This window comes from Thermobia domestica, chromosome 8 (assembly GCF_964235325.1).
Source record: "Thermobia domestica chromosome 8, izTheDome1.hap1.1, whole genome shotgun sequence".
Taxonomy (NCBI): Eukaryota; Metazoa; Arthropoda; class Insecta; order Zygentoma; family Lepismatidae; genus Thermobia; species Thermobia domestica.
Genome location: NC_137461.1, coordinates 212,730,800 through 212,874,920, shown reverse-complemented (window position 1 = coordinate 212,874,920; position 144,121 = coordinate 212,730,800). Strand labels below are relative to the sequence as shown.

Sequence of the window (144,121 nt, the reverse complement as noted above, 5' to 3'; positions counted from 1 at the left end):
TGATTACAGTGGTAATTACTTAATTTCACATTAAGTAGTCCTTTGTAGTACACATATATCAAATGTGAATACATAAAAATAAAATAATTTAACTTTATCGTATTTGGAAATAATGTTTTATCTACTGATCCAATTTGAAAGGTGAATGCCATTTTCTTCACTCTTCTACAAACATTTTCCTTACAGATCACAATTCTAGTAGTTGCATACCGCACGTTACACATCATCAGTCTATCAATTTTAACCATTGTTATATAACATTTTAACAAGCACTTACTTTGTAAGAAGAGGTGCAACTACAAAGCCATTTCTACTCTTGTCAAAACTCAAGTCTTTTCCCAACATTCTAACATTGTAGTTCAGAAGATTACAGTTCCAATTAACGAAAACCAAGCTGCAAAATTATGTGTTTACTTACGTCCTCTCCTTCCAACATCCATTATATTGTAGCGAACATGCGAATAAAATGGAGTGAATTATACGTTTATTTTAACAATCATCTTTGAGTATCAAGAAATCACATTTCTTGTGTGAAGCTGTAGACGATTTCAGTACAAACTGTTATTCTGGAAATAGAAACGAAGATATCACAGTAACACACTTTCCCCAGATTAAAATTAAAAACCTATATGAGTAAACCAGGATGCTTATTCATATATAAACCCAGCATTAGAAAGTTTACTCGTCCAGTCTTATCCATTTCACACGAGTGAATAGTGTGTCAACGCCGTCGCTCTGCGCGAGGACCCATAGGACCCGGCGCCAGTCTTCAGGGATGTAACTTCAAGAATCAGAGGTCCAGGTAGCTGATCCGGCCAGTCCGAGTGTCCAGAACCGTCTATACCCAGGACGACCTACAGGAAGGACTCCAAGGTTTCAGTCCAGATCCGCTGAAGGTAGACGCCAAAGGACAGCCGCCAGCCGAGTTCGAACCCAGGACTACAAGGTTCCAAGCCGAGCAGCGAGATCAGCGAGTCTGTGAGGCAACGCCATTGAGGAAAGAAGAAGAGGATCCAATTTCCCCGGCGGGTTTGAACCAAGGACCTCGTCAACCGAAGACAAGTGTTAGTGCGTCGCATAAACGTCCCAAAAGCAATAACAGATCCGTAATCAGTAGCCGTTTCCTTGGACAGCATCAGGCAGTGATATACGTGAGTAGACAAAACCATATTTGAATAGTTTTCTCAAAGAGGTTCATTTGAGGAAAAAGGAAGTCATCACTCTATGACTACGCATAGCCTTGCATTGGCATGTTTTAACTTTCCCGTCTCGATCTAGCCTTCAGCTAACGAGACACCCGGTCATAAACCGAGACCCTTCTGGTCAATGTGTAGACCGGTGTAATCAGAAATTTAAATTCTTCCCCTTTGTTTAAAGAACTACGGATCTTTCAGTTTAATCATCCATCTTACCATCATCATAATATATTTTATAATAAAATATAAAAACCAACTTTTTAATCTTTTATTTACGTGACAGGCATCCCACTGATGCATAATTAACTTATCACAACGGCAGTCATAGCACCTGAGAACCGTTATATGGCTCACCGCATTAATTAATAATAGAGTATTTTGGCTTCATTTTCCTCAGATTAACACGTAATCCTGATTGTATGCTTCAGTAATCTTGTATTCTACTGTGCTACTGTATTTTTGGAACTCCTTCTTTTTCTCTCAACAATTTTATTGTGTTGCATAGTTTTTTTTATTAGAGAGAGAAATTTTAGAGATGTCAAGACATAGGCAGACATCTCCACATCCCCCACAAACAACGACGGTCGTTCTGCCGTCATCGCCCCTTCCCACCTTTTCAGCGTTAGAAACTGAAGATCCCCAAGATTTCATCGATTCATTTAATAGTCTTTCTGAATTGCACAATTGGGATCATCAAAAACTTCTAAGCGTTTTGCAATCATCTCTCCACGGTCCTAGTAAGTTTTGGTTTTTGGCTCATAAAGAGACCTTTCGCAATAAAACGTGGGATGAAATAAAAACATTTCTTGAATGAGTTTGGTGCAACTCGCAATACAATTTCACGTTTCCGTGCTTTCAGGTGCCGTGTGCAGAAACCAGGAGAACCGTTAACTCTCTTTCTATACGAAAAGAAATATTTAGCAGATCTTTTGAATAGAAATATGCCAGATAAAGAGTTTATCTTAGAAGCTGTTTCTTCTATGTTACCGAGATATACACAGCAGTTCGCGCAGTTGCCTATTAATACATTTGAAAAGCTTATTGCAGAAGCTCGCTTGCGGCAAGCAGCCGACGATTTAGGTGCAGATCAGAAATTAGGACAGGTTTCTTTCCCCTCTCCCCCTGCTGTTTCAACTCAAGACACCAGTGAAACCCTGAAAGAAATAGTTTCTCAAATCAAGCACTTGCAACTACAGTTCAACCAACATTTTGAGTCGCAGGAACGGGTTCACTTTGCTTCTAGTAAAGCAGATAAGCTTGATAGGAAGTATGAAACTTCCACTACGCATCGAAGCCGTTCTGCATCCCCTCAAGCTACAAGAACTGTTCGTAAGCAATCACATTCCCCTACTTCACGCGCTGTGTCCTCTTGCTGTGATTGTCGTTGCAAGAGCAATACTCCTTTTTCTAAGCAGCAAAGTGGAAATTCCAACAGCTCTCAGAAAAAGAAAAACGAGAAACGAAAAAAAAGGGAAATTTAACAGAAACAATCAATCTTTCCAGCACGCCATGGCGGTGCAAGCACCTTTCTGGTCTCCACACCCCTGTTTTTTGCCAAATTTCTCAGGTGTCAATACAATTGGTGCAAATTCCCTCCCAGCGCTTCCTTCACAAACTTCTTCAGTTCAGATTACTGATCCAAAAAACTTGTGAAGGGGGGTCTTGGACCCCCTCCCCCACCACCATCAACTATAATGCACTCTGCCCAGAGTCCACCCGCTCCTCCGGCCTCCGCAACAGTTGCTCAGGCAGGTGAGTCGTTCACTTCTCCTCCAGCCAGCGTGCATTTTCCCTCCCCGCTTTCCCCTCCACACCTTCCTGTTCATTCTCCAGCGAAAACAACCCTTCCTTCTCGTGACTCTGTTTCCGGCACAGAGCACATTCCTGCTTATGTGCCCCATGCTTCCGTTGACACTCCCCTTAGCGAGACGTCTAATAATAATAATAACAGTAAAGAACAAATTATCTTACCACTAGTACACAGAGGCGACCTAATGTTTATTCAGGGAGATTTAGCAGGTAAACAAACAATGTTTCTCCTCGATTCAGGCGCTGAGTCGAATATTTTGAGTTACTACAATTTGCCTCCTGGCGCGAAACCTTTTGAGATGCATACTACCTTGTTTGGCATTGCTAATACTCCGATTCAGATTTCTCAAGCGTGTGTCATCCCGATAAAACTTAATAATAGATCTTTTTCAGTTTTGTTTCGGTTAATTCCTATTAGAGATTTTCCGGTTATACTTTCGAATACGTTTCTAAAACAACAATCCGCGAGTATAAATTGTGAAAGTAATACAATTACGTTGCAGCATCACGGGTTTCGGCCCACTTACCAAAATAGTTCGGTTGCCATGGAAACGAAAGTAACTAATTTGCTTTCTTTTCACATTACGAATAATTGTGATTTTGTTTTAAGTACTCAGCGTACAGTTCTAATTCCACCCCGAACTGCCATGTTAGTTCCTTTGATTTTACCACTGAACATCACTGCTGAGGATTTGTACATTCACTCTCCAATTGAACGAAATTTGCATAAATGTGTGATCGTGTGTACTGTAGCGAAAACCACACAGCTTTTTATACCAGTGGTGAATGCGTCACCAGTGGCTCGTTATTTTTTGAAAAACACGCCCATAGCGCTAGCAAAAGTTTTTGTTAAACAAAATGACAAGCGTGTTCAGGTGAATACAATTAAGAAATTGTATACCCCCACCCCAGACCAGGTTCGAAAAGCTACGCGTGAGAGATGGAACAAAATAGCGCATTTAGTGGATCCATCCAAGTTTAACATTGACAGTACCCTACCACTGAACCAACAGGAACAGTTACGTGAGTTCCTAACACGTTATGCAAATGTGTTTAAATGGCACCCAGATGACTTTACATCCATTGGTGCATTTGAGGCGAGTCTAAATCTCAATTCTCGCGAACCATTCCAAACACCTCAATTTTCCATCCCTCACAGGCTTAGGCCCAAGGCTAAAGAACAGATTCTCAAACTCTTACGTCAAGGGGTTATTGAGAAGTCGAACTCTGACGTTCAAAACAATGTTCTGATTGTCCCGAAGCCTAACTCACAGGATACGAGACTGGTCCTTGATCTTCGCCGCCTTAACCTTCAATGCGATTTAATATCGGACGCAATAACCTCAGTTTCGGACACAATAGAGAAATTAGCAGATGCTAAGCTGTTTGTATCCTTGGATCTCCATCAGTCTTCTTTTCCAGTTGAAATTAGCTGAAAAAGATAGGAAATTCACTGCATTTTCGGTGCCGTCGTTAGATCTTGACCATTCACAGTATCAGCTAACCGCTGTACCAATGGGTCACAAAAATTCTGCCATTAATCTACAGCGCGTGATACGTCAAATCTTTGAAGACGTTTGCCCCAAAGTTTTAGCATCCTATATTGATGACCTCTACTTAGGTTCGTCAAATTTCGAACAATTGTTGTAAAATCTTGAAAAAGTGCTACAAGCAGCTCAGCAATATTCAGTTCTTTTTAACCTCGAAAAATCAGTTTTTTGTGCACAAGAAATTAAGTGCCTTGGTTTTAAAATTAAGGATGGTAACATTCGCCCCGATGAGAAAAAGATTGAGGCAATTTTGAACATTCCAAAACCTAAAACAGTCAAACAATTATGTAGTTGGTTGTCTTCAGTCAACTATTTTCGAAACCATTTTAAAGATATGGCCACAAAAGTAGCACCATTTTATGAGGCTTTACGTGGAAAACCAAAGTCCTTAGTTTGGAATGAGGCCCGTGAAGCCAGCTTCAATTGGATGAGAAAGGAACTCACTTCCCCTCCTCTCTTACAGATCTATTCAGTGGAAAACACTGAACACGCAGTCGCCGTCGACGGATCCCTGCACGGCGTCGGTGCGTGTCTTTTACAGAGAAAGATAGGAGGAACCGAATATCATCCTGTGATGTATGCATCCAGTCGACACCCCGAGCGAAAAACTCAACCGCCCGTGTATGAACTGGAATATTTTGGCGTTTATTTTTCTTTGAGAAAATTCTATCGCTATTTAGTGGGTAAAAAGTTCACAATTTTCACAGACTCCACAGCTATAACAGCACTAAAATCTTCAAATTACCTCCCACCCAAACTACAACGTTGGAGAGCGTATGTCCTCAGTTTTGAATTTGATGTTCAACATGTCAAAGGAATTCTAAACACAATGCCTGATCAATTGTCGCGTCACCCCCTCCCAAGAGAGACAGAAGGAGAAGCGAATGAAGAACCTCATGCATTTCAGTTGCTAGCATTAGACAGAAATGTTGATATCGCTGCCCTACAACGAGAAGACCCGTATTTTTCTGTTATTTGGCAAGTGTTGTCAACAGACGACAATGACCACCCACAATACAAGAATTATACCAATAATTTTGTGTTATCTAAAGGCATCCTGTACAAAAAAGTGACTGCAATTCCTGAAAACCGGTTGTTGTTATGCATTCCAGCTAAGTTACGAGATGCCGTTTTTGATGAAATTCACGTGCATTCTCTGACACACCCAGGTTTTTGTAAAATGTACAATATCTTGAAGGTTAAATATTTTATACCACAAATGAAAAAATGGCTTTACCATCGGTTAAAGCAGTGCACTGAGTGTGCGATTTTTAAACGACCTCAACCAACTACTGTTGACGCCGTACAAAGACACCCGAATTACGGTCTCTTTGAGGCATGGTCAGTGGATCTATGTGGTAAATTAATACCTTGCGAACCTGAAGGATATCAGTACTATTACGTTGCAGTGGAGCACAGCACAAGTTTCTGTGTCGTTCACCCAATAGTCACCCCAACTTCAGATGCTTTCATTTCTTTTCTTATGGAAGAAATAATCATTCCGTACTCATGCCCTAAAGTTTTATTCACCGATAGACAATCTAGCCACACGTCTACGAAAGCAAAGCAGTTTCTAGACACATTAGGAGTGTAGGTTCGATACACCTTACCAGAAAATCATCAGACATTAGGGTTTTCTGAAAGTCACGTGAAAACTACACAAGACGCGCTCCGTTTTCTGACGAAAGAAGACCATAAGAAATGGCCAACATTTCTTAAAATGGCTGTCGCCAGTGTGAACAAAACTCCGCTTACGTCCGTTGCTGTCTCTCCTTTCCAACTCCTGTACGGTGCTCAACCTGTGTTCGCGGTTGACAGGGTACTCCAAGCCCCCGTGAATAACGAGGCTCTACAGGACAGACTCACAACGCTCACCGACCTCCGGGATTATGTCCTCTACAAGAAAGAGAAAGTGTTTCAGCGTCTTCGTGACAAGAAACACGCTAAACAAACTCCGACTGAGTTTGTCCCACAATCCCAGGTGATGGTTCGCAGATTGTACACAAAAAAGAACGAAGCAGGACCTTTAAGAGCTTTATTCCAAGGACCGTATCAAGTTTTGGCTAAACTGGATGAAAACTCGTATTTATTGTCAATTGAAGGCAAACCGACTCCAGTTGCTAAAAATCGGTTAAAGCTCTATCTTCCTGAAGACCGTTCTGACCCCCATTTTGAAACAAAATACAGGCAGTATTTGCACTAAGCAAGGCTCGAACTCCATCACAAAACCATAGCTTAGTCAATAGCGCCCAACGTACGTTTCTTGCTAATTCCTGCTATGGGTTTTTCTCTGGATTTTCTCCTTTGTCATTCACAAATCCTTGCTTGCGAATCACTCTGTTGTGTTTCAAACCCCTCCTCCTCCCTACCTTCTTAATTCAGTATTAATTTCCTCCTCTCTTTTCATTCCACCATATGTACACGAGAGTTTAATATTGAATTGACTAGGTAAGCCTTTTGAGTAGTTGTAAAGCTATCAGCGCATCATTTCAGACCTGGAAAATCACGAAACAATGAACACAACTTCGCTCATCAAAAAAGAAAAAAAAGTTGAGGTACTTACATGTGGTACTCCGTTTAGACACTTTCCGCATCTGTCCCTCCTTTTTTTTTTCTTTCATCCCATTGAAAAGTTGTCAGTCTCACGACACACTTGTAACTTACCAACACGTTGTAATGACAACTGAATGCATTTCGTGTAATAACACTTGCTTTTCGCGAAAATGAATCACTACCTCACACGCGTTATTTTTTTTTCGCACGGTAGGAACCACGTTTACAAATTGCAAGTGACTACCAATGCAAATTACGTGTTTCTCACTCAAACTTTCACTACAAGGTTTGCCAGTGTTTGTGATTACCCAGCATTGTTTTGTGGCACTTTTCCACGTCGCCGCACTCAATATGCAATCGTATCACCATTGGATTTTTTTTTGGTATAATAACTCGAAATTATATCCTCTTTTTTTTTCCTTTCGACACGCATGTTTTGAAATTCTACATGCAGGTGTTTTTTTTTTCAACTTTGTTTTACCAACAACCTGCAACCCTGTATTACCTGTTCGTATGCTTGTGACTATGGGATTCACCAGGAAGTCAAAGTGCACTGACCTTCCTTGGTATGCCAATACGTCAGGATCATTACGAAAATAGAGAACAACACGGTTTTCTGAAGCTGTGGCTGGCCACCACATTACTTCCAGAAAATTGTGCTTTTCTTCTCTCTCTCTCTCCCCTCTCTGTAGTGTCACTTCTCAAGAGTAGCCCCCCCCAAAAAAAATCACGGTAGCTCCTTATCCTGCAGGCATCTTCCTTTTGTCCTTTCAGGAGTCATGTTCAGTATGCAGTTGCCAGATGTCATAATGGTTACGCTGCTATGTATCGTCGTCGCTGGACTGTTAGCTCTGCTCATCTTTTGTTTTTGCTTTTTTACGAAAAACCGCAACTGTTGTTCGCACTTTTACAGACGTAACATCACGTCACAATATAGGGCTACACCACGACAACACACAAATGACGCTGAACTTGATCATTTGTTTGATACTTTACAACCACCCGAAAGCGATTCAATCAACATCCCACCCCCCGAAATTTTGCTGACACCGGTGTCCTCCAACACATCTCCTCCCATGTTCCCCAAAATGTCCCCCAACATGTCCTCTCCCATGTCCCCCTCCCCCTTAACCCCGCCCATGTCCCTCCGTGGTGATTTCTCTCCGGCAACTCATCTTTTAGTTGACAGTCAACGCGCGAAACGTCACGTCACGTTTGCCCCTGCTATGAGAAATGTCCATACCCACGTGAACCCTTCCCCCACCCCCCCGGAACTCCCACAGGAGCATCCCATTGGAGCCTTGGGATAATTTTCTTCCCGTAGGAAAACGATTTTACAAACATTTTATCCTTTTTTTTGGTTTTGGGTATATTGTATTTCGTTTACGTGTGTGCTCTTTCCCCCACTCCATACCTAACTTAGTAGTAATAGATTACTCTCTCTAAGGTTTACTGGAGTTCACTCAAGACAGTTCCACTATGTGATCCATAGCTATATAATCAGGATTTGAATCTCGAGAGCTCGAATATGATTTTCTTGCTCACACCGATTTTGCATGGAACATCTTATAGTGAAGAATTGGGAGTTTTTTTTTTTCAAGTGCTGTTTCCTCAGACGAATACAGGACTTTCGTCAGTGTTCATCACCTCCCCGGTGGACATGTGTTCAACATGCAGTGTTTTTTTCTTCATTTTTTGTGTTTTCCCCCAAACAAGGCTTCCTGTCACCGGCGACGAGAGGCAAGGACATTGAAGTTGCCAGTCCAGGGCTTTCCTTTGATTGTGGACGTTCAGTGCAAAACTTGTGTAAACACTGATTTGTTTTGTTTTTTTTTTGATGGAATATACATTTTTCCTTGTTTTTTCTTTTTTTCACAATATCGCAAGAACCAGCGAGAACTATTTTGCATTTTTTGCAATAAGCCACAAAAAGGCATTCATTTTTTTCTTTTTTTTCAATTTTATTTTTTGTATACCTCTATGTATATATCATTCATCCTTCATGTCTTTTTTTTTTTTTTACATGAAAGATCATACTCTTTCACCTTCCTTTTTTTCTCAAGCCTCATGCTACGTGGAATATGAAATCCATGATTTTGTAAGGTTTTGTTTACTCACCGTTACCTTTAACGTTGACTTCTGCCGTCCAAACAGTGCATGCGTTCCCCGACAAAGTATACAGTCAACTCTGTTCATACAAGTGTTTAACCAGGTCTTCTTGCCTCAGACCCGAATGGACGAATTATACAAGCCTTAGCGCATACTTCGATGTCGCCCGTATCATATCTTGGTCCGAGGAATGTAGCGAACATGCGAATAAAATGGAGTGAATTATACGTTTATTTTAACAATCCTCTTTGAGTATCAAAAAATTCACATTTCTTGTGTGAAGCTGTAGACATCAAGTACGATTTCAGTACAAACTGTTATTCTGGAAATAGAAACGAAGATGTCACAGTAACACACTTTCCCCAGATTAAAATTAAAAACCTATATGAGTAAACCAGGATGCTTATTCATATATAAGCCCAGCATTAGAAAGTTTACTCGTCCAGTCTTATCCATTTCACACGAGTGAATAGTGTGTCAACGCCGTCGCTCTGCGCGAGGACCCATAGGACCCGGCGCCAGTCTTCAGGGATGTAACTTCAAGAATCAGAGGGCTAGGTAGCTGATCCGGCCAGTCCGAGTGTCCAGAACCTTCTATACCCAGGACGACCTACAGGAAGGACTCCAAGGTTTCAGTCCAGATCTGCTGAAGGTAGACGCCAAAGGACAGCCGCCAGCCGAGTTCGAACCCAGGACTACAAGGTTCCAAGCCGAGCAGCGAGATCAGCGAGTCTGCGAGGCAACGCCATTGAGGAAAGAAGAAGAGGATCCAATTTCCCCGGCGGGTTTGAACCAAGGACCTCGTCAACCGAAGACAAGTGTTAGTGCGTCGCATAAACGTTCCAAAAGCAATAACAGATCCGTAATCAGTAGCAGTTTCCTTGGACAGCATCATGCAGTGATATACGTGAGTAGACAAAACCATATTTGAATAGTTTTCTCAAAGAGGTTCATTTGAGGAAAAAGGAAGTCATCACTCTATGACTACGCATAGCCTTGCATTGGCATGTTTTAACTTTCCCGTCTCGATCTAGCCTTCAGCTAACGAGACACCCGGTCATAAACCGAGACCCTTCTGGTCAATGTGTAGACCGGTGTAATCAGAAATTTAAATTCTTCCCCTTTGTTTAAAGAACTACGGATCTTTCAGTTTAATCATCCATCTTACCATCATCATAATATATTTTATATAAAATATAAAAACCAACTTTTTAATCGTTTATTTACGTGACAGGCATCCCACTGATGCATAATTAACTTATCATAACGGCAGTCATAGCACCTGAGAACCGTTATAATATATATATATATATATATATATATATATATATATATATATATATATATATATATATATATATCGGGTGTTGCAAAATAAGTGTTACAACTCTTGGGAGGTGACTCCTGCCACTGAGACAAGAAAAAAAGTTCTCTTCAACTTTCTGCTATCGGACATAGTTTCAGATCTACAAGGAGCCGAAAGCGTGGGAAAATGACTTTCGGACGCCAATAGTTCGGAAACTATCCAACATAAAGAGGGCGGGTAAAAAATTCACTGAAGAAGTCATACCTGTTCTATTGAATTTTGCATGTTTCACAATCCTACCGTGCACGCGCAAGGGATTCCCCAAAGGAACATAGGGAGTCCCGGATAATCTGCCAAATGAAACTTGCTCTAAATGGATATGAATTGATAGGATTTCTACCAGGTAACAATAATTCGTTTGTGTTAAGTCGATATCTGGAACAAATACAAAATGGCGGACATCTTCATGCCCGTTGTGTGTGGTTGCATAATCGCCAGGTATGGATGCTGGCCAACAGTGACGTTCTGAGTATTAATTTTAGCGAATTTGTACTCAAATGCTCTAGAAAGACATCTGGAGTGTCGATAGAGCATAACAGATGAAGCAGGGTGATTCACATGTGTGGAAACACTTAACGAAAAATGACCAGAAATGCACTAATACTCAGTAAACGTGAGTTCAAAGCGTCCGAAACGTAAGGATTAGCGTCAAGAACATGAAAGCCATTGCCAATTCACCAATAATATTCCTTCAAACCGATGCAATATGATGTACACGGTTGCATACCAATAAGGATGCAACAACTGAGGCCAAGTTCAAATTGTGCAATTGGACTCACAAAGAAACTGGGTAAACTAAATGAATGTCACTAATGGGATCGCATGCTCGATATTGAAATGTGGCCAATGTGTGTGTTGATATCAACATGTGCCTAATGAACAAATGTTAACATGTCCCACTACTGCTGGGACATCGTCCCACGTGTGGGCCGCGGTGGCTCAGTGGTAGAGCGTTCACCTCTGGCGCTTGGGGTCCCGGGTTCGAACCCAGCCCCCGCCAAGTGAACTTTGTGGTGGACAAACACCGTGTGCGTGGGTTTTCTCGGGGTTCTCCCGTTTCCTCCCACTTTCTTCATTCCACCATTTCATTCATTACTCATTATCACCGTCTCCTTTAGCCTAACCGGCATAAGCGTGGGACGTAAAACTCAAAGATTTCATTTTCATCGTCCCACGTGCAAAAAATAGGAAAATAACTACTCGGGTCTTGAATCTGAGGCCATGGGCTCCCAGTGGGATTGGAAACTGCGACCACGCGAGCAAAAGCGAGCGCTCTAGCCCTGAGGTTCACAGGAGCCTCACTTTCTTTGTATTCATTTCTTTGAGGAGTACCCACTTTGTTTGGCAAGCCCTCTTGTACAGCCTCCCGACATACTTGTGTGTTTCATTTTTTTACTCCTACTGCACAGTTGTAAACAATCAGAGCTCTAAGACGTTTCTTCCTATTTCTCATGTAGTTTTATTTTCCATATGTATGGTGTTCCAGGTGTAGTGTTAAATGTGTGTAGGGTTCATTTTCGTCTTTCTTGGCATGTACACTGTGTATAAGACACGAATTTCTGGAGGTATTTTCCTATGTTTCGAGTACGTCATATGTCTCAGAAGACGTGGGACATGATAGAAGTTTATTTTCACGCTCTATCAGAATTTGAACCATGCATTAAGAGATTTCATTTCATTAGTGTCGACTGTGGGACAATGTCCCAAACAAAGAGGTACATTGATACAATCGTGTTCTAGTTACATTCTATCAAAAAATGCACCAGATGTAATAGCAGAATGTACGTTATTTTCCTAGTTTTCGCATGTGAAACGGTGTCCCAGCAGTAGTGCGACATGTTGACATTTGTCCATTAGCTACATGTTGATATCAACATACACATTGGCCACATTTCAATATCGAGCATGCGATACCACTAGTGACATTCATTTAGTTTACCCAGTTTCTTTGTGAGTCCAATTGCACAATTTGAACTTAGCCTCAGTTGTTGCATCCTTATTGATATGCAACCGTGTACATCATATTGCATCGGTTTGCAGGAGTATTATTGGTGAATTGGCAATGGCTTTCATGTTCTTGACGCTAATCCTTACGTTTCGAACGCTTTGAACTCACGTTTACTGAGTATGAGTGCATTTCTGGTCATTTTTCGTTAAGTGTTTCCACACATGTGAATCACCCTGCTTCATCTGTTATGCCCTACCGACACTCCAGATGTCTTTCTAGAGCATTTGAGTACAAATTCGCTAAAATTAATACTCAGAACACCACTGTTGGCCAGCATCCATACCTGGCGATTATGCAACCACACACAACGGGCATGAAGATGTCCGCCATTTTGTATTTGTTCCAGATATCGACTTAATACAAACGAATTATTGTTACCTGGTAGAAATCCTATCAATTCATATCCATTTAGAGCAAGTTTCATTTGGCAGATTATCCGGGACTCCCTACGTTTCTTTGGGGAATTCCTTGCGCGTGCACGGTAGGATTGTGAAACATGCAAAATTCAATAGAACAGGTATGACTTCTTCAGTGAATTTTTACCCGCCCTCTTTATGTTGGATAGTTTCCGAACTATTGGCGTCCGAAAGTTATTTTCCCACGCTTTCGGCACCTTGTAGACCTGAAACTATGTCCGAAAGCAGAAAGTTAAAGAGAACTTTTTTTCTTGTCTCAGTGGCAGGAGTCATTTCCCAAGAGTTGTAACACTTATTTTGCAACACCCGATATATATATATATATATATATATATATATATATATATATATATATATATATATATATATATATATATATATATATATAAATTATTTGTTGAAAAGTTCTCTTCTACCTTTTCACCTTCTATGAATATATTTAAAGATACGAAGCATGCATACGAAGGTCATTGGAAAAGTCATGACAACTTTTTTCTCGAAAATTGTAACGAATAAAAAAAATTCTGAAACACGCAAATGGAGGGTTAGTTTATATGTAAACATTACATGAAGGGAGATGAATGAACACACAGACCACCATAAAGATGTAGCACGACGAAAAAAGATGAACAAAATTTTGTCGTTTTCAACGTGTTTTATTGTCAATTATAACAGTACGCAATAGTACAGGGAAGAAACACGTACCTGTGACATCTCGTGTTTCCGAAACGAGACAAATTGTTATCTAGTCCCCTTTCGTCTAATTTTCTTTCGTAAAACTCATAATAATTGAAGTAAAATTGGAAGCCATGCGGCTTCGAAATGTAACGTAGTTTACAAGTTAGAATTGATATTCTGACAAGAAAGGGCTATGGAATGCTTCCAAGTCATTTAAAATGCAACTATTCCAGACAAGGACCTGTCACGTCTCATCTAGGAAAACAAAACGAAACACGCTTTGTCTCGTCTCGGAATTAACAAAGTCTATATTGTTTCGCCCATGCTGAATTGGAAGCCTCTCACCAGAGATAGGATGAGACCCACAGAAACCCACCATCCGCCGTGACTCACCATAACCCAGCGACCCACCATAACCTACATACCCACTACGACCCACTGACACACTCTGCTTAGTGCATTGTATATAGCACCCTCTGAAGAGTGGTGAATTTGTCTATATTTTAATTTTAGGATCTCAATTTTCTCCTGCTCCTTTTGCATTTGTTTTTATTTACTTACCTGAGATAAGTATATCTAACAAGGACAAGGCAGACTTTGTTAAATGAACTTGGGGGCCATCTTTCGCGAGGTAGTAGTGCACATTTAAACTGGGAGAGCGCAATAGCCAGAAATAGCCTAGAAAAAGCGTCTTAAAGTTTGGACCTGCCGTATATATGCTACGACGCCTAAAATTATCAAGTGGCGGTGTGGTACACTGTGGAGCATTCACGACTCCCGTGTAAAGGGTCCAGCGTTCGATTCCCCCTCGAGTCAGCTTGCTTTTGCTTTTTACCAATAAAGTAGTCATTTATAACCAAGTAAAATATTAATTCACTACATGTTCATATATTCTAAACGATAGGAATTTTCAAATCAGTTGTAAAACTTTTCAACTGGAATGTGCAAGAATTGGTGAAGATGCAAGTTTGAACTTGAATGTGTCGCATGCCTTCTTCTTTTCTCGTATCACGAAAGCTTTGTTTTTCTTTGTTAAATTCACTAATGGTTTGGAAACTTCCGCATAATCCTTCAGGAAAAGTCTATAATATCTGCACATTCACAGAAAAGATCTTACATCTTTTATAGTTTTCGGATCAGGGATCTTTTCTATAGCTAGGGTCTTCTCTTTATCTACTCTTATTCCCCATCTCCCTGCACTTTGCCCGAGCACTCACATTTCTTCATATGCAATGTAGCACTTCTTCGGATTGAGTTTTAAGTTAAATTTGCAGACTCTCTGAGACATGAGTCGTAATCTAAGAAGTATTTCTGGGAAATCTGGTAAAGGGATTACCACGTCATCTAAATATAAGAATAGGATATTCCAATTTAACCTTGAATATATCGTATCCATAACGCGTCGGAAAAAAGAAGGGGAGATAAAGAGTTTCGTTGGCAGGCGATAGTGTAACAGAATTTCCCAGCGCTACAGATGAACGCAGTCTGTCCTGTTCTTCAGGAGGGGTGCTTTTCGGTGAAAATCGTTTTTGTCAACCACGGAAATGAAACGAGTCCCATTTAATTGAGATAATATCTCATCTATCATGGGGATCGGAAACGTATTCGGAAATAATATAGTATTGAGGTAGCAAAAATCTACCCCATGTCTCGCTTCTCTGTCCCTTTTTAGGAACTATTATTAACGGAGCTGAGTATGGGCTGTTGGTTGGTTCTATGATACATTGTTTTAATAATTTCTCTATCTCCTGGGCTTATACTTTGTTCGATTTGTTGTCTCCCTGTACTGCGGTCTTGATACTGAGATATATGTGGTCAAAGGTAAGGTTGGTTTATAACCGTCTATTGTAGTCGTTAATTTTTGATTCTCACAAGCTAATGTATCTCTAAATTCCATTAACAAAGTTAGAGCTTCATCCTTCTCTTTCGGTGTAAGAGTTTCGTCGAAATGTGCGTTTTTGCAAATGTTCTTTCGTTTCAGGATAAGTTTCACTTGATGCTGCCAACAGTTCGTCGTCTTCATCCGAAGTTGGTGGTAGCTTTATTATTTGATGTAGAGCCTTGTTCGTAATTCTCATGTGGGCTCCTGTGCTTTCTTTGAAGGGTATGAGTTTTCCGAGGTACAGTCCTTTAAGAAGTTTGGTTCCCTTGCTTTCCGGGTTGCATACCATCAATGATCTTGCCATTTTTGCTTCGCATGATGCTGTGTTGCACGGTACATCCTTTCCAACCTGATAACTCCGTACTGGGCTGAAAATCCCACAACTCTAATTCTTCTGCTGGTACAAATATTCTTCCTCTCGCTTTATGTTCAAAGTATAGGAAAGTATGGCATTATACTCGACGTGTCCTTTTCTTCTTCGTTTCCTTCATTCTTGCTTGTCCTCCTTCTTGGACACGTTCAAGATAATGCAAGTCATCTCTTCTTGTTGTTGAATTCGTATCTCTGGTGAGGTGATTTCCTGCTGTCGACCATGATCCCCTTTCGGATCCTATTGTTTGGCTCGCATTTTTCATTTCCTGCCTTCGTTTAGGTTAGAGTTGGTGAAGTTCGTTCGGTTCATTCGGGGTGTGGTCACTGGTCACCCTACCGGCTTCGAATGAGGGTATACATTGAGTACAGTTATTCCGCTACCAACGGTTTTATTATTGTTTCTCTGGGTTCGAGAGCTCGCGCACGTATTATTTGGTAGTGATTTTTCTCTGTTTTTCTCCTTCTTTATTTGCTTCGTGGTGTCTGAACTCCAAACTAGGATGAATTGTATTCACTAGTGTTCCAGGTTTATTGAAATAAACACTACTAACATAACTACCCTGATTACCTGTAAGTTCTAAAGGCTTGCCATGAATACGACCCACATATGCATTGAGGAAATTTATCCCCAGGATCGCCTTATAATTTGGAGATTTTATGTCATAAAGGGCCATGTCCATATTTTTTCGGTCTTTCTTGTTATCGGTCAGCATTATATATATATATATATATATATATATATATATATATATATTAAAGGGATCAATTTCGATGCAGTTCCTGAAATTCCTGTTACTGATAAATGTCGTCTCAATCTATCACACAGAGGAAAGTATTTACGTATTAGCTTCTTACCTAGAAGCGAAATTTCAGCGCCAGTATCAATTAAAACTTTTCTTTTACGGCCATTTATCCAAACGGTTATGGTAGGCAATATTTGCGGCCCCCACCCAAGAACATAGGGATTAACCATTTGTCCTGAGACATAACTATACGGCTTTGCCTGCACATATTCTTGGGTTTGTTTACTTATTGGATGTACGACATCATTCCGGAAATGTTCTTCTCTTCGAAGATGGTTACCACAACGTCAATATCACTCTGCTTCCGCTTGCGTAAATCGTCGTTAAATAACCGCTCGTGAAGCTTTATATAGATAAGAATGTCATCAACATTATTCATTAAGTAGGTTTTGTCTCTGTTTCTTTGTAGCAGATTTAACAAATTGGGTCTCATCCCTATGAGGATTCTTTCATTGATTTTGTCTTCATTAATATCTGGTCGAACGCGTTTCAAATCCCTAACCATAAAATATATTCACCACTAGTTTGTCTATGCTTGTTTTAGGTGATAGGCATCCCATAATAAAGTTATACTCTAAACATGGTTTCAAATTTGATGCAAACGCATCAAATGACGATCCGTTAATTCTTCTCTTTCTGAATAAAAGCAATCGGACGCGGATGCAGACAATAAGGCGGGAATTTACCTTATTTGTTCGCTATCTGTCCAATTGTACATGCTACTACATATCCTAAATTCTGCCAGAAACCTATCTATACTTTCGTATTTTGTGTCTCCAAAACAAGTCAGCGGTACTATTGGTATGAATTCATTTGACTCTTCGTTTTGTGACTGTTTTGATGAATCCTCGTTTAGCCTACGTGGCATAACTGTGAGATATAAAACTCAAAGATTTAAATTCATTTTCTTCATACAATTATTGAATAATGTCTTTAGTAACACGCCATCGGATAAAATTATGTCTCTTAATACTCTTTTTATGTCATCTACAATGCATGGAGTTTTTTCTTCAATCTCAGGAAATGCGATTTTTGGGGAACACAATCTTATCCATGGGCTTTCCCCGTTTTATATCAAATTTTTACTCCTCAAAGTATACCCTGATTATTCATTATCCATATCTTTTAGCCTACAGAGTGCAGTTAATAGAATATTTACATGTAATTTCTAAATCACTGTATATAGAAAGTTCCTTGGCAAGGTCGAGTGGTGTAAATCAAATGTTTAACGCCGGCGATGAAGAGACAGGCCTGTCGCGGATTCTAATCCTATTCAGGACATAGTTGCTTATGTCTCTTCATCGCTTATTATATTATCGTCATCGTTTTTTTATACTAATCACCTTTGTCTACATGCGAAATGGTGGAACGTAAAACTCAATAATAAATAAAAGTTCCATTATCATTTTCGTACACGTAAGAAGTTGTAATTTCTAAGTAAATCGTACATAGGATGATTCGCCATGTTATTCTTCCTCTCCAATCAAAATACATTTAGTGTTGCACAATTTCTGTAGATGATAGTATTTATCAGAACAGTGTTATTATTGACCCAAATAAAATGTCATTTTGACATTTTAAATTATTACAAATATATAAATTCCCTTTCAGTGTGACAGAAAAATAACACACAAAAATAACGAAGCAGGAATGTGTTTCAAACTACCATACTCAAAAGTTATTGCACTCAAATAACGAATTATTTGCTAACGCCCACAGCTATTCCAGGTAGGCCTACTTTAAACACTTGGCTTGCTTCTAACATAATGTTTATTATTATTATTATTATTATTATTATGTAGGTACATATAATTTGTGCAGAAGTACCTAGGTGAAAACAGTGCAACTTTGGTTACAGGGGCAAACAGTTATCGAACTAAATCTCGCTTATGGGTTAGTATTTGGTAGTGTATAAAGCAGAGGAAGGGAATTTCACTATTGTTACAGAACACACAAAACATATTTTCGCTATTGCATTTTCCATATACGTATACAATAAATTTTCACGTGGAGAACATATGCAAATAATAATATTTAAAATCTAACAACTAAATCTCTTCAAGCTTTTTTTCTTTCCTTCTTCCAATATCTTTGAAGAACAGATCCTTGGCGATATTTTTTCCTTGGTAATTTTGAAAAATGAATTCTTGGTCATTTTTTAATTACATATCTATCACTATTTTGCAGTTCTCCATCCTTCACAACAGGGTAAGTCCTCTTTGATCTCTATGTAAGTTTTTGTCAGTTATGCGACAAATAAGCTTGATTACTCTACAGAATACAGTTCGAAACTTGTTCTATATGGTGAACACATCCCTCACTTGAAAACGAAATAAACAATTTTTTGAAACTTTCGTACGTCGTTAGCTCCAAGACACTAGAGGTAACTATTCGCGGAGATGTTTACGCAGAATCAGGGAAACCTTGACTATCTATGAAAGGAGAGAAAACAGATTTTGCTCTTCTCTGTTGTCAATCTGCATTCCATCGGTTTGTTTATCTCCGGGGACAACCCTAAGTTCACGCACGTGAACTTGCGGGGGGTAGAAAATGAAAGAGACGTACCAGGTTGGTTTCCTATCTGGTATTCTACGCTGATGCAAAATGCAGACCATATTTTAAACAGCTTTTAAAAATATAACTTCATTAGCGCCCTATAATATTTCCCTAGTAAGAAAACATAAAACTGAAAGTGTAATATTAATAGACATTTCGATGAATTTCGAAATGTATAAAATAAATAGTTTTCATAATATTTTGGAGATATATGCCATGTAATTATATAGAGAAATCCCATCGCATTCCAAATGTTGGAGACAGTCGTCTTAATAAAGTCTTGAAAATAAATTGAAATTTAATTTTGTTCTGCGTTAACTTTAGAATTAGAGGGAGGTGTTGATGATGAAAAGTGGGCTTAATGATGTGGGTGTCCCGTATGCCATACCATTACCTATTCTGGACTGTTTTCTACTCGGGTCAGCCCAGGGCAATATTCTCACACTAGTATCGACAGTTATGCAGAATGACAACCCATTCAAAGTACATCTCATTGCTAAAAATATGCTCTTGGAAAACGAAGGATCCTGTTCCTGTTGTTCGGTAGCCCACATGTCCAACCGGTGACAAGAGTCATCCTCGTCAAGTTCATGTAGCCTGTGCAGCTTTAAGGATGACAATGATAAGCTGCAATATCGAGATCACGCAGGTTTGGCATTTCTATAACAAATCCAATACTGAGTTTAGCACTTTCCGCAAACGATGCTATCACTGCCGTTTCTGTATGCGCATTGATAACAGTCTTTGGTTGCCCACTACGTGGACTATCTCTAACCAAGCCAGTCTGCTGGAATATGGTGATGTCATGTGAGAATGTGCCGTGCAAAACAAGTTTTCTGTCTCTGTGCTGTTTGATGTAGTCATCGGTAAATAGTGGGTAGCAGCTTTCCTCGGAAATAAGAATGATTTCCACCTTCAATGCCTTTGTCAAACCTATTTTAGATCACCTGCAATAAAGCGATATTCTGTCAGTGTGAACGTAACTCAGTTTAGATTCCCATCAACAAAGATAGATTATGTCAGGTCAGTGTACCTCAGTTTAGATCTTCTGCAAGTTTCATTGTCATTTTCCACAATTGGCCTCATCACTCTCAAAATATCCAACATTGAGGGAAAGCAATTACCTCACTGCATCCGTAAACTTGAGATTGTGTTATTTGATGTGCCGCACCTCCTTTTCCCATTAAAAGAAACAACTTGGATATCCAAGATGGCGGCCAGGATCAACATACACCTCAAAAGTTGCAGCATCTCACCCAATATCAATTGCCATACTCATTTTTCACTTGGTAACTTCCGATTTTAAATTATAAGGATATTGAGAAACTTTATTAAGTATCTTAAGGAGCAACAAACAACGCACAATATTGGGAGGTTCCCGTGCACTTGTGAACTTTATAAGGTGATATCACTGCAGTTGATAAGGACAAAACTCACAGCTAGCTGTAGTGAACGCATAATTGAACCACGAGCGTCTTTTCAGATTTTGCTTGGGGGCAAGACCCCTTGATATAAGTAAAATTTAGCGTTTTTTACTGATTTACTACTATTCCATTGATAAAATCTATATACATCTCAAACTCAGGGGGGGGGGGCAAATGTCCCTCCTTGCTCCCTAAAATGACACCCCTGAATTGAACCTCCGCGTTCCGCGTTCCATACAGTTACTTAGTATGAGTCGGATTTTAGCAATTTTGTTGCAAGATACAAACTGATAACGTCGTTTATATCATGATTATTCTCACGAATGTTGAAAAATACTTTCATAATTAATCCTAATGGATGTAAAGCTAATAAATAATTATAATTCTCAGTGTAAGCGACATGCAAGCTTTAATAAAAGAACATATGGAGTATTTTCCACGAACAGTATAAAATGAAAGTTAGTTCTTACTCGAACAGAGCATACATGTTTTTACTTCATTTGAAAACTTTATGATTAACTTATATTTAGTTCGTTCAGTAATGGTGGCAAGTAGCAGTTTGAAATGTTTGTTGATGTATGCATTAAGATAGTACTATAGTATATAGTACTATCAAACCCCACTAAACGGTTTTGTTTCTTTCTGTAGGTAGCACATTGTAGCAGCACTTTTTCCAACTCGCCAGGAAGCTGGTGGACAGCGAAAAGACAGTATGGAAGCAGACACACATGGGCAACGGTACACAGTGTGGTTTCTCTGGCGGGAAGGAGTGAATTCTTCAGACATCCACAACAGTTTATTAGCCGTATGTGGGGACAGAGCACCAAGTCGCTGATCCGTGTTTCGTTGGGTATCCGAATTCAATGAAGGCAAAGACAGTGCTGCAAAAAACAAAAGCATTGGGCGTCCTGCAACTGCATGCAGAACAGGCAATGCCGCGCGAGTGAATGATTTGATAATGGAGCACAGGACAATCCCGTTTGATGAACTAGAAAAAGAAACAGGTCTATCACGGGGTCCCCTCTGCACTATCATTCATGAGGATTTGAAGCTGCACAAGGTGTGTGCACAATGGCTGTCTCATGACCTCACCGTTGCAGAGAAACAAAAGCGTGTGGAGATTTGCCAGCAGTTGGTGCAACAGCACAGTGAAAATCCGACCGAGTTCTTTGCACGTCTGGTCACCGTCGACGAAGCTTCGTTCCTCTACGAGACTCCAGAAAAGAAACGCCAGTCCATGGAATGGAGGCGTACTGGAAGCCCTCATCCCATGAAGGCACGGATGGGACTATTCGTGCGGAAACAAATGGCGATAGTTTTCTGGGATCAGGAAGGGATAATGTTAGTTGAATGGCTCCCTCCCAATATGTACAACGACAGTGAGAGCTACTGCAGTTCACTGCATAGACTCCGCCGAGAAGGAAAATGGGGCCGTGGCATTCTTCTCCAACACGACAATGCACGGGCATGTGTCAGTCGCCAGAATATTGCCACAGTGCATGGACTAGGGTTACTGCCGCCGGGTCTGGCTCCGGCTCTGGTCCATATTCGCCGGGTCTGGCTCCTAGCGCTTATGCTTTATTCGACACAATGAAATAGGGCAGAGAGGTAAAACGCATTTGTCTGCCAGTGGCAGAGAGATAACCTCAAAGAATGGTTTGCTACACAAATAAAGAAGCATCCAGAACGATGGCAAAGGTGCATAAACATTGTCGGGGAATACCTCTCAAATAAACTGTAAACGTTTGTTCAATACATTAAGAGGAAACGTTATAGAATATAGAACCATGTTCAGAAAACAAAAGTATAGTCGAGGAAATCAGTGGGAGGAATCTTACGAACAAATGGAAAAGTTTCAAATGTTAAGTATAGTAACTGTTTATACTCGGGAACCCTGACAGTATGCTAAACACTTAAGAGACATTAATAAAATAGCTGGAAACGCGAACAGTTAAAGACTTATACAGTTCGCAAATCCTTAGCAGGGATAAAGCTTACTTGTTACTCAATATATTTGTGTGATTCTCCTACGAGATAGAAATGTATATGAAATTACTAAATTGCTAAAAATAAATAAAAAATAATTAAGTGGTATAATAAGAAAAATTAAATGGTTTTAAAATGGCACTGTTACAATAGCCCTCTTCAATGAACGTATTTTATTCTATTTATTGCGTTCCGTATACCAAATACATTTGCAAATATGCTCATTGTTATATAATATGCTAGAAGAGATTAACATAACATACATGTTACGCTTAATTATAATTAATTGATTACAATTTATGAAATTACATTACAAATAATGAATCAAATTAGGTAAAATAATGCTATCTAGACTTATTACTCAAGTTCTTCATGTAAAACCTATTGACAGAATAAAATGCATTATTTAATAGGGATTCTCTTAATACTGCCTTGAACTTTATCCAATTTAGCACTCCAAGATAAGTTAATGGATGAACAGAAGTTTCTTGCACATGTTTTCAGCCTTGTACATGTATATTTTAGCTGTTCTATCATTACTATATATGTTATCATTTTTGAATATTTTCTGATTTTGTTTTATGTACATTATACACTCTCGTGTGTAAAGCGATGGTACAATTAGCTAATTTAATATTGTAAATAGTCTCCACGTAGTTCATAATTTTGTGAGATACTGTAATGTAATCCTATAGCCTAATTTCATATATTATATGAAATTCTACACCGTATTAATATTGTAATTGCATGTTTTGGCGTCTTAGTTATTAATGACCGAATTGCAAAGCACATCATGCTCCATTTCTTTCCACAGTTGATTTATATTATTGTCAAATTTGGAATTCTGTTCTAATAATATACCTAAATCGTAGTTGTGGTATATCTATATAGAATTGTAGTTTCTAGACTTACGTTAGATTCAGTTACTCCTTTGTCATTCGGTAGTTGAAAAACAATATACTTCCCCATGCTGTAGACGTCGGAGGACCACCGATGTGCAATTAGAGATATCTCGCCATATATTGACAGCCCCGCAGCGACGATCCGCAGTGGCCCCACTTCAGTTTTGAAAAAAATTATACCACTAGCGGCCACCCAGGGTCAGACACCAATCTTCGGATTACAAGGCGCTTGCTCTTCCGATTTGGCTACAGAGGCGATGGGGAAAACGTTGCTTGTGGAGTCATAAATCGTTGGATATTTCTACTTGAGCTAATCAGAGTGCTCCTGGAACTGTGTATATTCGACGATAACCCTTTGAGATTAGATAAAATCCGTTCGCCATGTAATTTTATAACAAAATGACGTGCGTCACTTTTACTTCATTTCATGGTTCTCCCATATTCACTTTCAAATTCATCTCAAGATTTTGCACTTCATGATGTAGAGGCAGGGGTTATTCTTGACCCCCGTAGCTCACTTTAGGAACAACTTTTCAGGAAAATATATAACAATAACCGCATGCACGTGACTGGCGATAGTTTCTGTTGGTCCTTTCGCGATTCTCCGCGACGAATAGAAGAAGCGGGGACCAAAATGAAGTACTCGCTGCTACGCGATGGAACATCAATATTCCGACTCTAGATATCTCCTTCGACTCAACGAAACCCTGAGGCCAGTGGAACTCTAGCGGCAGTCGTTCGATGCGTCGCTATATCGACGATCGACATTTACCGGCAAGGGGGTCCACTAGGTGTTGGCGACGTTTACGGCATAGTTTAGTTTCTATCTCATTCAGCATAAGACAGTTATCTTCAAACCACTCTTGGAAATAGTTTATAGCTCTGTTCAGCTTTTCTTGTAATGTATTTACGTGTTTTCGAGTTATAAATAAAATGTCATCTGCACACTGTGACAAATGGACCGTCTATTCGGAATGTGCAAGGTACACAGTAAGATAAGCAATGGTCGTAATACAGTTCCATGTGGGACTCGATTTTATTTCTTCTAACCTCATTTATACTAATTTATATTGCGTTCATCACAATGAGAAATGTCCACAGCTTGGTAGCTTTACTTTATTACTATTTCTTATTACTCCTATTTTATTAACAACTTGAATTATTCACCATCTAATTTTACCAAACTTGCTCTCTACTTCCGAGCCCATGTAACACTAATTATCAAGAAATTTCTAGTAAAAAATCTAAATAACTCAACTTAAATGAACACTATTATATTAGCAATCTATATATTTGCTGTTCTAATTCTAGTTGTAAGAATCACCTACTTATATCTGGGGCTCGTTCGACCTTCCGAAATGTATGTCGAAACATATCTGATTACATTATCCTTTACTTAAAATTGCAAATAATTCATTGGTAGATCTCCAGCCCCTACCATAATGAAACTTTGGGTCCTTTGTTGGTCTATGCTTCGTCATTCAAATTACTACAGGCTTACTTTAAAAATAAAACACTACGTTTCAAGAATTAAATAGCATTGAAAAAAGTAATTCACATGTTTAGAGATGTTAAGTTCGGATGATTACTTCGCACATTGCGAGACAACGGTGCAACCTCTTCTCTTTGTCTTTATCTTCATGTTGGTCGTACTGTGATTACTGATTTAGGAGGAATTTTCGTGTTTCATTTTGGCTTTAAATGTAGTTATTGTGCTTGCACGAATGGGTTTTGTACTGTCCATTTGATTTAATGATGAGTGGATTCCTTTTTGACAAGTTCTGGCAATCGTGCATCATGATCAGAAAAATTTAGAACTATTTCCACGGATAAATTTATGCTGCTCTTCTACGGATTGGGAATATAAACCAGATTCCAAATTACGTGTTACTTCTAGTGAGAAGGTTCTCAGTGTGTCGGTCGATGAAAAAAAAAAAAAAAAAAAGTAGAGCAAGATGAATAATCAAAAAATGAACAACAATGGGAAATAAAATTTTAGTTGAGTAAAATGAAAGACATTCATAAGTTTACAAAGAGAGAAAGGGAAGCGTATTTTTTTCTCCTGGATCACTAAATTAACATTCACGAATCTGTCGCAATAAAGTTAGTTTTGTCTAAATTGGTTGTACAGGAGAAAGCTGCAAACACAAGGATTTAATAAGAGAACTAATGTCCTTCATGTAACGTTATATTTTCGATAGAGAAACATTATCAAAAGATGCCAGTTATATTGCCTTATTCTAGTTGCTCTAGCAATACTAGAAAATAAAAAAAGAAACGAAACAAATAACACAGTATGCGTATATAGAATAAGAAATATAGAAGCACGAACTACGTACTATATATATACGGTTAATAATTATTAAGCTTTCTGCAGCAGATAGGTCGTTCAGCAAGGATCCATTTCTCTCAACAGAAAGGTCTGTGTGGAGACAATGTGGAAGTTCTAATTCTTTACAGGAATAGAATATGCGAAAAGTAACTAACTAAATTTTCCACCATTTGCAACAAGTATTATAAAACATGCATAGTACTCCGAAAAATGTTTTTACGGACCCTGCTATTCTCATATTTCTTGATTTCTATTTCATATTTTCTTCATCAAATGACCACAGAAATGAACTTTTCAGTGTAGAAGTTTACAACTTCATTGCGTTGGTACATTCGCACCGGTAAACAAACCTGACTTCTTAGAAAAATTCATACCATCCTATTACTATTAAAAAAATCTCAATCTATATGTCTCTCTTCAGTGACTCAATATCTAGATTTCTAAACACGATTTCATCCTGAGACCACTAGAGCACTTGTGGCTAATATGGGTTTTCACATTTTGATATTTTGTATTTTAAGTCGCCAACCAAGATGTTTTCACTACACCTATGTGTACACTCTTGACTAGTTTGAAGTTTCTTATTTGTGTGATCTTCCAAATGAGTATTACGAAAATATATTCCAATACTTCCACTAAGACAATCCGTTTCTCTATATTTAAATAAATGGTTTACCAACATAAAGTTTTATTGTATTTTTCAAATATGATGTATCCTTACCTGTTTAGATTATATGATTTCTGTAGCTTAATACTAACGAAGTCCCTTCCAACAGTACTGATAAGTAAAACTTTTGTAGTTTAATTTTTCTAATAAGTGCCTTCTCACACGAGGCATTTGAATAAATTTACGTGTATGTCACAAGCAAACACTTTCATAACTTACGACTGTATATGTGCACCTAATTTCGTCTTTTAGATGTCAAACTTAAAGGAAATATGCATTGAGTGCAGAGGTCGTGAAATTTGGTATACACCTTAAACGTTTTCCATAATTATGAGAAGTACGATCTTTCTAATTTAATAAATTAATACGTGCAAATCCAGACATGATCATCCTTTCGTCCCGATCTGTATCTGTCCTGAAGTGCATGTCTGTCCTGTGGCATTTCAGATTGGTATTGGACAGCGATTGTTCAAATGACCTTGATTTACTTCTGTTTTCATTCTCCAATCAGATTGTTGTTCATTTTATCTTAAAATTTACGTATAATTTGAAATGAAGTTCTGACAACAGCACTCATTCACCGGGCTGCGAAATAAAACATTTTTTTCCAAGGCAAAAGCTTGAATAAATGATTTGACTTAATTTAGGTGTACGAATTTCAAATATCGAAACGGTTTTTCCCTAACATGTACAGTTTTTCGCTATTTGCAATCGAAACTTCTTATATTGTAATTTCGACAGAAAAGAACATAGTGAAGAATATATATAATTTGAATGGGACATGATCAAATTGCAACGAATATACAAAAAAACTCGACTTAATGTAACATATCCATCGCTAGAATGTACGGATCCCACTGCAAGAACATTATATTTTTGCGATTGTGTTTGTGACTTAGGTTATCTCGCACTAGACAGCAACAGTACTCTGACATCATGGAGACGTCCAACCGCCCCTGATATATTTGATCTATTTCTTTAATGTCTTGACAGAACCGCTCACCCTGTTCGTCGCTGAATGCTCCTGAATTTGCAGGAAAATAGTCCAGATCACTGTGCAGAAAATGTAATTTTAAGCTCATGTGGCAACTTAATTTCTGAAAGTTGTACTGCATAGTTTCGACAATCTGTTGGTAGTTGTCATCTTTAACATTAACCAGGAATTTGCTGGACACATCCCTGCATGATTCCCATGCCTGAAGCTGTGCTTCGTTCACCCTCGTAGTTCCCATTTAATACATCCTCGTAGTGAATGTAAGATAGCTCATATAGTTCCGAATCTTGGGGCCGTGAAAAACTCCTTCCTTAATTTTGGCATGGGACAGTTGTGGAAATTTCAGGCAGAGGTATCGAAAGCAGGGACTATTTCTATCCAAACTCTTAACGTATTGCCTCATAATTCACAATTTTATATGTAAATGGGACAATAACACATTTTAAGGATCAACTAATGGACGAGTTACATTTTTTTTGCTTCTGACAGGTGCTATTTCCTCCTGGGCCACTTAGAAACCAAGCATTATATATCCTTCTCCCGAGAGTCCCACTCACACAGAAAACACGGGGAATTAATATAACTTGCTTGCTTTCCCAATATGATACCGCACTTTCAAATAGCAGCATAGTAACCATCTGTGTTCCATTTATTTGTTTCTGCAAAACCATAAATAAATTGTGATAGTTTTCACGAAGAGACGTTGAATGGGCGACTGGCACTGAAGCAAGTTTTTTCCCATTGTGCAGAAGAATACCTTTGAGACTTCTTTTACACGAATCAATAAATAGACGCCAGTCTTTTCCTAGGTAAACAATTCCAAGACGACTATTCAAGCCACGGATATCACAGCAAAACACAAGTTGTTCTTCTTGAACAAAAATCCGTCTGAATTCTTCCTTCCGACTTCTTTAACAAATATGAATTTGTCCCAGGAGGTAAAAGGTTTCTCTCTTTTAATCTTGATCCTAAAACTTCACTCTTTCCTTTACTGACGCCTAGGTCACACATCAAATATTTTAAGTCATACTGATTATAAATGCGTTGAGTTTTATCTTCAACATCCGGTTTAAAATTATCATCACCATCCTCCGGACTTGAAGATGAGAAAGACACACTGTCTGGGAACTGTATTGGTGGTTTTGGGACAGGAATATCGGGTCCATGTAGTATGTGGATTATGCCCTATGGAATGCTTCCACACACAATTTGCTTTTTTTTTTTTTTTTTTGTATTGAAACCGGACACTTTACATACACGAAAGTAAGCTGTCTACACGATTTCTATGTTCCCGCAAACAATTGGGATTCCGAAAGGCATTGAAGGCAACAACCTTAGTACCATACGTTTTACATACAACACGAGGTGTGAATTTCTTGTCTTGTTCACCTAATTTTGTTAAAACATGCCAAGTACAAACTTGTTATAAATGAACTATTTCGCTTTTGGCCTTTAATTGTATATTGACCACATATATAACAGAAAGAGTTTGGATTGCTCACACATTTTTGCCTTCGAACATTACTGCCACTTGACATTTTTAACACAAACTCACTCACGGATCGACTTCAATTATAGGTTGTAACTTGTAAATTCAGACGAGATAAAAGTTCCCAGAATCCCCTGTGAGACAAAACAACTTGGCGTATTAATCTTGTCTAGGACTGCATGCACGAACAACGTATGTCACAAAAAAATTGCTTTTGTCGGGAAATCTTCGCATGAGGGTGTTATTAATAATAGTAAAACTAAGGGAAGTTTCGCTAGCTCTTAGAACTATGTTTTGTGGTTTTGCATTGTTAGTTCATAATGTAACTTATGAAGAAAAATATGTCCAAAGCGCCAAAAAATGTAAATCTATTTGTTTGTATATACAAGCGTATGGCTTTACAAATTAGGTTTTTATAACTTTCTTTTTTGTCGATCCTCAGAAGTATGAAGTTACTGAACATTGCTAGATTGTATGCCTCAGGATTTCAGAATATATCGAGGCCTAAAAGTGACTTCTCATATATGAGGTACAACGTATTTCAAAATTCCTTTTGAAACAATGTATTTTTTCAAACTTAACCTACTCCTACACCATTTTCCTCCCTTGTGAGAACTATAGATCTGCTTTGATCAGCTTGAGGACATACTCTATATGTTGTAATTCTTGGATAGTATTAAAATTCTAAATTTTGAGTTTAACTTAGGTTCTCTGAAGCACTATCTGAAACGTGTTTTCAGTAACTCCGATAACAGCCGTGAAAGCTATATTACAGTATGTCTTAGGAGAATCACTATCGACTGAGAGCCTTTTAATAACCCTTACAACTATGGTTATGTATGTGTAAGTATACTACGATGCGAAATTTTACTAGATTTCTTGTTGAACTCCGGACAAGAGGATGGTGTTTTCTGTACGTTACCAAGGGTTCGCGAGAAGACACAAAATTTCTTACCGCACTTCTTGTAAGTACTGCGTTTCCCACTGAGATGTTGAGGTACCGAGTTACAAAGATGAGAACTTTGACTCTCATTGCGTATATGAGTTTTGCTACTTTACAAATATATATTAATATGAATTACAACGTTTAGTTTTGAAGAATTCATGTTGTAAATGCTTGAATAGTGTAAGGTTTTTCAAATTTGAGTGTTGTGGTGTAAACACCGAAAAAGATTCAAGAAGGTGTATAAATAATTCCTTTTATTATATCACGTGTATGAGGTAATTTAGTTTTGTGCACTACTACATCGAACAAATTTTATTTCCGTATAAATAACCTGCCAAAAACCTGATATGAATGAGGTTAGCCCTTTATATATGTATATATGTGCTACTTAAATCCGTTTTCGACTACACTTCTTCCGAAATTCGTCACATTTATATGGCCTCTAAGATGAATGCCTTAAAATATAGACTTCAAAATCTGATTTTAAGAAAATTCAATGACGCACCTCTTGCACGACTATGATATATTACCTGAAATATGACCTTATGTTTTAACTAATTCTTATTTATAATTATTCTCTCTCTCCAGTGTTTTGTTGCATACTATTTGAGTACGTTAACTAGAATTTCTTAAATCCAAATTTCGATTTAATCATCACTCTGTTGATCGAGCGTTTTTTTAATGTATGCTTACATGGTCTTTTAAATGATTTCGAGTATATCCTTTGTAAACACATATAAAATGATTTGTATTTGTCAATATATATCTTAAAAACATATCTGTTTCAACAATATCTTTTCGTGCAGGGATTACAAGTAGGATAATAATTATTTGCAAATCTTAATTTAAATAAAAAAAACTGTTTCGACAATATCTTTTCGTACAGGCCTTACAAGTGGGATAATCATTGTTATTTCCAGATCTTAATATGGGATCTGCGAAATTAATTTTCAAGTGAATCTCTTGAAACACAAGACGTATTACATTTCTGGCCCCTATATTAAGCTATGGCTTTCCCCTTCCCATTTCCGCTTAATCTCAAACGAAAGTGCTAAAAGTTTTGATATTTCCCACATGTGTGCATAACATGTAGAATCTTACATGCGATTTGTGGCTAAATTATTTCCCACACCCTTATGTCTATAATATTTCTGGCCGTGTATGTAACCTAGGGATTGGAAACCGATTTTGGTCGACAAATCCGTTAACCATACTCCAAAAAGGAATTTCTCACAATGTTGTGTTAGCATTTCTATTTCCATGATTCACTAATGCGCAAATATCCAGCCTCTCCCGAAACGTACTATATCTAGGATTTGTATGTGCTACCAAAAATATTGTTACTAAACCCATTTAAACATTCCTCATACATACTATGAAAACTTTAAACTGTGAGCGCTAGCTTGAGTTGCCAAGTTGTTTCAATCTATTTACTTTACCACACTCTGCACAAATATCTGTGTTCTCACCGGTTTCCTTTTCTAAGTTTCGTCAGAAAACTTTTTTTCGAATAAATACTTTCGTGGACTCTTGTCAAGTTTGTGCCAACACGTATTTTGCGAACGGTGAGTTTAGACGAAATTTTTTCCCTACTTCCCGCCTCCATGGTTAATGTGACTTTCCGGAAACTCCACTTGTCATAAATCTTTTCTCCTCACACCCGATGGGATAAAATTTCTGACACTTCTAAGCCAACAAGGTTTTCCTAAAATCGATTATTGAAGAAATTGTTTGCCGCTCTTGCGTTTTAACCTGTTTGTCAAATTCGATCTGCAAAGAGACTCTATTCATACTCTTAGAAGTACAGTCTCTTACCTGTGTGTATTAACATGTCCCTTTAGTCTAAGTTCGTTTCGGAACAAACCATCTCCGAAGCTCTTGGACTAACGAAATTTCTGGCCTGTGTGTAAAATCGAGTACTGTTTAAACTGACTTTTGGGCAACTCGTCCAAACCTCTTAACCCGTATGTTTTTGCTTGTATATATGCATGTGTACTGTCAAACATGATTGTCTTCCCAATTTCTCACATTTATGAGGTTTTGTGCTTGTGTGTTTCAACACGTGTGCTGGTAAATAAGACATGAGCAAATCTATACAGCTCTCATATGTGTGAGGTTTCTCGCCTCTGTGTCTCAATAAGTGAGCTGCCACAAAAGACTTTTCACTGAATCTTCGACAACACTCCTGATACGTAAACCGTTTAACCACCGTGTCTGTTACCAATATTGACTTTCCTACAAATGCGTTTCCACACAAGGATTTGGTTTATTGTGTGTTCGTTAACATATGTCTCCTTAAAGTTTACTTTCGAGTGAATCTTTTATAGACTATGTGTATGTGTACTGCCAAAGTTGACCTTCTTCCAAATTTCCTCCCACATTTTTCACATTTATGAGGTTCTTCTCCTGTGTTTTAACATATGTGCATTCAAATTTGATTTTAAAGAGAATACGGCGCCACACTCCTCACACATATGACGTTTCTCCCCTGTGTGTGTTAACATATGTCTCCCCAAGTATGCCTTTTGAGCGAATCTCTTCCCGCATGTATCACACGTAAGAGATTTGTCAACAGTGTGGGTCAACACGTGTTTTGCCAAATAAGACTTTTGAGCAAATCCCTTACCGCACCTTTCACATGTATGAGGTTCCTCGCCTGCATTTTTTAACATGGGTGATTCCAAATATCTTGCAGCGAATCTTCCACCACAATCTTGGGGTTTCACCCCCTTGTGTGTTAGAATATGTTTTGCCAAACTACCTTTTAAAGCAAATGCTTTCCCACATTCGTCACATGTATGACGTCTTTCGCCTGTATGAGTTAGCATGTGTCGGGGTAAAGATGACTTTTGAGTGAATCTCTTACCACACCTCTCACATGTGTGAGGTTTCTCGCCTGTGTGTATCAACATGTGTGCTGCCAAATAAGACTTTTGAGCAAATCTCTTAGCACACCTCTCACAAGTATGAGGTTTCTCGCCTTTGTGTCTCAACAAGTGTCTTTCCAAACTAGACTTCTGAACGAATTTTCTACCACAATCCAAACACATATGAGGTTTCGTACGTCTGTGTATTACCTTGTGTCTTGCCAAATCTGAACTCTGAGTAAATCTCTTTTCACATTCCTTACATGCATAAGACTTCTCCCCTGTGTGAAGTAACATGTGTTTTGCCAAATAAGACTTCGCTGCGAATCTCCTTCCACATTCATAACAAATATAAGCTTTCTCCCCTGTATGCAGTAACTTATGTTTTGCCAAATAAGACTTCGCTGCGAATCTTTTTCCACATTCATAACAAATATAAGGTTTCTCACCTGTGTGTGTTAAAATGTGTGTTGCTAAATTTGAATTTCTGTCGCACCTCTTTCCACACTCTTCATATGTACAATGTTTCTCGGTTGTGTGCTTTAACATATGAGCTGCCAAATATCTCTTGCCAGCGAACCTCTCGCCGCACTCGTTACACGTACAAGATTTTTCAACGGAACGTGTTGGCTTTTCTCTCAGTAAAAGTGAATTGTGATTAAATCGCTTCCCAAGATCTAGGGAAATATTATGTGTTTTACTACTGTATTCCATATTGTTACTCGATAAAACTTGTCTTGTTGTAGGTGCTACGTTAAGCTCCATATCAGAGTGGTTACACCCAACAGAAGTTGCATTCCCTTGCGTAATAAAAGTGTTTGTTTCACTGTAAACGGAATATTTATGGAGATTTTATAACATAAAAATGAAGGTTACATTACAGATCTTCAACACTCAAAAACGTGCAATTATTTCGTCGAAAAAATATATGTACGGCACTTTTCTTTTAGTGTTTGGCTTGAGTACTAAATTATTTGACAAATGAATAAAATTTGGTATTTTTTTTTTTACATGTCATATCAAACGAATAGAAATACGACTTAATGAACAACATACAACAGTAATAATATGTTATGTGTGACTTCATCTAAACTTCAACAATTCCATGAAAATAACTGTTGCATAATACGTCTTTCTTCCATACATTCATAATTACTCCTGAGGCTTTATTATCCAAAGGAATAATATTATATCTGTAATATGAACTACTATGAGCAAGACAAATGACACGTCTCTTTATTTTGAAGTTTCTTAAAAATATCACAGTTTTCTTTATATGTTCGAAATTTCGGAAGGTTTCCCTAGCAGGACAGATTAATAACAAACCCGTTTTTAATATTTGTGTTAGATATTAGCTTAAAATAAAGAAATTAGAAGCAAAAAATATTAAATCGACAGAAATCTCGAGAATTACCAACTCTGCTAAAGTGGCAAATCTTCAAGAACGCGAGGGAATTCTGCAGTTCAACACAAAGCAGCGACATCTATGTCATTGAGAGAAATGTTGATTAGATCTACAAACCAAACTTTTAACGAAATATTTCTAATATGTTTTATTACGTGCATTATCTGCAAACTTCAAATATATGAATATATGCGAAGTATTAACGTAAAGATACAGCATATAGTGGAAATTATCTATGGAAAAGGACGAATTGGTAGCACGATCGTAATGAAAAACCGTCTTCAACGGAAAAGGTTCAGTTCACGTACGAAAACAAAGAGCTCAGTTAGTTAAAGCAACTAGTCTGTATGCCGAAGATAGTGGGTTCGGTCCTCATGGAAGTGCTGTTGTTATTTCTATCACTCTGGTTATTTTATTTATTTTTTATGAGGGGAAGGATCAAATTGTAATATATGTGTAAAACTTATGACGATACCATAAAAAGAAAAAATGTTGTTGTCACACTTGCATTAACTAACTAACTATATAGCCTATAGAACCCGCAGGTTGAATGCCGCGTTCACAAAAGCTCTCCACTGACTTCTATCCCTAGCTAACTGCATCCAGTTTCTACTTTGTATTCCAATCTCTGTGAGATCAATTTTAATATTGTCCTCCCATCTGCGACTAGGTCTTCGTAATGGTCGTTTTCCGATTGGCCTTCCAGTCAAGACTTTGAAAGCGTTTCTACTTTCTTCCATTCTAGCTACATGACCCGCCCACCTAAGCCTTCTAGACTTGACGACCCTAACAATGTTGGGTAAACCATATAAATTATGTAGTTCATCGTTTTGAAGTTTCCGCCATTCCCCATTTCCGTTCCTCTTAGGTCCGGATATTCGTCTCAGAATCATTTTCTCAAATACTTTCAGTCTATGTTCTTCCCTCAGAGTAAGTGCCCATGTTTCGCAATCATACAGAACAACAGGCATGATTATCGTTTTGTATATTTTAAGCTTCAAATTCCTCCACAGAATTCGTGACGACAAGAGATTTTGAACCGAATAGTAACACGAAATCCCTGCTCTTAGTCGACATTTAATTTCTCCGTGAATATGATTAATTTCTCGCACTTGCATTAGCGTCCCTAATTTTGTTTACAAACAGTTTCGTAATTATTTCCCCTGTGCTCACTGCTCACTATATGCTCGCTGGCGCATAACGAATGTTTCCCAGTAAATGTTAATTCTAATTTGGAGGATTTTATAAAGTTTCACAATATTTCTCACTAGATAGTCTTCTATCTACGTGTTTGGATATTTTGATAACAGATTTCCCTATTAAATGTTTAATTTTCCCAATGTTTAATTACGGAAAAGTTTTACAATATATTTATATTGAATTGAAATTGTTTTGAATTTACTACATAAATTAAGTAGCCCGAAGGAGGAAAACTCAAGTAATTGATATTCTACGTAAAAGCAACCTATTGTAGAATGATGATGCTTCTTACCTTCAGCACATAATCTTTACGTTAGAGAATCAGAGAAAAATCCTGGTTTTTCCTCCCCTATGACCACCCATCTTAAACTTCTACATAGCATTGTTCGTCTGACAAAATTTCCGTGCTCCAAAATAATTCAAATAATAATAATCATCCTAAATATACCATCCTTACATAATGTAAGTATATCTTAGTTTCGTAGTTTAAATCTTAAATATCTTAGTTTAAAATTCTTTCTTTAGTAATTGTCTTATTTTGCCCCTCTCATTTCAGTACCTTTCCAACAGAAAGTAATTTCTGATAAGCAGGGCAGACAAAATGAATAAGATATATTTACAGCATCCACTCCCCTTTCATGATTGGAATATCACGTAACATTTTTTATTCTACCAAAGATGGCCCTGTGCGGTTAGGGGTAGGTAACTAAAGAAATACCTAATATATAGCGCCCCTTGATTGTAATATTACCACTTCTTTATTTGTACGAGGGAGCCCCTACACAATCAAGGGTGACAAAAAGAATAGGAAAAGCGTCTATTGATTCCAGTGGCGGATCCAGCACGAACTTATGGGGGGAGGGCGGGGAAGTGAAAGATTCTTTTGATGATGTGAAGCTGTCACAAATTACCACATAACTAAACTAAATAATAGTGGGGTGAACCGAAACCCAGTCAGTTTAAATTGATGTAAAAATTTAATTTTTGGCTTTATATTAAAGTTTTGGTTTCAAATGAGAATTTCAGTCCAAGTGGTCAATGATTAAATTTCGTAGGGCTCTTCAGTGTAGGCTAATACGGCCCCCTTATGAGAAAAGGCAAAAATATTAACATGTTTATAACTTTCGAATTTTTCGTCTATTTTAAAGAAATATTTTACTTCGTATTAAAGTGTTGATATCTCGCAGAGGTTGGAATACAAAGTACAAACTGGGTGCAGTTAGCTAAGGATAGAAGTCAGTGGAGAGCTTTTGTGAACGCAGCATTGAACCTCCAGGTTCCATAGGCCATAGAGTTAGTTTTATTAAAGTGTTGGTTGCAAATGACAATTTCAGTCCGAGTGGACACTGATAAAATCTCGGGGGAAGGGGGGGCTCTTCAGTATAGAGGTCTACGGCTCCCTTATGGGAAAAGGCAAAAATATGAAAATACTTACAACTTTCGAATTTTTCGTCTATTTTAAAGAAATTGTTGGCTTCATATTAAAGTCTTGGCTTCAAACGACAATTTTAGTCCGTGTGGAAAATGATCAAATCTCGGAGGGCTCTTCCGTGTAGGGGTTTCGGCTTTTTTATGGGACAAGATTCACGTAGTTGATATTGCAAAATTGTTTTGTATACATGAGTGGAAACTTGTAACATTTGGTTACTTTAACCTCTTATATTTTGCAATAGTTACTTCGCAAAGCTAAAAGATGGCACTTACTAGTTTCATTAAAATGAAATGTCTTTTATGAGAAGTTGTCATGGAGCAGACGAACGAACAGGCATCCAATCGTTGGTAGAGTTGCACGGTTGAAACTCGTTAAGCTCGGAGCTCCTCCGTGGCGTGGGAGATACGGGTTCGATTCCCGACGGGAACACATGTGGTTCGGATTCCACGTTAATCAGTAGGTTCACCTCTCATGACCTCGCTGCTGAACAGGACGTTAAACTCAAAATCAACTCAACTCGTTAAGCTCGCTTCTATTATTATTATTATTAACAATAATAGCAATAATAATAATAATAATAATAATAATAATAATAATAATAATAGAGCATTCACCTTTGGTGCATGGGGTCCGTGTCTCGATTCCACTTCGCGCCAAGTGAAATTTGAGGTGGACAAATACCGTGTGCTTGGGTATGGGTTTTCTTGGGATTTTCTTGGGATTTTCCATTTTCCTCCCACTTTCTTCATTTCACCATTTCATTCATCATCATTCTCCCTTAGCGTAGGTGCATAATTGTGCAACGTTAAACAAGATATTGCATTTAATTTTAATTTTAATAATAATAATAAAAATTAATTCAACTGAAAGGACTGTAATTTATGTTGACAGCAATTATCATAAATATGTAATCATTATAAAAACAATGCTTTGGGTAGAAAGAAAATCCTTTCCAAGTGTTAACTAATGCGCACGCGATAAAACATGTCTCGAGAAAGACGAGACGCGCTTTATGACATCCAAGATAAGACGAGACAAATGTTTTGGACACGAGTTAGCTTGTAAAATGTCTCGTCTTGTCTGGAATGTCTCGAAAACAAAAGTCTAAGTTTTAAAATTATTTTTCAAGATCTATTCTCTCAGAATAGCTCTCTGCCTTAAAATTAATAACGGCTTTTGTGATTTAAAAAGATAAACAATGCCTAAAGTTGATAGTTAACTTTTAGAAAAGAAGCTTCATTAAGGGTAAACCTGAAAGATGTCCACAAACTTTGGGAGATGATTCGCGACATCAAAAGGAGACAAATGGTCCTCTTGTAGTTTTCGAATTTAGCTTCGTTGTCGAGATACAGGATTGCCAACTGGTCTTGTTTGAGAAACTCACTGGGAATAAATTCAAGTCCTAGAATAAACTACTACTCATATATTTTAAAGGTCAATTGACTTATACCATGTTGTAAGGTTAAATATTTATTTATGAAGTGTGTACAAAATTTGCCAGTTTTTCTGTGAAAATCGTCGAGAAAAAGTCACCTCCAAGAATAAACTACACCTCGTAAATTTTTCTAAGAGAAATATCTGATACTGCAATATAAAGTTGTTAATTAGATATTGATTAATTAAAAATAAACAAACTTGTTAGAACAATTTTTGAGAAAATAGCTATTTTCGATTTTCGGCTGTTGGTAAACCACACTTATTTTAGGAGGTAGGAAAAAATTGGAAAATCTCCTGTAGGAATACTATATAAACCCTAAGTTTAAAATTTGGTGTAGGCACGTTGAACGGTATGGCCTCTAGGCGAGTGCATAGAAAAGTGTACCGAACGAACGCACCGGAAGGACGGGTGTCGAAAAGTCGCATTTTCGGTATGTAGACGCCATGAAACATGTAAATCCGTTGAAATCTGAATCTGATATATTATTTTCACAATCACTATATTTTCTTCTCTCTTGTCACTCGAAAAACAAAAGCCTGAGTTTACCACAAAAAGCTAGGGAGTTTACCAAAAAAATATTCAGTTACAGGGCCACCGCACTAAACTTTTTCAATTCAATTTCTTAACTGTTAGGCCGCAGTTGTTACTGAAGTGTGCATTTGGATAATACGAATAAAATCGTATTATTCAAATATATCGAATGTCCGATTAGCGAATAAAAACCTTCGATTAAAGAAAATCCACACCACAAAGCTAACTCACATTTTGAGCACATTTTCATTAGACAAATAATACACCAATAATGCAATCATTGTTTATGAAATATGAAAAAAATCAAATGAGTCATTTTTGAGAAAGTCGTTCAAAAAGAACACATCAGGAGTAACCTACCTCTTGTGAGTTGTTTTGAACAATGAGTTAAGATATACTTTTGGTTATTAATGAAATATTTATTTGCGAAATATGAAAAAATCGCCTGTCGTTCGAGAAAATAGTCGGGAAAAAACCTTGACCCCAAAATAAACAATCCGTTGTTATTGTTTTTCATAGAAATGACTTATAACAAAATATAGCATTATTAACGAAATACTTATTTGTGAATTATCAATAAAATTGTCCCAGTAATTTTTGAGAAAACCGTGGAGGAAAAACACCCCCAAGAATAAACTACATCTCGCATTTTTTTTTTTAGGACAAACGAGTTTTGACATTGTTCGGTTATTAACGAAATATTTATTTTTGCAATATGAATAAACTCTTTTGAGTCATTTTTGAGAAAATCGCCTAGACAACACACTCCACCAAGAATAAACTACCCCTCGCATTTTTTAAGGACAAATGAGTTATGCCATATTGTTACGTTATTAATGAAATATTTATTTACAAAATATAATCGAAAACACTTGAGTCCATTTTGAGAAAATCACTGTGAAAAACTCACCCCTTAGTATAAACTACCCCTTGTAGATTTTTCTCAGATATATGGCTTATACCACAAAATAGGGTTGCTAATTAAATATTGATGTATAAAAAAGAAAGAAAACAAGACCGTTAGAGCCACTTATGAGAAAATATCTTTTCTTGTATTTTCATCGTACTGGAAACTACCCTTGTTTTGGGAGTAGGAGGGAAATAAAAAAACTATAGGAAATACTGTGAATATTTTAAACTAAAATTTGGTGCAGATAAGTTGAACGGTATGGCCTCTAGGCGAGTGCACAGAAAAGTGTAGCAAACGGATGGACATGTATCGAAAAATAACTTTTTCGGTGTTAGGAACTATAAGTTAATACGTGTAAATTCGTTGAAATCTAAAATTTGATTTTTTCGAACATCATACTTTCTTCTCGCATTTGTCACTTCAAAGTAAAAGGAACTCAGAACTACAAATAAGAGACACCTACTTTTACACATACACATTTATTGATTTAAAACTTTTAGTTTTTGTCATTTCATTACCAATTGAAAGGTTTTACCATGACTTACGGCATACCAATGACGAGACGGAAGTTTTCACGAAGTAAATGCATTCAGAATTCCAGGCTGCATTACACCTATCAGCCTGTTTTTACTTCTGCAATTGTTGACAGCTGTAATTTCGTCCAAACACTACATGAAATAATTCTTGGTTGACGTCATTGTGTTACTATTTTAGTATTTTTCTCTTCAGACTTGGTTGAAGTTTTGTCTTAACGGTTATACATTTTTTTCTTATTTCAACGTTACACATAAGAATAAAATGTTGTGATGAGTGGGTAGATTCGAATCTACGAACATTGAGTTTTCATTCTTCCAACACTTTGCCAATGGACCAAGCTTTGTCTTCACGTTAATGCACGGTTACAGGGTTTATTACGATTTAAATTAAATGGCTGGCTGTTAGTTTTCTGCTCAGATATTTCGATAAAAAAATTTTCATTGTTTCATAGATACGTAGAGCAATGTTTATATACACATTTTAGGATAGTGAATTTTGGTGTATATAATAATCTTATGCTAGATAAAAGCTGGATAAGTTTTGATAACATGTTTCATATGTAGTTCTCAATAATAGGCTTGTTGTTCGGGGTGACGTTTCAAGGTTCAGCATTAACTAGCAGTTTTTGCTATTAATATCCCTTCTAACAATAGTTAGTGGATAAAAGTTAGCCCCTGTTGAAGCTTTTTGCTTCTAATTTAGTTATTTTACTTTACTATTTAACGTCTTCATCATCATAGGTATTCTGCCTTTATTGGCAGGTCACTTGCCGCAGCTGAGAAGCTTCCATGCTCCACGGTCCTCCGCTAACCTTTTCGTCTTCACGTATGATCTTTGTTTTAATATCATCCATTAATTGTAGTCTCCTTCACCCCCTCCTTCTATTTCCCGCCACCATACCATCTAGGACGTCTCTCATGATACAATCTCTTCTTAGGCAACTATTTAACGAATATATTGAAAATTGTCAGCAGACACGCGTGCAGTAATTTATTTCGGGAGGGTTCCGACTTCAATACTAGGATAAATTATAATAAATTTTAAAAGATAACCCCCAAAATTAGGCTAAATTTACAGAAAAATTGGGATTTCAGAGGGGGATGGGACCCCCTGGACCCACCCCTAAATGCGTCCTTGTTCGTCAGTAAAGTTGACTCATTTTGAAACCCTCAAAAACTTCGGATATATAAAGGAAAACGAGTTGTTTTCGATGAAGTATCACTTCAAGGAGACGCGACAGTTTTATTGCACATGATGGTATCCCACGTTCACAAGGGCAAGAATTCCTTTCACTTTCTCTGCCAGGGTGCTCTACCGAAAGGTTAGGTTTGTAAAATATTACTCCTTACGAACAAGCATGATTGTCACATAGGAATACTGAACAGAACTCTACAGAAATGCATGCTGAACTTACGTTTATAGCTACCTTTTGGTGATTTGCCCTCAAGGTCAATTGAGTGGTAATTCAGTGACGTCTCTCTTCTTAAGCCATGTTCGTATTACTTCGAACAGTTTTGATAGTGAAAAGCATGCTTCGTAATATAACAGACTTCTTTCGCGTAAGAAATCGAAACTCAGTTGGTCAGAGCAACTACTCTGTACGAATTAGGATTTTAGTTCGAGCCCAGTATGAGTAAGGGTTTTATTACTATTGTTTTTATCTTTTTTATGTGAGGAAAAATCCAATTGTAGCATCGCGATATCAAATGTATATGGTTAGGTAACTTTGTCTTAGCTAAACTTTAAACATCAGTAACCGTCCAAATTATTTCACTAACCGATCATTTACTAAACATTTCAAACACGTGAAACCATGGCATAACATGAAGCTTAACCTTTCCTCCGCAGTCCTTAGTTATGCGTTTGTAATTTCAGTGGTGAATCAATTTCCGAGCTACTACCCGGAGCGCCAGAGAAAGAGGGGCGCCAAAACGAGCCTCAAAAAGTAAATTTTATAATGTGTTTTCTACTGACGTTTTTGGTCATTTTCTTGTAAAGTAGTGGCAATTACATGATCTTTATCCCTTTCACCATGAAAGAAGAGGGTTTCATAGTATTAAGGGGACTGTATCAAAAAATGGAGAGAGGGCATGTAGAATAAAGAGTGGCGGGGAAGTATTTATTGTTCGTTTGTTTGCTTGAGTTTAGCGTTCCACGGTTATGCCTTAATGGGCAGGGGAGATGTGGATACTAATTATAGTGGAATCCGAAACACTTTTATCGTTCAACAGTAATCCACTGGGAATTGAACCCGGCACCACAGAAGGCAGGCGTGCTAGCCACTAGACCAAGCGAAAGGGGGGGGGAGTTCGTATTGTTTATAGCGGGCCATATTCTTTGTGAAATTTTCCTAGGTAATTAATTTCTTTTTGAAAAATGGGTTTATAATATTAAAAACACTATGATAAAATGTAAAATATAGGCTAGCCTAGGGGGAGGGCGCCAAAAAAGTCACTTTGCCCGTGTGAAAATTTGGCCTGGCCTCCCCTGCGTACTTTTTGTATATTTTTTGTCCTTGCGGCTTGTGCGGTCCCCACGCGACAGGGTTGCGGGGACGCTATTTACGCCTATGTTTCGAACGTAATTCAATAACTGCTTAAGAAATTCTACCATCAGCGTGGAAACAGGAATATATATTTTTCTAATAGTCCCATAGAACTTTCACTCAGATCGCCAGTTGCAATTTTTGCAGAGTGTGCTCTGGTTAAGTAGAAGGAAGATCTGATGTTTCCTAAGTAAGTTCCTTTGAGGAAGTTTGCTATGTCTTTAACGGTGATGTAAATAAACATACTAATCGTTATTAGCCCGACACCGAACCATCAAGGACAAATCCCTCTAGAACAACGATCGGCAAAAGTTTATTCTGCCTAATTTTATAAGCGACTCAAGGGTGAAACACCTGTTAACGAAAGCAATGCTGTGTATATACTGCCTTGTTTCTGACAAAATATAAACTGCTCTGTAATCTTTAGACACTTTTCCTATTCTTTTTGTCACCCTTGGTTGTGTAGGGCAGCCTCGAACAAATAAAGAAGAGGTAATATTACAGTCAACGGGCGCTATAAATATATTACGTATTTCTTTTGTTACCTAACCATAACGGCCTAGGGTCGTCTTCGGTAGAATAAAAAAATGCTACGTGATATTCCATTCATGAAAGAGGAAAGGATGCTCTAAATATATTTCTTATTCATTTTGTCTGCCCTGCTTCTCAGAAATTATATACTTTGTTGGAGGGTGCTGAAAAGAGAGGGGGAGAAATAAAACGTCGTGCCCCCTCATACATTTTAAATTTTGTGACGTAGTTGCTCGAATTATTACTAAAGAAAGCACTTTAAACTACGATATCTAAAGTTACTACATTATGTAAGGATGGCATATTCGGGAATAATAATAATAATAATAATAATAATAATAATAAATATGAAGGTTTTTGGAGACCCGAAATTATGTGACACGAATCATTACATGTAGAGCTTTAAGATAAGTGGTCATAGGGGAGGAAAAAACAGAATTTTTCTGTCTGACTCTCTAACCTTAAGATTATGAGCTGAAGGTAAGAAGCATCATCATTCTACAATAGGTTGCTTTTACGTAGAATATCAATTACTTGAGTTCTCCTTCGGGCAATTTTCCTTATGTAGTAAATTCAAAACAATTTGATTTATAAACAAATATTTATAGGGAAAATTAAACATTTAATAGGGAAATCTGTTATCAAAATATCCAAACACGTAGATAGAAGACTATCTAGTGAGAAATATTGTGAAACTTTAAAAAATTCTCCAAGTTAGAATTAACATTTACTGAAAAACATTCGTTATGCATCAGTGAGCATGTAGTGAGCAGTAAGCACAGGGGAAATAATTACGAAACTGTTTGCAAACAAAAATTAGAGACACTAATGCAAATGCGACAACGATATTTTCTCTTTTTTTTTTTTTTTTGGTATCATCATGAGTTTTACACATATGTTACAATTTGATTCTTTCCCACATAAAAAAATAAATAAAATAACATAATGATAAAAATGACAACAGCAGTCCCATAGGATTCGAACCCACTACCTTTGGCATACAGACTCTTTGTTGTAACTAACTGAGCTCTTTGTTTTCATACGTGAACTGGACCTGTTCTAGAGTAAAGACGATTTTTCATTACGATTGTGCTAACAATTCGCCCTTTTCCATAGGCAATTTCCACTATTTTCTCTATCGATACGTTAATACTTAGCATAGATTCATATATTTGGAGCTCGCTGATAGTGCATATAATAAGACATATTAGAAACATTTCGTTAAAATTTTCGTTTGTACATCTAATCCACGTTTCTCTCAATGACATAGATGTCGCTACTTCGTGTTGAACTGCAGAATTCCCTCGCGTTCTTGAAAATTTCCCACTTTAGCAAAGTTGGTAATTTTCGAGATTTCTGTCGATTTAACGTTTTTTGCTTCTAATTTCTTTATTTTAAGCTAATATCTACCACATATATTAAAAATGGGTTTGTTATTAACCTGTTCTGCTTGGGAAACCTTCCGAAATTTCGAACATATAAAGAGAACGGAGATATTTTGAAAAAACTTCAAAATAAAGAGACGCGTCAGTTATTTTGTTCATAGTAGTACATCTACATTTTTGTATTATTAGTGATGTACACTTGTAATTAGTTGATTACTTAATATAGAAAATTAGGTAAGTAAAAGTGAGAGAAAACATTTTTTTTATAGCAAACTATTTTATAAACAGCTTCGTTATGCATTGAGAATGATGACTCTAATATACATTTTGTCCATGATGAATTCTAATGAAGCAAGATAAATAATTTTAATAATCATAAACGAGTACCGTCATTTCCCATAACTATGGTCCAGGTTTTGCATATGTTTGGCCATATCTTTTCTAATATTTGCTCAGAAGTGCATAATTTTGGCTTTGGGTAGTCTATACCTTCCGCTAATAAAATAATTTACTGCCGTTAAACTAAGCACTCTACGTTCACATTTATGAAAGAAAATATGGTGGTACATAGTTATGTTCTGAGTTGCCCAACAATGGTCCATGAATAGATTGTGGTGTGGAAGGCAATGTTGGGAGTCAATTTACATGAAAATGAAAATCTACAGAATAGAAAATTTATTAAAAAGAAAATAAAAGTATTAAAGTACAAAGTTTTTAATAAAACGGCACTGTGAATTATCAAATAGTACCATTTATAATATCAGTGATTTAACATTAATACTACGGTAGTACACTAAAGAAAGCACCAGTACCATTACAGGTTAAAACTAATTCAACTCAAAGTACTGTGCCATACCTCTGTCAAGTTCTTTCACTTTGAAAAGGAAAGAGGAAATTTGCTGAGGTGGAATAATGTTAATGATTATATCACTTAGTGGATAATATAACCTATCTTCTTGTTGTGGCCATATCCAGTACCAGCCAGCTTTTTCCATACAAGAAACAATAGCCCCTGTCTCCCTTGTTTCCTTTACAATGCCTGGCCATAGCCTACTGTCATACGACACAATAACATACACACCCTCTTGCAAGTCAACGCCATTGCAACTGGAGTTTTCATGGCTAAAGATGTTGGTAGAGAAATCGTCTTCGTCTTCACGTAACATAGAGACATTTGTATCTGTATCTGAATCTGAAGGAGTTAAACGTGAGAGTTCCGGCTCCTCATCTTCACTGTCTGAAGATTCAAATTCTTTTGAAACTCGTTTGCGCTTCACTTTCATCTTACTTTTAGAAAGCTTCCGTTTTGGTGCTTGAGATCCAGTTGTGGAAGGCTGCTCTGCTGCAACATTTCCCAAACCTTGAAACTCATCTATTGAAATGCTTCTACCAGGTTCAACATGTAGTTTTCTCTTCCGGGTAGTACCGGTACATTTTTTGAACGCTAACGCATTGGTATCATCATTATTAGCACTGGTACTGGTGTCGTTTCCATAACGCAATTTCTCTAAATGTTGTAAGACAACGCTTGATACAAGAGAGGAAGTTTTGTTCCTTTCAGGATCAGATGATGGCAATCTATTTAACACTTCGTTCCTGTTCAGTGGACATATTCCAGTTTTGCGAAACCCAGACTGTAGGTTAACTGCTCCTCGATCATGAAGCATTTCCATCAGCTTACGCAAGAGGTTCGGAAAATAGCTTTCGGAAGGGTTCCTTGTTTCCGTCCTTCACCAGTAAAATAAGCAATCAATTGCTTCTTTGCATTTAATAATTTAGTAATTTTCAATAAAACTGATAGACCGAAACCCAGGGCCCCAGCCTGGATCCGCCACTGCCTATAGTCAATGAAATAGACCTAGGGTTGAACTAAGAAATAAAGGTGCAAACCAAATGGGATACATCTGTGGTCCACATTGTAATAACAAGCTACCACATTTCAAAGACTAGAATTCCCAACTATCATCCACGAAAATTGTGGTACATTGTTGGGATTCAAGTTGAAGACTTTTGTTTACTAGCCTACTACACAGAAACAATATAATTTCCTTTAGTAGTTTATATCTAGTTTTACTGTAGACATAAGACTTTGTAAAATAACAACTTTCATGCGTATCATACTTATCAATTTTATCCACCGAAGCTTAGTTTTCACACTTTGTGCACGAGGCAGTTATTGTTATTTTCATCACATCACGTCTCCCGCGCAAATAAAATCCGCGCGTTCAAACCAACTATGTTGCTCTATTCCACCATCTATTGGATGCTCTTTCCGATGCCTAGCTTAACTCCCGGCAGGAAACCATACTAGCTATTGCTAATAACGTCATGAGAGTTGTCTTGGACCATAGTTGGATGCCTGGACTATATTTATGGGAAATGACGGTATTCAAAATAATGTTAACATCATTAAAATTTCCACATTATTTTAAACTAGTTATATGTATATTAAACACATAAAATAAAGAATTACAGATAAAAAAATTTGTATTTTTTGCTTAACAATATACGTTCGATACCCATCTCGCATTTTGGTGAACATTAAAATGTGATTCTAACTCGCAGATTTTTTATTAATTTTTCAAAAGAAAATATGTCTATCGAATTGAAAGTTTTGTGCTGAAACAATCTGGATACAGAAATAGGTATAACGTTTACTTTTACAGCGCAGTTAAAATTAGAAATGGACACGCAAACTTTATAAACTATAAATTGGTAGCGATACGAAACAAACAAAATAACAATAATGGAAAAATATTTGGAGATATGTATTTAATATTAGTATCATATAATAATAAAAACTATATATAAAATAAAAAAAAGACCATAAAAACTACTAGCATTACAAGATACTCAAATTAATAAGATTTTTTATTGAAATTTTCACCAAAACGAAGGAACAATCACAATTCACTACATAATAAAAAATACAACATAATTAAAACGTTGGTTAGTTTCTTCTGATAAAGATATCAACGTACAAGAATACACAAACATTTTTTCCTTATTATTTTGAAGAAAGGTAAACTAGAATAGGAATAATAAGTTCAAGTTTGCGGCTAGAGTATAAAGAAGTATGTTAAACTAGTTACGTGTACCTTTTCAGGTCCTGACCTTCACATCGCAATTCTTGGATGCCAAATGCCGAATATTTTCTCTTCGAAACATTGTTTCATCGGTATGCATAGAGCGTTATTTTTAATAGTCTCGTTTGTCTATTCTTTATGTTTCAGCTTGTAATACGAGCAAGGTACCAATAAAAGGAATAAAAATTATACAGAAAAGCGTGGCAAAATTCAGATTCTTTGTTTGAATTCCAGTAAAACAGATTTCTGTATTATTTTCAAAGTAATAAACGTTTATATTTATTTCTATTAAACACAACGATAGTACTATTTAAAAACTTAATTACGTTAGATAGTTTTTGGATTTCTTTTAGTTCTTTATACCACATATAAAAGTTCTAGTAAGCTTGGTTTCTTTTCTCCATATATATTTTTTGATACGCGTTTGCATTTTATATATTTACAAGTGTAGGTTAAAGAACACCTTGCTGGTACTATTTTCCGTTTTTAGTTATGTACTTAATATTTAATTATATCAAAGCTTTTCCCGTACTTAGTAAATTACTTAATGGTACTTCCTCTAATTTCAATCTACTTTTCCAGTCATGTAAAGCAGAAACAGGAGATACAACCATCAGTGAAATAGACACAACGTAGTAGAGAAACGAGTAAATTGCCTTTTTAATGCATTTAATTAACTTGAGACATACTTGCAAACATTTCTCAAACATGCACAGGTCAATTGCAAGTTTATGTGAGATTCATGTGCAATACGTGTTTTCTGGGAGTGATAGATTAATTGCAAATTGATCATAAGCATTGAGTGAATTATAACAGATTGAAACTGGCAAATAAATGGGCGTTATAAGTACTCATGGACATTTAAATCTAGAGAAGGATATAACACAAAAATATGGTACAATACCGTAAAATCTTACTGGTTCATGAAAAGGCAGCAGAAATTAAAAATTAGTGAATCTTCAAATAGTGATCCGAATCTAAGTTATGGTATGAATATTAAATTATTCACACGTCCTCTCTATATTGGAAATTCAAATGTATGTTAATGTCACAAGGCTAGGATTGTTAGTAATTTAATTATTGAAAATACAGCGATGAGATTTTCAATGATGTTAAAGGATTGCCTGGTGCTAGACATCTTTCTACGGAACTGGTTAAAATTTCAGTCAGAAACAAGAACATTGGATAAAATGCTAACCTTCAGTATTCTTGAAAAATCCCTCCTTCATCCCAATACGATTTTTTTTTTTACATGCATATTAATGTTTTGTTACTAACCTACCCTCTATCTTTATTCTGAAATTTCTGCTATTAAATTCGATATCCAAAATACAAACTTAGACCAAATCCATTCCAACCAAAAATTTCCTTTTGTTCCTTACGGTTTGGCTCTATGGGCGCCGAGCATTGAAACCGAAAGTGGGAAAATCTTTACCACTTCCGTTTCCAATAGGAAAATAAGGACTGAGTTGAAATTTACTCTTGAGACACAGAATAGATATTTAAAGGCATTTCACGCTATTGCAGATTATTCAAGATAACAAAAGAACGGACTGAATTCGGAAATCTTCCTTGATTGAATCTACATTAATATTTAAAATCCACCACTGTTAGTGTTCCTTGCATTATGGATGCTCAATATTTAAATCGGAAGCGATAACCGATAATGATTAAACTCAAATTACTTACCATATTAAGTTCACTTTACATATAGTGTATAAATGAACTATACTCACGAGCTACAAGATATATTTTCTCATATTAAAATAAAAAGAAATATCCACCTGAGTCTGTGTGCAAAAAATGCATATTTCATAAGTAGGACTGCCTAATATCGCTAAAAGCTAGACTTAAGCATTCTACCTTCAATTAGAATGTGGATTGGCGTTTCAAATCAGAAAAAAAAAATACATAATTCGAAAATGCTTAGTTCATCAATTTGAATTATTTCTTCAAGAAATTCCCTACAGGATGTAATTCTCAAAATGCACCCCAATAAAATTTATGTTATATTCTGATTTCATGAAGAGCCAAAGCATACAAAAGTAAACCACTCAAGAAGTAAGTACTCAACACGGATTGCTTCAGCTGAAAACCCAGAGTATTAGAAACCGCCAGAACGACAGTTCCTCGTGTCTGGAATAACGGGTGATGCAATGTTCGTTTCATGCTTAGAGGCCCTGACAAATATATTATAGCTTCTACTATTTTGAATTAAAAAACCATGTAGCTGGTGGTGCCGTAACCTTTCCAAGTTTTCACAGGAGCATTGTGTATATATTGTTATCCACGCTTACATTTAAGTAATCTTGACTTGGACCAAACTTGAAATCCCAAAATATAAGGGAATTTTGTTCTGAGCATGACTTCTTTAATCCTGAAATGATCGACAGTCCATGTTTTCGCGAATTCGAAATAGTGTTGAAATCTGACTTTTTGACGACTTTATATGGACCTAGTTCTCAAATAATGTTCAGTTCCCAACTGGTCAATATAAGTTTCTCTCCAATTCTGTGAGGAAAATCCCCCTAAATTTCGCCGATGTATTTTACTCAACAAAACCGTGTATATACAGTATTTGATAATATTTAAGTATATAATATTTGATACATATTTAACGGGGTATGAAATATTTAAAGCTGAGGTAAGAGTTCCACCACCTGACGTTCAAATAGAAGGAAAACTGCTAAATGTAAACTGGTTTGGGACGTTGAATTCTAGCAAAAGCAATTTTCCTGACGCCACTAAACATAATACGGAACATATAAAAACCGACAATAGTTAAGAGCTTTATACGAAAAAAGTGTTTCAGAAGAAAGATATATTGCTTAAATATGTATTTTGTTCCAAGGACGCGACATTCTTCTAAAGTAATTAACAGGTGAAAAATCAGCAGAGAAAAATCAACATATATTACGCTAAAATCTCCCATAGGAGAAACACTGTACTATTTTCAGTTCCAATGTGTTGTTCAATGAAAGTAAGATTTGGAAAATTAAATTTTATACAATTATTAAAAGCGTTACAGTTTCGACAACCGATCCTTAAAATTGTAAGATATATTAAAAATTAACACATGAAAAAGCATATCTCCAAGTAAAAAAGTCAATATTCTTTATTGAGTTCAACACAAGGACACACAAAGTTATGATGATAAATATGTTCGTGAGCATTCTGATAATTTACCAGTGTTATTATCGAACTAATTTACACATTAGCAGTATTATTTCTTAATATTATATTCGCCCGTACTGTCGTTCTCTTTAGCCCATTGAACATACCGGTAAATTGTTTATCTTAGTCTATGTGTACATTTACAAATTGACTGAAGTATTCTGAGCTCATGAATTAACATTTAAACTAACAAATAAACACATGATGTATCAGAGTAATGATAACCAACCAGTTACAGAGGATCATTACTGATTAAAATGAAATTTCTACTTTTATATTCCATGAATATGCCCTGTAGGTAAAGGGAGATGGATGATTAAAGAGGCTGAATGATTATAAAAAATCGGAGGAATGGTCATGTGGTATGAAACGTCTGAATCGCGTGAAAACTTACGGACACGGTTTTGTCGGCCACAAATTCATATGGCTTGAATTCGAACCAGGTACCCTCACACTACAGACGAGCGCTCCATTATTGATACACTGTGTCCTTTTATAATGAATATTTGTGATATGTCATGACGAATAAAGAATACAATAATCTGTTTCAGTGAATGAAACAATATAAGAGAAATCAATCTACTGCACGAAACTTAACAGAGTGAACACTTCAAACGTTTGCTTTTTACTTTTTAACTTGTGGACCTCAGAAAACAAAACGCAACACTTTCACGATATACTCTTTTGCAAATGTACCCCCATATACTAAACATTAATCATCTTAGAGCTGAAGGTAGCCTTGTAGGCACCTCAAAAATGTAAAGGAGGGCCGGTAGAAGTTACGAGGATTAATCCAACAATGTTATAGTTCATCACAATATATTCGTCACAATAGTTTATTTGCAAGCCTACCTTGAAAATTTTAGAGAGCCAGTAAAATTTCAGGGGCCTGGCTGAAGGGGAGAATGTTTGTACTTTGAACAGTATTACGTGTGAGGTTATTGAAAAGAAAAGGCTGGAGTTTCACAATAACATCAAAAGTAACACATAATAAATTTCTGTCGATATTCCTCTTGTTCATCCTCGAAAAATTCTGGACGCCAGATACTCAAGGTGATTGGAAATAAGAGTCTGGCTCCTAAATAAGTTAAATCAAAAATAAAATTATGAAGACTCATGTATGGAATTGTATTATTATGGTACCTCGGTTTGAGAGCCGGGGCCTAGGTCACAAGAAAAATTCTCCAGCACTTACCTTGTTTATGATGTAGCCTAACCATCTGTCAGCCTGTATTCGCTACAGGTTTCTTCAGTTTCAAACCATCACGGTGACTAAAACATCATTTCCCTTGTAGAAATATAGTAAGAAAGTAAAGTGCTATAATATGATTCTTGTAGCATTAAGTTATGAATAGTTGTAGCAATGGTATGGGGTGACCAAATTGCTGATATGCATAGTAAATAGGAGAAAAATAAAAGGATGTAATAGGATATGAATATTTTTAAAATTGATTTAGAGGTTTTTCGTGCAGAAAGTGCTTATTTGTAGTCATAGTAAAATAGCTTGGAAATTCACAACAAATCTTCAAAATAAAGAAAAGCTATAATATGATGGCCTAGATATTCTCAAGCTGCGCACGCCTTAATTTGAACTGATATAGTACTTAGAATCTAATGTTTTTGGGGTAACACAGTAGTAAAGCAATCCTGTTTAAGTGTGCAAATATCAAAAATATTTGTAATGATAGAACATTACAAATGACCATTAATGTAATTCAAGCTAAGAAAATATGTCTTATTAACAAATTATGTTTATATACAATAAGTGTATTACTAATTTTGCCATTTTTTCTTTCACTATTTTTCTAAATTTATTTGTAGTTTGCAGTAAGAAACTGTAATATGAAAGATCACCTGAAGCTTCTAATGCAACTCAAAGAGCAATACGGACCTATGACGTCACGCCAAACGCTTGTCTGTGCTGCCGTGACGTAAGCAGTTTATTTTTTCAACGTTCAATAAATTCAAATGTATTTATACTTACAAGGAAAGAATCAATGAGTTCATATCCAAACCTACCGTAAAATTTCACTCAGAGGAAGTCCCACAAAAAGACCACACACAAAAGTAGCTGTGTTCTTCTAAGTAGAATTAACCAAAATTGGAGATTGAAATGTCGCGTATCCATGTCGACAATTGCAAAATACGTTCAGTACCACCCCTTGTAAACTGCCTGTTAATAATAAAAAGTCAATGTCAATAATGTGGGTATATACTATACCTAAGGGGTAGTCGTACGGTAAGGTGTACATTGTTGGCAGCCATCTTGAATGCTTTTCAAATTTTCTAAATAGGAATAGGACAATATGATACATGATTTTGGGCTAGAATTTAAACAGAAAAACAATGGTACCAATAGTTTTAAGATGTGTGCATTTGGTAGAAAGTTACAGGCATATTTATTGTGTATGTTTCCATGTACACAACTCCCGAATGAAGCAGCTGTCCAAAAATAAGTCGTAACGATTGAAATGTAACTCCTACTCGATAGTTTCACACATCATTTCAAAGAGGGACGAAAGAAAAGCAGAAATGAAGCTCATCGATAGAATGCGAAACAAAAATTCCGTTGACACCAGGAACAACGAATAAGCACTTCGTTCTCACACTGCCCTTAACATTCGCGTGTAGTGGTCTGGACGCAATATTGCACAGGCACTATGAACGCGGGACGCCACTCTTGTGTGTACCCAGTTGCATACCGTGAATATCATGTCCCTGAACCGCGGAGAGGAAAACTGAAAATGAATGGAAGACTGCAGTTTCAGAATATTGTCTCTGTGGTAAACTTCAAAACGAATATCGTCTCTCGAGATCAAAATTTCTGTCAATCGACGGTAAAGAGCCCTCCACTGTGGAAAAAAGAAAAATTGTCCAATGGCTGAATTTTAGTTGTGGCACCCGGAGGTATCTGGAAAAGAGTAATAGTGCTATTTGAAGGAATGTCTTGAAGACAAACGGTATCACTGTAAGCGGTCCAAGAGCCCAGAAGCAGAGCAGACTGTTCTGCACAGAAAGGGAAAAACGCTTCTTTAAACCAACATTTCAAATCTGATTTCCCCATTTCCCCAGATTTAGTGGCAGTGGCAATGAGATTGTCAGTCTGAAACATTTGTTCGGAAACTCTGGGACCAAAGGTTTCATTTGGCTCTTCAAGCACAACAAATAAATTTGGAACAAGGGAACCATTTATAGTAATAATGGGTATTATTGTGTATCAATGCTTAAATGCATTAGTCGATTGAGAGACCGATTGTGTGAGTTTTTCTCCAATAAAAGACAAGTTCCGGTTCGATCGCGTTTCGTAGACAAAACCACTTTGATCCGTGTTGTAAATCGAAGCAGATGTATAGCTCACAAATTGTTTCCTGGCAGCCTCCACGAACTGTTGTGCGGCTCTGTCTATTTGTTCTTCATCATGTGTGTAAGCGCGATATGAATTTTGTGATTTTTGTGCTTTTAATTCGGAAATGTCTCTTGAAGCTGTTTAGCCACGCTCGAGATGCGCTGTACTTGCACTTGCCAATCACTAGTTCCATGACAATATCCATTCGTAAGTTCGCATTATTGACACTGCGCTTGTTTTGACTAGCATCTACAAGAGGAGAACAAAATTTCTCATACAACATTTTTTTTTTTTTATATATATTCGATAGGGTTTGCAGACGTAGTTTCCAGTTGTTTTCTCCACGCATATAGTTGCCGCACTGAGTCACTGCACGAAATTTCTGACGAACGCCCAGAAACAAACGCCGCTTTTTACCACCGTTATTCAACCAAAATGTTACAGCCCTCTTTTTGTACTCATAGCTAATGTTGTCCTTTTATTTTGTTTCTGAACTTGGGACATAGCTTAAACTACTGGATTTGCAGGGAGTTTTCGTAATGTCACTAGACTCGGATTCGAACACCGACCACGGAACCGTATCACCGCTAACTTTGTGCACAGGACTTTCACACAGACAGCAATCACTTGTATCACTTTCACTGTCTTCGTTTTCTATGTCCAGAACTATCTCCGACGAAACACTAGTACCTGTACGGTGATTGTCGGGTAATTCAATGACATACTGCCCCATTTGTTTTTGTTCAGAGATTATTGTTGCTGACGCTGAAATCCCTTGCTTATGAAAATGACGCAATGCAAACTGGAGAATATTTACTGGGTTCAAACCGGAACACATTTTCACGGAAGGCTTTAATTACAATTACTTATTCATAGAGCACAGTGTAGCGTGAAATGTCAGAAACAAGCCATATGCTTGAAACGTTTGTATAGTTGCTATGGAAACCATGTGTACTGTATGAATTCAACACGAAGCAGGATGCCATATATTGACGTATCTAAGAATTAGTTGATTTGAGCTTTGTCAGACACATGTCTCTATTCCCAATTAGTTGATAATTAACACATATGAAGTACTAGTTAACGAGAGCAATTTAGATTAAACACACCGAGTAACTTTCAGAAGGTCTTAGCTCTGCTTACTAAAATTTGACACAGATCAGAGGAAAATTGCACACACAGCATTTAATATCAGAATTCTGGGTAAATTTTCGTATTATCTGGTCTATCTCCGCTCCTATTCAAAAGATCTGAACAAACTTCTCAGAGTAGTCTTTTTCTTTGTGACCATAATAATTTCAAACAAATCATCAGAAAATATCTACATGGTGTTTAAACTATTTTGTACTTTTCCAATGGAATTTTCGTTTTGTACGACTTGTATCTCCGCCCCTATTCAGCCAATTTGAACCAAATTTGTCGATAAATCTCCAACAAGTGTGTAGCTGTGCTCAACAACATTTGAGACAAATTGGGAAAATATAGAGGGTGTTTCCTATATTTTTGTATTTTACAAATTGTTAGACAGCAGCTTCATTCAGGAGTTGTGCACATGGAAACATACACAATAAATATGCCTTGCTACCATTGCTTTTCAGCTTAATTTCTAGCTCAAAATCATGTATCGTATTGCCCTATTCCTATTTACAATAATTGACCTGCATTCAAGATGGCGGATTTCAAGATGACTGCTGTCAAGGTTCACCTTACCCTACGACTTCCAGTTAGGTATAGTATATACTCACATTGTTGATATTGACCTTCTATTATTAACATGCAGTTTACAAAGGGCTGGTACTAGTGGCTACTCGTATTGTCATTAAAAAAGCATGATACAGTATATATATATATATATATATATATATATATATATATATATATATATATATACTTACCCACTAAGATTGAAAATTGATATCCATCCTTCGATTGTTAATGCTGGCCTTCTGTATCAACCTGGAGTTGAAATCTAGCATGTTCTTGATCAAACTTTTTTTCTATCGATAGCATGGCAGGGGCAGTTAACTTTCTTGACCTATCGAAATTCCTCACGAATGTCTTAATTCTCTTTAGAAATTAAAAACATCTCTCAGGCCTTGCTGTGGACATTGGTATGGTCACTATTATTTGCAAAAGGGTTGTTATTTCACTAAACTTCTCCTATAATTTGACTTTAAAGAAAAACTGACAGAACCAAAAGCTCACTACAAAGTAGAGATGTAAATGAGCGAACTTTTCAGGCGAACTTTCCTTTTCGAAAGTTCGTTTCCGAACTTTTCATAAGCAACTTTTCCCGAACTTCGCTTTCTTTTATTTACTAATTAGCGACACTCATTTTTATAATAATTTAGTCTGAATATTGTGTGATGACTGTGAGCTAGCTATGTGTTATACAGTATAGCTATTTGCACCATAATGATACAAGGTGGACTGACACACATTGACATTATACATGATATGGATAAAGACGTAAAACACATTATTGTAAAAACTGAATCAGTGCTTTCCACAAAGAAAAAAATATTAAATTAAATCATTAATTTTGTATTGGTAATGCGTGAGTTTATGATATAAACTTGTTTGTGCAAGTCAAATTTAAGTTTTCGGTTGACAGCATCATGTAAAATTGAAGGTTTCTGCCAAAAACATACTGTTTTATGATATAGGCTTGGAATTTGAAATACATTCTTGTAACGCTCCGTAACGTCTTTTGAAAAAATGCAAAAATTATGTACTATTAGAAAGAGAAAAAATAAACTAAAATAAATTTACTTCGATTTTTAATATAGCCATGTTATATACAAAAATGTTTATAATTTTACAGGGATTTTTAATGGACAATTTAAAAAATGAGCCGAATTTTCGGCGAACTTTTCATGTTTAAACTTTTCATGAAATTTTCCAACACTACTACAAAGGCGCTGCTTATCTAATATTGGGTAGCTTTCAACTGCAATGTCCAGAAAGTGCTCCGGATATTTCTTCGAAAAATCACTAAAATTTGCAGAATACAGAAGTTCGGTAGCACACAAACGGCTTGTTGTCTCAAATCGATTTCGCGCTTCCGTAGAAATGGGATCACATACTTCTTTGGCATCTGCAAGATTCAATCCCTCGACAGTTGTTTCCACCAACTGTTGGAAGAACCATCACTTGTTGTAATAGTGTCTGTGTCATTCCGAATTATATCAATGGCTCTAATAAAATATTTAATTGCTGCTTGTACTTTGATGATAGGCCTGCACTGAATTTGATTACAGAAAATATTCACATGCGGCATGATTTTGTGAAAGGATTCTAATCAAAACACGGAATTCTCTGTCTTCCAGAATACGACGGAGCTCGAGATTGTTGTATTGTGATTTTTGATACTGATTTGTGTAATTCTCAAATGCACACTTTCAAAACATTTCAATTTTCATAGATGGAACTGACGGTTCGCGACTTGAAATTCCATCGAGTAACTGACACTCTAGGAATACGTCGTACAGCCACTTTTACCAAAATAGATACATGCTTGGGAGCGGGAGGAAAAATGTGGAAAATCCTGAAAGACTACAGGAAAGAAAAAACTGTCGATTGATTTTGATGGAAGTTGTTTCCATTATCAAATCTAGTTGGTTAACATTGGACGTACTCGTAATGTACCAAAGAAAAGTGTTCTTTAATTTTAGATTGTACGCCATTAATTGATCCCCTTATTAAAGGTTGATCCCCTTGTTACCCATTAAATGTCTGTGCTATAATTTTGCTACGATCTGAATCTGTGTTAAAAACATTCAACTCATTTAATATACACCCCGACAATTCTGTGGCTCCCTGAAATTTAGTATTTCAAAAAAGCAAAACCGAACGCCGTCAGCAAGCAGAAAAAGAGAACGAAAAAAAAAAGGAATACTTGGCGCTTGCGCAGAATGTTTTCGGACTCAAACTAGCGTAGCACGGTGGAAGCCATTCTGGGCAAAACAAAGAAAAAAAAAAGAAAGTGGACAAGGCATATTGAGATCTTTGCTCCATGCTACAGATATATTTGTTGGGTAGGCCTGTATAGTTCAACCGGGTTCCATTCAGTACAGCCCCCTCGGTTCGTTAGTACAACGTTCACACCAGAGATGGGCACCCTCACTCATTTTTGCCCTCAAGAGGGCCGCCCTCACCCTCATTTCGATAGATGAGGGTGTCTGAGGGTGAGGGTGAGGGTTGCTGAGGGTAAGAGTGAGGGGGTCAACTGAGGGTGAGGGATTCGATTGAGGGTGAGAGTGTCTGAGGGCGAGTATGAGGGAATCAACTGAGGGTGAGGGTGTCGATTGAGGGTGAGGGTGAAAGTGTCGATTGAGGGTGAGGGTGAAGGAGTCGACTGAGAGTGAGGGTGGCTGAGGGCGAATATGAGGGAATCAACTGAGGGTGAGGGTCGCTGAAGGTGAAGTAGTCAACTGAAGGTGAGGGTAGCTGAGGGTGAGGGTGAGGAAGTCGATTGAGGGTGAGGGTGAATGATGATAAGGGTGAGGGAATTGGTTGAGGGTGAGGGTGAGTGAGGGTTAGCAAAAATGCCCATCACCAATCCAATCTCTTGGACCTTTTTCCACGTTGAGTGAGTCAGGTGAAAAAAGCAATGCTGTACACGAGTTGAGTTTTCGAAAGTTGTTTTTACAGTCTGCATTTCCGCTATCTCGAAATCCATAACCACAGTTACAGGGTCTGGGTATTCACCAAATTCACTGCACTGATGCACCACCGCACGAAACAGTTCTTCGTATGAATTTTGTGTCTTGCTCTACATTAGGGCATACACCTAGTAAAGGAAGTCTCACCTCAAATAACATATAGGGCCTGCGTAATTTTTTTAAGAAGCCATTGAAAAGTTTCCGTCCACCTTTTTTCCATGTTTCACTTCTCAATAGTTCCATAAGGCTATGTTTAAAGGAAACTGTTAGAAATATTTAAATGTATTCCTTCCTTTATATAAATGTGTTTTCTTCACATATCCAATAACAATTCGCCAATGTTTAATCAGAGTTGAAATATAACATTCTTCTTTCAATAGTTTCTAAAAAAGATCACTCTTTTCACATGACTCAGTTAACGTGGAAGAAGGTCCAAGAGTTTGGGCTCGGAGAACGGTACAAGAATGATGCAAATTATCGTCTAGTTTGCGGGAAAATGAACGGATTGGCATATCTTCTCATATTTACAATTTTCTGTTCTGAAATTTTGATATAGGCGAAACTTAATATTTGTAAATAGTGATATATAAACCCATTGATTCACCACGTTGCCTTTGCTTTTAACATCTGCTGAAGGTAGCACTATTTCCTTGTATTTGCTCCTGCGTCGAGTACCCGAAACTTAGATTTTGCAGCGTTCAACACCATCCGAATTGTTTTCCAAGTTTGATTAAAATAACGTAAGCTGTTTAGGTCATTTACTTTGCCTCTACTTACGCGTTAGTACAAGAAAGGTGAAAAAATAACCGTGACAAAATTTCCTATATGATACGTATTTCTGAGATAGAATTACTGGAAACTTTTATCTCTTATCTGAAATACGATATCTAAAATATGTAACTATTTAATAATAATAATAATAATAATAATAAAATTTTTTATTATTATTATTATTATTATTATATATTTCGACTTGCTTCACTTGAAGATTAAAGAAAGCAATTTCGAAAGCTTTTTCGATTCATTCATTGTACTTGTATTATGTTCTAAAAGACACTGGTGATGAAATTATCGTGACAAAATTTTTGGTGACGAAATTACCTATATAGTAATATTTTGGTAACAAAATTACCGGTGACCAAATTATTATGACGAACTTTCTGGTGGCGAAGTTTCCGGTGACAAAATTACCGCCGCCCGTCAGACATAAGCTCACCGGCAAAAAGCTCACCGGACATAACCTCATCGGTAGTCTTATATTACAGGGGAGGACAAAAGCTCATCGATAGCAAACATAAGTTCATTTCAGGCTTCACCGAATATTGAAATTTAGGCGTTGGCTACTTCCTAAGCGGAAAATGGAGCTACTATCTTATATCACTTATCAGGTGTAAAAAAAATAAGGACGTTAGGGAGTTGCGTTGTATTAAACGTGGACAGGCCTGGAGGAACTTGTAACAAAATACCCTGGATATTAAAATCTAGACATTGACTACAATTACAAATAGGCCTAAGAATTCAGTAGAAAGTAGAGCTACTAATGTATAGCAGTTATCAGATATCAGAATAAAATAGGGATGTTGCAAGTTTAATGTGTTATGCATGGGCGACAGTAGGTGTAATTTTTGCCCTGGAAATTTTAGAACCAAATTTTTCTTACAGGTCGGACAATCCAATCAATTTCACTGTATTAAAATATTTTCATGATTAGGCATGCATACTTACATAATAGAATTTGGTTACTTAACGGGATTCGTGATTCTGGTTTGTGCCTTTTTTTTTTAACGAATTCATCATACTCAGATATATTTAGGCCTTGCTTCTTAGTGTTGTCGTCGTGTTTGCAGCCTAAGACTCAAAGAAATCTCTTTCTTATTTACTAACACAAAGGTTTTCTTTTGGTTAATAAGTTGTTGTTTTGTTCTTAATAAATAAAATAAGAAAGAGGTTCATTTGATGAGTATTGGTCTGCAAGTACGATAACAGCCTTAAGACTTGAACTCTGCAACATTCTTAATACTTTATTCTGATGTCTAATAACCCCTATAAGACGTTAGTCATATAGCCTACTTTCTATTGAGAAGATAGGCCTACTAGTAGTCAAAGCCCAGATTTAAATATCTGGTGCATTTTATTACAAGTTCCTCAAAGTCAACCCACGTTTAACCCATTAAACCCTGCAATATCCTTATTATTTTATTCTGATATCTGACAACTGATATATAGCATTAGTAGCTCTATTTTCTACTGAATTAGGCCTACTACTAGTCAAAGTCTAGATTTTAACACCTCATCATACCCATCATACGTTTTTCTAAAGGGGAAAAGCGGTAGCTCAGTGGTAGAGCTTTCACCTCTGGTGCTTCGGTCCCAGCTTCCATCCGAGTCCCCGCCAAGTAAACCTTGTGGTGGACAACTACCTTGTGCGTGGGTATCCTCGGGGTTCTCCCACTTTCTTCATTCCACCATTTCATTCGTTATTCATCCGTCTTCTTTAGCCTAACAGGCATAATTATGGAACGTAAAACTTTAAAGATTTCATTTCATTTTTTCTAAAGGAAAGTGAAATATTTTTGAGTTGATTTTAGCCATAGTAAAAAAAAAAAAAAAAAAAAAAACATAACAAGGAGATACCCTTTCACCAAAATTTCGTTTACCAATATTTCTGTGCTGCAAAATTCCCTGCACCGAAAGTTTCAGCATAGAGGAGAGGGTTGGATTACTTTCCTCAGTAAAAGGAAGTAGTACTCTTTTGTTTGTCCAAATTAGTTTTCAATTTATATTTTTATATTCAAAATCTACTTCATATTAACATTCAAAATTTGGTTTTCATTTTTGTCATATTTTCTGTTTGCAATTTTTAAGTTGCTTCTTTTCTTTTATTCAGATTTATTTTTCTTTGCAATTAAATTACTTAACCTATAAATGTACTTAGTTATCATTATTGTATTCTTTTTTGCATTAATTATCTTACAATATAATTATATTATTAGTGGTGAGCTTATGTCCACGACCCTTTGATATTCTTTCTTGTCTTGGTGAACTCGAGCGCGAGCGATTCTAGTGCAAAATGGCCATTATATATATATATATATATATATATATATATATATATATATATATATATATATATACAAGTATATGATATATAAATAATAATATACCGTAGATATAATGTATATCTAGTATATTACAATATATAAATTTCAATCACTTGAATGAGAATCATATTAACCCTTACTTATTGTTTATTTAGTACATGAAAGAAACTGTGAGTGTGAGGGAGTTGATAGAGGGTGGCTGAGGGTAAGGAAGTCGATTAAGGGTGAGGCTGGCTGAGGGTGAGGGGTTGAGGGTGAGGAAGTCGAATGAGGGTGAGGGTGTCTGAGGATGAGGGTGAGGGAGTCGATTGAGGGTGAGGGTGAAGGAGTCGAGTGAGGGTGAGGGTGGTGTCGATTGAGGGTGAGGTTGAGTGAAGGTGAGAATGAAAGTGTCTATTGAGGGTGAGAGTGAAGGTGTCGATTGTGGGTGAAGTTCAGTGAGGTTGAGTGTGAAGGAGTCGACTGAGGGTGAGGGTGACGGAGGGTGCGGATAAGGTAGTCGACTGAGGGTGAGGGTGGCTGAGGGTGAGGGTGAAGGTGTCGATTGTGTGTGAAGTTCAGTGAGGGTGAGGGTGAAGGAGTCGATTGAGGGTGAGGGTGGCTGAGCGTGAGGATGTAAGAGTCTATTGAGGGTGATGGTGGATGAGGGTGAGGGTGAAGGTGTCGTTTGAGGGTGAGGTTGAATGAGGGTGATGGTGAAGGAGTCGACTGAGGGTGAGGGTGGATGAGGGTGAGGGTGAAGGTGTCGATTGAGGGTGAGGTTCAGTGAGGGTGAGGGTGTAGGAGTCGACTGAGGGTGAGGGTGGCGGAGGGTGCGGATAAGGGAGTCGACTGAGGGTGAGGGTGGCTGAGGGTGACTGTGAGGGAGTTAACTGAGGGTGAGGACGAGTGAGGGTTAGCAAAAATGCCCATCTCTGGTTCACACTGCAGGAAAACACTAATAATCGCCGCACTCCACGCTTGGAAAACAAGATGGTCATGGGAAAGTTTTCTATTTTGTTAATAAAAGAACAGTTTAAACAAATAATGGATGAATATTTTTTGAGCTAAAATTAATCTAACACAAATATAGGAAGCGTGCCGTAGCCAGTAGCCCTATGTCAGAAACCGCTACTGGGTGGTAGTGAACGTATTGTGCAACTGTCGACATGGATACGCGACATTTCGATCTGCCATTTTGGTTAATTCTACTTCGAAACCGCAGCTGCTTTCTTGTGTGTGGTCTTTCTGTGGGATTTCTTTCCTTTGAGTGAAATGTTACGGCAGGTTTCGACATGAGCTCACTGACACTTCCCTTGTAAGTACAAAAGAAGTTCCATGCAGTCTTCTAGCAAGATTTATGTTCCCAAGCACATGTGACTTTGCCGTCGAACCCTTGCGAACTAAACCAGATTATTAAACAATTTTCTTGTGAATCATTAACTACGTCTGTAATAATCTAGTCAATTATAGAAAACCACGCATCTTCGTTGCTTAGCGCTCAAGTGAAAGTCAGATGGTCAAAATCTGAATTCTCCCACGTATACTACGTACAGTTTTGGGTTTCCGTTTATTTCATGTATGGAATGGCGGTGTCAATGTTTAGGACAATTGCATATACAAACTGCTAATTTACAGTAACACAGTTAAGCCGTTGTACTATTGTTGCAACGTCCGTAAGATTTTATTTGGTCATACTACGTGCTACAGCTTGGATTCTGAGAGTACGCGCGAAAATTAATTATTAATTCTCAGAAACGAAGATGTCTCGTAACATCAAATGACAAACAAATTCAGAACAGTTCAAAAGCTTGCTTTGTCTCTTAAAGTTGACAATTACAAGGTTATTTTGCATCTTATTTTTTTAGTATAGTGATTGCAGCAAACTTATATAGCAAATAATCTCATTAAGAATAATAAGGAGGGGCGGAAAGATATTGGTCCTTGCAATAAATATCCAATGCAAAACTTCAAGGATTTGTGTGGAGCAGAGAACTGGAAGGAAAAATATTATTAACTTCATACTTTCTGTGATGACGAATTACGTTATCTGTGAAATTTGAAAGTGCTTTAGTGTTACTAAATAAGGATAATACTCCTATTCTAGAGTACCCGAGTACGTAAGTACCCAAACGAAATTGAAAAGAAACAAGAAAAATCAATACACACATTTACATCTTGTGGTTTAGGGAACCATCACAGTAAACCATGCATAATTTATGTGTTAAGGGTTTATTATTGTCTACTATCGTGTACACTATTTTAATAATTTACCTGTGTTTGGTCTCATTTACACAAATGTTACATTGTATTTAATCTCTCAAAAAAAATCATGTTTAACAACTAGTTTTACCCGTGATTTAGTGTTGATATTGTTAGCAAGTTCTAACTTCTAATAATTTCAACCTCACGACGTTCAATATTTATTATTTACGGTCATCTTCAACTTTTCTGTTGTTTATGTAAGTAGGTACCGAAAGAGAAGTGTTCATGAATGGAAGGTACCATTAACGGAGGACGCTGGGATAATCAAACAAAACATTAGAGTAAAGAGGATGTTACCTATTTTTACATCAATTATCTCTTCGTTTGAATACAAAAATCGCAATAGTTGGTGACACTGATAAAATATAAACAACGCTCAAAAGCAACGCTGAGAAAGTTCTCAGAATTTAGAACAGGGCATTCGTGTGCTGTATTAGAACCACTACGTTGAATTGTCTTTCGTGCATTCAACATAGTGCTAAGTGTTGAACATTTATAATTCAATTGCAAATGCTGTATCATAATAATAATACACCGAAATGACGGTTTATAGTTTTCATCCAAAAGTTGAATTTGAATAACTTCCGTCGTTAGTTGCGAGCAAGTTAATATAAAGTAACTTATAAATGAACTATCTTATATTTTGGTCATCCAACCATAAATCATCGACTTGATTTAGACTGATTGGGATTTTAATACGGAAAAGTGCATTATTTCAAGGATTACACACCTGGTTCTCTATCTTTAGAGGTACATATGATTCTGTTTATGTGATATCAATTCTGTGTGAGAATAGCAGTGAAAGTGGATAAATAATAATAATAATAATAATAATAATAATAATAATAATAATAATAATGACATAAATGTTTTGGTCATTCATGCTTCACAATATCATGCTTAAAACACAGAAGTGTTCATATGTATTCGTTTGGGCAGTGATCAAAAAGAATAACATTTGAAATCTAAGAGACAACAAACGCAACTGCATGCTTTATTTTTTATTGTTACAAAATCAATTGGTGCACGCCAAATAGCGCTTAATCTTCAGTATATTTACACATTTTGATCAATTATTTACCATTATTAACAAAACGTCCAACCCAATATATCATATCGTTGCACAGTCTACGCACGTAATTGCAAAAAGGAAGATTGACACACAAGTAATTGTGAATTCGATACTTATTGTGTCGATTCCCTCGTTAAATTACATTCATTAAGTTTTAAAATTAAATGAAGGTATATGAAGCGGAAATGGATTTATGATCACACGTGAGCGAAATTAGTTTAGGTTTATACTATGGCATTAGCATAAATCTTACGCTCCTCAATTAAAATCTATGATGTATATTTAATAAATTTCACTGGATCTTTAAAAGAAAGAGTAACAACCTACAGGTTAATCACTGTAAAAAAATATCGAATTTCAGGGTTCCACATCTTACGGATCTCAGCAGTAGTATTGATTTCCGCAGCGGAAAGATATTAAGTTAACACAATAACACACAAGCATTCATTTCTGTACTATCTCAAAGTTGTAAAGCACGAATATTTTCTAATTCTGAAATAGAGGAATCGCAACCAGAATAAAGTTCTACAGGACTGCAGCCACAAATAACTACATGTAACAAATTACTTTCATTGATGAAGACTTTCGCGGAAAAGATACAGAAACACAAATCAAAACATAAACATGAAAGGAAACACCATACCAATATTATTAACGTCAAACCAATAATAAACAAGCATAAGAATTCGAAAATTTGTAAAATCTTGTCAGAAATCATCGTCATTTAAAGGAAGTTTTTCAAAGTAATAACGAGAAGAATTTTTCTACAATGAACTTAGTGAACATATTATCCATTCATACTGATATGCATGATGATTCAGTTTTTCTAACAGATAATCTGTTCAACTTTGAAATAATTTCAAATTGTACCAGGATGTGACACTGGAAAAAGTAGGTAAATCTTCTGGGTCTTGAAACTTGCTTGAGTGTTAGATTTTAATAGTTATTTTAATACACTACGTTTATTTCGGGATATTGTTTATTATTACCTGCCAGAGCACCGTGCAGGTGATTTTAGAAATTACTTTCCAATGACTTTCGGAGTGGACCTTTCGTAAGATACAGTGCATTCAAGCGGACGGAATTTGAAGAAAGGTTATTATTACATCCTAAGTAAAAATAATTTTCTGTAGCTGGTTTGATTTCCTAATCAATCTTTCTTTTCATACTGCACACAAACTTTAAACAGGTATGCATTTCTTAACAACATCATATTCTTTCTTTCAGTAATGTGGTGCAATTTGCTCTATCATTCCAGCATCAGGTGGAAACAGATTCGACAAACAAGGAGGTACATGGATTCAACGTTCAGCTATCCTAATGAGTAAGACTTTCGCAGCATCTACGTAAGTTTAGACGGATTATATACTTTTAATGTGCTACTAGCCATTTCCAATTTTGGAATGATCAGTGTCGATGTATTTCGGTATTAAGCAGTTTCAAATGGATACTATTTCTACCACTACTGTTCTATTTCTTCCTTCATACTTTTGATTTGAAAGCATTTTATTAATATATATATATATATATATATATATATATATGGGGTCTTATTTTATCGCTGTAGAATATTCTAGCAAATAAGTTAACTGTTATGTACGTAAACACGTTATTGGTTAACACGGTATTGCTTTTATGGGTTATTGGCAAAAATTAAAATACTTAAATAGCCTCCGTACACGTGTAAAACCAAGTACTATATTTTTAAAGATTGATAGAATTTATGTTTAAAATGTATGTAGTTTTAAGAGTTTTTACTTACAGTGAGCTGAAATATCTTCCAATAATGAACTTGCTTGGTCTTAAACTTGTTTCCCACATGTGCGGACAATTATTTACATTACTCTAATGAAATTTTCAATTTCATGTTATTTTCGCTTTCATTGCGAGGGGATTTCAACTCATAATTTATTTCATTTATGTGAAAAAAAAGTCCCAAACTATAGCCTCCGCAGTAAGCACAGTAGCTGATGTTAAAGATCGAAGTTTTACCCGTGTTTCAAACACAACGATTGAGGCTTCTTTTGTAAGGTGATATCTACGGAGTTTTTTTTTATTCATGTAGTTAAAAAAAAAACTAAGTCATAAAATTAACTACAGGAATCGCATCGTGTTGAGTTAGATACTCATGCAACAGTTCCAAGAACGACACAATAAGAGTTTTAAATTCCGATGAGTTCCAAAGAGAACGAAAGGATATATATCCCGCGTTTCATAGTTAACGATATTCTTACAACTTTCTAGATTAGAAAATTATACTTATAATATATTGGAGTAATTTAATGGAGATGAAAAGAACGCATCACACATTTTGCAGTTAGAAGCAGGGTGGTTGCCATTAAAAAACAAAATTTCTAAGGTTTAAATATGGCCTAAACATTTCCCAACGTTTTATAAGAAATACTTTTAGAACTTAAAGGAGTTAATGGCAGCAACTTTCCTTTTTCATTCTTAATTTTGCTTCTAACCGGGAGAAATGTAAAGTGTTACTTGTTACTCTGATTGGCCGAGTGAAAAAAGTATGGGTTATTATTTTCTAGAATCTATTATAAAGTAAAAATGCACCTACGGATCAGCCAAGTTCCGGTAATCTGTTTGTAAATAACCGGGAAGTCGTAACTGACCGCCTCCGACATTACAGTGGGTAAAATTACTAATGTCCATATTTATCATTCCCATATAACGTACAATACTATCTAATTGCTTTAATTGTAAAACGGTATAGCACTCATTTCTTAAATGCGTGATAACGATCAGCTGTCTTTTCGAATACTTGACTATTAGTGCCGCGTCACCACCAAACTATAGATTATTACTTTCGACGTTACTCACTTACTGTTTATCGTGAAGTATTGCCTTTTACATGTGAGACCGTCAATACTATTTCACTCTTTTCGGTTCTGGAATTTTTTAGTTAAATTTTTAGACTTTCAGTCAAGTGGCTGCAGAATTTACCCTATTTATTGTAGGATCATAGTTCATACCTCTCTTCGCAATGGAAGTTTTTCAAACGGAGCATTCACATTTCCCCATCACGCACCGAGGCGGGAAATTTAGACAAAAATTGGTAACTTTATCTAAAAACTTTTTTATTTTGAGCCTTTCTGTACCCCCTTGTGTTGATGCAGAGCAGGGTGAAAATTAAAAAGAAAAATCATTTTGTTGATTTTTTTCGAATTAAATCAAGTCTTTCCCCTCGTATAATACAAGTCGCGAACTCAAGAAAAAACATTAAGAATTAGTATTAAATGTTAATTACGCCATTTAAGTGAAAGTATTGGGAATAAATTTTGAATTCATCCCCAATCGTTAACCTATTTAAATCCCAATGTTCCTATGCATTATGGAGAAAGTATAACAACGTTTATCAACATGCCTTTTTTTTCTTTTTCTTTTTTTTTTTTTTTTTTGTTTACAAAGGTTACTGATATTTGGCAGGGGTATACTTTTATAATAAATCAGAACTAGCTACCGGCATGACATACATATAAAGTACACAAATTTCGATTAAAATTAACTAACTCCATAGCCTATAGAACCCGGAGGTTCAATGCCGCGATCACAAAAGCTCTACATTGACTTCTATCCCTAGCTAACTGGATCAAGTTTCTATTTTGTATTCCTATTTCTACGAGATACATTTTAATATTGTTCTCCCATTTGTACTTAGGTCTTCCTAATGGTCGTTCTCCGATTGGTCTTTCAGTTAAGACTTTGAAAGCGTTCCTAATTTCTTCCATCCTGGTTACATGACCTGCCCACCTGAGTCTCCTAGACTTGATGACGCTAACAATGTTTGGTAAACCGTATGAATTATATAGTTCCTCGTTATGAACTTTCCGCCATTCACCATTCTCGTTCCTCTTGGGTCCGAATACTCGTCTTAGGATCTTGATGAGTTGATTTTTAGTTTAGCGTCCCTTTCAGCAGTGAGGCTACATGAGACGTGGACCTACTGATTAACGTGGAATCCGAACCACATGAACTCCCGCCGGGAATCGAACCCGGGTCTCCCACGCCAAAGGCGCGTACGCTAACCGCTTAGCCACGAGGGACCTCGTCTTAGGATCTTGTTCTCAAATACTTTAAGTCTATGCTCTTCCCTCGTGGTAAGCGACCATGTTTCGCAACCATACAGAACAAAAGGCACGATTATCCTTTTATATATTTTAAGCTTCAAATACCTCGACATAATTCGCGACGAGAAGAGATTTTGAATTAAATAATAAAAGGAATTCCCTGCTTCTAGTGGACATTTAATTTCTTCGTGAATATCGTTTTCGTCTGTTAATATTGATCCTAGATATTTGAAAGTATCCACTTTACTAAAAGTATTATTCGACATTTTAACGCAGCGAAAATTTCCTGTATTACAATTACGAGGAACTTTTGTGTAGTGGACAGTTCCCGATATCGCACCGGGTTCTAAATCGCACCACCCCTAGTTTAAAAAGAACTGTAGTACTAACAAGCCATCTAGTAGTTAAATTAAGTACTTAAACATATTTCCATACTTACAGAGTAAAGTGACGACGTTCAGTAAGTTATGTGTGTGTGTGTGTGTGTGCAGTTGCAGTACAATATAATTGGAGTATTCCTTACTAATTTTCGGTGTATTTAACAGTAGAATAAAGATTAAGGTAAGAGAAAAAGCTTATATTTCAATAAGTAGTAATAAGCAAAATACCATTGATATTATAGTGACAAACTTGTTATTATTTTTTTTAATTTGTGAGGTATGTAAAGAATATATTTTTTTTTAATGATGTAGTTTCCCGAATCGCACTACTACCGGGTCTCCGAAATCGCAGCAGTGCGATTTTGGCTCCCATGATGAATTGTTTTTCGGTTACAATTCACACAAGGTGGGTACATGGCAATATGGAAAATGGTCTCCGGAGTCTACGAATCGTGCTTTGAAAAAATATATAGAAAATAAAGTGACGCTGCCCAGCCCAATAATAGGAGATAGTACTATCAACATGCAACCACAAAGAACAGAAATACTCTCATCAAGACCTTACAAAAAATATTTTGAAGAATAACGGCAAAGGCAATCAAAAGTATCCAAACATGTGGAGAGATCTAATCCTTCTGAACCGTCAGCTAGGTCTGTATGTGCTTCAGGAAACCTTAACACCAAAAAGTGTATTCGAATAGTATATACATCCAAATCACGATGCTCCGAGCTACGCATTCGCAGTGTTTCAAATGTGGCTTTTGAAATCAATGAACAAGATTGGTTTTGAGTCGTTTGTCAACAAAATTTAGTCGAAGTTATGGTACAGAGAGTTTTGTGTAAAGTCTGGATACATGAGACATGTGCGGGTGTTCCAGGAGATGAACGTGTAATCCGATGTGATTTTTGTGCACATAAGGTGTAGCTGTCTGTTTTCCATAAATATACATACTTTACGTTCCATATGATTATGAATAATATTGCTCATTGGTTCAACAATATGGATATTTTTTCTTTAATAATATATTCTTCCTCGTATTAATAACACTGAGATAAAAGAATGTGATATATCATAGATATATAAATTTGTTTTACTTCTACGTTGCATATCTACTTAGCTTATTTCTAAGGTGTTATTTCTGTGTTCGGTTATTTACATTGCAGTATTTTTCTCTTTAAAGATGTATTATACCTATATTACGTAAATAAAATAATGCGACATTTCATGGAAATGATAATTTGTTTTACCCATGTGTATTACTGTAAAATTTGCATATACTCAAATGGCGGTGCGATTTTGGCTTCACATGGTGCGATTTGGGAAACCTGTTGGGTAAATCGCACCAATCGCAGGCTTCATCATTTTTATCATATCAAGATATCGTTATGGAATCACTGTAAAAGAATTGTAAACTACAAAGTTTAATAAGATCAAAAATCATTTAAATTTCTTCAAAAGTTTCGAACTAAAGCAGTTTATGTAAAAAAGTGGTGCGATTTTGGCTACTCTCTCCCATTTAATACATAAATTTCGCCTAAAAGTTTTATTTTTTTTTCGGAGAGGAGATCGGACCGCTCTAAATACGCCCTTATTATCTGGAAACACAAATAGACGTGGACACAAAAGAATTTTCGTCTTAAATGTCCATGGTGATTTCCCCGTTGCAATAGTTAACGGTTTAAAAACCTATGTTACTAAGAGAAGGAAGCAGGATTCGCTCGTTATGGGATTTTCCCTAATCATTCTCTGCATGATACTCGTTCTCATACTGTGCTTACATACATTTGAGTTTCATTGCATTATGATTATTATTTTCCATAATCGAAATAACAGAACAGACACGAGATATTATTTCTTTTCTCTTTAAAGTAATTTATTTCGGAATTTCATTTAAATCAACGATTTTTATTTTTAAAAAATTAGTGATTTAAATCTTGAATCAAATCGTGATTTAAAATCAGACTGATTTAAAACAATCCACCCTGATGCAGAGATGTAAATCAACTGAAAAATACCGAGGGGTGTACTTAATGTGTGTACAAAATTTCAAGCTCCTATTTTAAAGTAACGGCGGGGAAATACTTACAAATGATCCCTATAATGCCGCAGATTACCGGAAAACACATCTCAGGCAGAAAAATTTACTGGGACATCCCTATTTATCCAAAGGTCATGCTTTTCACCTCACTCTCTTCAGAATAGAACCGACTTTGAAACGGTACAATTCATATGTATCCATCGAGTAGCTCAGGCGAAAAAATCCCGAAAAATATGTTTTTTTGGTCAAAATACCACTTTTTTTTCTGGACTTATGTGTATCAATGCAGGAGAGTGAAAAAAAAAATAAATTCAAAACTACTACTCGGTGGACTGAATGTTTGTGCAAAAGTTGAATCTTCTAGGTGCAAAAGTAAGCCCACCATAAAATAATAAAAATAGGCCCAACCGTTTTCTTTTTTTAATCTTTAACGATCTGCGGTAAAAATTTCCTGACACATCCTATTTACCGTAGAATAATCGTTCGTCCATCTTTCTTTTCGGAATAGAACATCCTTTTAAACGGTACTATTCACATCTCTTCATCGTATCCGAAGTGGTAAGACCTCTGTTCCCCCACAAAAAAGGTTTATTTGATTAAAATATTCTTTTAACCCCTTTTTACTTTTGTACCCCTGTGTTAGTGAAGACATCTGAAAAAAAAAAATGCTAAATACTACTCAGTGGACTGAACGTGCAAAATCAATCTTTTAGGTGCAGAAGTGAGACCGCTAAACATAATAAAAATATTTCTTTCAAAGTTATGACGCCTACATCTTCTATGTCTCTACACAGAAAGACGCGAAATAATACGCAACATGTTTCACAATGCCTCAATGCTTTAAAAAGTAAAAAGCTTTATTGGTACATTATTAGTCGAATAGTGAAGATACTACTTTAGTACCTAAAAATAGGTACTAGAAAATATAAGGGTTAACCGTCCTATTAATCAACAACTATAAAGAAAAGTGCTGGTCAAGTTTTGATGTTAAAGATTAAATTCCATACTCTGGAATAAGACACACATTTCGGCTATAACAGGAAAAAGGTTTCCAGAATACACAATTAAATGCAAATTAACACAAGTGTATTTTATATTTAAATATGGAAAGCAACTACTATATATATATATATATATATATATATAGAGAGAGAGAGAGAGAGAGAGAGAGAGAGAGAGAGGGTTAAATTCCAAAGTTGGGCGTCCGTTTCCAGCGAAATTTTTAAAATTTACAGGAAATATATGGATAATTTGATCGTTTGTGTGCTTGATAATACATAAAAGTCTCGAAAGATCTGTTTATTTGTTATATATAAGCGGTTATAAACATGGGACTATATGGCGAGCGGAGGGAACTACTTGGCGCAAGGTAACTGAACAGTTGCATTGTGGGAAAGAAACGGGCATTTATGTTACCAACATGGCGAATGTACAAGGGCAAAGGACTAGCAGTTTTAACATTTGTGAAGGAATACATTGATAACGAGCAAAATCTTTTAAAAGTTTGTAAAGAGCACGGATTAATGAACCTAATAACAAATTGCAGAAAGTGTGGAAAGGAGATAACAGTGAAAAAACTTGACGAAAGCGGACGCCCAACTTCGGAATATATGCCATATATATATATATATATGGGTAATTCCACGAAAAAGGGAAATTTTCTGTCACGGGCATTTCTTCAAACTACTACTAGAAAGAATCACCTCATTTTTATTTTGTTTGGTAGTAACCGTCACAAAGTAGGTATGCCATGTATAACAGTTTGCAAATATAACACGAAACATACGTAAAAAAATTAATTATTACCCAATTTCTCAACACCGTGGGCTGTCACAGACTACAGTTGACTGATTTTAATCAATAAATTACAACTAAAGTCGCAAATCAAACATCATTTAATGGTGATTAAATGGAAGAGAACACTTCAATGTTTCGGTTTTGTGGAAAGTAAACCTTTATAACGATTATTTTCGGAAGCTTGACTATGCTTCGTTTCTGTCACCTCTATTTCGTCTCAACTCCATGGCAATAGAAAAAAATATCATTGCTCTCAACAGATAGCATGGTCGTTCACATTGGCAACACCCACAAGAAAACAAGGCAGACATGTTTGACTGAAGAACAGAAAAAGTTGTGTGCATGTGTTAAAAGCTATAGGAAAAATATTTTTGTGTGTGGAAAGCAGGTGCGTATATTAATTGATACTCAACACCATGGTATTTATTACTGAATGTATTTGTATGGTATATACCTTCTTTCCCTTGAGGAACCTACGCCTTAACGTAGAAAATTCATACACAATTACTCACATGTACTGGTTAAAAAGTGGGCCGGTAAAGATAAATTATATTCGATTTTCTCAACTCCATGTCCATCTGAAAACTAAGGAATCCACGGTGTTGAGACAAGTTCACGGAGTTGATAATCCTATAGTGTTTGTTATGCTCATGCTCTTCCAAATATTTCTTTCAATATATTGATAGAAATAAAGCTCGTTTATTGTCTAGTGACTAGTATGCTCGCCTTTCGTGCGTGGTTCTGGGTTTGTTTCCCGGTGGAAGCTCAAAAATTAATGGTGTTTACTTCGCACAGTGAGGCAATTGAAAAACTCATTTGAGTAGAAATGTATTGAAACCTGATCGCGCAGACCATCGCAACGGTCGTAGGAACCGACACGCTGACCACGTGTCATTCACACTCAAAGGCCGGCTGGTGGGTTCTAGCCCATTTAAGGAGTGTTTCGCGGAAGTTCAGATTTGGGGCTGTTAGGTAGCCGGAGGTAAAACTTCAGTCAAGTCAAGATGGATGGTATCTGTTTTTAACCTATTGACGTCTTAATCTTATGATCAGCTAATTGTTTTCCTTTCAGGGATTGTCGAAGAGTCTGAGGGCAATGTACGGACAGTAAATTTTATGACGCGGATCGGGAGGAATTTCTCCTGGCCTACTAAACCTGACGTTTAAAAAGCGTTGGAAGTTGTCATTCTGTATAGACTAGAACAGTCCTTCCCTGTTTCCTCAAGACATTTCCTTCATTGGAGTGGAAAATTAGGGCTACTTAACAAAGAACATCGAATTACCCAAAAAAAAACAGAAATGATGAGTGCCTTACACTGTCATTTAGTGTGCATTATACAGGGCGTTTCAAAACAATACCGACAACGTTTGGGAGGTGATTCCTAACACCAAGATAAGATAAAAAGTATAAACCAATCTGGGTGCACAAATGCTTCCTTTCGCAGTAATAGGCTGCCGAAAACATGAAAAAAAAAATGAACTTTAAAGGTCCATAGCATAAAACTATGGGACCTACCGTAGTCGGGTCAGACTTCACTTAGGAATTAGTATGTGCGCTATCCAAATATCCATGTTTCAGAATCTTGCGGTACTTCCACAACAACTTTTATAGAAGTAGTTGGTGAGTACTTCAGATTATACGTCCGTAGCCAAACTCCCTCTATAAAAAGTGCTTCGTGAGTACCTCAGGATTCTGAAACATGGATATTTGAAAAGGGCACATATTACTTCCTAAGTGAAGTCTTGACCCGACTACGGTAAGTCCCATAGTTTTGGAGTTATGGACCTTTAAAGTTCATTTTTTTCATGTTTTCGGCAGCCTATAACTCCGAAAGGAAGCATTTGTGCACCCAGTTGTCTATACTTTTCGTCTTATCTTGGTGCCAGGAATCAGCTCCCAAACGATGTGTGTATTGTTTTGAAACACCTTGTATATATACCAAATATACAAATACACTTACCAAATGTTGAAAAAGTATTGCACTTTCGACGTGTTGACTTGATCACACAGAGAAGACAAACGGTTTATATAAGCTCAGAAAACAAATGAAGTAGACAATAGACAGGTTTAGTGACTACTTCGTCTGTTTCGTAAGCTTATGTGAAAAGTTTGTCCTCTCCATATGATAGTCAACATATTGAAAGCGCAATAATTTTTCAATATTCGATAAGCGTATGTGTATTTCTTTTTTTCTTATATACGTCACATATTCATATATATATACTCAATTTTGGAACCTTCATTGTATATATTTTCATATGTTTGCAGTATTTTCTGGAGTATTTTTGTATAACAAATTACGTGTCATCTAGTTTGTTAGAATTTTACACAACATAAGGAAAATAATTCTAATTTACAAAAATTATTGGAAAATTATTTCAATTTTTATGTAAATTATAAGCTTAATCACTTATAAACAAAAACTTATCACCCAGATGTATCACGTTTCTCAACTCCACAGCAATTTTCAACTCCGTGTTAACTAATCTCAACTCCGTGGCCTATGGTCTCAACTCCGTGGGTGCTGAAAAGTTTATTATTTTTTATTTACTACACCAATAACGATTCAGCTCTGCTGACCACCTAATTAACATGTACTTAGTAGTAGTAAGTGCATGTGATATTTTTATCGAAATAGGCGACCATCAACGGAACAAAAATTTTCCAAGTGAAAATTTCCCTTTTTCGTGGAATCACCCATATATATATATATATATATATATATATATATATATATATATATATATATATATATATATAAGAAGTGTATTGAAACTCGTATCACTGCCAAAATCTAATTTTTCTAACCATCCCCGCTACGCATATACCCAGCGTCACTAATGTATTTACTCCTTTCAAAAAACCGGGCCCAAAAGCTTCTTTCTGCCCTCTCTCGGTTAGAGAGTATTCATATTTTTAACTGGTCACCTAACACACGTTGTTTATGATTTTGCCCTGTACATTCTATACCATACATCCGAATGATGTATTTATATATAAATCGTAAAAGAAAAGAAAAGGAAAGAAAAAAATTCCAACTCTTACTCCTAGTGCTCCCCGTTGAATATTATCTATGTCAAGCAAGGTATAGTGTCATGTTTCTAAGCGCAATTTTTTTTAGGGGACAATGAGAGGGAAATTATTGAAAGAACATTAATTTTCAAATAATTATTTCAAGTAGTTTAGGAAAAGTTCATTTACACGACAAAAAATTTAACATTACCTTTCGGCACCAACTAAATTTCTTACTGTTAATTGTTTGAAGTCACTAGAGTACGACGCGCGAGTCTCTCGAGTCACCACATTTGTTAGAAGTTCTAAATTACTTTCACATGCGAAATCTTCCTCAACTGCAGGTTCTGATTTTACCCTATCAACCTCTAACTTTACTTCGGAAGAAGTTATACCTTCAGCCTTTGACAATGTTTGCTCTCCTTCTGCTGTAAGTAATGTCCTTTTGTTGTCAGCCATCCACCCTTTCACTTCGAGTGGGTCTTCCTGAGGAACATCACATTGGATTTCATCTTTGCACATTAATTCCAACATAATTAAGGCTTCACCTGCCATTATGAGTAGACTTTTAATATAGAAATGTAACTGCTATATCAGTGATTGCGAAGTGACTTAAAGGAATTTTCAAAGAAATTCTTTACACTTGCAATCAACAATGGTATAAATTTTAAAAAATGGATAATTGCGGCTTTCAAATTTACTGTTTGAACAACTTCGTCATGTTTTGTTTTGAGAGTCAGACCATTATCGTTCAAATAGGTAGGTGCATCGGCATAAAATGAAGTGTGCTACAAATGCATAAAATGTCTTATGTGTACCTCACAGGGAGAATTTGTGATTCAGGAACAAAATTGAGTGAAATCAGGACACAATTGGGAAGAAAGAACACCATCGGGTAAAAGGTCAGTCAGGAAAAAGTCGAAATCGGGAAAGAAGATCAGACACTGAAAGAGGGCTCTAAGCCATCTAGAACGGTGCAAAAAAATTAGAGAAAAGTGGGAAAAGTAAAATGAAAAAAAAAAGAAGAAACAGCATAAAAAAGAAGAGGATGTATGTAAGTGTAAATGTAAAAGAAAATGTAAATGTAATGTAGGTGTATAGGAAATCCCACTCCACTTTCTTTCTCACAGAGCAACATAATACACGAGGCACTCTCCGTAACGGCCAGTCAAATTCCTACCTAAGTCACTGCCCACATTGCCATCTTCGTTTCTACTAAATTTGAGCCTGTAGATAGCGTCTAAGAAGCGTGTGGCACTAGGGTGCAGCGTTTTGCCACTTTTTTTTTTTTTTTCGAAACGAAATGTAATACCGGCAAAAGTTGTCAACCCACATGGACATTACATGTATAGATTTTTTTTTTCAAATCAGATAATATCTTCTGTGAGAACTACTGCCTTAAAGTTTCAAAATTTCACTGAAAATTACAAAAAATACCAAAACTGTTCATTACTTTTTAAAGTTATGTCAAAGTAAACATATTTTTTTTTATTTATACATGCCAGATGCTATGAAAACTGACATTTAAGTACCAAAATGTCAGTTATGTGCCCTTGGGGGAATAGAGATGCCTCCTCTGCGGCCGGAAAAGGGGGCAAATTCAATACGTTTAAACGGTTGTTCAGGTCCTCGCTCACTGGTCATATAGCCTGTCCAAACGTCCCAGAGTCTGCCACATGCAGGTGGCTGCACTTAGGGCTCCTGCGCCAGCCCTACCCAACCAACCAACCGTGTATAGGGACGGATGAACTAATCCAATTCGTCATTGTCAGGAAAAATTGTTACAAACTGGAACTTTGATTGTAATTTAGACACAGCTTGCCTAGAAAGTAAGGGTGACCTGATCATCCCGGCCCTAGCGTCATTGCCACATACTCGACAGGCTGCTTCAGTGACTAATTTCACTATCCGTTCTACTGCTATCGTGTGGCATGGATAGACGGTAGAGGACTATTCTGGCACAGTGTTGTCAGAAAGTGAAAGTTTGTCCATGAGCCATTTGTTTGATACCGTTCTTAAAACTGGTGGTACAGTTATTGAAACATCAGTGCTTTCCTAAAACATCATTTCAGTGTAATCTTTTGCCTCAAAATTCAGTCTGGGAATAATGCTATATCTAATAGTATAATGAAGATTCTCTGCTTCGTGTTTTCGAGCACTAAGAATCTTATGTAATGCATCTTGTCGGACAGCAAGTAGACCATCAGTGATCATGGAGAAAAGAACTTTCATGGGAGTGCGACAAATGCATTCGTCTGAATGTTTGAACGGATTACAGCCTGGTATTCATTTTGTAAGTATCTAGACCTATGAATGGTCTCAAAGACGTGACGAGGACCATTAGAAATGGAAGATTTGAGATAGGTATCTCAGGTCTTTACTGAGTTTTCTAAGCTCTTCTGACTATGATGAGGTAAGTCATATTTTATTGGTTTGAATGACACCACTGGAAGCTTTTCATAGTCAGATAGTTTTGAACCTATGGGACCTGTGTAAGAATACGGGTTTGAATTAGCGCCAATATGCGTGAAGAGAGCTCGGAAAGGCAGTTCATTAAAATGCAAGAGACAAATAACCTGTTAGTTTCTTTAATTTTCGACGAATACCTCCCTTCTAACCAATCCAAGAACCTGTACTTCATCAAAGCCACCTTCGATTTGGTTCATGATTTACTCGAAAATAGCCGTTGTCTTGTCATGGCTAGAGCCAGAGAATGGTGTCACGTCATCAACGTATTGAGAGCTTAGTTCAGCCACAAGTGATAAGTGCTCTTCTCTAACTATGCCTGCGTGCGTTTCACTGTCTTCCCTTTGACGAACAAAGTATAGGCTTTTAATGGGATCATTGTTTCTAGAACATACTTTTAAATTCCGAGCAACTTTAAGTTTCGCACGCATTATTTTGCTCCTGTCCACAATTAAAACAGAGTTATGTTGCTAGATTGTTCAGAGGTTATAATTCCAGCCTTTAAAGCTGCCTGAAACACATTGATGTTATATGTGCCACAGCCCTTTCGCTTACATTGTATCTCTGAGCAATCATAGCAGTTTAAGTCAAATCTAGCTTCGGTTTAGATGTTCTGTCTCTGGGTTTGGTCTCTTCCTCAGAAGAGCTTTCCGAAGGTCTGCTTCATTGTCACTGAAGTCATTTTTGTGATATAATAAATAATATTGATTTAAAAAAAAAGAGAAATACAGAATTTTCTGTGAGAATAGTGTTTATTAAACTATTATCTGTAACGGCCATTTCATATAAGCTGAAGGCAAGAGTAACCAAATATTGCGCTTGAGAGATGGCGCCCAATTTGAAGCGTATCCGCCTCGTTCCTGATAGTGACGCTGAGTTACGCAGATCGGGACAAGAGAAGGGCGTTGCAGTATTGTGAGGCGGAGGGTTGGGAGTATCATGGTGAAAAATAACAATGCTCTGCTACCAGTAGAAGGAAAAGGCAAGGACGAAAATAGCTGTAGAAACGCTTAATTATACCGAATTTGCCTCCTTTGCCGGCTCCCACCGCAGGGGCATATAACTGTCATTTTGAGACTTGAATGTCAGTTTTCATAGCATCTGGCATGTATAAATCCAAAAGTATGTTTACTTTGACATAACTAAAAATAATGAACAATTTTGGTATTTTTTTGTAAATTTCAGTGAAATTTTGAAACTTTAAGGCAATAGTTCTCACAGATGATATCTGATTTGAAAAATCTATACCTGTAATGTCCATGTGGATTGGCCACTTCAGCCAGGTATTACATTTAGTTCCGAAAAAAAAGTGGCAAAAAGACCCACCCTAGTGTGGCTCCCATACCAGCCAAGTCCTCTACTATATTGATTAATTCAAAATAATAATAATAATAATAATAATAATAATAATAATAATAATAATAATAATAATAATAATAATAATAATACATTTTATTGCAAAATATATCTATATAACATACCATATTTATAACAACGGTCACTGTATAACAGATGAAAATATTTTAGCTACCAATTTAGAGTTCGAAAAATTCATCAACAACAAATCTGCAATTATTAATAAGTAACTATTGGAAAATTCTTTTCTATTCTTACGTAAGATCCAAACTTGAATATGCATCACTTATTTGGAACACTTCCGTGAAAACCCGTAGTCAAAAAATTGAGCAGATACAAATCAAATTCATACGTTTTCTCACATACAAAAGGACATGATTATATACAAAATATGACTCATATGATAATTTCTTTGGAAACTTTACACTTCAGACACTTGAACAAAGACGGACGTTGAACGTCCTCATTTTCTTGCACAGACTTTTGTACAACAAAATAGACTGTACAGTTATAATTACAAAGATAATGGTACAAGTTCCAACCCTCAAAACACGCAAGGGAAATAGTGGCCTGTTCTACTGCAGGAAGGCTCGTACAAATGCACTGCATATGTCATCTACATGGAGAATTTGTGCTACATAGAATAAAATCAGTAAGGATTTTGAAGATATAGATATATTTAATAGTTGTGAAAAGTTGTTCAAAAGAGTAATGCTGCGTATTTTGTAAAAATAAAAATCAAACTCAAGATTTTGTACTAAATTATGTCATTATGTATTAAGCAATTTTAATTGTATCAACTTTGAAATTATGTATTATAAGTAGATAATGTAATTGGGCAGTAATGCCTGTTGTGTCGATAAATAAATAAATAAAGGTATTTATTTGCTTTTTAAAGGCCAGAAATGGAAGTTCTCTTAAAAATATAGGAAGAAAATTGTAAAATTTAACTGACACATAGTAATTTTTTTGTATCTTACTATACTCATATGTAAATAGTTCTAAACGGATCCTGTTTCTAGTTCGATATGTACCATAATTTAAAATTCATTGTAAGTATGATTGTTTTCCTTAACCTTAAACTACGGGATATTTTGTTTTCACAATACCCTGTTTCTTGTCTTAACTACGGATATTTCGATCTCCAAATGGTACTAGAATAACTTTTTTTTTTATCAAGTTTTGTTTCATGTGTCTCCGATAAATAGGAGTGAAGAAATGGACTTCTTTGTAAACCCTTACGAAAACGCTTTAAATGTACTTTAAAGGTTAAAGGTAAATTTCCTCCTTAGTTAAAGGGAAGATTGTCATATGAAAATTGCAGGAATTGTTATAATTCCTAATAAAACAAAGCTTGACCTAGCCTGTGCAGGACTATTGAGACCAAGCACCAATCTTAAACATGTCTTTTGTTTTTTCAATAGGCCCTTGATGGAGGGCTGACGATCCTAAAGTATTGTGCCTTAACTTAAATGACTATGAATCTGCGCATAGTAAACAATTTCAAGTACGTTTAAACTTACGTACAATTTTAATCTATGTATTACATAAATTACTTTACTTGCTCTAGATTCCACTTTAAGGATATGGTCGTCCTAATTCAAATGATTACCAATTAAAATCCCATCGAAAAGAAACAGAATATTTTTTTTTAAGTTCTGCATTCGAATTTTTGTTATTGTAAGTAAGCACCAAGTCTTTGAACTGATCAGAGTTGACACAAAGCAAGTTCGAAGGACTCCAATCTTTAATAATATCTGAGTAGGTCTGTAATATAGACTAAATTGAATCTTTTTGTCATGAGTCGAAACTGATATTGAGATCATCAGCAAATAATAACTATCGTCGAAGAGTGAAGCGGCATTGTATGGAAGGTCATTAATATGAATAATAAAAAGGATTGGACCAAGAATAGATCCTTGACGCACTCCGTGTCTAACAGGCAACATGTTAGACTCTATGCCTTCATAAACAACTGTCTGAAATCATCCATTTAAATATGAACGAAGAAGCAACAGAGCTGCATTGTCAATTCTAGTATTTAAAAAATGTAATGAGACCGATTATTAGATGCTTTTGGTAGATCATATTGTTTTACATGTACAAAATTTACACTGTCCAACCCAGTAATGCAATTTAGCAAAACTGAGACAACAGCCTTAACAGAACCTCGTCCGGATCTGTTGCCAAATTGAAAATTACTAAATAAATTACTAGTTCAAAATAGTCGAAAATCTGTTCATTCAAAACTATCTCAAACACTTGCACTAGTGAAATCGGTCTATAGTTATCAAGACAAGACTTATTTAGTTTTTACACTACAGACCGGCATAATCGTGGGACGTAAAACTCAAAAATTTCATTTCAGTAATTTGAAGCATTGAAGAAAATAACAGTCTAGTATGCAAGAGTTTATAAAGTGTACCAACGGATCCTTTATGAAACTCCATATTTTAACCCTTTGGGGATTCTATGGTACAATTTGCACCATACGCGCTTTTCATGGTACATTGCGTTATAACTCTCCTATTTGATAGAAGACATTGCGTATGGTTTCATACCTTCCTGCGTCCATACATAGGAGGTGATGACGTCATAAGTCTAAAATATATATTTTTATTTATTAAGCCTATGTTCAATATTTTTGGCGCGCTTATTTTTGCACATAGAAGATTGAAATTTTGCACAAACATTCAGTCCGCCAAGTAGTATTTACAGATTTTTTTTTCAGATTTGTGAGTTAAAACAGGGGGGAACCAGAGGGTCAAAGGATTGAAAAAAGGGATATTTTTACCCCCAAAATCCCATTCTTCGGGATTTTCCCGCCTTATATACATGATGGAGACACGTGAGTCATGCCGTCTGAAAGGCAATTTTATTCTGAAGAGAATGATGTGCGAAACATGACCCTAGGGTAATTAGGGATATCTCAGGGATTTTTAAAAAAAAAAACTCTTTGTATACGGGAATATGATACATTGCCGGTATATATATATTTTTGGCGGGCTTACTTTTGTACCTAGAAAATTGAAATTCTGCACAAACATTCAGCCTACCTAGTAGTATTTATCAGATATTTTTCAGAACTCTGCGTTAAAACAGGGGGGTCCAGAGGGGCTAAAAGTTGAAAAACGGGACATTTAGCCAAAAAAATCCCTTTCTTTGGGGTTTTCCCGCCTTGTGTACATGATGGAGACACGTGAGTCATACCGTCTGAAAGCCAGTTTTATTATGAAGAGAATGATGTGCGAAGCATGACCCTAGGGTAATTAGGGATGTGTCAGTTAATTTTTATCAAAATATACTTCTGTATAGGAGAATATGGGGGCAATGTCGGTATATATATATATATTATGGCGGGCTTATTTTTGCACCTAGAAGATTGAAATTGTACACAAACATTCAGTCCACCGAGTAGTATTTAACAGATTTTTTCCGGATTAATGCGTTAAAATAGGGGGGTCCAGAGGGGCTAAAAGTTGAAAAAAGGGATATTTAGACCAAAAAATCCTTTTTTCGGGAATTTCCTGCCTTAGATACATGACGGAGACATGTGAATGGTACCGCCTGAAAGGCAGTTCTATTCTGAAGAGAATGATGGGCGAAACATGACCCTAGGGTGATTCGGGATGTCTCAGGAAACTTTTTCCCTGAGATCATAGTGTTTTATGGTAATTTGGGGCATTGTGGGAATTCTTCATAAAATCTCTCCCGCCCTTACTATTCAAGATAGAAACTTTAAATTTGGCACACACATTCAGCATACCAATTACTATTTATCAGATTTTTAGATGGCTACGTTCACACAGGGCCGCTCCAGGGGGGGGGGCAAAATGCGAAAAAAATTTCCTCCGAAATTTTCCCTTTGACATCATTTTTCCCGCTCCTGGTATGTGGTATGAGCGTGCAAGTGGCACCATTTGAAAGCCAGCTCTATTCTGAAGAGAATGAGGTATGAATCATGATCCTAGGATAAATAGTGATGATGCAGTAGCTGCTTGACTGAAAGTCTAAAAAATAGCCCAAAAAGCCGGAATTCGAAAAGGGTTAAAACAATAAGATAAGTAAACTTTATTAAATTTTAAAATTGTTTGCACTAGGTAAGATGTAACGTCCCGAACTCCCCAAAGATTCTAAGACACTAGCATCCATCAGTGTGGAAACACTCAAATAAAGTAGTGTCGCCATCCTACTATTTTTGAAAGAAGACTCAGCTGAGAATTTAAACTGTGAAACTGACAATTTTAAATGCGACCTTTACGGAAGACAACTGATAACACCGGACTTAAGCGAGGCTACCTCCCGCCTAATCACACGAATAAGTAAGAGGGAACCCTTTTCCTGCACTTGCTTTAAGAACCTCAGAGGTTTGTTTATAACTTAACCTAAGGTAACCTAAGACAAAGATATACCAATAAAAATTGAATATAGGATACTTGTATGTCTTTTTAAAAGTTAATGAGAAAACAGTATTCTTGGATAACACAAATGCTTAACACAAACAAAAATATAATTGAGCAAAATAAGATTAAAAAAATAATAAAAAATGATGAAATCTTTAAATACAGTAATAACCTTGTTTTTAACTTTTCTCCACTTTTACAGAGATGGATACTACAAATATAGCCGGATTATCCAAAATGAGAATGACACAAAATTCCACGATACAGCAAGATTATTAATCGCAACAAGATAAGAAGCTGTATCAAAAATAATAATGATAGCATCATATCTTACTACAAATGGTATAAGTTATTCCAATTATATGCTTCTTTACGGGTGAAATAACAGGCATTAACATTGGAATCTTGCATGGTAGTAAATAAAAGCAAAAAATAAAAAAAAAAATAAATGCAAATAAGTCATAAGAGCAAAAACATTAAAAAAAATTATACACTACCAAGACAAATGATAAGAGCGCTCTTCCCTGTGCAGATTTTCTCTAACAAGGTACATTCGCGAAATGTCCCCTCGGGATTCATCTAAAATTGATTTAAATTCAAAGTTCTCCGTGGCTCAAAGTGTATTGTACTAATTTCAGCGGCCCATACGGGTAATTTGCATATTTATGGGCCTCGATATATACGGAATTCATACACTACTATAACTTTTGGTCACAAAATTGCTTTTAGTTTCTTTAGATGCAACTGAACATGAATGTGGGCATATGCAAAGTAAATTAGATCAAGTAGGGTATACTGCTTTTCTGATACGTGTTATCCACACCAGCCGCCATCTTGGATTCGTTATATTGGATCGAACTTTCGGTTTTTCAAATGGGAATAGGTGCCTTGATACATCAAATTCATACAAATTTTCTCGGAAATTCATTGCTCGAGTGAGTCTTACATTAGCTTGTACCATTTGCAAGATATTCAATGTTAAATATGAGGCACTTCACAAATTCAACCATTAAAAGATTGTGCAGGGACCGATATGTATATGTGATCTCTTACGTGATTTATTGTTGATGAAATGTTTTCTGAACGTATATACATACAGACACACAGATGTAAATAGGATATGATAAGTCTTCACCAATATCTGGTAATATCTAGATTTACATTAGTCATTTTGTTTGTAATACAATTCTTCCTTGTTTAATATAACATGGAAGTAATAACTATCACTCACAGAAATGTTGTAAGATTATGACACCAATGTTGTAGAAAGTTTGTTTATACCTAAAGTACTTTTCCAGTAAAGTACCAGAAATTGTTTTGATTTGTCAACGTCAGAAACCTAAGCCTAACTGACATTACTCTGCAATGTCTATTCATAAAGTGCCTAGAGGGATTTAACATGTAATATTTCGTAAATGGTACAAGCTACAGTAAAACTCAGTACAACAATGAATTTCCGAGAAAATTTTATATGAATTTTATGTATCATATGCACCTATCTCCTTTTGAAAAATCGAAAGTTGAATCCAATATGACGGATTCAAGATGGCGCCCGGTGTGGATAATACCTGTCACAGAAGCCCTGCTTGATCCATTTCGTTTGCCATATACCCGCATTCATGTTCAGTTACATCTAAAGAAACTAAAAGCAATTTTGTGACCTCGCGTCATAGTAGTGTATGATTGACTTCCGGGTATGCAAAGGCTCACAAATATGCAAATTATCCATATGGGCAGCTAAAATTAGTACAATACACATTAAACCATGTAGGACTCTGCATTTAAATTAGTTTTACATGCAACCTTCACAACCGGCCTTTACTTAATGGCCAGAGAAACATTCCATCTTCAAGCAATTATAAAATATACTACTACTACTGTTCCGGTGGAAGAAATACTCAACTTGAGGCAGTACATAACACTCAGTATTACAATACAAGACAAGATACAGATAACGTTGAATCACTTAAGATACAGGTGCAGGCCTGTAAACATAGAAAGGCTTGATATGACGGTCAAGCATACTTAAATCGTGGATACTTCAAAACATTCTTCCGCGGCGAAAGAAGACAGGGAAACATAATGCTCAGCTTGGCAATGCGTAATACAAATGCAGTCCAACTACTTGGGATGAAGACATCAGCATGTAAACATATAAAGGCTTCATCTCAATTTCAAGCTCTATTGACGTGAATCGTGGACGCTTCATAGTAATCTTCCGAGGTTAAAGAAGACAGTGACAAATAATACTTGACGTGACGATCAATGACATAACACAAAGGAAGTCAATTTACTTCTGATGAAGGTAACAGCCTATAGACATAAAAAAAGGCTTGATATAAAAGTCAAGCACTCTCGACGTAAATCGTGGACACTTCAAATGACTGGTTGTCGCCAGAAAGAGATACATGGCGAAAAAATTCAGAAAATTAACCACTGAAATCTACTTTGTTCCATGATTAAATAAGACGGAAACATAAACATCTTCGGTTGGAGTAAAAACCTCAGGAACTGGCTTAATACAAAGGCTAAGCCAGCCTGTGCGATAGTTCCATAAATAAACAGCTTAGTACGACGGCTAAGCAACACATAAGGATAGTCCCATAAATATCAAATGGCTTAATACGAAAGTTGAACTGGCAGGAAGGATACTCCATAAACAATAAATAGCTCACTTCAAAGACTAAGCGACGATGAGCTCCATACTAATAAATAGCTTAGTACGACGGCTAAGCGACAAAAAGTATAGTTTCTTACTTGGAAACCAGTAACTATTAACTGCTTCCACAAAGACAAAAATTCACATACAATAATAGGCAAAACCATATTGATAGAAAGAAATTACACTTAAAGTTGTGACCAACCTTGGTCCCACTGCTCATCTCGCAAAGAGATCTCCGAGTTAGCAACACTGTAAACAGTGGATTGTCTGTGTATGGTGAAAAGAAACAAAGGTGCTGCTTGCAGAAACTCTATGTGCGAAGATGAAATAATTGGTTATCTGTACCAATCCGTCTTAGCCAGTGCTTATACAAGCGTGATATAGTATTCTTTCAGTGACAAATGTTATTAACATATATATTTTACCATATTACTATACATTAGCAGTTTTAATTCTTGATGTATTCACGAAAACATATGGTGTCGTGAGTTGGTTCTCAGTGTATTTATCTGCTATCATCGGGTGTAATAAGCGATAATCCAAGACGCAAATGTGAATATATTGTGCTTACCAGTTTATATTATACAAGTGATCTTATATATTACTTGGAATTGCAATAGTACAAGCGGATGGCTTACAGTATGTGTGATTGGCGAAGTGGCGGCGATTGGACGTTAAAAGTGGGGGGGCAAGACATGATCTGAATATTGGCATATGAATGTTAATATACAAATTTCCCTGGTTGAAACTATATACATTAATAGGCCGTTTCAGAAAAGTGGGGGGGCAACTGCCCCCCTTTGCCCCCCCTAATCGCCGCCCATGGGCGAAAGGTTCCATTGTCATAGGCCAAGATACAAGTCATCCTGTACTCTAATTGTTCTTATGTTATATTGCATAGTCTAAATATATTTAAAGACGTTGCAGTGTATATCCTATGTTCTTTTATTAGCACTTACAATCTGTGTGCATGATTACGCTTATATGCGCGTTATCGCTACCAGAGCTCGTTTACTAAGTTTGTGTTGTGTACGATTACTAATCCTCACACACCACGTATACTGTTAAACGATCCACCTCTACAAGGTGAAATAATTACCGTCACATACAAGATTATGAGACTCAGAAAACAAGCTATAAGTGCGTACAGTTACAAGGTGCAGACAAGAGAGAAAAAAATTGCAATACAGTTCCGTGAAGATATATTTTAAGTGAGCCATCAAGATGAGTGACAGTGAGTCAGCGTCATACACAGTAGAACCGATGGACAGACAAGACATGATGTTAGAACTATTGAAAAGTGTGAAGGAACTCAAAGAAACCATGACGACGCAGCAAAACAAAGCAGATGCCCGAATGGAAAAGCTTACAGAAAGTATAGGAAACATGTCCATACATGTCACGGAAATGTATGGGGAAATACAAACAGTAAAGAACAATATTAACCAGGTCACAGAGGAAGTGAAACAATTTAAAGAAGTGCGGGCAGACATTTTGCACATCAACAAGGAAGTGCAAGATGTAAGGCAGGAAACAGAAGCAGCAATGAATGGTATGTGGCAGGAGCTAGATAAGCTACGGAAGAGCTGTGAAAACCAAATTGGACATATAGAGGCAAAGCAAGATACCATCGAGCACAAGTTCTATATGATGGAGAAGGACTGGAAAGAAGTTAAGAGCCTTGTGGACGCGCAGACAAGGGGACAGGCTACAGAGGTGAAAACACGCGACGGTACGATGCAGGCAAGCAGGAATGGATCTAATAATTTGAACCAAAGATGCAAAGAATCGCACGCATCAGAATCTGAGTTAGCCTATGATTTGGTGTCGCAGTCATCCAGCATGGAAGAGGACTGGTGAGAAGACAGCGAGTTTCTTAAGCTTAGAGCAAGAGGTGAACTAACCACTAAGGAGAACGGAGGTAAAACGAGAGGAAGACGCCAGCCCTGCAGGAAATATAAATGTACCGGTTCAGGGAGTAGGTGTGTAGGTGATGAGTATAACAAAAGTCCTCAGGAACACACCGAACCAAAGAGGTTAGCTTCTCCAGGATACGGACGGAGTGAAGAAGACTGTATCCCACATCGGGGAGGGAAACCACGCTGTAGGATACGCGGGTTAGGAAATTCTTCAAGGTGCAAGACAGGTCATGATGCAGTAAGTCTTAACCCTAAGGACATACAATTATTTACAAAGTATTCAGGTAAGTCTAGTAGCATTAGTGCTTCAACATTTTTACATCTGAAACACCTGAAAGACGAAGCTAGCGCATTTGGTGTTACCACTGACTATTTATTACCAATGTTACCTATACTGTTAACTCACTCGGCTTACAGTTGGCTAAAGTTACAAGCGCAGCCTTTTAAAACTTTTGCAGAATTTGAGACCGCATTACTTTCTACTTTCGAGTCGGATAACGTAACCGTGAACCGACTGGTAACTTGTAAGAATACAGTGTTCGATCCTCGAGTGCACAGTAGTGTGCGTGAGTTTGTGTTAACACAATTCCAGACTCTGAAGGAACTCTTACCGTCTGTACCAGAAAAAGTGATTATCGCGGATTTAATATCACGAGTACCACGAAGGGTGCGAGAACTACTTATACTCCATCCACCCAATAACCTTATTGAACTTTTGTCTATGGTTGACAGACTCGAAACGCTGTATCGTACAGAAGGAAAATACAAGAATAGTGGTGAGAAAAAGCAACAAACTAATGCTCGAAGTGTACCAGTGAACAAGGTGAAGGCAGAAAAGACTGCTCAGCGAACAAGTGAAAACGAAGTACAGAATAATCAAAGTAGAAGGAGACGTCAGTGGAAGAGAGACCGTGATAAGTGAACCCGGAGTCAAGTAAAAAAAAGTGTGACTAGCAGCTCGCCAGAGAACGAAAGATGTGACTGCCGCAAAAGACGAGAGACGGATAGTGGGCCCAGAACAAAACAAGCAGAAGAGGAGAAAGGGAACCCGAACCAAAGAGAAAACCAAGGCTCATCTCGCGACGATTATGACGTATACACGTCAACACCTTGGCAGGAAAACTAACATGTCCTGGCCAAGACCCCCCCATCTTGGACCAGTAAAGCAAACTGGGGGCCTGTTCAAGAATATTTAGTTTGCGGGATTTCTAGCATTTCCTCCCACTCAACCAATGGCAATCAAACGGGAAATGAAAAGGGCAAACTGACGCATTCGCACGCTAGAATTAAAATACACATCAACGACGTACTAGTAATGGGTCTGCTCGACACTGGAAATGAAGCGTCCCTCCTGAGTTATGACACATGGAGGAAAGTCACGCACGATGTGTACCGGCCTAGAATTGAAAAGCTAGACGGTGTGGTGCTAGTTGACTTTACTGGACGGAAGAAATTCGGAGTTAGAGGCAGTGCTGTGATTCCGTTAACGATGCGCAGCGTTGAGTGCTCTGTTATAGTGTACATAGTAGAGCACTTGTCAGACGAGTTGATATTAGGCATAGATGTGTTAAATGAATTGGGAGCCCTGATAGATTTCCGATCACGTACGTTGAGTTGGGGCGATGGTAAGGTAAGGAGAATTCTCCGCATGCTGCCGCTCCCACCAGAGATGGAGGTGTGCGAAGAACAGGAAGGATCATCTATAAACTACCTGAGTAGGGTGTGTGCCTTGGAAGGGGATGGTGACAAAAACATAAGTGCACGAATCCATGATGCGATCAGGAGCGCGGATGTTCTCAATGGGTTGGAGCAAAATCAACTGCACGAACTACTGATGGAATACCAAGATGTGTTCAGCGAGACACCGGGGTTATGCCGTGACTATATACAAGATAGAGGTAGAAACGGATCAGCCCATAGTGAGGAAACCCTATCCTGTACCACTGAAGTACCGGAACCAAGTGAGAGAGAAAATAAGGAAACTCTCAAAGAGCGGGATAATCCAGCCCAGTCAATCCATCCACAATAACCCAATCTTAGTGGTTCCTAAGAAGGATGGAAACAAGATTCGCAATCGTGTCGATCTCAGAGGACTGAACTCTTTCATAAAGTTGAAGCAAGTAAGGACGGAACCCCTCGAAAATGTTCTGGGAAAACTTCAAAAGAAGAAGTACCAATCGTCGGTGGACATAGTGTAGGGTTACAATTCCCTCTTACTGCACCCAGAGTCCAGAAAATACACAGCGTTCTCCGTCGAAGGACAGCAGTGGGAATTCCGTGTCGTGCCTTACGGCTACATAAACGGTAGTAGTGCACTTAATGCTGCTCTGCAACGAGTGAACCCATCAGAAAAAGTTGGCGACTCGTTAATCAAGTACATGGATGATATCCAAATCCTAGACGATACATTCGAAGAGCATCTGGACCATTTGAGAAGTTGCTACAGGCCTTTCGCCTCGCTAATCTCCATCTCAACCTGGACAAAAGTATCTTCTGCAGAAGAAATCGAAAGCTCTTGGGATATGTGATAATAACAGAAGGCGTGACAAAGGATATGGATGCGGTAAGACCGATCATCAACTTCCTACGTCCAATAACGAAGAAGGCGTTGCAGCGTTGACTAGGGTTGATCCAATATCAACATCGTTTTTTAGAGAAGTTTGCAGAGACTGCGCAACCTCTTTTTAACCTTTTGAAAGGAAGCAGCAAGTGGTCCTGGACAGAAGATTGTGAACAAGCATTTACAAAACTCAAAGAGCAAGTGCAAAAAGAGGTACTCCTGGCACATCCTGACTGGAACAAAGAATTCATCATCCAGAGTGACGCCTCACATGTTTCGTTAGCTGCTTGTCTAAAACAAGAGCATAATGGTGAAGCACGAGTCCTCCAGTATGCTAGCACGACGTTGAAGCCACAAGAGAGGAATTATAGCTCCAGCGAATTGGAATGCTTAGCCGTTATGTTCGCCGTGCGGAAATGGTCTAAATGGCTCGTAGGACATAAATTCAAGGTATTATGCGACAACCAAGCGTTGCAGTGGTTGAAGAATGCACGAAACTGGAGCAGCAGACTAACTAGGTGGTCCATCGAGTTGCAGCAGTATGAGTACGAAGTAGTGCACGTACCAGGCAAAACTAACATAGCCATGGACGCATTGTCACGGGTAGCCATCGATGAGGAAACTTACCAGTATAGGGTGAATACCGTACAGGCTCTCTGTGAGGAAATCCAGCATCTAACACGAGTATTATTAAGTCTTCAACAACAACAAGATGAAGACCTAATTCCGATTATCCTAGCCCTAAAGGATCCGCGAGTAGCAAAAGATGATAGGAGGTGGAAGTATTGGAAGGAGAACTACCGCCTGGACAATGGCATTTTGGAGGTGAAACACCCACGGGAACCACAACGATGGAGGATTTGCCTTCCAGCCGATCTGGTACCGGACATGCTGCGGATTAGTCACGAACGAACAGGACATTTTGGCGTGGGGAAGGCCTACGCGAAATTATCAGAGAACTTCTTTTGGCGGAACATGAAAGAACACGTGCAGAGATTCATACAAGATTGCGTAGACTGTATGAGAAACAAAGTAGATAGACACCCTCCTGCACAACCTCTTAAGGTATTTCAAGCTTCTAGACCTCGGCAAGTACTATGTATTGATTACTTGGGCGCATAGCCTGCTTCAACTCATGGCTATAGATACGTATTGACAGCTACGGATGCTTTCAGCAACTACATTGTAGTATATCCTAGCACCAAGGCCTCAACCAGCCATGTGATCAAATCGCTATCAACGTACATCACGCACGTTGGGCGTCCCGACGTGGTAGTGTGCGATAATTCCACCATATTTAGAAATGGGTGGCTCTCCGACTTCCTGGCAGCACAACATATTCAGTTAGGTTTCACTACTGCGTATCATCCTTCCAACAATAGGGCAGAGAGGAACCATTCAGAGCTCATCAGGCTATTGAGGCATATTTGCCACGAGAACCATGAGAAGTGGTATTCGCATTGGCAGGAATGTATCATGCTCCTGAACAATTCTGTTTCCAGCTCCTTAGCAGTGACACCAGCTGGATTAATGTTGAATCATTCTCCACACTACTATGTGCAAAGGTATTTAGGACTAACCCAGACAAATCTCGATCCGGAAGACATAAAAGCGGAATGGGACAGACGACTACTCCAAGCCTATACGAATAAGTTAACAAAACGACAAAGAAGAAATGAAGCCCATAACGAGAGACAAGCCTCCCGAAAGGAGATCAAGGCACGAGATTGGGTGTTCTTACGAACTCATTATCTCAGCAATTTCGCACGAAGAAAAATAAGCAAGTTCTTCCAAGTATACCAAGGTCCCTTCTGGTGCGAGAAGGTGATCGACGACAAAGTGTTGATCTTGAAGGACCCGTTGACAGGGAAAAAATCTTCGACACCATTCCGTCGACAATTGTAGGAAATGGAATCCTACACCTAAAACTGAGCAACAGTGGATAGAGATCCTAAACAAGAATTCGAGAAGTAACTTAGACACGACAAGTGAAAACTGATCGACTGACTAATAGTGTTGCTAACCTTGGGAACTAGCCCACACAAACATCAACATACAGGTGATACAATCATGGGTTCTGGAGCTTAGTGCTCAGTAGGACTAACCTAATTAAGCTCGCCCAAGCTGGAAAGCCATATTGTGACCAACCTTGGTCCCACTGCTCATCCCGCAAAGAGATCTCCGAGTTAGCAACACTGTAAACAGTGGATTGTCTGTGTATGGTGAAAAGAAACAAAGGTGCTGCTTGCAGAAACTCTATGTGCGAAGATGAAATAATTGGTTATCTGTACCAATCCGTCTTAGCCAGTGCTTATACAAGCGTGATATAGTATTCTTTCAGTGACAAATGTTATTAACATATATATTTTTACCATATTACTATACATTAGCAGTTTTAATTCTTGATGTATTCACGAAAACATATGGTGTCGTGAGTTGGTTCTCAGTGTATTTATCTGCTATCATCGGGTGTAATAAGTGATAATCCAAGACGCAAATGTGAATATATTGTGCTTACCAGTTTATATTATACAAGTGATTTATATATTACTTGGAATTGCAATAGTACAAGCGGATGGCTTACAGTATGTGTGATTGGCGAAAGGTTCCATTGTCATAGGCCAAGATACAAGTCATCCTGTACTCTAATTGTTCTTATGTTATATTGCATAGTCTAAATATATTTAAAGACGTTGCAGTGTATATCCTATGTTCTTTTATTAGCACTTACAATCTGTGTGCATGATTACGCTTATATGCGCGTTATCGCTACCAGAGCTCGTTTACTAAGTTTGTGTTGTGTACGATTACTAATCCTCACACACCACGTATACTGTTAAACGATCCACCTCTACAAGGTGAAATAATTACCGTCACAAAGTCCAAGGAAGTAATGCAGACACACCCGGTAAATGACAATGTCACTATCAAGTGCAAGTCCATATTGATAGAAAGAAATGATTAGTTTCTTATAGACTATCTATCACAAGTAGAAGATAAATAAACACTTAATTCGTATCGCGCTTGAATACTAGTACAGTCACCGTTGAATTATTTGACATGAAATTTAAAATGAGAATATAACTGCCACATCTATCACTGCTGGTATGTTTAAGAATATCGAAGCACGAATTAGGTCGAAAGGGCTTTAGGCTGGACTACAAGTTTACGCAAACATGGTTTCACTAGATGAAGTGTTGAAGAAAAATATTAAAAATTAGTTTCCGAGGTGAAGAGATTACGGAAATCACAGTAACGTCAAAGTCACATTGATTATTATTATGACTATTGTTAACATGTGCTAAACTCGTTGATCGTAATAGGTTACTTTGATCCTAAAATTATTATGAATCTCACACTTTTAATAGCCGCTAAATATGCCCTTCGACCCTTTTAGTATCAGCTATTAACCATCACTGAAGATATATGCTGAGCATCCGATAACAAAAGAATACGGTGCGACTCCTAAAGAGATCACACACTACAACTTCGGTTTGTCGACTGCCCTGTTTCCAACCTCTTTCTACGTCACTTCCCTTCCACTGCGACGGAAGATGGAACATTTTCACAGAGTGGCCAGATCAAAAATAGAAAAAGTACTAAAGTTAAAAATATTGCAAACCAAAAATTATCGAGAATGTAGTGGGCACTACAAAGAAACGTGTTTACGACACAGCATGACCAAGATGGCGCGCTGTGTTGTAACATTGTCATAAAGGAAAAACAATTGTAGAAAAATCAACGACGCCAGGGATGCTCACATACTAGAAATGTTGAATAAAACACAAAAGAAAGCAAAAAAAAAAAAACAGCACTTGTTTTAAACAAGAACGTGTAAGATAACTAGAGCACGAGAGCAAAACTTTAACACCCTGACAACATATTTTCCCGAACTCCTAATCAAATTACTCAGTCGTTTACTTGGTCTTACACGAGAAATTCCTGCTAACACATATTGTCAAAATGTTGATCAATTTGTCTGGGAAAAATGAGAAAAAAACATTTGTCCAAATTTACCTGAAAAATATTTCTTTCTTCCTTTTTTCAATAGCGAAGCTGGAACTTAGGCTAGGTCAATCCTAATTTAGAAAAGCGTCACATTTAAGGCGAAACAGAAGACATACACGCTCTAGTGTGTTCTATGTATCAGTTACACTTCGCTAGCACGACATAGCACAAACAAAAGTCACTCAATAAATTTTCGTAAAATATTCCTCTTCATTCTCCTGTTGGAAAACAAACCTGTAGTAGCCACCCGCAAATACTTTTCTCTCTTTGAACTCTGTGAATATAAATTGGCCTGACGCTCCATTACCGTCCCCATCAGGATCCTGCCGCCTATAGTCGGACAATTTGTCCATGCCGACCAGATGCCGCGGTCATATTGCCGGCGCCGGACACCGGCGTCTTTCCGCTCGGTTTTCGACCGCGACGAGCAAAAAGAGATTCGTTCACCAAAAGAAAACAAAGAGAGTTAGAAGGTAATTTGTTGCTTTAAAATACGAATTAGGGCTTATATTTCCCTCGTAAAAAGCTTTCTCGAAACAGTCGGCAGACAGTCGGACGACGACTGCAAAAAGAGATTGCCGGTAATTTCTTGAAAAACGACGTTGGCACGACGTCGGCGAAAGATTCAATAACGCGTACCAGCGGCAAAGAGTCGAATTTTGGAAAATGAATAGAGCCTGTATCTTCTTTAATGATGAAGTAAAAAATTGAAACTGTCCGAAGGTTTTTCTTGTGGGTGGGCACAAATTCCATAAAACAGTCTTGTGAAAACCGAGTCGGCATACAGCGGACGGAACGTAAGCTGCAAATTATAGTTGTAAAGACGTCGAAACGTTGACGGCGTGCCGACCATGAAAAAAGGTAAATGCATTGAAAGAAATGTAGTACAGGGACTGCACGTAAAGGGTATATGAGAAGTGAATACTTAAAATAAAATACAAGTACGAGAGGATCCTTGACAAACATTTTGAAAGGAGACGGCAAACAGTGGACTGCGACCGCGGCAAATGTTGTCGGAAAGACGCCGAAACGTTGACGGCGTGCCGACAAGTAAAGGAGCCGAAAGAAGGTCGGCAAACAGCGGATGGACCGACCTTGAAAAGTTGCTCGGACAGGCGCCGAGCCGCCAATGCCGATGAAGAGCCTGATTGCAGAAATCGTAGTCTGGTTGCGCTGCCTGTATGTTCGGTTCGCGTTCTTCATTTGTGACATGGTGATGCAGTGTGGGTTGAGTTTTCAAACAAAGTTCGTTAAGGTTGAGTTTACAAGTGGGAAAAAATGTTTATAAATATAAATATATTCGTTTAAAGTATATAGCATGCTGCATCAGTTCCCGAAGTAGCAGGATGCTCATAGTTTTATGGATTATTCATTGAGTATGAAGTGATCGAGCAATATACATTTGGTGAATTAATTTAATATTATGGATATACATTTCAAATTGTCATAAATTGTATATGTTGTGTTACATATGTTAATTGGTAGATTCGGTTATAGTATGTTCCCGCGCACTGGCGTCTGTGGCATGTAAAATTTGGTGAGAAGGTATCAAAGAAAGTGATTTAAAAAGTACTACCTAGCCCAACCTGTGTATTAACTTCAATTCTATTTGTTACCTTTCTGCTTATCTTCACGGACCCCCTAAGGTATATCAAGAACTCGATTACAATTGTAGGGTCCGCGCTGGTTCAGTGGTAGAACGTTCACCTTTGGTGCTTGGAATCCCGGATTCGATCCCAGCCATCGCCATGTGAACTTTGTGGTGGGCAAACAGCGTCTGCGTGGGTTTCGTTGGGGTTCTCCCGTTTATTTACACTTTCTTCATTCCACCATTTCATTCATTACTCATCATCACCGTCTTCTTTAGCCTAACCGGCATAACCGTGGGACAAAAAACTTCAGGATTTCACTTATTTTTTATTTAAAAAGCGAAGGACAGTTAAGAAACTGTAGTACACGGTTTTCTTCTTGAAATTGCAAAAGTTTACATGCCTTAGTTTTTATGGTAAGTGGCTTCCAACTCAACGGCAATGTATTTCTACACAATGTACGAGAGCTGTATTTTATGTTTAGAACTGAAGCGTTACTAGTATGAAACCATAACAATTGATATCGAAATATGTATGATTACCAAAGCCCACATGTTTTCACTAACCTCGCTTACGCGTATACCCACCGTCGCTGACGCACTTGTTTCCTTCGAACACACCCCAGCGCGGGCCCACCATCGTTGCCTTCCTTGACTCAGTTATATAGAATTTGTGCTTTTTAGTGGCCAACTAGCACCAGGTGCGGATCCAGGGGTAGCGATCGGGGCGATTGTCCCTCTTCCAAATGAGGAAACTTTCTTATTTTATATATAAATAAAACCCATTCCAGAGTTTGGAGTACTCAAAAGTAGCTCTAAGTAGTAGTATTACAACCTCCCTCCCTCCCCCCAGAAATCCGTCCTGGATCCGCCTCTGACTAGCACAGGTTGGTTTGTGTTTTCTGCACTGTGGTTTTTATGCCCCTAACCTAATGTAAAGTAATCGAACGTAACTTAATCTAATCCAACCAAATATAACCGATCGGAGTACGTTTTGGTACATTTTTTTTCGATCTTCAAATTGGTTCTGCGATACAACAGTAAATCCCTAAATTTAGGTTAGGTTAAATTGGATAATTTTAGATTAATTGCTCTGACGTACTGGTAGAGGTGACAGCTTGATTTTGTCTTTTGTGAATAGTTGTTGCATAATAGAGTGAGAAAGTGACCCGCAACCTTTTCTTATGGCAAAAATACTTAATAAAGCGAGGTGGTATACAGGCTGCACTCTTTTAATACAATCAAAGGAACGCTATTTCCAAACAGAAATCCTACTCCACGGGAAAACGTCAGCGCGGTGAGTGGTACACTGAGAAAATTAACCGGTAACCAACTGGAGGTTAAAGGATAAGTTGGCTGCTAGAACCAGTTAATAATTTTATCTATGCCAGGTGTGATATTTTCATGTCGCCCAGTGGAAATATTTTAGAAGCAATAAGAAGGAAATTGGGGAAATAATTAAAATTTTTCATCAATTATTCCGGGTGGTGCGCCAAAAATAAACCTGAACGAACACAAGTTCGAATTTGTACATGTTTCAAGCCTAAACAACAAAGGAAGATAATAATCTTAGAGAAGCGTGGACAATTTCTCATAATGCTTGTGCCATGAAAGGGTTTGTGTTTCTTTAGTATTCTCTAGGATTTAGTGTCTCTTTAGTAACCTAACAAGATCCACTAGATTATATACTGCAGGACTTGTTTCACATGTGAGCGAAACCTTCCAATTAAAAAAAAAAAAAAAAATACAGGAAAAATGAGGTAGTGGTTAAACGCTCTTGTGTACAGGTTTACTTGTGGCACAATACTTTTAAAAAAATTGAAAAATTATAATTTTTTACCAGTTTCTTTTTTATTGTTCCCTAGACGGTTTCCAATGGGCGGAATATATTTTACTTGGCATAAATAAAATTCAAGGGGACCTCTAGAAGTAATTGTTGAAAAATTATAATTCTTTAACAATTTGCGTATAAATAAGTCTTCCAGATGTCTAGCATAAAAACAGCGCAAAAAAAGCACAAAACAATCTGTGCTGGGTGGCCACTAAATAGCACGAATGCTATCGAACCGAGTCAGGTAGGGCGAAGCTGGTTGGCCCGCGCGGGAGTACGGCCAAAGGGAGCAGGCACGTCAGCGATAGTGTGTATGCGCAGAAGTGAGGGTAGTGGAAGGAAGTGCGTTTTTAGAATAATACAAGTTTCAACAACACTTGTTGTTGTTTCATACTAGTAACTCTCCACTTGTAAACAAAATGCAGGTTCTGCACACTGTGCAGAAATATGATACCGGTGTACACGGTGCAGAAATAAGCCGCCCGTGGAAAATAACATCTAATAGAGCCATTTTTCATATGCACTCATTTGTTTTATTCGCCGTAAAGCACTTGTAATGCTTTAACATTAGTAAACCTAAGACACAGTTGTATTACATTATATGTAATTAAGTTACCTGTAGAAATTCGTTCCTTATAAACATGTCTTTTCATAGAAAGTGTTGAATTTTACCTGTAAATCTTCCAAAATATAGTGCACCAAAACTACACCTGCACCAGAGTGTCTTATTTTGATTTTTTGCGGGCCGCGGTGGCTCAGTGGTAGAGCGTTCATCTCTGGTGCATGGGATTCTTCGTTCAAACCCTGCTCCTGTGAAGTGAACTTTGTGGTGAACAAACACCGTGTGCGTGGGTTTTCTCGGGATTCTCCCGTTCCCTCCCACTTTCTCATTCCACCATTTTCATTCATCTCTCATCATCAGCGTCTCCTTTAGCCTAACCGGCATAAATGTGGGACGTAAAACTCAAAAATTTCATTTTCCGAGTGTTAACCCTTTCTCCTGACACTGTTTCACGATGTCTAGGTACAAAAACTTGGACATCGGAAGTTTGAAAAAATTAAAAAAATTAACATTAACATCTGTAGAAAACAATTAGCGACTACTATTAAAACTTTTTTGAGTAGAAAAACTTATCAAAAACCAGGGTTTGAAAAATCCCGGGCTTTTTTGAAAAAGCCAAACCCACCTGGGCCCATATGAGTTTTTTCATTTTTTTCGGGTTTAATTGCTTTTTTTCGGGTTTTAAAGGTTCTTTCGAAATGTTTCAATGTCTTTGGGGTAAAAGTGTTAAAATGTGATTTATGTTTCAATATTGTCATTGTCACAACTTGCAACAATTTTCTACTCACTGCCGTTTTGAAAAAAATGGCCGCCATTTTGATTTTTTTTTACATTGGACCGCCGAGAAAATCTACACAGCAAATTTAGCATATCTTGTGCTTCTACCGTCAAAATTTCAACTTAAAAGACTGAAAATTGCGGTTCGTATCGTAGATACTCGCTCATTTGACAAAATGGCCGCCATTTTGATATTTTACGTTGGTATCCCGCCAAAATCAAAACAGGAAATTTAGAGTGTCTGGTGCTTGCACTCTGAAAATTTTAACTTGAAAGGCCGAAAGTTGAGTTGATTTTGTGTTTAACGTCCCTTTCAGCAGCTAGGCTATATAAGACGGGACCTACTGATTAAAGTGGAATCCGAACCACGTGAGCTCCCTCCGGGAAGCAAACCCGGGTCACCCACGCCGAAGACGCGTACACTAACCGCTTAGTCATAAAGGAGCTCGGCAGACAAACGAACAAATGTAAATCAAGTCATCCAGAAGCCTGACTGACATTCGCCAAATATGGATACCAAAAGGGGTCTATTAATTTAAAACAAAGATACAATTCATGTTGTATGAAACAAATAAATGTTTCAAAATGTCTTACATGAAATTAACATCTTCCAGCGTAAATAAACCTGCCATATTTTCTCCATGAGAATACGGGACACCTCAGATCTCCCCTCCCCTCAACTTTCCAACGCAATGAATTGAACTATAGTCTGGTTATGAACAAAAGTATAATAGGCCGCGGTGGCTCAGTGGTAGAGCGTTCACCTCTGGTGCATGGGGTCCCTAGTTCGATCCCAGCTCGCGCCAAGTGAGCTTTGTGCTGGACTCGGGATTCTCACGTTTCCTCTCACTTTCTTCATTCCGTCATTTCATTCATTTCTCATCATCACCGTCACCTTGAGCATAGCAGGCATAGCCGTGAGATTAAAAGTAAAAGATTTCATTTTATTTATTTATTTTTTTCAGAATACGTATAATAGGCGAAAGGTCACTAAACAGCAGCTGCTATTCTCTGTTCGTACCCTGCAATTAATTGTATAGCCTAAAGATGCCTAAAAACCTAAGATGTGCTATAAAAATGTTTTACAGGAGAACAATATGCAAATTATTTAAATCAGTGCTACAATATACCTTCAATATTCTTCGCACGTTTAGCAATATTTATTTACATGGCTGTATTTGCCAAAATTACGTTCGTCAGTTTAACCTGATGAAAAGCTGCTTTTTCACCCTGTGTCGTGTGTAATTGTCAGGACCAGAGTTATATTTTTCTAAGACCTGGACCAAAGCACAGGGACCTTTTCTGTGCCCCTAGCCTCTGAAAACGTTTATAATTTTTATTAACTTATCTAATGTGTTGCTGGAGAAAAGGTCAGACATCTTCCCTGTGTTTGTAAATGTAGAAACACTCAAAGCTATTTTTTTTTTTTTTTTTTTTTTTTTGATACGGAGAGTATCCGAGTTTCCAGCAATTTCAATGGAAAAAGTAGCATTGCAAATTTCGCTCGCTATCAAGTCGAACAGGGTGGTGTAATAATTTCCTCCAAACCGTTACATGCAACAGCGTTCTGTTCATTCACTAATTACAGGATTTCCAGCCAATGTCAGAATTTTTTGTTTTTCACTTTTCGAATAAGCTGATATTGATAGCAGAAATGGAACGGAGTTAAAATACGGGACACTCGAGGCTCAAAAACGGGACTGTCCCGACGTATGGCAGGCTTAAGCGTAAAATAAATAGTTTTATTGTTGAAGTATTCATTTCCGATCCTTTTGAGTTTAATTCGGAAATTTCCCGAGCACTTCTTTCACGGCGTGTACATCAAAACTTCCGCTAGTACGAAAATTTGAACTCAGCACTTGAAATAGTAAGCGTTACATAGTCTTTGGAACCCCAAGCATTAAGCTTCGTAAGTTTGACAAGAATTTTTACGCTATTGCTGGTGTTGATTCTACAGAATGCTTATTTGAAGAGTAGCAACAAATGACTGAACTAAACTGTTATTGATCAACCAAATTTTAGTTGAAAAATCTTGTGTTTTACATCAAAGGTAAGAAATAATACCAATAGTTTTACTAATGTATTTACATATGTACTATTAGTACCGGCACCTATCACCTTAAACCCGTCAAACGTATGAGTGATAACGTCCCTCGGTGTCGCCGAGTCAACGAGCACACTATTTACGGAAAATATTTTCTAAAGTACAAAATTGCTTATTTTACTTCAAAAGGCTATAAGCATAATCCATACATTAATTTGTTCTATAACTATCTCAAGCTAAGGTAAGTTTTTTTTTAAATTCATTTAGTGCATTCAGAGCTTTATAAAGGTCTTACGTTGAATGTTGTTGTATACCTTAATGTAAAAGGATATAATTCGCCCAAGGAAAGTCTAAAATTGGATAAAAATCACTTACAATGTGATCACCTTAGTTGTACCAATAATATACTAACAAATAGGTCAAAAACCCAGGTGGGTTTTAAAGTGGTTTTTTTCAGGTGGGTCCAACCCGAAAAAACCCACCGGGTTTTTTCGGGCTGGGCCCACTTAGGCAAACTCAAACTTTTTTTTTATAGCGTTTCTCAAAGTTATGTTCATTCGATTGAATTCTTATTACAGATGGTTTGTGTTTTAGATATGTTACTCAAATTGACTCCTAGGAGAACATAAAATGTATTTGTTTTGAAACTTTTATCATTTTTGCCCACCAGATTGATTTTACCTGTAGTTTATTTAAGTAAATGTGCATTTTATTTGTTCCACTAACAAGGTTTCATTTTGAGATTTAATATTTTGTATTCAGCCGAATACAAAATTCTCAATTGCCAATACAATAGTGTCGCAAAACCCTGACGCATATCGAAGTTCTATTTCAAAGTAATATAATGCAATCTTCACTAAATATAATATTCTATTTTAATGCATCTTTTTTGTCTCGTGAGGGACTTAGGGATTTATTATTTAACTTGCATCTTCAAGGTAATGTTTCAAATATTTCTCAAAGAAACTCCGATTCCTACCATTGGATATATGGCAGGATTTCTTTTCTTTTCTGATTCTCGCTTGGGGTGGCGACCGTACTGTTGTAATAAAGATTAAATAAAAGTTAACTGTTTCGACGTAACTGAATTCTTCATCAGTGACCATAGTTTTGATTACTCTTACAGGTTTTCCTGTACATTTTTAAATGTTGATTTGTATCAAAGTAACTTATCAGTCTATTCGGTTCTCCGTGTTCTTCGCGTATCACTGTCATAGTAAAGCTGTTTTGTAAACATTTTGTAACATCCATTAAAATTAGATACTATAAATAGCTAATATGTTTATTAGAGAATTTAGAAGCAAATGACTGGTTCCATTTTAAGAATGAAATATCTAGTTTAACGTCTCACGATCATGCACTGAGGCTAATGTAGACAGTGATGATGAGAATTGAATGAAATGGTGGAATGAAGAAAGGGGAGGAAACAGAAGAACTCCGAGAAAACCCTATGCGCACGGTGCTTGCTCACCACAAAGCTCACTTGGTCTGGGACCGGTGCTTTAGTTGAGAACCGTCCAAGTTGAGAACAGGTGCTTTAACTTACAAACGATAAAATTGAAATAATAATCAGTACGTCAAAGGGCCAAAACTTTTTTCTGCTTCTAATGTGGCTACTAGCTCAAACACGTTTTACACTCAGTTCGGAACTTTGATTTCACTCAAAGGGGGCCGCGGTGGCTCAGTGGTAGAGCGTTCACCTCTGGTGCTTGGGGTCCAGGTTCGATCCCAGCACCCGCCAAGTGAACTTTGTGGTGGACAAACACCGTGTGCGTGGGTTTTCTCGGGGTTCTCTCGTTTCCTGCCACTTTTTTCATTCCAGCATTTCATTCATTTCTCATTATCACCGTCTCCTTTAGCCTAACCGGCATAATCGCGGGACGTAAAACTCAAAGATTTCATTTCATTTATTTTCTGATTTCACTCAAGGTAAATGCACAGTTATGCACCTCGCTGCCCACTAACTCCGAAGAATGTAAAAATGTCTCACTCAGTTGACGATCTCTGGTCCAGGGCTTAGAGCGTTGGACTCATGTATGTATAGTCCCGGGTTCAATCCCCTGATGGAGTACCCCAAATTTTCGCAATCTACCCAGCGTCGTGATGTACACTGGGATCATTTAAATAAAAGACGTATCGGCCATTTGGTCTAGAATTTCCCCGGTACACCTGTTGGAGGTAGGTAACACAATGGGTTGACTACATATTCGTCACTCAGGTATAGACGTAGTTCCTGCAATCTCTAACATATAGCGTTGAAGCCGGTTCATTGCAACAAGGTCTATTACACTGTGTAGTTTGGTTTGTTTCTGGTGTGATGAAGTATACATTCGATTGTAAAAAATATACGTGATGTGCCATCGCCATACACATTGAAGAGTATATTTTACAAAGCATTATATTTGTTCTATTTTAGATACTTCATTTATTTCCGGAAGCAAGGGGAAATGTTACTCAAGAAAGACAGAAGTGTTGCACTGGAAGAAGACCCACAGAAAGCAGTAGCGTAGCCAGGATGTGTGTTTGGAGGGGGGTGGGGCAAGTGCTGTTATAGGTACATATAGAAAAATACCAAACAAAAAATACTTTTCTGATTTTACATACTGTATGAAGGCTATCAGTATTAAAACTCAATGTTATGAAATGCTACAAATTGTTCTTTAAAAAAAAAAAAATTAGTAGTACCTCCGAAGGTATATTACATATAACTTCTATTGAATGATAAGGTTCATTACATAGGCTAATATATATAAGTTAATAGGATGTGCATTGTATTTTGTTAATACAATTTCGTGTGTTTTTAGTGCTAATATAGACCAGCAAAAATTGTGATCTTCCGTTCATTTATTCTCTTAAAGAATTCCTTTAAAACAAAGAATCTTTGCAAAGTATTATGTTAAAACGTTTCATTTTTGATGTAAATTACTTCATTAACCTTTTTTCTCTATATAATGGGTATGCACTACGAGTATACTGTACATGTGGCTGTTTCACTTACGATATAAATTATTTTCTCACATTTTTCTGTTTCATTGTATACAATTAATGTATAAATCATATAGAAACGAATTAAATGAACAATTAGTTACCTACTTAATTGTTATTTTAACTTAATATGATTTCCACTTTTAAAGTGTATTTAAATAAATAGGCTATTTAAGGCATAGAGTGAGAACTGATAGCTTAGTCGTTAGAACTTATGTTTGGTGCATTTCAGTGTTTGGTTTCTACGAATATAGTAATGGGTGTAAGTAGGGGTGAAAGTGTGGAGAATGCGGGTGGACGCCGTCCCCTCGCTTCCAGGATATATCCGTGGCGTCCCCGCACTTTCTAACTTAATTACAATTAGCAAAGATAGTTACGGGTAAATTCATGCGTCTCCCTACCTTTTCAAATCCACTTTTACCCCTGGGTGCAAGTAAAGCTGTACTCTGGCCAAGGGTGCCGATTTCTCTGTAAATTTGGGGGAGGGGGCATCTACATGCAAAAGGCATACATATGGATTTAAAAACAAATTGTATTCAAATTATGCCAAATATGGTTTATTCATAAATACAATGCGAGGAAGCCCACATGAACTTTGGGGGAGAGGGGCTAGATCCTCCAGGATCGGCGCCTTTGACCCCGGTTTCAACAATACATACATGATGCATTAGTATCGGGGATTTTAAATTATTGCCCCACACTTTCATAGCCGGACAAGCAGACAAGTGATCGCCCCGGCCACTTTTTTTTTTTTTAATTCCAAAGTTACATCCCCATCATGATCCTGCCGCCTATAGTCGGACAATTTGTCCATGCCGACCAGATGCCGCGGTCATATTGCCGGCGCCGGACACCGGCGTCTTTCCGCTCGGTTTTCGACCGCGACGAGCAAAAAGAGATTCGTTCACCAAAAGAAAACAAAGAGAGTTAGAAGGTAATTTGTTGCTTTAAAATACGAATTAGGGCTTATATTTCCCTCGTAAAAAGCTTTCTCGAAACAGTCGGCAGACAGTCGGACGACGACTGCAAAAAGAGATTGCCGGTAATTTCTTGAAAAACGACGTTGGCACGACGTCGGCGAAAGATTCAATAACGCGTACCAGCGGCAAAGAGTCGAATTTTGGAAAATGAATAGAGCCTGTATCTTCTTTAATGATGAAGTAAAAAATTGAAACTGTCCGAAGGTTTTTCTTGTGGGTGGGCACAAATTCCATAAAACAGTCTTGTGAAAACCGAGTCGGCATACAGCGGACGGAACGTAAGCGGCAAATTATAGTTGTAAAGACGTCGAAACGTTGACGGCGTGCCGACCATGAAAAAAGGTAAATGCATTGAAAGAATTGTAGTAAAGGGACTGCACGTAAAGGGTATATGAGAAGTGAATACTTAAAATAAAATACAAGTACGAGAGGATCCTTGACAAACATTTTGAAAGGAGACGGCAAACAGTGGACTGCGACCGCGGCAAATGTTGTCGGAAAGACGCCGAAACGTTGACGGCGTGCCGACAAGTAAAGGAGCCGAAAGAAGGTCGGCAAACAGCGGATGGACCGACCTTGAAAAGTTGCTCGGACAGGCGCCGAGCCGCCAATGCCGATGAAGAGCCTGATTGCAGAAATCGTAGTCTGGTTGCGCTGCCTGTATGTTCGGTTCGCGTTCTTCATTTGTGACATGGTGATGCAGTGTGGGTTGAGTTTTCAAACAAAGTTCGTTAAGGTTGAGTTTACAAGTGGGAAAAAATGTTTATAAATATAAATATATTCGTTTAAAGTATATAGCATGCTGCATCAGTTCCCGAAGTAGCAGGATGCTCATAGTTTTATGGATTATTCATTGAGTATGAAGTGATCGAGCAATATACATTTGGTGAATTAATTTAATATTATGGATATACATTTCAAATTGTCATAAATTGTATATGTTGTGTTACATATGTTAATTGGTAGATTCGGTTATAGTATGTTCCCGCGCACTGGCGTCTGTGGCATGTAAAATTTGGTGAGAAGGTATCAAAGAAAGTGATTTAAAAAGTACTACCTAGCCCAACCTGTGTATTAACTTCAATTCTATTTGTTACCTTTCTGCTTATCTTCACGGACCCCCTAAGGTATATCAAGAACTCGATTACAATTGTAGGGTCCGCGCTGGTTCAGTGGTAGAACGTTCACCTCTGGTGCTTGAAATCCCGGATTCGATTCCAGCCATCGCCATGTGAACTTTGTGGTGGGCAGACAGCGTCTGCGTGGGTTTCGTTGGGGTTCTCCCGTTTATTTACACTTTCTTCATTCCACCATTTCATTTATTACTCATCATCACCGTCTTCTTTAGCCTAACCGGCATAACCGTGGGACAAAAAACTTCAGGATTTCACTTATTTTTTATTTAAAAAAACGAAGGACAGTTAAGAAACTGTAGTACACGGTTTTCTTCTTGAAATGGCAAAAGTTTACATACCTTAGTTTTTATGGTAAGTGGCTTCCAACTCAACGGCAATGTATTTCTACACAATGTACGAGAGCTGTATTTTATGTTTAGAACTGAAGCGTTACTAGTATGAAACCATAACAAGTGATATCGAAATATGTATGATTACCAAAGCCCACATGTTTTCACTAACCTCGCTTACGCGTATACCCACCGTCGCTGACGCACTTGTTCCCTTCGAACACACCCCAGCGCGGGCCCACCATCGTTGCCTTCCTTGACTCAGTTATATAGAATTTGTGCTTTTTAGTGGCCAACTAGCACCAGGTGCGGATCCAGGGGTAGCGATCGGGGCGATTGTCCCTCTTCCAAATGGGGAAACTTTCTTATTTTATATATAAATAAAACCCATTCCAGAGTTTGGAGTACTCAAAAGTAGCTCTAAGTAGTAGTATTACAACCTCCCTCCCTCCCCCCAGAAATCCGTCCTGGATCCGCCTCTGACTAGCACAGGTTGGTTTGTGTTTTCTGCACTGTGGTTTTTATGCCCCTAACCTAATGTAAAGTAATCGAACGTAACTTAATCTAATCCAACCAAATATAACCGATCGGAGTACGTTTTGGTACATTTTTTTTTTCGATCTTCAAATTGGTTCTGCGATACAACAGTAAATCCCTAAATTTAGGTTAGGTTAAATTGGATAATTTTAGATTAATTGCTCTGACGTACTGGTAGAGGTGACAGCTTGATTTTGTCTTTTGTGAATAGTTGTTGCATAATAGAGTGAGAAAGTGACCCGCAACCTTTTCTTATGGCAAAAATACTTAATAAAGCGAGGTGGTATACAGGCTGCACTCTTTTAATACAATCAAAGGAACGCTATTTCCAAACAGAAATCCTACTCCACGGGAAAACGTCAGCGCGGTGAGTGGTACACTGAGAAAATTAACCGGTAACCAACTGGAGGTTAAAGGATAAGTTGGCTGCTAGAACCAGTTAATAATTTTATCTATGCCAGGTGTGATATTTTCATGTCGCCCAGTGGAAATATTTTAGAAGCAATAAGAAGGAAATTGGGGAAATAATTAAAATTTTTCATCAATTATTCCGGGTGGTGCGCCAAAAATAAACCTGAACGAACACAAGTTCGAATTTGTACATGTTTCAAGCCTAAATAACAAAGAAAGATAATTATCTTAGAGAAGCGTGGACAATTTCTCATAATGCTTGTGCCATGAAAGGGTTTGTGTTTCTTTAGTATTCTCTAGGATTTAGTGTCTCTTTAGTAACCTAATAAGATCCACTAGATTATATACTGCAGGACTTGTTTCACATGTGAGCGAAACCTTCCAATTAAAAAAAAAAAATACAGGAAAAATGAGGTAGTGGTTAAACGCTCTTGTGTACAGGTTTACTTGTGGCACAATACTTTAAAAAAAATTGAAAAATTATAATTTTTTACCAGTTTCTTTTTTATTGTTCCCTAGACGGTTTCCAATGGGCGGAATATATTTTACTTGGCATAAATAAAATTCAAGAGGACCTCTAGAAGTAATTGTTGAAAAATTATAATTCTTTTACAATTTGCGTATAAATAAGGCTTCCAGATGTCTAGCATAAAAACAGCGCAAAAAAAGCACAAAACAATCTGTGCTGGGTGGCCACTAAATAGCACGAATGCTATCGAACCGAGTCAGGTAGGGCGAAGCTGGTTGGCCCGCGCGGGAATACGGCCGAAGGGAGCAGGCACGTCAGCGATAGTGTGTATGCGCAGAAGTGAGGGTAGTGGAAGGAAGTGCGTTTTGAGAATAATACAAGTTTCAACAACACTTGTTGTTGTTTCATACTAGTAACTCTCCACTTGTAAACAAAATGCAGGTTCTGCACACTGTGCAGAAATATGATGCCGGTGTACACGGTGCAGAAATAAGCCGCCCGTGGAAAATAACATCTAATAGAGCCATTTTTCATATGCACTCATTTGTTTTATTCGCCGTAAAGCACTTGTAATGATTTAACATTAGTAAACCTAAGACACAGTTGTATTACATTATATGTAATTAAGTTACCTGTAGAAATTCGTTCCTTATAAACATGTCTTTTCATAGAAAGTGTTGAATTTTACCTGTAAATCTTCCAAAATATAGTGCACCAAAACTACACCTGCACCAGAGTGTCTTATTTTGATTTTTTGCGGGCCGCGGTGGCTCAGTGGTAGAGCGTTCATCTCTGGTGCATGGGATTCCTCGTTCAAACCCTGCTCCTGTGAAGTGAACTTTGTGGTGAACAAACACCGTGTGCGTGGGTTTTCTCGGGATTCTCCCGTTCCCTCCCACTTTCTCCATTCCACCATTTTCATTCATCTCTCATCATCACCGTCTCCTTTAACCTAACCGGCATAAATGTGGGACGTAAAACTCAAAAATTTCATTTTCCGAGTGTTAACCCTTTCTCCTGACACTGTTTCACGATGTCTAGGTACAAAAACTTGGACATCGGAAGTTTGAAAAAATTAAAAAAATTAACATTAACATCTGTAGAAAACAATTAGCGACTACTATTAAAACTTTTTTGAGTAGAAAAACTTATCAAAAACCAGGGTTTGAAAAATCCCGGGCTTTTTTGAAAAAGCCAAACCCACCTGGGCCCATATGAGTTTTTTCATTTTTTACGGGTTTAATTGGTTTTTTTTCGGGTTTTAAAGGTTCTTTCGAAATGTTTCAATGTCTTTGGGGTAAAAGTGTTAAAATGTGATTTATGTTTCAATATTGTCATTGTCACAACTTGCAACAATTTTCTACTCACTGCCGTTTTGAAAAAAATGGCCACCATTTTGATTTTTTTTACATTGGACCGCCGAGAAAATCTACACAGCAAATTTAGCATATCTTGTGCTTCTACCGTCAAAATTTCAACTTAAAAGACTGAAAATTGCGGTTCGTATCGTAGATACTCGCTCATTTGACAAAATGCCCGCCATTTTGATATTTTACGTTGGTATCCCGCCAAAATCAAAACAGGAAATTTAGAGCGTCTCGTGCTTGCACTCTGAAAATTTTAACTTGAAAGGCCGAAAGTTGAGTTGATTTTGTGTTTAACGTCCCTTTCAGCAGCTAGGCTATATAAGACGGGACCTACTGATTAAAGTGGAATCCGAACCACGTGAGCTCCCTCCGGGAAGCAAACCCGGGTCACCCACGCCGAAGACGCGTACACTAACCGCTTAGTCATAAAGGAGCTCGGCAGACAAACGAACAAATGTAAATCAAGTCATCCAGAAGCCTGACTGACATTCGCCAAATATGGATACCAAAAGGGGTCTATTAATTTAAAACAAAGATACAATTCATGTTGTATGAAACAAATAAATGTTTCAAAATGTCTTACATGAAATTAACATCTTCCAGCGTAAATAAACCTGCCATATTTTCTCCATGAGAATACGGGACACCTCAGATCTCCCCTCCCCTCAACTTTCCAACGCAATGAATTGAACTATAGTCTGGTTACGAACAAAAGTATAATAGGCCGCGGTGGCTCAGTGGTAGAGCGTTCACCTCTGGTGCATGGGGTCCCTAGTTCGATCCCAGCTCGCGCCAAGTGAGCTTTGTGCTGGACTCGGGATTCTCACGTTTCCTCTCACTTTCTTCATTCCGTCATTTCATTCATTTCTCATCATCACCGTCACCTTGAGCATAGCAGGCATAGCCGTGAGATTAAAAGTAAAAGATTTCATTTTATTTATTTATTTTTTTCAGAATACGTATAATAGGCGAAAGGTCACTAAACAGCAGCTGCTATTCTCTGTTCGTATCCTGCAATTAATTGTATAGCCTAAAGATGCCTAAAAACCTAAGATGTGCTATAAAAATGTTTTACAGGAGAACAATATGCAAATTATTTAAATCAGTGCTACAATATACCTTCAATATTCTTCGCGCGTTTAGCAATATTTATTTACATGGCTGTATTTGCCAAAATTACGTTCGTCAGTTTAATCTGATGAAAAGCTGCTTTTTCACCCTGTGTCGTGTGTAATTGTCAGGACCAGAGTTATATTTTTCTAAGACCTGGACCAAAGCACAGGGACCTTTTCTGTGCCCCTAGCCTCTGAAAACGTTTATAATTTTTATTAACTTATCTAATGTGTTGCTGGAGAAAAGGTCAGACATCTTCCCTGTGTTTGTAAATGTAGAAACACTCAAAGCTTTTTTTTTTTTTTTTTGATACGGAGAGTATCCGAGTTTCCAGCAATTTCAATGGAAAAAGTAGCATTGCAAATTTCGCTCGCTATCAAGTCGAACAGGGTGGTGTAATAATTTCCTCCAAACTGTTACATGCAACAGCGTTCTGTTCATTCACTAATTACAGGATTTCCAGCCAATGTCAGAATTTTTTGTTTTTCACTTTTCGAATAAGCTGATATTGATAGCAGAAATGGAACGGAGTTAAAATACGGGACACTCGAGGCTCAAAAACGGGACTGTCCCGACGTATGGTAGGCTTAAGCGTAAAATAAATAGTTTTATTGTTGAAGTATTCATTTCCGATCCTTTTGAGTTTAATTCGGAAATTTCCCGAGCACTTCTTTCACGACGTGTACATCAAAACTTCCGCTAGTACGAAAATTTGAACTCAGCACTTGAAATAGTAAGCGTTACATAGTCTTTGGAACCCCGAGCATTAAGCTTCGTAAGTTTGACAAGAATTTTTACGCTATTGCTGGTGTTGATTCTACAGAATGCTTATTTGAAGAGTAGCAACAAATGACTGAACTAAACTGTTATTGATCAACCAAATTTTAGTTGAAAAATCTTGTGTTTTACATCAAAGGTAAGAAATAATACCAATAGTTTTACTAATGTATTTACATATGTACTATTAGTACCGGCACCTATCACCTTAAACCCGTCAAACGTATGAGTGATAACGTCCCTCGGTGTCGCCGAGTCAACGAGCACACTATTTACGGAAAATATTTTCTAAAGTACAAAATTGCTTATTTTACTTCAAAAGGCTATAAGCATAATCCATACATTAATTTGTTCTATAACTATCTCAAGCTAAGGTAAGTTTTTTTTTAAATTCATTTAGTGCATTCAGAGCTTTATAAAGGTCTTACGTTGAATGTTGTTGTATACCTTAATGTAAAAGGATATAATTCGCCCAAGGAAAGTCTAAAATTGGATAAAAATCACTTACAATGTGATCACCTTAGTTGTACCAATAATATACTAACAAATAGGTCAAAAACCCAGGTGGGTTTTAAAGTGGTTTTTTTCAGGTGGGTCCAACCCGAAAAAACCCACCGGGTTTTTTCGGGCTGGGCCCACTTAGGCAAACTCAAACCTTTTTTTTATAGCGTTTCTCAAAGTTATGTTCATTCGATTGAATTCTTATTACAGATGGTTTGTGTTTTAGATATGTTACTCAAATTGACTCCTAGGAGAACATAAAATGTATTTGTTTTGAAACTTTTATCATTTTTGCCCACCAGATTGATTTTACCTGTAGTTTATTTAAGTAAATGTGCATTTTATTTGTTCCACTAACAAGGTTTCATTTTGAGATTTAATATTTTGTATTCAGCCGAATACAAAATTCTCAATTGCCAATACAATAGTGTCGCAAAACCCTGACGCATATCGAAGTTCTATTTCAAAGTAATATAATGCTATCTTCACTAAATATAATATTCTATTTTAATACATCTTTTTTGTCTCGTGAGGGACTTAGGGATTTATTATTTAACTTGCATCTTCAAGGTAATGTTTCAAATATTTCTCAAAGAAACTCCGATTCCTACCATTGGATATATGGCAGGATTTCTTTTCTTTTCTGATTCTCGCTTGGGGTGGCGACCGTACTGTTGTAATAAAGATTAAATAAAAGTTAACTGTTTCGACGTATCTGAATTCTTCATCAGTGACCATAGTTTTGATTACTCTTACAGGTTTTCCTGTACATTTTTAAATGTTGATTTGTATCAAAGTAACTTATCAGTCTATTCGGTTCTCCGTGTTCTTCGCGTATCACTGTCATAGTAAAGCTGTTTTGTAAACATTTTGTAACATCCATTAAAATTAGATACTATAAATAGCTAATATGTTTATTAGAGAATTTAGAAGCAAATGACTGGTTCCATTTTAAGAATGAAATATCTAGTTTAACGTCTCACGATCATGCACTGAGGCTAATGTAGACAGTGATGATGAGAATTGAATGAAATGGTGGAATGAAGAAAGGGGAGGAAACAGAAGAACTCCGAGAAAACCCTATGCGCACGGTGCTTGCTCACCACAAAGCTCACTTGGTCTGGGACCGGTGCTTTAGTTGAGAACCGTCCAAGTTGAGAACAGGTGCTTTAACTTACAAACGATAAAATTGAAATAATAATCAGTACTTCAAAGGGACGGACGTAAAACTCAAAGATTTCATTTCATTTATTTTCTGATTTCACTCAAGGTAAATGCACAGTTATGCACCTCGCTGCCCACTAGCTCCGAAGAATGTAAAAATGTCTCACTCAGTTGACGATCTCTGGTCTAGGGCTTAGAGCGTTGGACTCATATATGTATAGTCCCGGGTTCAATCCCCTGATGGAGTACCCCAAATTTTCGCAATCTACCCAGCGTCGTGATGTACACTGGGATCATTTAAATAAAAGACGTATCGGCCATTTGGTCTAGAATTTCCCCGGTACACCTGTTGGAGGTAGGTAACACAATGGGTTGACTACATATTCGTCACTCAGGTATAGACGTAGTTCCTGCAATCTCTAACATATAGCGTTGAAGCCGGTTCATTGCAACAAGGTCTATTACACTGTGTAGTTTGGTTTGTTTCTGGTGTGATGAAGTATACATTCGATTGTAAAAAATATACGTGATGTGCCATCGCCGTACACATTGAAGAGTATATTTTACAAAGCATTATATTTGTTCTATTTTAGATACTTCATTTATTTCCGGAAGCAAGGGGAAATGTTACTCAAGAAAGACAGAAGTGTTGCAATGGAAGAAGACCCACAGAAAGCAGTAGCGTAGCCAGGATGTGTGTTTGGAGGGGGGTGGGGCAAGTGCTGTTATAGGTACATATAGAAAAATACCAAACAAAAAATACTTTTCTGATTTTACATACTGTATGAAGGCTATCAGTATTAAAACTCAATGTTATGAAATGCTACAAATTGTTCTTTAAAAAAAAAAAAATTAGTAGTACCTCCGAAGGTATATTACATATAACTTCTATTGAATGATAAGGTTCATTACATAGGCTAATATATATAAGTTAATAGGATGTGCATTGTATTTTGTTAATACAATTTCGTGTGTTTTTAGTGCTAATATAGACCAGCAAAAATTGTGATCTTCCGTTCATTTATTCTCTTAAAGAATTCCTTTAAAACAAAGAATCTTTGCAAAGTATTATGTTAAAACGTTTCATTTTTGATGTAAATTACTTCATTAACCTTTTTTCTCTATATAATGGGTATGCACTACGAGTATACTGTACATGTGGCTGTTTCACTTACGATATAAATTATTTTCTCACATTTTTCTGTTTCATTGTATACAATTAATGTATAAATCATATAGAAACGAATTAAATGAACAATTAGTTACCTACTTAATTGTTATTTTAACTTAATATGATTTCCACTTTTAAAGTGTATTTAAATAAATAGGCTATTTAAGGCATAGAGTGAGAACTGATAGCTTAGTCGTTAGAACTTATGTTTGGTGCATTTCAGTGTTTGGTTTCTACGAATATAGTAATGGGTGTAAGTAGGGGTGAAAGTGTGGAGAATGCGGGTGGACGCCGTCCCCTCGCTTCCAGGATATATCCGTGGCGTCCCCGCACTTTCTAACTTAATTACAATTAGCAAAGATAGTTACGGGTAAATTCATGCGTCTCCCTACCTTTTCAAATCCACTTTTACCCCTGGGTGCAAGTAAAGCTGTACTCTGGCCAAGGGTGCCGATTTCTCTGTAAATTTGGGGGAGGGGGCATCTACATGCAAAAGGCATACATATGGATTTAAAGACAAATTGTATTCAAATTATGCCAAATATGGTTTATTCATAAATACAATGCGAGGAAGCCCACATGAACTTTGGGGGAGAGGGGCTAGGTCCTCCAGGATCGGCGCCTTTGACCCTGGTTTCAACAATACATACATGATGCATTAGTATCGGGGATTTTAAATTATTGCCCCACACTTTCGACCATAGCCGGACAAGCAGACAAGTGATCGCTCCGGCCACTTTTTTTTTTTTTTTTTTTTTTTTTTTTAATACCAAAGTTACAACAAATGCAGAGACATTTTTGTTTTCAGTGTAGTATAAGAAAATGAATGCATTCAGAGACGCAGGCGTGGAATTGCTAGTGAAAAATGTTTGACATTGTGCCCAGTATTTGAAGCTTGATTCATACACATAATCCCTAACGACTGAGCTATACGGATAACATATTTTGCAGTATTATTATATTTTAATTAGTTTATTTGACTCTGAATAATTTTGCGAGTTAATTTTATATTCACCATCTATTTGCAGTAAACTGAACAGAATATCAAAAACTCTGCAGTATGGAAGTGGAAAGTAGAATTTACATTAAGGGCGGTGGGATACTGTCATGACTCTTTATAACATAGTTCTGCTTTTATTTCAATTGTTTCATATTGTTCACAATGTGTAAAAACTCACGGAGCTCCTGTTCTACTGTGTTTTACAGGACTATAAAAGTTTTATATTTTACAGGACTATGAAGTGCTTTATATTTTTCAGGGTTAAAATTTTGTATTGATTTTAAGGTTAAGATTTTATGTCGAACCCAGAAATGTGTCCCAGTATAAACCATTGAACCACTTAAGTTTGACGTGAAACGAATCCATTCCACAAAGCTAAATTCTTTCCCTTTATAAAACTATACATTTTTCGTCTTTCTTCAAATCATACAGAAAGGTAGTAACATAATTTTATGGATTATTAAATAGACCCTTTACTGTACTTTTAGAAATCTGTTATGTTGCAGCCGAAATAATTTTTCAAATTTCAATTAGCAAATTACTATAGAAAATTAAGGAATTACCATTTCGCATTGCATTGATAAAAATTAATCCTTTTCTATACTATTATTAATTAACATTTCCAATTATTCATTCTGAATCATTCTAAACAATGCTTTTACCTTTCTGTATAAGGCACCGTCCTCAGATTCATATTGAAAATAAGTACGTCACTTTATGTGGTTTTATAAACTAGAGAAAAATTTAGTTTTGTACATAAATGTTTAGTTCACATCGCTACGTTAAGTGGTTCAAAAATTATAAAGCGAGGACAATTCTGAATTGGGCATAAACTTTTAACCTTCAGAAAGGTTAAACACAATTTTAACCATGGAAACTTTGTCAATATATGGACAACAAAGCAAAAGAGGTTATAACAAATTGAGTCATGGTTATTTCAACTAATAAAGGAGGTTATATTAGACGAGATACTCGGTTACTAGAATTAACTTACCCTATTACATTAACCGAGTAAACGGGTTATTTCAATTAACTGAACACGTTAAATTAACCGATCTACTCGGTTAAACATTTGCCCTACCTTATTACATTAATCGAGTAAATATGTTATCTTAACTACTTTAATTTGTTATATTAACCGATCTACTTGGTTATACTTTTGTCCTACCGTATCACTTTAACCCAGTAAATGGGTTACTTTCAGTAATTGAATATGTTATATTAACCAAAATACTCGGTTACTGCAGTTGATGCACCCTGTTTCATTAACCGAGCAGTCGGTTATTCCAACATACTAACTAGGTTACCGGTTACAGGCTATGATTGATAGTGGTAACTACGTGATCGGTTAGCGTACCCCTGTGAGTTATTACACTGTAACCTAGCAATATTAACCTGTAACGAAAGGTTGCTATCACCTTCTCTCGTTAATCTTTTTGGCTTGGACACACGTCTCTGTTTTCCATATATTGACAAACTAACTTGGTTACTGTCCACCTTTTTCTTGTTTACTAGTAACTTTTTTTTTTTTTTTGCGTGTAGGCTCGGTTTGAATCTCTCCGCCACCATATACCTTTTATTACAGTATTTTTATTTATACGTTCACCTCTGGCGCTTGGGGTCCCGGGTTCGATCCCAGCCCCCGCCAAGTGAACTTTGTGGTGGACAAACACCATGTGCGTGGGTTTTCTCGGGGTTCTCCAGTTTCCTCCCACTTTCTTCATTCCACCATTTCAATCATCACCGTCTCCTTTAGCCTAACCGCCATTACCGTGGGACGTAAAACTCAAAGATTTCATTTCATTTTCATTTTTTTATTTATAATTTTTACTTCATTAATTTTTATTTAAATCTCAGTTTCCATTGGGAGTGTGACCCCTGTACTTTAAAAAATTTAGAAAATCATTGACCTTTAAAATTCTTTTTCCAATAGTTGATGGGAAAACGACAACCTGGAAAGACCGTATTCCGACGGATTGCTGCGGCTTTTTTTTTTTTTTTTTTTTCAAAGAAAGCGTTTGCAACTAGCAAATTTTGATTGCATAGAACAGTGTTGTTCCTAGTAGTCATGATAGTGAAAAATGTGCTTTTAGGGGGAAAATGTACTGACTGTTATAAGTTTTACACATTAGGCCCACAGACATGTTAATTGAATTATTCTTAACGTTCATTATTAGCTGCTCAGTTGTTACTTTTAGGTCGCTTATAAGCATTTGTAAGTCATTCACAGATACTTTCCCTCTATATAGCACTTAAATCGTACTGAGAATTGTAGAAATGTACCGAGTGCAACATTACTGGTGGGAATCCGACATGATTTTCATTGCAGTGCTACGTATCTTTTTCTGCTGTCTGTCGACTGGTCGGAAAGGCAACTTTCCACCGGCGGCGCCGGCGCAATTTATGCGCCTTTCCGGTTGTTTCCGACTGCTCGAAAGGACCTCTTTTCGATGTCAGCTTCTCAATTCTCCCACAGCCGGCATCCGACCTCTTGCCGCAGTCGAAAAGTAGCCCTTTGCCAACTGGATATCAACCCTTGAGGAAGGCAAAATTTTCACCAAATTTTACAGTAGCTTTGCGTAAGTTTGCCTCCGTGCTATGATTTCTCATGAAGGGCACAATTGCTAGTTCTGAAAGTATATAATACTTCCATGTCCCATTCAATTTCTTCTTTTTTGGCTGAGAGTACTGCAAAAAAGCAAAAAGGAACAAATTTTATACTGGGACATACAAAAAAAAAATGCAAGTATTTTATACTTCAAGAACTTGCAAGGGTCCTCCTTGTCGAGAAATCATAGCATGGAGGAAGACGAAGGCAAGACTAATGTAAAAGCTGATGAAAATTTTGCCTTCCTGAAGCGTTGATTTCCAGTCGGCAAAGAGCCACTTTTCGACGGCGGCAAGAAGTCGGTTGCCGCCTGTGGGAGAATCGGGAAGCCGACGTCGAAAAGGGGTCCTTTCCAGCAGTCGGCAAACAGCCGGAAAGATGCATAAAATGCGCCGGCGCCACCGTCGAATAGTTGCCTTGCCGAACAGTCGGCAAACAGCCGGAAATGAGCATTAAATGCGCCGGCGCCGCCGTCGGAAAGTTGCCTTCCCGAGCAGTCGGCAAACAGCCGTAAAGGTGCAGTAAATGCGCCGGCGCCGCCGTCGAAAAGAGGCCGGCATAAGGAGTCGGCAGAGGGTCGGAAAGAGGTCTTTTCGACTGTTTTGCCGACTCTGGCGGTCGGCAACAGTCTGCAAAGGGTCACCGAAGGGCATTTTTTTAAACGATTTTCGACGGCTTGCCGCCTCGCAAAAGGTCGGCAATTTTGAACAAGTAGATCGTCGTGCCGCCGCGGACGGGTGCCGGCTGCCTACCGGCGGCATCCTGATGGGGGTAGTAAGCAGCAAAATTGTCAGCTGTCACGAGTTATAGCAAAATTCCCTAATTTGTCACATTTGGTGCATTTCGCTGATGAAGCCATGAACCACATTGAGTATTCCCTAATTATCTCTTGTGACAGTTACTTCATGATTCGTCTTTGTCTTATTTTCCACTATCGTCAAAATCGGTTAGTAATTAACCTTTTCAGTACCGACAGGGATTTCAAGAAAATCGTAGACCTTTCCGTTAGTTCCCCTTCTAATTGTCAGAGGGACATGACTGATACCTCGTTGTAAAGATTATGGACCTCAGATCCCAACAAGCTAACTCTTTTCTCTCCCGTGCCAAGCCCGTAGGTGATTTTTAATGAGATCTTATTTTTTTTTAAATTTCTGAGAGGATGGCAACACTCTTACCTGCCGTATATTCTAAAAAATATTTTCACGTGTACGCCAGACATTCCGTACAAGTATGAAAAGAATGAAGACCGAAAGTTGAAAACTAACACTGAGTGAAGAAATTCCTAACTTGTTTCTTACTACAATCACTCTGTACATATTTTGCGACATACGTTAGTCTGCCTTGACGTTGGCAGTGCTTGCAATGTCCTTAAATGTCACAGAGATATAACCCATACCTAGCTGGAAACCTTATGGCACACATATTCCAACGGGATAACTTTTGTGCCCCCAAGCCGAACCCATAAAACGAGAATTAGAGGAAGAAATAAGAAATTTGGCAAAAATACATTTTTTTAAAATATTTGTGGGATTATGAATAGTATGCCCGACGTATATGTAGTCGAGTCAACAAAAATTTTTGTAACGTCATAGGTCAAAGGTCAATGCCGTTGGCCGAGCGTCAATGACCTAGGGGTAAGTGAGACCACCCCTCTTGGGTTTAGCAGGGGTACATTGCCCCACCCTTTAAAATTTGGCAGAGGTACATAGGACCACCGCCATTGAATTTTGGAAATTGCCAAACCTAAAAATTTGGTGTGGTAGCCTAGGACCAGAGTATTTACCTCTATCAGTATTGGGGACCATCTCGTTGCTTTTTATGGGTAAAAAATTGCCAAAAATTCAAATTTCGGAGAATTTTGACCTAATGTATCCCCTTTGATGAGGTGTTATTATTTATATGGTTATATGGGAGTATACAGGGATCCATTCCATTTTATAATATATGGATACATTAATGCACTCCTTTAAATTTTTGAGAGGGGTACCTTACCCCAGCCCTTAAATTTTGGAAATTGACAAATTTAAACATTTTGGATAATTATATAGATTCCTAATATGTATCACTACCCAGGTAGTACAGTCATTTCATTAACAGATCTTTTTTGTGGGTTCGAATTCAAAATGACGTCTTTTGAAAATTTGGAACTTCTTTATCACGTAACAAAATGGTAGCAAAAATGACGTGTCAAACATGACCTAAATTGTGCGTGTTTATCACGTGCCAGAATGGTAGAAAGAATCACGTGTCGAACATTGCCAAAAATAGACGTCTTTTTTTAGGTGCCGAAAGCGCGGACGTTTCCCGTACTGTAACTGCAGTTTGAGCAGTGCATGCTGGGAATCGTGAGCTATTCGCAAAATTCCGTGGTGTTATGATATTTTCTGTGAATATAAACAATGTATTTTGTTATTGAAGAACTATTGCCTGATGGTAATCAAATTATAATACCCCACCACATCTGGGTCACCCCACGGAAATGTGTCCAGTCGTTTCGAACGGGCACTTACAACGGGAGAACAACCACAACATGCGTGGTTTTAACTGAAGATAAAAGCTCAGCTTTAAGACCAGTAAGTATAATTCCTATCCTATTCTTATCTAGGTGTATTGTGTAAAATTCAGCAGATTGAGTATTGTAATTGTGAAGATTAGCTCCTCTCATACAGCGTTGTCTATTGTTTCTTATTACAGTGTATTAAAATACCGTAGAAAGAACGAGGATACCTCCATTAAGTTAACTTTAGCAGACACTTCTACCAAATTAAATATTTTTAGGTAGAATACTATATAAAATATTAATAGTGAAGGTAGTAAAATGATAATGTATGTGTTTAAACTCAATAAACCATGTATGGGAGTGAGTATGCATGGGAAAGTATGTCATTGTGGGGTGCAGTTTTACGATACGGATCCATAGATTGTAAGACGTAAAAAAATTTGACGTCTTTAATTTGCCCATTTCATGTCGAGAACAGGACCAACCAATCTCCGCGTGGCTTTTAACCTGTTCCTACTACTAACTACTACTTATACAATTGATCCGTATAATAAAGCTGCACGCATTGTGAAACTATTTGACAAGGCGGAAAACTGCTGGATACAAGCAAAGAACGAGATGATAGTAACGGTTATATAAGACGTGGGCCTACTGATTAACGTGGAATCCGAACATCAGCTCCCACCGGGAATCGAACCCGGGTCTCCTGCGCCGAGATGACAGTAAGTGTATGCTTTTGGAGGCATTACTGGAACAGACGGTTCTATCAAATTTTCACGCATTTCTTACATTTTCAGGTTAGGTTGGAGCTTTCATGCACTAAGTGAGGAGCTCCATTACTACTTGCAGACAGGGGCGTCATTTCAGATTTCGGTTGGGAGGGGCAAGAGCATCACTGACATAAGAATCTCTCGTTTAGGATTAGTGTATTAGTAGACAATGTACTAAAGCATATGTACTCCTCAAACTCTTGGGGGGGGCAATTGCCCATTCCTGCCCTCCCTAAATGACGCCCCTGCTTGCAGATATACTTCACGGGGGTTAGTATAAATACAGAGTAGACGTATGGCGTATTAAGCGCAGTGCTTAAAACAAGAACGAACTTTTGCTAGGTACCCACTAAAAAGCAAATGCATTCTATTCGAGTCCGATCAGGAGCACAACAAGAGGGCCCGAGCGGCAACGAGGGGGTGCGTCCGTAGGGAGCAGGAACGTCAGGGACGGGGACTATACACGTAAACAAGGATAGTTGAAAAGCACATTTACGCTTACAATGCTTTCACTATCACTCAAAATTCTGCTTCACTCGAGCAGACGGTTCTACCAAATAGAAAATTTGTAGATAAAATATTATGAGAAACATTTTTCGTGAAGGAATGAGAGTGTGAAAGAAACAATTACTGTCAGTGTACAGCAGATTGAAATGAATTTTAAGTGATCAGTGAAAGTATCGTATATAAAATTGTGCTCTTACAGTATCCTCGTTTATACGTGTACTTCCCGTCGCTGACGCGCCTGCTCCCTACGAACGCGTCCCGTCGCTGCTGCTCGGGCCTTCTTGTTGTGCTTCTATACTGACTCGGTTATATAGCATTCCTGCTTTTTACTGGCCAGCTGGTGTAAATTGGTTCGTGTTTTATTCACTGACATTGTTATGCTTTACATCCACGCTGTATTTGTACTGAGGCCTCCTGAAGTAAATCTGCAAGCACAAATGGAGCTTCTGATTTAGTTCATGCTCTGCTAAAAGAAATACATTGTTCTAACCTGATATGAAACTAAGAAATATGTCAAAATTTTGTAGAACCGTCTCCTCGAGTAAAGCCCAAAATCCATTTCAATTTGCTGTGTACTGACAGTAATTACTTACATTGATACTTTCATTCTTTGACAAAAATATATTTCACATCGTATGTTACCTACGAATTTTCTGTTAGGTAGAACCGTCTGCTCGAGTGAACCCCTTTGAGAAATGACCCTCGGCATTGGTTGCAATGGCAATCGTGTATGACTTCAAAATTAGAAACAACGAGCCCTATGGAAGTTCTAACCACTTCGCTCACTCAGTTATGTTTTGTTTAGCCTTTTGTAACACTAGTGCCTTAAATCTAGTGAAAAAATCCACAAAATCGATGTACATTTGATAGACTCGTTTGTTAAAGTAGTGTCCCCATTGTAATTGTGTATAATCAGTGAGAGGATATTACCCCAGTTGAGAGCACTCTCAAACTGCGACAATCGTCCTGTTGCACCTACGCACCCTCGCAAGACACTTGGCTACCGTAGCTGTGCCATAGAATTGAGTGTGGGAATCATAATAATGTAACGGGTTTTTGACAGTGTTCGAACATTTTGTTCATTAATTGAGTAGAGAGCTCCCTCGCATTCTAGGCTCCTGTGCCAGTATGTGATGATGGATACTGATCAATGTTGCCACTGCATTTCAAGAAAATATATTCATACTCAATTAAGTATCTTCTACTTGACTACATTATTATGAGTTCCACTGCTAATCGTGAAAGGATTCAAAGGAAACCAAATGTCTTATTAATGGTCCGTGGTTGGGGGCTGGTGATGGTCCCAGTCAGGTGTGTCTAAGCGAGCTCGTGACATAGGGAATATACTCCTAATATTTATGCGTGCATAAACAATGGAAGTCTCTTTGGGTCAAAAACCTGCTTTCAGGTAGAACACCACATCCTCATCATTAAAAAGAAATGAAATTAAATACGGTATTCAGTTTCACGCCGCAGGATAAGGCACAGAGGCTAAGGAAGTGGTGATAATGAAAAGTGAAAAATGGTGGTATGAAAAAAGTGTGCGAAAACGGGAGAATGTAGTGAAAACCCAGGCACATGATGTTTGTCCAGCACAAAGACCACTTGGCACGAGCTGGGATCGAACCAGGGACCCCACGCACCAGAAGTGAACACTCTACCAGTGAGGTTCAGTAAAAAGAAACATACCTCATTGCTTCGGAGCTTACATATCTGCTGCTGCCAGAAGGAAGCTGTGTACCCTACAGGGGCTGATCCAGAGGTGACGACTGCCCCTCCCAGAGTAGGATATTTTAAAAAATGAAACCCATTCCAGAGTTGGAGCTCTTGATTTTTTTAAGCTTGTATTATAAATGTAAGATTTTTTTACCTTGCAGAATTTAAATAAAGCAGCATATAGCAAGAAATTACTTGCCTTGGTGTTTTTGCTCAGAAAATGTATACTTTCGAAAACGCAGGTAGTCATTTGTGTTCTTTGTTTTCAAGATGCAATATTTTGCGTTCTCACTCCGTTCTCAAATTCGATCCCTGCTTCGTTAACAACGGGCAGACAATAATCCATAAAATCTATCTGTCCACAAGTTTGTCAATATTTATTTTACGTATCTTTCCATTTAAGAAGTAACCATTCCCGCACTGAGTTAGGACGATTTCGAACTCTGGGTTGGTATGTAAATTTAATTTCGAACGAAATTGTATCAGTACTGGTAATGCATGTACAAAACAAGACATTGTTTCATTAGAACAGTTTGGGTAATCTTTTCTGTTCATTACGACCTGTAATTTATTTAAAATTAACTTTTAAACATAATTATGAAAACGTATATTCAGAATGAATGAGATGTAATTGTTTTTCTTGTAGCATGGTATTTCTTCTTCACACCGTCCTTTACGCTGAAAATATCCAGAACAGAAAGCATGTGAAATTTATGGCTGATATTTTCCTGCCAATTCATTTTCTTTTCTATGTGCTCTTAAGTTTTTTAATACAAAATATAATAACTCACTTTACGGTTTACATGAAATTAAACTGCTACATTTCATGTTAAATGTATTTAGTCGTTGTAATAGGCCTAGCTGTAAATACATGTTATTTGCAAAAACAAGACTTGCATGTACTCCCACTTTCCAGAGTGTGTGGCCAATGCTCCTGCAAATGATGAATTGATCAGCAGACCACCGAGTACTGAATCTTTCTTAACTGAACTTGAAGCCGTGACTCTCACCGCTTTCTGCTCGTCGAGCTTCTCTAGAAATAATATCACTGTGGAGGATGACTTATACACCGAAGGTGTTATAGGTGAGTTTTTGACATGTTATTTTATAATACTCTTGTAAGAAAATGCCGAGCAAGAAGAAAAGAAAGAAAATAGTAATATTTTATTAGTACTTAACTAAAACAAAATAATTGCAAGGCAATACTTTTATGTAAATGAAGTATTCGATTTAAGGTTCCACGATCAGGCACTGAGGCTAAGGGAGACGGTGATGATGAGAAATGAATTAAATGGTGAAATGAAGAATGTGGGAAGAAATTGGAGAACTCCAAGAAAACCCACGCACACAGTGTTTGTCCAACACAGAGCCGCTTGGCGTGACCTGGATCGATCCAGGGCCCCAGGCACAAGACGTGAATTTCTATCACTGAGCCACCACTGCTCCACATTTATTTGAATGTAACTGTTTCAGAAACTACCCTTGTCTTCTTCAAACACACTCTATTTATTTATTTATTATTTTAGATTTTTAAAGATTTCCTTTTTTAATAATTTTTATTACTTCAGCAATTATTTTATTTGACTTAAGTACTTATATATAAGGAAAGCTTTAATATGGAATGTATCACATGTTATTGTGTTCTCGCTGCTCTTTCTTTTCTTTTCTTTTTTATTTTTTTGAATGGGTAAAAGTACTCCTCCCTAAATTATTTTTTTCAACAGAGGGGTAAAATATAATTTTCACCAAAGAGAAGTATATTTATTATTATTATTATTATTATTATTATTATTATTATTATTATTATTATTATTATTATTATTATTATTATTATTATTATAACTGCCGCAAGTTCTAACACTGCTCGAAACAAATAACGTGACGATTTTCACCCTACTGATTGTGACAGAATTCTGGTTCTAGAAGTCTTAATTTTTAAAATACTGCAGTAACAAGTGAGGGAGCCAGCGTTATGCTCTCAGTTTGGGATCTTTCGGAATACAAAAGTTATACACCATTTTGTTTGTAATTTTCACTTTATTTTTGCCATATTTTGAAATGCTAATACATGTTTCGACTTGCATCATAAATTTAACTTACTAAATCGTGTCCAATCAGGATAAAATTTCTTATGACAGTAGGATTATACATCTGCTTAGTTCCACCTGTTTGCAGCTTGTCTGATTGCTGCATCCGATAGCGTAGTTCTGTCACGATATGTAAATGCGGAATTTTTACTTTTTTTGTAGGTTACATAGCAGTAGTGAAAGATTATAATTTCTATCGTTGTCTAGTTGTGTTTGATAAATGAGTAGCTATATTATTTTATTATTAGAAAGTTCTTTCTTTCATACCATGCTGGTCTGCATCAGTTATGATCCCAGCCCCGCCAAGTGAACTTTGTAGTGGTCAAACACCGTGTTCGTGGGTTTCCTCGGGGTTCTCCCGTTTCCTCCCACTTTCTTCAGCCCAATATTTCATTCATTCTTCATCATCGCCGTCTCTTTTAGCCTAGACGACATAATCGTGGGACATAAAGCTCAAAGAGTTTTTTTTTGCATCAGTTGATATCGTATCAATATACTTGATCGTCACTTTTAGCTCACATCCTAGAGTTGATCTTGGAGTGGCATTTTATATTGTGAGCACGTACGTAATCTAGCTTTCTATGAGCGTTTCAGAATTATTTCTTATGTACGTGTATGTATAAAGTCTCATATCCTCCAATTTCTTTGATCCTCCTGAACAATCAGAGTTAATACCTGCAATAAAATCAAAAGTTAAGGTATTACAGAATAACTTTAATTGATGGTAGTTTAATTTCGCTGTATGGAAGGCCGTTAAAAGTGGATTATTGAGAATAAGTGACTTCATGCAAGCGAGTACAGTAACCAATCGTTTTATTGAGTATTGATTGTAGTTACACATGACGTATTGTAATTTTTTTTCTTTTTCTCCCCACCTGAAAAATTGCACTATGATTATTCATGATTTTTATTTTTCTGTTTCAGTGTTCCTATCTGTCATCATTGGGAGGAAAAGTGACCTTTCTCCGATGCTTGGTTTCCAAAGAGCTGGAGATGAAATTAACTACCGCGGAAAAACTTAAGCACGTGAGGGTTTTTTGATATGATGCTGCATTTCTGTACTTTTAATACCTATGAAATGTGTTTTCCTACATACGAAATCAATAGGAATATTTAATTCTTTTTATTTTATATTATTAAAAGAGCTCTGTAAGTTTTAGATTATAACCAACAGATATGCATTGGCTACATATTTCTTGTTTGTATTACAAATAATATGGACAATCAGTGTTTCTTGTTGCATTACAAATTTAATGAATAATATTTTATACGACAAAAATGTGCACATTGTACATAGAACTAATGAATATATAATTCAAATTAATGGTTATGTTTTCGCTTTCATCCCTCAGAGATGAATTAATTTTAAGATGTACTTTCTTTTCCGATTTTTCACCTCCAAAGTAAAGGTGTCTTAAATTGGAGTTATAAAAGTTTAGTCCTAAATTTTGCACTGTCAATAAAACCCATTATGCTTGTGTGTTTGTGAGTGTGAGTGTGTGGATGTGGGTGTTTGTGTTTGTGTGTATGTGTGTGCATACTAGCGTAATAATGGATAGCTATAAAATTTATGGAAGCACGTGTTGTGCGGTAATTTCATTAAGAAAAAGGTACCAGTAAATGCACATGAATAAATTCCAGTGCCGAAATGAGTGGATTCTTCTTAGTACTGTAAGCACAATCATTCTTTATTTTTCCATTTCATTCTTTGTTTTTGCCATGTTTCGTCTTTTCTCATTCTTAAAAGTCATGTAGGGTTTATTCGACAAGGGTGTCTTACATTCGAGTTTTTTTTTTTTTAAAAATATTCTTCCAACGCGTGTCGGTTTTCCTTTTAATGTATAGCTTTAACTTTACCTTTCGTGGAGCAAGAGCTGCCGTTTTCTCCTGTAGCACTACGTATATAATTATTCCTTGACAGCTATTGTATATTCGCTTCTTAATGTATGTAAATATATCACACATTAAGAGGCAAATATATACTCTTCAATAGGCTACTATCTAAATACTAAAAAAATAGGAATCAACAAGACTAGAGGTGGTCAATTGGGTATGCAAATCACGAATTCATAGATAATACGAACCTTCGGAGAAGCGAATTCTCCAAAATCTTGGTACAGACCAATCAAATAGACCACAATATTTTGACGTTCCCCAATGTGTGCTTTCGAGAGAGGGTGGTGATGTATTTCGCTGTGGAAAGATCTTAGGGTTCCTAGGGTCTATCTTGATCAGTTATTTATTACAATAATCCAGTGGTCTTACTTATCTGGTATAGGAGCTTGTAAATTATTATGCACATTACAACAGAATTGAATGTATGGCGATGGTGAAAAATCAAGCAGCAGCCTCTAGGATAAATTTATTTTCATTATTGTTTTTACTCATAACTAGCAGCGTTCACCCCGCTTCGCTGCGGTCACCCCGGAACGCAATAAACTTTGTTACTTAGATAATTTTTACTTTTTCGCTTTCAAGTGATATGAAGCAGCGTTCACCCCGCTTCGCTGCGGTCACCCCGGAACGCAATAAACTTTGTTACTTAGATAATTTTTACTTTTTCGCTTTCAAGTGATATGATAAAAACCATAGAAGATTGCAGTAAATCTTAACATTATATCGCCTGTCATTTATGTTAACCCGCCCCGCTTCGCTGCGGTCATCCCGGTGCTGGCATATTGTAAAAGTGTCTGTAAAAATAAGCAAATCAATTAAAAAATTTTAAACAGAAGATTCAAGCTATTTTCCGCTGTATATCGCCTGTCATTTATGTTAACCCGCCGAGTGACACGGTCATGCGGGTTGCATATAAATACGTTTATTTTTACCTATGATGAACTAATAACAAAGGATTTGTGGACACCTGAATGGTCAATTATCTCAAGACACTGGTAATTAAAAATTAAAGTGATATGATAAAAACCATCTAGGGTCCAAATCCTAATAACCCCCCAAAAATGAAAGAAATTGGTTCAGCCGTATTAGCGTGATGAGCGTACAAAAAATTGTACGTTCTCTTTTATATATATAGATAATCGTTGTCCAGTGTTTATTCGTCGACTTTTTTTTCTTTTTTTTTTTACTCAAGAAAAGTGTTGCGGCCAGAGACCAATTCAGCACTGTCAAAAAAAGCGCAGTTAAGAAGAAAGAAAAACGTATGATTTTTTCTTTTTGATCATGTTTCTTTTTAGAAAAGTATTTTAAGTTGCGTGTGTTTTAGAGTAGATATTATTATTATTATTATTATTATTATTATTATTATTATTATTATTATTATTCAGTTCCATATGTCCAAATCATCATAAATTAATTTGTATCCAGTGTTGACATTAGGAATCTCAACCCATGTATAGTAGGATCTTGATTATCCGACACAGTTTCCAGGTTATTTGTTTCAACCACTATTCAACCGATCTATTTCAAATTTACGGGGGCAAAGCTAGGTAGCCCTATTAGCCTAACCCCTAACCTTGGTGCAAACCAGATGAATAGGGGGTGAGAAATAGCCAAAAAAATTGTGGCGAATAAACGAGGTACTACATGGATTGAGATTCCTAATGTCAAAACTGCGGATGCACATGAATTTCTAATGATTTTGACATTTGGAAGTGAACAATTCTGTCAGACTTCCATCACATTCGAGACAGCAAGAAGCAAAGGGTTGTAAGTGACATTTTCAATAGAGTATGTATGTGTCTAAAATGGATTCTGCACAGCAAAATATACAAACTGCATAATGAAGTTCGGCGTAGAGCATTCACGGGTAGACATTCTATTGGACGCGACGAGCTTCACCATTCAGTTTGTATATTTAGCTGTGCAGAATCCATTTTTGAGACATCCATACTATATTGCAAATGTCACTTACACCCCTTTGCTTCTCGCTGAATCATTTCGAGAACCCCCTTCCTCCCGACGTGTAAAAGACGTCATAGAAATCACGACATATTCTATGACACGTAAAAGACGTCATAATAATCACGTCATATTCCCGGACATTTCCACGTGGAACAGACGTGTAAATCACGTCATGTTCGGTGTATTTTACGGTGTTTTACACCAAAAAAAAAACACGTCTTTACGACGTCGGTGTGCTGCTTGGGTATAAATTTGGGTGGGTGACTTCGTTCCCTTTCATGGGTGAAAAACTGCCAAAATATAAACGTAAGTAATACATTGTACCACGTCATCGGTTTTTGACCTAATTTATCCCTTTGATGAGGTCCTATTACCCTATATGGTTATATGGGCTTGTATAGAGGTTCACTCTCTTCTATTAGATATGTGTATGTTGGTGCACTTCTTTAAAAATTTGGGAGAGGTATCTTGGCCCACCCCTTCAGTTTTGGAAATTGTCCAATTTAAGCATTTGGTATAATAGTATAGGACCCTAATATACGTATATCTCTATAAGATTGCCCCACCCCTTAAATTTTGGAAATTGCCGAATTTAAACATTTTGTATAATAATATAGAACCCTAATATGTATCACTATAGATTTCGGTGGGTCACTTCGTTCCCTTTTATGAGTAAAAAGATGCCAAAATATAAACGTAAATAATACATTGTACCACGTGTTCGGTTTTTGACCTAATTGATCAGCTTTTAAGAGGTCCTATTACTTTACATGGTTATATGGGAATGTATAGGGGTTTATTCTCTTACATAAGGCATCTGAACGATGATGCTTTCATCTCAAAATTTGGCAGAGGTACATACACCCACCCTTTAAAGTTCAGAAATTGCCCAATTTGGTATACTAGTACAGGGCCCTAACAAATACCATTATAAATATAGTCCTTTTCATGGGTAAAAATTGTTTTAAATGTAAATTTTGGAAGTAATTGAACTCCTTTGATAAGGATGGTTGTGTAAAGGAATAAATTTTCTTTATAATTTGATGCTTACTTTTTAAAATCTGTTGGGTAGTCAACCTCGTTTTCTTTCATGGTTAAATAATTATCAAAATTCAAATTTCGGAGGTTATTGACCCCCTTTGATGACGTTTTATTACCTTGGCCATATATGCCAAGGTATATGGCCATATATATGGCTAGATGACCATATATGCCGAAAGCCCGGAAATCTTAATCTTAACAAAATGTTTACAGTGTTTTTTTCCTTAAATGAAAGCTACCATAGAATGTTGTTTATAGGCTAGGTTGACTGGGGAGAGAGAGTTAAATCCGTAGTTCTTGATTGAATTTAAATATAATTAGTGGAAGTGGTTGTGAAGCCTCAAAAAGTAAACGTTACTTTCAATGAATATTTAATATTTTTAAGAAAGATATTTTGGATATATGTAGGCCTACTTCTTAGTACTAAGTGGCGTGAAATTATTCAAGCCACATTAAAAACTAAATTCAACCGCCCTTGTTAACTGATTCTAACTTCAAGCACGTATTTCAGAAAAGTCAAAGAAAATGTGTATAAATTGTGTCAAAACCGAATTTTAATTACATTAACGTTGAACTCAATAAAAATGGAGTATTGGGTTATAAAATTACGTTATTCTTTACTAATTTCAGCTTTAGATGTAGTGATTGATTGTGAAGTCTTTAGGAAAATGTGCGCGATATATTACATTAAAATCAAGCAATTGTAACGGAAATTATTGAATAAAATATATTATTTTACCTGATCGGAAAAAGGTGATCCATACCAGAACAAGACGCTGAGTTTACCCCTCATTCTTGAGTGATTTTAATCCTAGACACTGGAGATGACGGAAGAGAGAAAAATAAAATGTACATTAAATTGTATCAAAACATAATGAATGTGGAAAATTTATCGTCGAACTCCAAAAGAATTCTCTGGGAGGAGCTAGGAGGGTAAATCAAATATTTATTCCTTATGGATTTTAACACCCTGCATACTGGATAATCTTGAAGTCTCAAAGCATAGTACATATGCCAAAATTGAATTATTTCTAAAAAAAAAAAAAACGTCAATTTTTCTTTAAATTAAGGAAGGAGAGAATTAATAGTTCCATTCTCTTCAGACTTTAATCTCAAGATGTTCACAATGTGATAAAGGTAAATATTTACCGTAACTTAAATTATGTACATAGTTCATATTGGAAAATTGTCTTCGGTGTACATACGCAAACTTGCGACATGAGATTTATATTACCTCCCTATATTGAAAGAAATGGATCCGAAAACAATTTGAAAATACAATGAAAGTTATAACAACTGTCATCAAGCCGGATGTTTTACGCGAGTTATCGTGGACAGACACATGGACAAATAGACAGTTATACAAACGCTAAGAGAGTCAAGTAGTATAGCTTCGCTAATTATTTCTTTGATTAAATGTGACAGTATTATCTGAAAATGTAGTGCAAATAGAAGGTAGTTGGCTCAGCAAAAGATTGTTAAATGAAACATAAACACAAATTCGTACACTCAATGGCTAAAGTATTTGCCAAACTTTCGAATATTTCTTTCTTGATCTTTGAATAGAAGAATTTTTTTCATTCTTTCTCTCTACTCTAAATTTACAATAACAACATATCAAAGTGAAATTTCCGCTTTACAACGTGAAGAACGAAGTTTAACTAGCTTCTTCAAAGAACAATCCAATAGATACCATGTCTTAAGAGGTCTCAAAACTGATAAAGTCAGTAACTCTTGAAGACAATACAGTAACTAAAGATGCCTATTCATCTGTGTTATTCGTACGGCAAATAAAAATTGAAACAAAATAGCTTCTTCCCATTTATTTTCGTTCTTTTAGGTACACACAGAAGAAAGAATCTCATTGTGTGGGTGCCAGTTCTTGATTTTCTCCACACAAGTTTGACAAAAAATACTCTAGATATATTCGTTCCTTCAACAGTTACGGTATAAAAACGTTATTACACATTTAACGATATTACCTCGTAACGAAAATTGGTGTTATATTTATTATTTAACGCATTTAATTAACAAGTATATTTTGTTACAGAGAATTATTCATTATGTTATAGTTAAGTTATGCACCACTGCTACATTGTCCTGAAGAAACGCTTTGCTTCATAGAAAATGGCCCCTTTTGAAACTAATCAGAATATGTTAATTATAATGTTAAATAATAATAGCCGAATTAAAATATACAAGTTCTGGAATACAAAAGATGGCAATATGAATGCGAAACAATCTGCACCAGGAGCTAAAAGTTACTTTCTTGGCCCATTTTAGTAGAGTGAAGCTTTATAAATATTGGGAAAACTAGGATAGATCGATGACGTGTGGTAGAAAAAAGAAAGCTATATTATTATGTTAAAAGAAAACGTATGATTATATTCGTCATTCTAAGATTAATACATGCATGTGTGCAGATTAAAATATAGAAAAATAGCCTATTTTCAAATCTTTCCATATAATAATACTAATAATAAACATGAAAATCGAAAAGAAGTACCAAAATGTACTACATTAGGTTACTTTGGTTAGATTACATTAGGTTACGTTAGATTATGTTACGTTACCCCAGGTTAGGTTCAGTCACAAGACTTTCAAAACAGATGTGTGTAAATGTTTATGATTTGGATTAGAAAATTCTACTTGCGTATAATACAGCACTTGGATGTAAGGTAGTGGCAGGTAAGTTTGCCATGTTAAGGGTTTTGGATTCTTTAGGGCCTTAAGTTTCAAACACAAAGAATAGCGCATATGCGTTACAGAGTAGGCTTTTCCGCGTTTACAAAAGAATATGGCAATGATGCAACTCACTTATATTTTGTACCCAAGGTAAAAGAAAAAAAGTTTTACAAATTGGCATATTTACCAACACGTGCAGGTAACTACGCCTAGTTTTGGATACTACTAGAAACGTAATAAATCTTAAAACTGCTCACATTGTCTGTATTATACGAAACCAACAATTAATACAGAACATGGCTGAAGCAGAAATAGAATATCCAAAATGCAACATGAAGATTAAAAATAAAATGCTAAAACGAAAATTTCCAAAATTGAAATGAAGTTCCAAACTGAAAAGTTATAGTCCATAAGGAGATAAACAAACAAAGGATGTCACTGTACAGTGATTTAAAAAGCCTATACCGATATTGCAGCAAACATGTGGGACAAATGAAAACATCTTTGTCTCCGCATTGAGTCCTGCGCAAGCTCTGGCGTATTTCGCTGCACCATGCTTGGTATTGATTTAGTAGCCATGGAATCACAAATACTAAAATTTCACTTACAAAACAAAGTGTTCCTATATGGACACGAAATAAAGCATATATTGTTGTATTTGTTTTCTGAGTTAGCACGGTACTAATAACGGATTATTACCTCTATTGAAATAATAACGTCCTTCCATGGAACTTTCCCGAAGAAAACAACACTGCACGACGTGGCGGTATCAGCGGTGTGTTCCGGATTATTAGTCAAATTGGTCTTGTCTAAGACTGTGGCAACTATTGGAGGTGCATTTCAGCAGATTTAGTCGGAAACTCCCAGCACTGTACACTTGGAGCATTTAACTGCACTGTCCTATAAACCTACAGTTACCTTATGACATAAAACTACAGTCCAAAAAGCACAAAGCAATCTTTGGTATATAGCCACTAAAAGCACGAATGCTATCTAACCGAATCATAGTAAGGCGAAGCTGGTAGGACCGCGCCATAGCGTGGGGATGCGTCTGAAGAAAGTAAGCTCTTCAGCGATTATTGTTATTTTAGACGCTCATTATTTTTGTATAATTCTATAAAACTCAAACAAAATACGTCAAAATAGTGACATACACGCGCCATTTGATACTGCCTTTCCCCCACTAAATTAAATCAAATGTACCTCTCCACCAAATACTCCTTTCCATCTCCTCATACAGTCCTACATATAACATTAAGAAGCAGCCACTTTTTTAAAAAAACTTCAACTATTCCCCTCACGTGACTTTCACTTACTCTTCTTTGCAAACTAAAATAAGTTCTCCATTTCCCCCGATAAATTTCCATAAAAATTCCTCCCATACAGCACTTAACACATTATTCCACATCGTATTTTACCTATAAATTTTCTATTTGGTAGAACCATCTGCTCCTATGAACTCGTAGAACCTAGTAAGTAGAGGTGAAGGTAGCAGAAACAACTAAATATACATATAGTCTTATATATCTTAAAATAAAATCGTAACGTATTACGTTACAGAGCTGATGTGTTAGCGAGTTTAGACTATAATTATTAAATATTATTGTAGGAAATGTATTTATTAACCTTCCACAGAGTAGAGAGAGACACTCAAGTATTGGCACATGTGTAGCAGAGATAGTATCAATACTAGAATAGACACTGATGTTTGCCTTGTCCTATTTACTAAGAGTGCATATTGAGAAATTAACCAAAGCTCTCATTCAGGGGATGCTGACCAATGATGAGATAACGGCGTTGCGCCGTGGAGCTTAGTACAGGACCCACTTCTCATTACATGTGAACACCATGTTCAGAAATGGCTCCTTACTCAGACGAGATAGCAAACAAAAGCAGGTGTCTGATCGTGTTGCCATATGGTCAGGAGTAAAATCATGTGGGACCCATCGACCCAACTTGTAATGCTTTTCAATTTGATGGAGGCTGGATGGAATTTGATGAAGTTCTTCATTTTGTACACGTTTTGGTCTTCTGACACGTGGTGCGTCTTCGAGTGTTCCGTCACCTTCCATAGACTTGCTAAATCACCGCTGTACTGTCCGCGTAATCCTCTCTAAAGGCCTGGTATATCTTCCGCCCCTCTGCTGCGGTGTTTGACCTCAGTTTGAAGTCATACAGCATACACGCCCTAATGACGCTCTGTAGAGGTCCCATGCTCACTCTGTCCTTACGGAAGTTCACAGTGTAACTGGACTGCCACAATCAGGTATGTTGGATATACCCAGGCCAACAACTAACTTTCGCCTTATCTCTATTCGCATTCAACTTGAGATGTGAGGGTCAATTGAACAAAACATCCACAAAAAGCGACAGATCTTTCTTAGTTACCTTTACAGTAAACTTAAGCCTATTCTGCTGTATCACAAATACATTGGAACTACTTCTCTGTTATTACCATGCATACATACGAGCCAAAAGTCCCTTAACTCCCTTATAAAATAAAATAAAATTTAGATAGCTGCAACTCGTACTTGTAAGGACACATTACACCGAGGGGAAATCCTTGTGCCGCATGTCTTGAAAACGGCTGTTATTTTGCTGTCCACATTTTGAATATCCCTTAAAAAGTTTAAAAAGGGATTTAGTCATGTGATATCAAAAACTAGTAGAATTATAAGAGAAATTCAGTGGTGTAATCAGTTTTATATTGTCGAAATAACTTTGAAGTTATAGGCTCATGAAACTGTGATTACCTTTTACAAAATGCGCTCATAGTCGTGGCGTGTTGCACAACGTATGTTTGCAGAACATTTCGGAATTTCTCAAGTGTAATTTGTGCACACGCACCCTGTATCTGTTGCTCCAAATGATCCAGATCCCTAGTATTTTCGGCATATACCATTGCTTTTAGGTGACTTTACAGGTAGAAGTTCAATTGTTATAAACCAAGTAATCTTTTAATCCATTCAATTGGCTTACGTCAACCAATTCATTGACCAGAAAATTGATTATTTAGATGTTAACAAATCTGCAGTCCATAGTCTCGTTGATAAAATAAGGAAAAAGTTCCCATTCGCGGCCGATTACGAGGAAAGAATGAGTTACTGTAGCATGTCTCGTAATACTCTGTAATTAAAGTGCCAGGGATAACAAATGAGTCAATAGTACGTATGCGCTAATCTTTGAAGACACCATAGCTTTACACCAAACGTCTACACGGACCCGACCACTTGGGTTTTTCTCCAGACCTGTAGCGTACATTGTACCTCACCTGTATAAAGAAATTCAAATTTCTCTTAAGATTCTAGTCCTCTTTCGTGTATCAGATGACTGCCTTTCCATTTTAAGTTTTGAACGTGATTCAAAACGGTGTACTGCAAGATGGAGGTCCCTTCACTTCACATGCATCATAATGCTTATCCTGGACCTACTTTTGACTCACCCTGTAAATATATAGTGGTTGAATAAAAATTATTCTAATCTAGGCGTTATAATGATAGAAATCCAATTTGGTATATAGGTCTAAATATTTTAAGTTTAAACTATCAAGGCGCCTGACCCGCCATGCCGGCCTGATGTCCTGGATTTTTCGAGACACAAATGCACACACACACACACACACACACACACACACACACACAAGTAGCAGCAGCAGCATTCGTATACACCGCAACATGCATACCATTACTTTTGAGAGTAACAAAATAGCAAACTTTTTAACAATATGTATTATTCTCTTACGTGTACCGTCGGACTTGGTAATAACTAAAATTGCTTATGTTGAAATCGGGAGACGCTATTCTGGACGCCTCATATAAACGAATTTGCGATTACCACTAATGTCATGACTACTTTATTTTAATTACTAAGCGAGAAAGAAAAGAAAAAATAAAAGCAAGAAAAAGAAAAAAACAAAAATTGTTTGAACATTATTGAATTTCTAGTCTCCATCACGATTATTATTACAGATATCATTTTTGTTCCCTGGTATACATACGTGTAGTCGAGTCAAATTAGACAAAAAAAAAAAAAAAAAAGAAAAAAAAACGGGCTAAACCCGGAAAAAGAATCATAAGCTGAAATTTTGTACATATCCTTCGAAAGGTCTATATAACATACTAAAAATCCGGAAATATCCGGTGACGGGTTTGGCCACCATATTGAAAATGGCCGACAAAGTGTGGTTTTTCAATGTAATGACTGACTCACTTTCATAGCTATAATAGTATGAGGCATTATGGAAGAAATATGATCCCTACCCGTTCAGCGGAAATTTGAGCCCCCCGTGGGAAAAGTTTGGTCCTGGGAAACCGTTGTTGCTATGCTCATACTCTTGGAAGCCTATCGGCTTTAGAAACAAGATGAAACATGCCTTTTCCTCTTCAACTTCTTCTTGTAGTGTATAGGTTAGTTTTTTTGAAACCCCCGTCCCTCCCATCCTGCGTGCTAAGAACGCATTTCGAAGCACACTTATTTGAATCCCCTATGCGCCCTCCTGCGAAGCTAAGAACGAAAGCTTCTTATAGGAATGGGTAGCTATTTTGGACCCCACCCCAACCATCTGATATTCAGAGATCGAAGCTTCCCAATTGATTGGTCTTCGTCTTCTCGTCTTGTATTGGATACACTGAGAAAAATCCATTATCCGGACAGCGGTATATTGTACAAATACAAGGATTCGTTATGTTTACTAAGGAAATCTGTACGGAGCGTACTTTATCCGTATACTACACAGGTACTGCCTTTTACCCGCTTAGATATTACATCATGTCGCTGCAGGATGTCTGACATCTAACAATCTTCCGTATTTTACATACGTATACGTATGTTAAATACTTCAGCTATATGTTATATACGTCCATCTGTGTGTGAGATCCAGGCCGCCTATAGACACCTCTTTCTTTCGCCATGGCTGACGTCATTGAACTACCGTCTTTTGCTTGCGAAACGAGGTTGTTTACAAACGGAAAAGAAGAGAGGAAGGAAACAAAAGCCTGGGTAAGTACACTAGTTAACTAATACTTTAGTTAAATATTCCATTAATTATATATTCTTTTAGTGTAACTTGCTTGAATATAGTACTAAGTAAGTAATGTAGTTTATGACTACAATTCTTACTATTGTAACTCGTTAATGATTGAGGAGAATGGAATGGGTGAATCTGAATTTTGAGAATTCTTTGAATATTAATGTTTTGAAACATTTTTCGTTTCAAGGTAGCAAAATGAATGTTATGTGTTTATTCATTCCGTTTTATATGTGACGATTTATTACTTGGTGCAGATTTACTACAGGGCTGCTTAACATAATTGCTAATAAACCGTTTTCAGCGCGAAAATTCCCTTGTGTAATGAAGATTTAGGATTTAGATTTCTGGGCTTTCGGCATCAATGGCCTTGTTAGCCCGTCACATATGAGGGATGACGTCCCTCGGTGAGCACACTATCCGTGGAAAGGAAGAGAAGAAAGGATTGGGGAAGGAAGAAAACGGCTTGGGATCTATATGTTAGGTACCACTCCGGCATTTGCCTGCTGTGAATGAGGAAAACCCAAGGAAACCTCATTCAGGATGGTTGGACTTAAAATCTTTTGATACTTTTCCGACCGAGTTCCCCCACCGGGATCGAACCCGGGACCGTTCGCACCGAAGGCGAGAGCGTTAGCGACTATGCTACGCGGGGTCACTTGTGTAGTCTAGAAAACTCATTTTTACTAGGATATTTGCAAGATTTTTTTTTTTTTGCTTTTAGTTTAACGCCCCATGATTGTACATCAATGTAAGTGAGAAGTTGACGATAAGATACATGATAATGGTGGAATCAAGAAAATGTAAGGACACTGGAGAGTCTTAAGAATAACCACACCTACAGTGTTCACCAAAAGCATATTTGTCGGGAGCAGGAATCGAACCAAGGACCTAACGCGTCAGAGGTAAGCGCTCTACTACAGAGCTTTCTTTTGTTTAAAGAACTTGTTTACAATGAAATATATATATTTTACGAAGATATTGACATATTTTACAGCCTCACTGAAATTAAAAAAAAAAGTAGTCAGGGAGAGCTTACTTGTCAGGTTTTTTTATAATTTAATTTATTTTTATTTTTATTTATTTATTTTTGCTTTGTTATATTCCCTAGTTAATTAATGTTTGGGTTACTGAAAATTAAAACCTTTTTAGTATTATTGTTATGTCATCACTTTGAAACCAAAAAGTTAGATTTTTTTTCTTGTGTTTTCATATAAGAAGTTGGTGAGTTTGTGCCTTAGCATTGGTTTGGTTTCTAGAACGTAATTGAAGGTCATGTTGAGTTGAGTCTTGGTGGGTTTGAGTTCGTGAAGTGTCAGGCACTGCTTGTGCCCCTGTCTTCTGTTTGTGATGTTTCCTGGCTTTGGGCTGTGACGTATGAGGAGTACCATCGCAGGCCGCGTGATATACAGGTAGCTAAAACACAGCTTCAACAGTTACGAGTGCCAGGTGTTTGAATTTCAGCTTTCGTTACGGCGTGACAAATGCAGTATAGTATTAGGTTCAAATTCTATGGGTGGTAAAAACGGTATATTACTTTCGTGGTGTGGTAAGAAATACAACGTAATTGTTATTAGTTTAATTAGTGTTTCTTCATAGTATTGTTTCACTATTTCTAGAAGGAATTAAGTATTAACGAAGTAATGAATAAGCAAAAGCACACATTGATTGACGTTTACTATTTCTCATACTCCATTGAGAATGTTTTGATCCTCAGTTGCGCAAACATCCAGTGTGCGTTTTTTTTTATTTTTTTTGGGGGGGGGTTACACTGCCTCACAGATGAGCTCCCTCGTGGCTAAGTGGTTAGTGAACACGCCTTTGGCGTGGGACACCCGGGTTCGATTCCCGGCCGGGGGCCGCGGTGGCTCAGTGGTAGAGCATTCACCTCTGGTGCTTGGGGTCCCGGGTTCGATCCTAGCCCCGCCAAGTGAACCTTGTGGTGGACAAACACCGTGTGCGTGGGTTTTCTCGGGGTTCTCCCGTTTCCTCCCACTTTCTTCATTCAACCATTTAATTCATTGCTCGTCATCAGCGTCTCCCTCAGCCTAACCGGCATAACTGTGGGACGTAAAACTCAAAGGTTTCATTTCATTTTTTCTTAATCTCTTGCTCCGACCAACCGATCTCGATCAAATTTCCAACGTAGATGCGGTTCTGGCCTGGGAGTGTTTTTAGCTATTTACTTTGACAGTAGAACTTAGGGGAGGGGGAGGAGGGGGACAGAAAAAATAAATAAGACTTAATTTACTTTGAAGTGTAAAAGTGCGAGCGTTTTCTTCTCTCTCTATCTCTCCCTCCCTCTCTTCACTTCTCCAGTCTCCTCTCACTTTGATTTCATGATTTCGCACTCTGATGAAAAGTATTAAATACCTCGAGGAAAAGTACTAATATATAACCTCTCTTTTAGGCACCCCTCCAACCACGCGCCCGGGACACGTGCTTTGCTTGCTCGCCCATAGCTGCGGCTCTGTGAGCTACATAAGTAACATACAATGCTTACGTAATACTTTGGGTAATAAATACTATTAAGAAAGGAAGAATTGCATTTTTTTAACTTTCGGAAAGAAGCTACTATGGGATTAAAGATAAGGTAGGAAAGGCAATACATTCCTGTCTATGCTTTCATCCAGCAGACATATTGTTTGGAACCAAAAAAATGTGACTTTTGGAATCTTGTACTTAGGTTCACAGCGGAAGCGACGAAATAACTTGAATCATCCATTGTAGCTCTCCCTGCAACTAGTTTCTAAAATGTTGGCAATAAGTTTGCGAAACGAGAGGTGACGACCCCAATTTTGGGTGAAAAGTCGCTATAAAAAATAATCGAGAAATTCATTGTCTATAAGCATTGTTAAAGTTGTAGATGTAAACTAAACAATATGTTCTACGCACTGGCGCAAGGGGGCGCGGTGGCTCAGTGGTAGAGCGTTCACCTCTGGTGCTTGGGGTCCCGGGTTCGATCCCCGCCAAGTGAACTTTGTGGTGGACAAACACCGTGCTCGTGGGTTTTCTCGGGGTTCTCCCGTTTCCTCCCACTTTCTTCATTCTACCATTTTCACTCATCTCTCATCATCACCGTCTCCTTTAGCCCAACCGGCATAACCGTGGGACGTAAAACTCAAAGATTTCATTTCATTTCATTTCACTGGCGCAAATCCCTGGGGGGGATGACGGATACATGTCCCCTCCAATCTTGGAACTGAGGGGGACTTTTCCCCAATAATCCGATTTGAAATGTGTTTTTTGGGAGAAATTTGATGATTTTTGTCCGATTGCTACAAAGAAACGTGAGATAAAATAGATGTCCTCCAGAATAAGCCTCAAATCTGCAGCCTCCTAACGCTGAAGACAACTCGGATCCTCCACAACATTGTTTTTCAATTCATAAGTATTTTGGACATCGCCAAAAAAAAGTATGGTAACGGTCTTACCCTCCCCCCCAATGTTGAAGACAGATTTGCGCCGCTGGTTCTATTCACATCTTTGTAAACAGGGCGCAACCAATCCTTGAATTCAGGGATCATTTCAGGTTGTTTCGGGTACTTTTGTTCATGTTGTGGTTAAAATAGTTCCGAAATAATTAACACTACAGTACTTACGTTAAGCAATTTTTTGTAAAAGAAAAAGTGCAGAATAATTAAAAGACCCCAAAGGACAAATATAACAAACACCTTCTTCGCCTTTATTCACGCATCTATAGCTAATCTTGTTGCTATCGGTAATGATGTATTACGTGTGTCTCTCAACGGAAACTATCTATCTGTCTAAAAGTATTAATAATTAATAATAACAAAGAGGCAAAAATTGAACTGAAATTCCCTATATTAAACATACCCTATAGTTCGCAGTACTGCTCGAAAGGCATCAGAGGTTTTAGCAGTTGGTTGTGTGTTAAACAAACTTCAACGTGTCTTTCCTTTTTCATAAGTACCCGCTCTGTAACGAAGAAAGAGAGTGGGAACTCTGATATCAAGGCACTGATAAGAACAAAGGTAGATCTAAAAGTCTAGGGTTGCAAGAACCTGTCCCGTTTTTAACTGAAAATTTTATGGTCACCCTACGCTATCGTTGAGGTCGAATTCCTCTTATTTAGCGACTTTACCCAAAATTGGCAACATTGACCCCCACCGAACAACACCCCGTCATCTTTAGCCTAGCCAGCATAATAGTGGGACGTAAAACTTCAAGATTTCATTTCGAACAACACTCCCAGAAACCTACTGTTATACCATTCTCGAAACACCCTTTCGTACAGTTCTCCCTATTCAAAAAAAATTGTAAATAGCAGTGTTCATACATAAATATGGAACTCAATTTCCCTGAATTTTCCAGGTTTTCCAGGTATTAATTTTGCAATTTCCAGGTCTAGTGGAAGAAACTAATAGTACGA

At 37.2% G+C, this 144,121-nt stretch overlaps 1 protein-coding gene across 1 annotated transcript; it reads right to left on the bottom strand.

The window, feature by feature from the left end:
- Positions 1-22,860: 22,860 nt before the first annotated feature.
- On the bottom strand, positions 22,861-77,535 carry LOC145693432 (uncharacterized). Its single transcript, XM_081769425.1, has 2 exons — positions 77,026-77,535; positions 22,861-33,731 (listed from the first exon to the last, which is right to left on the bottom strand). Exons 1-2 carry the CDS (start codon positions 77,367-77,369, stop codon positions 32,429-32,431), a joined length of 1,647 nt encoding a protein of 548 aa, XP_081625551.1. The 5' UTR covers positions 77,370-77,535; the 3' UTR covers positions 22,861-32,428.
- Between the last annotated feature and the right edge of the window lie 66,586 nt (positions 77,536-144,121).

Excerpts from the sequence above, each read along its gene's own strand:
- LOC145693432 (XM_081769425.1), bottom strand. The coding sequence starts at position 77,369 with ATGGCAGGTGAAGCCTTAATTATGTTGGAATTAATGTGCAAAGATGAA. Across the intron at positions 33,732-77,025 it reads AATTTAGTTGGTGCCGAAAG|TGAAACAAACACTTTTATTA; the intron begins GTAATGTTAAAT and ends TTCCGTTTACAG.